This window comes from Pteronotus mesoamericanus, unplaced genomic scaffold (assembly GCF_021234165.1).
Source record: "Pteronotus mesoamericanus isolate MK-2021 breed Mesoamerican mustached bat unplaced genomic scaffold, CSHL_Meso_final contig_265, whole genome shotgun sequence".
Lineage (NCBI taxonomy): Eukaryota > Metazoa > Chordata > Mammalia > Chiroptera > Mormoopidae > Pteronotus > Pteronotus mesoamericanus.
In genome coordinates, this window is record NW_026555113.1 from 1672164 (window position 1) to 1812805 (window position 140642).

The window sequence follows — 140642 nt, forward strand, 5'->3', positions numbered from 1 at the left end:
TTTAATTTTTTAAAAATGACTTTGTCTTTAGTCTGTTTTTACAAACTTCCAAACAGGAGTGGCCAGCGTAGAAAACTTAATTCCACTAAGAAAAAAATGACCTTACGTGAGCTTCAAAGTATCTTGTTTCTTGACTACAATAATATCATTTATTCCAAAGACATGTCAAACATTTTAACTTCTGGTTTTTTAACAGTCAATGATCCATTTCCTATCAACTTAGTTGGTGACTTGTTTAGACCTCACTTCCAGGGAAGGAAAAAAGAAGATTCACATTTTGTATGTTTTCTTTGTACTTTCAGCTGAGCTTTATTTCAATAAAAGTGCAAACATCAGCTTAACTAACACAGGTGAGTCACTGCCATTAAGATTTTTTTCCATTGATTTCTGCTTCTGGCCACAACGGAGAGCTAGGGGCCAGGTTTAAGGCCCTTACCTCAAACAGCTGAAAAAGCCAGACCCGACGTGTGAGACAATGGTTCCCAGGCCCCGGACCGCGGGCCGAGCAGACTGAGCCGCGAGAGAAGGGACACGGAGGGAGCCAGGTCCCCGCAGCACGGCCACAGCCCCGCGGGCCGCAGGGCGCGGAGGCCGGAGATCCCAGGGCCCAGGACAGACCCCGGGAGGAAACGCGCCGGGGGACGGGCGCCCCCGAGGTCCGGAGGGGTTCCCCCGCAGGCCTGACCCGAGCTCCGGGAGGGACCGCCCCGCAGGTGGGGGCGGAGCAAGCCTCCGAGCCGCAGCCACGGGGATGGTCGGCTCGCCGCAGCCAGCACGGTCGGTACAGCACTCGAGGGTTTTCTTTTGGTCGTGGGAGCAAAGGAGCGTGGACTCAAGGCAACACTGTTTCCGGGTGACTTAGGTGTGTCACGCAAAACTCACAATCGCTAAAGCAACCTGAGAAAGCCAGCAACATAAAATTCACCATGTCTGGACCCCAATTAAAAATGACCAGACAGACAAAAAAGCAGAACACGAAAAAAAATGAGTTTAAATATCTTCTCCCATCAGTATGTCAAGGGTTCTGAAACAGCTGTAGAAAGGCCCGGCCACCCTCTCAGCCCCGGGCGGCACAGGCCCACGTCTGCAGGACCAGCGGTGCGGCCGGAGGCCCTGCCCGGCCACCCTGGGAAACAGGTTTAATGGGCCCTTCTTGTGCCCGATACTTACCGATGACGTTCTCAAGGTATCGATAAAAAGACTCCGTTACTAAAAAGAAATAAAAGACCAGCACAGAAAGGCGCAACGTATGAATACTGCCCCCGCCCATAAGCCGCGGGCGCAGCACGCAGAGGCGGAGGCGCCGGCGCCGGAGAGGCGCGCTCTCGAGTCCCCCGGCCGGGGGCACGCCTGAGCGGGAGCTACGGGCGGAGGTGCTGGATGCTGCAGGAGCTCAGCAGATTTGCAGACTTCGCAGTAGAAATCGTCCAAAAGGAGAGGAAAAAAATTTTAAATGAACAGAGCATCAGCAAGTGCATGTGTATGTGTGTACAGAATGGTCTGTCTGGAAGGGATCCCACCGTGTACTGTGAAAAATGGGAGACATTTATTGAAGATATAAGATACAAGCAACATTGTACACAGGGCAATGACACCTCAGTCCCCTTCAAAGTTGGCGCCCTGGGACCTCACACAGTTCTCCCAGTTGCCATCAGCCCATCAGCCGCCCTGCTGGATTTTCCTGAATCTCATCGAGGGTCGGAAATCTCTTCCCTTTCAAAGGTGATTTTAGTTTTGGGAGAAGCCAGAAGTCACAGGGCAGCAAATCTGGGCTGTAGGGGAACTGAGTCACGTGGGTTATTTGGTGTTTCACCAAAAACCTCTGCATAAGACATGACGCATAAGCAGGTGCATTGTCGTGATGAAGCTGCCAATCACCAGCTGCCCACAGCTGCGGCCTGAGTCATCTGAACGGTTTCCATGGGAAAATGTTCAAACTTAACACAAAAGTGGATGCAGACTCGTTGCTGTCCACCTTCAGTCATTTTGAATGCAGCGGCCACACAGCGCACGTGCTCACTCAGCGGCGTCTGCCTCCCACGGACCGGTACAGGGACACTGTCATTGTTCACACCGGCACAGTCCAGTCCACTGTCCTTGGCCGCCAGGTGATACCCGTGTTGTTCAAACTGTTCTCATTATAAGACATTATATAACAGTAGCCGGACTTTTTTCGGACAGACTACATATACGCTCCTTGCCTTACGTTGGGTTTACATCCTGATACAGCCACCGTAAGTTGAACATATCTGAAGTGAAAATGCACTTTAACACTACGCTGTAGAGTACCCGGCATCTAACTTCATGATGGAGCTGCGGCTCCCTGTCGCTGCCCAGCGCCACAGAGAGCATCTTACTGCGCATCCCCAGCCTGCGAAAAATTCAAACCTCAACACTTAAAAGTCTGGTTTCTACCACATGTCCGTCGCTTTTGCACCATCATCAGGTTGGAAAAGAGTGCTGGGGCGTCTGTATATATACGTATAAGAAGTCCGATATAAACGTAACCAGAACCCAGAGCAAAGAAGGGTTGGGGTGGCAGAAAAGATAGGCAATTTTGAGAAAATGTCTGCAATTCTGTCAAATGTGCTGAAAACTACAAACCCAAGAAGCTACTGAAGTCCAGCACGAGGCTCGAAAGAAAACTCGCAGGGCCCCTATAAACACAGTATTTTAGGGAACACGGTGGGGGCCAGCGATGACGCGGACGCTGTGACCCCAAAAGTCAAGGCCCCGCCCCCACACAGCCGCAGACCAGTGCAAGCATGCGCGGTGCGGCCCTGGGACTAGCGGGGCTAGCGAGCATGCGCGGCGCAGCCATGAAGGGGGCGCGGCAGGACCGCAGGCCACCACCGGAACTTGTCACCACGCGCAGTGCATGACTGGGCCATCGAGCATGCGCGCTGGGGTATGACCGCGGCAGCAGTGGTTGCCAGGCAACGGCGAGCGGTCACGGAGGTCCAGGGCGCTGGCCGTGGTGGGTGTGCGCGGAGGCCAAGCGAGGGCGGAGGAGCGGGTAGGGACTGTCCCCAGCAGGGTGGGGAGGAGGGGCTGGCCCGGGGCCCCCACCTGCGCATCCCCCGGACGTCCACCGGGCTGCGAGGACCCTCAGCCCAAGGGCACCCGAGGCCCCGCCTGCTGCGGCCTAAAAACGTCACAGTCGGAAGTTGGTGACTTCCAAGGCCCAACGCCAGCGGGCACTGGCCAGGCCGAGTCAGACGGTGCGGCCGAGCTCTGGCACCGCGCGGCTCCGCACCGCTGCGCCTCTGCCTATGCAGCCGCGACTGCAGGCACCCCGGGGTGCCGTTGCCTACAGCGGGCCACCCCGGAGCTCAAGAGCTCTGGGCGGCGAGGTCGGCTGCCGCCTGCGGCCCACAGCCACGTGTGCGCGTCACGTGCGCGCGCGTGCAATCAGCCTGCATGGTCCGTTAGCCTACAGTTGCTTAGGCAAACTGGGAGCCACCTGCTCTGGCCCCGTAGGGTACTTCCTGTCGCCAAGCCCCACCTCTTTCACCCAGTAGTGAACACCGGAGTTGGCACAGAACATGCCCACTGATGCCAGCTCCTGACACGGGACTCGGTCTCGTCCCCATCCCCGCCCTCACCCCAGACTAGCCACCTGCCCGGAGTCGCCTGATCGCTGCGCCAGCCTCCTCACTGTAAAGCGGGGAAAAGTCCCCCTCTGATATTGGGTGACTCCGCGCAGCGGAAAACCCTGGTCGAGGTCCGTGAGCACTGGGCCAGCTCCAGTCCTCCCACCTCGCTGTCACGATGAGTGGCCGTCGCGACAGAACTGCCGCCGCCCCCCCCCCCCCCCCCGCCGCGCCCCTCGGTCCGGCGCTGAAGAGGACGAGCCGCTCGGGCAGCCTCACGCCGGAGCTCAGGCCGCCGGCCCTCTCCGCCCTCGCTCCTCGGCGGCGGGTCCGTCCTCAGACCCTCGCTCGGGTCCATTCGCTTCCACTCTCGCACTTCGGCCCTATTACTATCTCCACGCGATTCCCCAGACTGGGCGACGACTCGCCGTTCTGCCCATTCCAGAACCGTCTAGACTCTTGTCCAAAAGCCAAAGGGCCAATTCCAGGTTTTCCCGGCAGGAAAATGGAGCAGTAACAACCACATACAGAGTATCTTCCGTGGGAGACGCCCGCGGAAGATACGTGGGAAAGATCGTCTCACTGAACCCTAACAGCAGCCCCCGAAGGTGTGTCTGCGCCATTACGCGTTGTAGGGTGAGGACACTGAGACTCACGGGCGTCGAGTGCCTGCCGAACAGGCAGAGCAAGGGCGCACCCCGACTGTGGCCGCGCCGTGTGTGTTGTGGACGGAGGGAAGCCGCCGCGTCCCTCCGCCTCCACTCTGCCTCCTGGAAGCGATCGCCCGGCTGGGCCCCGGGGGAGCCTGTGCCGCGGCCGGTAGTGTAGGTGCTGGTGTCCCTCTGTCCCTCCCACGCCGGGGGACTGTCGCCTCGGGAGGGCAGGTTCCGCTCAGCCTCCCGGGCACTTGGGCCCGGGCTTCTCGCGCGCCTGGAGCACACCCTCCCGCTGAGCACCGGGTGGTTCTCATCTTCAGGTGCGTCTCACACTGCCCGTCTGTTGCCTGTGTTTTTCAGAACGAAAGGAGCGCCAGGTGATGACGTAACGTGAGAGCGCCAGGCAGGCGACCACGCTCCCCGGTTTGGCATGTTTAAAGATAAGGTACACGGCTCTCTTCAGAAACACAGACGCGGGCTCAGCCACTGGTCTGTTTCAGCTCGGCTGTGCCAGCGCGGAAGGGGGGGCGGGCCTTGCTCGAGGGAGTAACGGCCGCCCGAGCGCTGGCGCCGGGCCTCGGGGCTGCACGGCAATCTTCTTCCCTGTGACTGTCACCGAAAAAGGGCCTCTTCAGTAGAGCGGAAGCAAGACTCCCCTGCAGTCTAATTTAATTAGAGTGAGAGAGAGTGTGTTCGGGCACGCACATCCTTTATAGGCCATAATGAATTTATTCATATTGTAATTAGAGGCCTCGGCGATCAAATGAAAAGCTATTACCGTGTCATTACCGTAAACGAGGAGACGATCAGCTCCCGCGCAGCAGCCCAGGGGCCGCGTGTTCCTCGCTGTCAGGCTCGGCCCGGTGCGCGTTCAGGGCTGGGGATCACAGCTCCGCTTTCCTGCTAAGTGACACGTTAGGTAATGTTGTGTATGTGCCGCTGTTCCAGGGTCACTCACCTAAACGAGGTAACCTGGCAGTCACTGCGGTTGCTTTACAAGACCACATTTTGCATGACCTTCAACTACGGAATCCTTCAGAAGCCGGTCATTCCAAGACCAAGACACAGAAGCGAGAGAACACATCCAAATCTCTAAAAAGAAACACGAAAGCTGCAATAGACACAGGGCTTCCAAAGACGACTCAAGGCCCCAAAGAGGCTGACCCGGAAAAAGAGTATGTCCTTGACCCCAAACCGCCACCCCTAACTTTAGGTAAGCTGATCTCGTGTTTCCTAGTTGGGTTTATTCAAGACAAAGAATTTGGTTGTGATCAACAGTGTAATTTTTCTTGGACAGGAATAATTTGTAATCTTACAGAAAGATATGTATGTGCTCATTTAAAAATGAGGACAATTTAGGCAAGTAAACAAGACAGTAATAAGTAGAATAAAGCAAATATCCGTTCATCCCTGCTGCTATAAATTAGTGCAGGAAGAACGGAAAGAGAAAGCTCTTCCCCACAGCAGAACGACACCAACAAAGCAGAGGTGCTAGAAACGGAAAGCCGCCTCTCGGACGGCAGCGCAGTGGGAACACGCCGGGCGGACTCGCGCTGAGACGCGGTCCCCCCGCACCTCCCCTCGTCCCCACCCGCGCAGCGGCACCCCGCCGCTGAACCGGCCACACGGGCGGCGGCACTGCACCGAGGGCCCCCAAGCACCGCCCCACGGCGCCCCCTGCTCCGCGCCCGGGGAGGGCGCCGTGGCCCTGCGGCGGCTTTCCCGCGCCCGTGCCCGTCCGAGTTTGGTCCCGCGGGAACGGCGGCCGGCCCCCAGTGGAAGGCCACCCGTTGCAGCCCTCGCCAGCCCTCGCTGAAAGCACCACGTCCAGAAAAGCAAGCGAAGGCTGAGGAGCTGCACCAGGAGGAAGGGCAGCCGCGCGCCATGCGGCGCCGGGCTCAGAAAAGGGGGCCGAGCGAGGCAGGAGGGAAGCCCGTGCGGTAGCAGGTGAACAGCTCAGGGCAACCCGAGTTTCCCGCGCCAGCCCCTCCCGCCGGCTGGGGAGCCGGAGGAGGCCCGTGTGCATCCCGTACCACGGCTTCTGCCGCTCCTTGGCCAGCCTGAAACCACCTTCCACGGGGTCAGAACCAGCCATGACCGCAGGGCGGGGTGCGGCGAGAGATGTGGCGACAGATGCGCCCGCTTCACCCCGTGCGGTGCAGGCTGCCACCGTTGAGTGGGAGCCCGCACTGCCGGCCGCACTTTCACTCGCGTGTTTTAACTTTAGCGCAGAAGCTGGGCCTGATCGAGCCGCCCCCGCCGCCGCTCTCATCCGAGGAGTGGGAAAAAGCGAGGCAGCGATCCGTCTCCCAGGGCGACTCTACGCAGCCCTGCCCCGTGTGCAAGGAGGAGTTCCAGCTGCGCCCCCAGGTGCGTGGCCAGCGTGCGGTGGGAGCGGCCGGTGAGCACGCCCGGAGGTCCCAGCCAAGGACACCGCACAGGCCGCCCTCACAGGGGCGCCGTACAAGGCGTTAGGGGCCAGCGCCCACTCCAGGCTGCCCTCCCCCCGTTTCTTCCTCCTGGGAGCCTCCAACGCTCACATCCCCCTCCGAAGGCACAGGCGCGAGGCGAGCCGAGCCCCGCGCTGAGCATCCCCGCTCGGCGGGCGAGCCCTGCTGCTCGGGTGGGCCCCCTGGACAGGCAGCGGCAGCCGCGGGGCGCAGAGGCCTGCGCGGCCCGGCGCGGGGAGTGGGGGCGGGGGGCGATGCTTAGGCTGTTTGTGAACTGAAGTGTCAAACAAAAACTGGGTTTGCACCTCTCTCAGCAATTTGTGGAAGATTCTGCAAAACCTCGCAATCTCCATTCATGAACTTCTCGCATAAGACTGAGGGTGCTACCGATGACATAAGCAGTCTATGTTGCAGGCTTTCTGGAACACACAGTTGGCCTCGGCAACGGCGACCTGCGTGAGGGACACGCCTTCCCTCGAGCTGCCTGCCTTCTGAGCGCGCGGCCGGCGTGCCCGCCGGGAAGCCCTGGCCGCAGGGCGCGCGGCGCCCGCTCCCCTCGCTGCCCTGCCGCCTGGTCCCTCGATCCAGTTTGTTTCCATAGGTTTTACTGTCACCAAGTCAGTTCATAATGAAACTCTTTACTAGTTTGAATTTAAACTTGTCTTAAACACACTGCATTCCAGTTCTCTCTCAGGACCTAACCGGGCACCTGGGAAACGGGCACGTCGGGAGGCCTTTAGCCCCTAAACCACAGGGTGACCAGTAGGATAATTTAACGCGTCCGTGTAACGAGAGAGTTCATGACGCCACAAGGAGCCTTCCTTCTGGCCCTGGCAACCTCCTTTTTTAACCGCTTGTTTTTCAGTTACAGTTCACACACACCACACGGGCCTCAGGTGCACACCCGTCACTGGACGCCCACATGACTTACCGGGCGGTGACCCTGAGAAATGCCGCCCCGCGGGCACCGTGCACTGTGACTCGAGTATCGCTGGCTGCACTCCCAGTGCGGCGCTCGACGGCCACGGGGCTCCAGTTCCCTTACAACGAACGTGTGTGTTTTAAAGGCAGTCTCTGTTTTAATTTTCCTTGTTTTTAGAGAAAGGAAGAAAGGGAAACATCCATGTATGGTTGCCTCTCGTGCACCCCCTGCTGGGGACCTGGCCCGCAACCCAGGCCTGTGTCCCAACTGGGCATCGAACCGGCGGCCCTTTGGTTCGCAGGCTGGCGCTCCGTCCACGGAGCCCCACCAGCCGGGGCCCAATTCGTGCTTCTTAATCCCTTCACGTTTCTTGCCCGTCCTCCCACCTCCGCTCCCATCGGGCAACCATCAAATGTCCTCTGCATCTATCAGTCTGTCTCTTCTGCTTATTCGTTTATTTTTTTAGATTCAATTGACAGATATGTATTTATAGCTATTTTGTTCACATTTTTCTTCTTCTCCTTCTCCTTCAAGACGACCCTTTAACAAGCAGTCCCCAACCTTTCTGGCGCCAGGGACGGGGTCTGTGGCAGCCAGTTTTTGCACAGGCTGGCAGGGGCCACGGAGTGGGCAGGGATGGTTTCAGCACGACCCCGGCGCTCCGCGTTCACGCTCGCCTCCTGCTGGGCGGCCCGGGGCCTAATGGGCCTGGATTGGCACCGGCCCGCGGCCGGGAGGTTGGGGACCCCCGCCTTTACCGTGTCCTGTAATGCTCATTTGATGGTGAACTCCATTAGCTTTTCCTTCTCTGGGAAGCTCTTTCTCTGTCCTCGGATTCTAAACGGCAGCTGTGCTGGCCCGAGCAGCCTTGGCTGTCGGTCTGTCCTTGCACACTCTGAGTATCCCACACCGCTCCCTGCTGGCTTGCGGCATTTCTGTTGAGAACTCAGCGGACAGTCTCATGGGAGCTCCCTCGTAGGTGCCTAACTGCTTTTCCTACTTACATTGTGAACCGCCTCATCCATTGTAAAGGGAGAGATCAGCACACATCACACACATTTCTTCCATTCTCTTACTGATTTCTCACTAAACCGTATTTGTTTGGTTGTAGATACAGACACTTGTGTTCATTTTGCATTTCTTGCTATTGTTCTCATATTGAAGTTTTCCCTAGTTGTGCACAGCAGTCGGCATTTTCCTGACATTTACTGACTTCAGAGGGCTTTGCACTCCTGAGTCCCAGGCAGGCGTTACACCCACGTAACACGTTTGGAATGAACATTGGGAGTGGCCCACAGCAGAACAGCTCAAAAGCATGCTCCGGTCCAGCTGGGATCTAATCCTCACTTCTAGGACATTTTTCATGCGTTCTCTACCACCTAACCATTTATTTTTGTTACCTCAGAGAATGTTTGCCAATATCAGATATTTATGAACATTTAAACGTGTATTTTAAATATACAGAGTATAACGTTATTCAATATAGATCAAGTATCTGTTGATGAAATGCTCAGACAGATTATTCTATTCAATGGTGGTAATTTAAAAAGACCAATATTCCTGAGACTTTCCAGTTTAGGCTTTTTGCTGGCAGTGAGTTTCAAGGAAACGTTCTGGGCTTCTGAGCTGCATTTAGTCCAGTACTCCAACTCTTTCTATTTAAGGAGGAAAGCATAGACCGAGTGAAGGCAGGAGGGCGATCACTTCGCCACCTGGGCAGCCCCGCCAGACCCGGCGGCCGGGCATCCGAGACCTCACCCGGGGCGCTGGAGCGGCGCCTCTGCCCCAGAGGGGCCGCGGCGGAGGCCGCCCTGCCTCCCCTTCCAGAAGAGCCGGTCCCCTTTTTCTTATACTGAGTCTAAGCATCTGCCCTGTCACAGCCCCGAATAGCGTCACTATTTCGTGGGAATTTGGGTCACAGAAAGGGAAGATTTTTCTTAGGACTACACTTTCCCTGCATTTAAAAAAGTAAACGGGATTCCTATCTATCTAGGATTTATTGCTATGTAGCTTTGAGTGTTAAAATTACATCTCAGTAAAGCTGATTTTTAAAAATTTAAGAGTGCAACGCAGTTGAATGAAGCCCTGAAAAATGCATGTGCTTATCTGTCTCTGCTCCCCGCCCCCTCCCACGCCAGACTTGCCCAGGAAACGCACCCACTCGGTGACTGTCTCATTTTTAATAGACAGCCATTCCAGTGGCTTCACAGCAAACCCCTGTGTGCATGTGACGTTCAGCTTGGCTTTGCCTGCTGAGTTTATGTACCTGTGCCACGCTAAACTGAAACGCTAAGTATTACAAATATCAAGGTTATTAACTTGTTTTTTAATTTTTCCAAGAAACAACACAGCTTACTTTCAAGCATTCAGTATGTTTTTTTTAATTAATGCATTTATGCTGCTTCTCTTTTAAACTAATTTAAACTTCAAACATTTTTCTGTCTTCCTATGCACAGGTGCTGCTTTCATGTTCCCACGTGTTCCACAAGGTGAGTAACCCCGCTCCTCTCCCCCTCACGTGCGCGGCCGTCACCCACGGCTCCGGCGGACGGGGCTCGCCTTGCTCGCCGAGTCTCCCCACGGGGCCCACCTGTTTCCTCCACAATCACCATTTCCAGCTAGAAATGCAACGCCGGGCGGCAGTACAGTTCATCCTGGTTAGAAAAACCATGACCTTTATGTGACCGAAGAGGCACACGTCTCGTTTAGCAGCTGTGAGCAGTGTCTGTCCGAGTGAGTGACAGATGGTTTGCGTCCTGTGACTCGGCACAGGGTCACCCTGGACACGGTATCCTCTGCCTTTACGTGACGTGTTTGCAGGAGTTTTTGATGTATCTGCATGTATATTCTTGTAAAATATCATTTGGAACAAGTTGCGTGAGGCAGGTGTTAGCATCTGATGAGAAACTTCTTCATGATCTAAATTGGACTGTCTCATAATTATTAGAGAAAAGAACACTGTAATTACTTCAGAAGGGAAAGTGTCGTTTGTAAGTAATCACTCGTGAAGCGGGAAGTGCCGTGTCTCTCTGCAGGCGTGCCTGCAGGCCTTGGAGAAGTTCACAGGCCGAAGAACCTGTCCCCTCTGCAGAAAGCGGCAGTACCAAACCCGCGTGATCCGCGACGGGGCCCGGCTGTTCAGAGCCAAGTGCGCCACCAGGTGAGCGGGCCCGGGGCCCTGCGGCGGCCGCGGCCAGGCCACCGCCCTGTCCCGGCCCTGACGGCCGCTCTCGGACGCCGCGTTCCAGGATCCAAGCCTGCTGGCGGGGGCATGCGGTCAGAAAGTGGTACCAGGACCTGAGGAGGGCACTGCCGCCCACCGATGCCCAGCTCAGGAGACGATTCTTTGAAGAAAAGGTAGGTTCAGACCCTGAACCCTCCAGAAACCTGAGTTCCCACCCCTCCTTTGCGCCATGTCATACGGGTGCGCGCGTTTCTGGGCTAGCTGAACAGCCTTCCATCACTGTGCCCCGTGCAGACGGGCCAGGCCAGGCCGGGCCGGGCCAGGTGGAGTGGGCGCGACGGCTCAGCCCCCCACCAGCTCTGCGGCCTCAAGCCAACAGCAGGCCCGCGCTGTCCCCCCTCATCCTAGCACAGCTTCACGGGGCGGCCGGGGCCGTCGGGCGGGCCCTCTTCACCTGCGTGGAGGGCGCCGAGCTCGCTCCTCGGCCTGGGCCCCTCGGGGGCCCGCCCACCGTGGACGTCCTTGTCCGCAGGCCGCGCCCACGCTGCGGCCTGCCCTGCGGGCCTCCTGCCGGCCCCGGAGGAAACCTGGTCTCCTGGCCCACGTGTCCTTTTCTCAGCCAGGTCTCTCCTCCTCCATCAGAGACAGGGGGCCGCTCGCACGGTCCTTCACTCTCGGGTCACAACTGCTTTGTGTCCTTCCCTGGCACCCTCTCCACGCTCTGCTCCGCTGTGTTCTCTCAGCTGCTCTCAGTGACCCCGGAGGGCATAGTGTTGGCTCTCCGATCATAAATGAGTACACACACAATCATTTTTTGTTACAGAATTTTAACTACAGATCTGACAGTCACTTAACCTTATGTGTGTATTTTTTCATCCACACACGCTGTCCTACAAGTTTTAAAACTACAGGCTACACTTTGCTTTCGCATAGAGCGGAGGCCTGAGAAGGCATGAGACTCAACTGGTTGTGTGTCTGCACACACACGTGCATGCTGCAACTTAGATCTTTCTTCCCCGAGTGTTAACTTAGTGAGGTCAGTTTGTTGCACAAATTTTCTAACTGCTTCTGCATTCTATGTATAGTTTTGCTTTCTATTTTTTAATGACCTCTAGAATCCTCAGCGATCACTGTTTCCTAAATCTTCTCTGCAATTTCTTCACACCTCCGCCTAGTTCACTTATCCCCCCAGCCATGAACATTTAACATCTCTAAAACAAGCCCTCATCTTAATAAAGGAAGACTGCACCCCACGCCGGATGCGCCCCAGCCCCGAGCCGCCTGGTGGACTTTGGCATCGAGTGAGCGGGGCCAGGCGCTGCCTTCAGGCTACAGGCCGCTTCTGAGTCGGTTGCTGACCGACAGTTGCGTGATTTTTCCTACTTTTCCAACTTGATGGAACGCACTTTCGTGAGCTGGAGGCATGGTCCAGGAAATGATAATCTATAATTTTAACCTACAATTTTAAAATGCTGGTGTGTTTTAATGGAATCTCAACAATGGCTGAATGAGGTTATTGAATTCCACATTACCCGGGATTCTACACTTACATCCAGACTATATGGATGCATTACAGTGATTACACAGATGATAGTTTGAGAAGAACTTATGGCAATAAATTAAACTGCTATAAACTACCAGGTGAAAGACTGCTGAGGAGTAGGATACCCACGGTCTCCAGGTACCGCGCCCACCCCACCCCCCGCCCCAGAGCACTTACAGTTCACAAAGAAAATGAGCGGTCTTCACACTGGGAAGCCTGGGGCACCCCTGAACCCAGCCAGCACCAGGCGCCCCGACGTGGCAGGTGCTCTGTGACAAGGCACCACCTCGGCACTCTCGGGTCACAAATGCGGAACCCAAGCCCAGTCACGAGAAAACATGTGATCAGGTAAATCCAAAATGAGGAATATTCTTCAAACAGCTGGCTTTGACCATAAAACATTAATGCCATCAAGGGAAAAAACACTGGGCAATGCTCTCCAATAAGGAAGTCTGGAACTGCAAAGCAGTTCTAAAACAGTAAGATGGCATTCGTAAGCCCTTAATTCTCATCATTACACAATGTAAAAACATTAAGTTCTCCAATCAAAAGGCTTAGACTGACTCAAAGACTGGAAAAACAAAAACAAAAACAAAAAAACAAGACCCAACCATATGCAGCCCATGAAAGGCTCACTCCAGCTCTGATGGCGCGCACAGGCTCGGAGTGGAAGGGCAGGAGACACGGCCACACACGGGGAAACCGAGGGAGGGCACGCGTGTGCATCTCCGGCCACCCTTCTGTCAGATGGAGCAGACGTCAACACAAAAGCTGTAACAAAAGACAAAGATCATTCAACGTGGAAAAGGGGTCAGTTCAGGGGGACACAACAAAAATGAACTCAAAATGGATTAAAGACTTAGGACCTGAAACCACAGAATTCCTAGAAAAAAATATAGAGAAAAGTCTCCTTGACATTGGTCTTGGCAACAATTTTTTGGATATAACGTAAAAAGCAAAAGCAAAAAGAACAAATAAATAAATGAGACTACATCAGACTAAAAGGTTTCTTCACAGCAAGGAAACAAGCAACAAAATGAAAAGGCAGCCTACGGAATGGGAAAAAGTATTTGCAAACCTTGTACCGAGAAGCGGTTAATTCTCAAACTACGTAAAGAACCCCGCAACTCAACAGCCACAGAATACATCCTCTGGTTGTACGATGGGCGGAGGACCTAAACAGACAGCTTCCAGAGGAGACACACGGACGGTCGACAGGGGCACGAAGAGGCGCTGACCATCACTGCTCATCAGGGAAATGCAACTGTAAACCGCGCGGAGCACCCACCCTGCACCTGTTAGGACGGCTGTTACCAAAAAGCGAGAGGCAACCAGTGCGGACAAAGACACGGAGAACAGGGAGTCCCGTGTGCCGCGTGCAGGAATGTAAACAGGCTCAGCCACTGTGGAAAACAGCATGGATGTTCCTCAAAAGTGAAAAATAGAACTACCGTATCATCCGGCAATCCCACTTCTGAGTGTTTCCCCAAAGAAAACGACATCAGAGAGACATCCGCCCACCCCCGCATCACTGCCACATGTTCACAGCAGCCAAGATACAGCGACAGCCTAAGACCCGCCCCGCCCCCAGGTGAAGATACAGACACGAGGCAGGCAGGCGGGCGGGCATCGTTCAGCCCTGAGAAGGAAACCCTGCCGTGCACGACAAGGCAGAGGGGCCTGGAGGACACTCAGCTGAGTGCAGTGAACCACAGACAAACCCTGCACAGCACCACTCCCATACACACATGAGGTCTGAAAGAGTCGGGCACGCAGAGCGCGTGGCGGCGGCCGAGCGCACGCTGCCAGCTCCGAGGCGGGCCGGTTCTGCAGCTCCGCCGCGCGGCACGGTGACTGCAGTTAACAAAGCCATGCCACACGCTCGGAAATTGCTGAGAGGGTCAACCTTACACGTTCTCAGCCCAGAAAAGCAGTGGTGATTATCGGAGAGGGTGGAATTTTCGCCGACCCCACTGTGGTAATCACTTCACGGTGTGTAAGTGAACTGAACATCATGTCATTCGCCTTGAACTTACCCAGCACTGTACTGGGCTGGCCAAAAAGTCTGTTTACTTTTGTCCATAAAATCAAAGACACATTTTTCATTTTCACCAATAACTTAGTTAGATATTTTGAGTATACTGGCTATCTCCCTCATGGTACAATGTTTATCGTTCCATGTCTAGATTAGGTCTCTGTCAACCCCAGCGGGTTTACCCAACCGCAGAGCATTGTCCAGCAAGCAATCTCTAGCATGAACCTTCGCAAACCACTTTTGACACATTCAATCAGTTACAGCACCTTCTCCACACACCGCACAGAGCTTTTGTGTTTCTACTGCATTTTTACCTTTCTTGAAATAGTAAAGCATAACATGCCAATAATGTTGCTTATTTTCATCCATTTTCAATAGTAAAATGTCTGCACAAAAATTACCAATTTGGGTAAGTTTTTTTCTAAATACACGCTGATATGACAGCTGTCACAATACAATCTAACAAAATTGCCTTGACTGAAGTAAAGATAACTAAGTGTTACTAGCGCCATCATTGGGAAAACCACCAACCTTTTTGGCTAACTCAGTATGTGAATTAAAATCTACAATTCACAGGTTCTGGTGTGTAAAATAAAACTAACTCCTGGCCTGGGTTTCTCGTTTAGCCTCCTGGTTTTCCAGCACTAAAATGCGCGTTCATATCCAGCTTCAGAAAAACCAATGTCCATTTAAAAATAAGCAACCCCACAGCCAGAACAGGCAGTGGCCCTCTCGAGGCCCCTCCGGCGGGAGGCCAGCTCTGTGGCACAGTCAGCTGACGCACCTGCAGAGGCCTGCCTCTCAGCTTGGCTTCGCCACAGGCCTGAGCCCCGCCACCCTCCCGCCGCCTACAAGTGCAGAGAACTACCAGAGATCCACAGTTTCCGTATGAGAATCTGCGAAGTTCACACAGCACACAGGATGTGCAGCAACTAAGCGTGTCCGACTGCGAATTCTTAAACACCTGGGAACAGCGACGGCTCCGACCTAGGCTGATGTGTGCATCAGCAGCCACGGTGCAAAGCTGTATCTCCATTCTGACCGTTGATGACTGTTAAATTCAAGCAAATTCATTGTATTTTAGTCTTAAAAGGTGAAGGTGCACACTACTAGGAGAAATAAATTACGTGCCGCATCCCACAGTCAACAGAGGTGCGTGACAGCTGCACGGCCTCCAGCGGCCGATGAATCAGGCGCAGCAGCGGGCCCTCCCCCCGCCCCCCAGCAGCCCGGGCTGCTGGGGCTGCTGGGGCCATCGGAGCCGTCTCGCGGAAGGCAGGCTCCTTTAACATCGCAGGGGGAGGGCTGCCTGGCCACACGCTAAAGGAGATTTCTCTACTGTGACAACACACAGCTGTACAAACACTGCCCTCCATTGAGCTACTTTTCTCCTTCCCTGGCAAGTGGGTGAAAACGTCTCCGCTGTAACTGGCAATCACTGGGTTAGACCCAGGACAAGTTACCTTCAGGGGGAAAGGCCAATCAATAGGGGGAAAAGGCAAAGAGGGATAATGGAGGGATATTTTTAGGCACAATAAATTAGGAAGTGCTTGTTTCCTTTAAAGTTTCAAGAGCTTGAGAAGATGGATATGTCTTTAATACCCTAGATTAGATTAGCTCAGGCCATTCTATTTTTACAAATCAATCTATCATCCTTGTGAAAGAACCGTGGCCTTGCATTTTCACTCCTCTTACAGGGGGAATTAATGAAGTCTCTTCTTTCTTTTAGTTTTCATACACCTATTGGGTGTGAACTAAAAAAACACAGAGGTCGTCCTTCTACAAATACTAATGCGTCCATACACCGAGAATCCCTTTTTGCAGGTTTGCGTTGCTTTAAGGTGTCACTGGCACATTCCTAACAAGACCAAACCAGAGCCAAGTGATGTCGTGCTCCAATGTAGTTTCTTTGAAAGAGCGCGCGGCCCTGGAGCGAGACCCCGCGGGCCGGATGCCGAGTGCTGCGCCCGGAAGGGAGTGCCGAGGCCTGACCTCGAGCCGGCAGGGCTGCGTCGCAGGGGCCCGGAGCTGGGAGGACAGCACGGCAGGCCTGGGGCACGGGCCCTCAGAGCCGAGCCGCCCGGAGAGGCCCCGGGGCTGCCGCGCTCACGCTCACGCTCACGCTCACGCCCACGCCCGCCCGTCACTGTTGCACAGCAAGAGGCCCAGGGTTGCCCAGAACGCAGCGGCTGGTCGCTGAAAGCCTTTGATCCTTATCTGGGAATCCTGCTAGCATATGTCATATAATTGAGGCATGGTTTTTTATGGCTGCAATTAAAACTTTTCAAATGCATTGTATTATCTCCACCCAACCTACAAGTCCTGACCATTGTTTAAAAAGTTAGTGATGTGTCGGCGCCGTGGTCGGCTTTACGGGCCACCCGCTCCCCCACCCTCCCGCGTGAGATTTCTCTTCCTTTTTTCGTTTACATCTCACCCAACAGCGTAATGGTCTGAAAGTTTGTTTAGTCCTTTGAGTTCCTTTATCACATAGAGATGGCAAACATTCTGTTGCTAACTTGAAGTGGCTCCAAGCAGCAAGACTGCAAGGATATTAAACCAGTAAAAGCTTATCAACTGATTCATTGATATGCTGTAAATTCCAGGCTTTTCATTTTGCTTTTGAGGGTGGCCCTAAGTCAACACATTAGTAAGCAATTTGCTGACATCAAGATGGATCACTCAGAGAGGCCTCCTGGGCAGACAAAGTTCACCTGGGTATTTTTGTGAGTATACTTTTTTAATGTTTAGCCTGTGTGTTACTTGTAAATGACCAGTAATCGCTTTACATATCAATAACCTGAACTCTGAACTACTTATCAAGTATCTGAAATATGAGACATAAAAGGAAAATACATGAAGACAGTCATTCTCATTAAAACTGAAAATTTTATTTTATTTCTATAGAATTAATAATAGTGACCATTAGTTTAAAAAAAAAAAACAAAACAAAACTAGCACTCCAGTGTCTTTCTGGGGGGAGGGAGGGGGTCCAGGTCTCGCCCTTCATTTACTGAGGGCACCCGACCCGTGTAGCAGAGCAGGAGTCAGTGGCGGCGGCGGGCGGCGAGCGTGTGAGGACTTGACATTTGAGAAATACTTCATAAAGCCACACTTAGCACATGGCTTTGAAGTGGCCACAGTAGGTCGTCAATAAATATATTTAACTTTTAAAAGTATCTCTCTTGCTAACTCTCGAATACTTGCAGCGACAAGAATAAAGACAGCGACACCAGCTCACATTCAGAAATTTGCCTTCGGTTTATACCGAAGGCTCTTCAGTGCATTTATTAACAGACCAACATCAGTGTTAGGTTGTAAGCTAATCACCCATTTTTTTATGGAATCTTGAAACTGGCAGCAACTTTGAAATCATTCCACAGACACTGTTGTTGTTGTTTAACCCTGAAAAGGAAACCGGCCTGCACCTCTTCTGAACACGGACACCAGGTCCGTTTCTAATCCACTGCAAACGCAAACTCAAACATTTTATTGGATGGTAAGGGCCTGGTTGTGATGAACGAAGTACTTCCACAAACCTAAGGAACTCACCTGAGCAGATAAGAAGTATCCACAGGAAAAAGGCAGGCCAAGGCGCTCTGAGAGCTGAAAGCGCGGACTCACGTCCAGCCCAAGTGCATGGGGACGGACACCCACGGGGCCACAGACACGGACAGAGGGAAGGAGCGCGGCCAGACCTGAGAGCCCCGCAGGGAGCGGCGGGGGATGGTCAGTGCGAGGCCCTCTCACCCTCGGCCGCCAGAGGGGGTGCGGACGCAGAGCCGGATCAAGCGAGAGGCAGGGAGGGCCGCGCCAGTGACACTGCAGGCACTGGGTGCGTGTCCTGCCGCACAGCAACCCTCCCCGGGCACGTCCCTGCCTGCGGCCCCCCCCGCCCCCGCCCGGAACCCTGGGCCGCCCCCACCGTGGCCTTGGGGCGGAGGGGGCGGGTGTCCCGGTCCTGGGGCCCGGGCTGGCGCAGAGCCCGTCCGTCCGTCCGGGAGAGCCCCGCGCTTCCCGCGCTGCCGGCGCACGGCTCCAGGCCTTCGGAGGGCTCACAGGGCAGGGGCTAACTGGTGACGGGGAACTGTTTGGCCGAGACGGGGCGCTGCGCTTTAACAGTCTTTAGCCGCCACTACCTAGGGAATCGTTATTTTTCTCATTGACAAAATGTCATACAACTTAGGGTTAAGTGACAATTTCATTTTTTTATGTTTTTTTTATTGATTTCATCTTTATTATATTTTTTCCATTAGCATTTAGTCCCCTTATACGTCCCCCCACCCCCCGCCAGCAATCACTACACTGTTGTCCATGCCCGCGAGCCCGTTTCCCTGTTCCTGAACCCTGCGCCCCCTAACCTGCCCCAGCACCAGCTGTCCTCTGCTCTCCGTCTACGAGGCTGTCTCTCTTTAGCTTGGAAGTTCAGTTTGTTCAGTAGATTACACATATGAGTAAAATCACATGGTATTTGTCTTTCTATAACTGGCTTATTTCACTTAGCAAAATGTTCTCCAGCTCTATCTATACTGCTGCAAAGGGTGAAATTTTCTTGTTTTTTTACAGCCAAGTACAATTCCATTGTGTAAATGCTCCACAGTTGTTTGATCCACACGTCTACTGCTGGGCACTTGGGCAGCTACCATATCTGGGCGATTATAAGTAACGCTACAATGAACATAGGGGCGCTTACGTTCTTTTGAATTAGTGTTTTAGGTTCTTTTGTATATATTCCCAGAAGTGGGATCACTGGGTCAAAAGGCAGATCCATTTTTAATTTTCTGAGGTATCTCCACACTGCTTTCCACAGTGGCCGTACCAGCCTGCATCCCCACCCACAGTGCACGAGGGTTCCCCTTTCTCTACATCCTCGCCAGCACTTGTTGTTTCTGATTTATTGATGACAGCCATTCTGACAGGTATGAGGTGATATCTCATTGTGGTTTTTATTTGCATCTCTCCGACGGTTAGTGATGTTCATCTTTTTATGTGTCTGTGGGCCACCAGTATGTTCTCTTTGGAGAAGTGTCTGTTCAGGTCCTTTGCCCATTTTTTAATTGGGTGTTTTTTATTTTTGGTATTGAGTTTTGTAAGTACTTTATAAATTTTGGATATTAATCCCTTACCAAATGTATTGGCAAATATGTTCTCCCATTCTGTGGGTTCTTTTTATTTTGTTGATGATTTCCTTTGCTGTGCAAATACTTTTTAGTTTCATGTAGTCCCATTTGTTTATTTTTCCTTTTGTTTCCATTGCCTGCATAGATGGTCAATAAATAATTCCTACGAGCAACGTCTAAGATTTCTGCTGTCTATTTTTTCTCCTAGGATTTTTATGGTTTTGGGTCTACCACTTAAGTCTTTAATCCATTTTGAATTTATTCTTGCGTGTGGTGTAAGAAGCTGGTCTAGTTTCATTTTTCTGCACGTTTCTGTCAAATTCTCCCAACATCATCTATTGAAAAAACTACCTTTAGCCTTGCTTCCTCTGTTGAATATTAATTGGCTATAAAGGTGTAGGTTTATTTCTGGGCTCTCTATTCTACTCCATTGATTTATTATCTGTTTTTATGTCAGTATCAGGCTGTTTGGATTACTATGGTCCTACTAATTTGATAGTAGGTAGAGTGATTCCTCCAACTTTGTTCTCCTTTCTCTGGATTGCTGTTGCTGGGGTGGGGGGGGGGCCTTCTGTGGTTCCGTATTAATTTTTGAAATAGTTGTTCTTATGTGAAGTACATCATTGGAATCTTGATAAAATTGCGTTGAATCCATGCATTGCTTTGGACAGTTTCAACTAAGGGAGAAAACTTATGCTTTGTTAACAAGTGTGAAAGTGATAGTTTGTTACATAAGCTGAGTGGACAAAAACATGTAAATTAAATGAAACTGGGCACAGCACTGAAAAGACACTTCGACAGCCTCCAGACCTGCAGGTCTGTCCTTCGCAGACCGGGGTCCTAAGTGAAAGACACGCCCAAATGTGAGACATTTTCCAGGCAGAGGGGAGACGTCAGACATATGAGGGACAGAGGACACCGTGGCCAGGCCAGGGAGGAAAAGGCGCTCCTCCACATCAGGACCACAGGAGTTTAAAGCAGGAGATGGTGCGCAGGCTTGATCTGCAGCCAGAGACGGTCTTTGCAGCCACGGAGAGGACACCCCCAGGGCCCGCCCTGGCGGCCCCTGTGGAGGCGCTGAGAGGCAGCTGCCGAGACCTGCCAATAAATCAACGGGGTCCGAGGAAAAGGAAGTACTGGAGGTGCACGCAGCTGGTGCCAAGGACAGGGCCAGCAAGGGCTCTGCTTTTCCTGGAAGTCGGAGCCGCTGTCAGGGCTGGAGGGGGGTGGGGGGTCCCACAGCAGTGTCAGGCCAGCGTGCAGAGTTCCAGGCGTGGCCAGGAGACAGTCTGGGAGGCGACAGAGTGAACAGACAAGGCAAGGTGGCCTGCAAGGTGCAGTCCCAGGCCTGGGAGTGGCGGCTGAGACGTGAGGAGAGTGGAGGACACGGCGTGTCTCCAAGGAGAGGGAGTGACCCGTTGTGACAGAGGCCGCAAGAGGCCGACCCGCAAGACTCTGCCGGGTGGACCACTGGACGCTGCAGGGGATTCCCCCTGCACAGCGGGGAGGAGGTGACAGAACCTCCGCACACAGGGTGACGGCGCCAGCGAGTCTGTGCACCAAGGGGCAGGGGCGCCAGACTGAGAGCAGCAGGGTCCCCACCTGGCCGCGCAGCGAGGGTCTGGCTGAGAAAGCGCAGGGGACACTATGCTCGCTGACAGTCCACCACTGCTCAAAGCCGGGAGGGAAATGCCATCAAGAGCACCAGAGCGTGGACCGCCTACTGCGTGCTCGTGGAAAGTGCAGCTCAGAAAAAACCGCGCGTGAAAACATAAGAACGCGCGTGCACCTGTCAGCGAGTCCTCGCCGAAGACACTGCACTCAGCGACGGTGTCGGCGACGATCCCGCCCCCGCGGCGCTGCCCAACTGCGTCCCTTGCAGAAACCCGAAACCGACCGTGGAACTTCGCACCGCAGTAGAAGAAACTTAAAATGCCTAAAGCACGTTCCCTGTCCGACGCCGGGCGTTTAAGCCAGAAACAATATTAAAAACGAGAGTCTCAGAAGCTTAGAAACTAAGAAACACTGAACAGCCTCTGGGACCGAGAGATCCGAGGGAAACGAAACACCGTCCGCGGCCGACCTGAAAGCCGAGCCCGCGCCCGCGCGGGCACGGGGCTCCCCGGGCCACGCGCCCCGGCCCGCCCGCCCTTCGCCGCCCGGCACCGGCGGCGCGGAGGCCCTCGAGCCCACGTTCACCAGCGGCCGCGAAGCTGACGGCGCGCGCTCTCCCCAGCGTCAAGGCCGGCGCGCTGGGCCCCCGCGAGCGCCGGAGACGCGACGGGACAGCCGGCCAGGCGTCGCCAGAATTCGCGGACCCGCAGCCCCGTGCGGCGGAGAGCAGCGCCGCCGACCGGCCCCGCGCCGGGAACTCGTGCCCACTGCGCCCTCGGGCCCCCCAAGCGCCCCCGGCTCCCGCCGCCCAGACTCCGAGGGCCTCCCGAGGCACAGCCCTCCGCGCTCGGGGCCCTTCCTGGATGCGTCTCTTGTTCGGGACCGTGGGGCCTCTGACACGACCGGCCACACAGGACGTGGGCCGCGAACCCCCTACGCGGCGCCCGGGGACCGCGACCCCGACCAGCTGCTCGCCAGCGGGAGAGCCTGACTGACTCGGAGCCGGGCCCCGCCTGCGCCCAGCGCCCCTCCCCGGAGTTACCCACCTGGGCCGCGCTTCGCGGCCGCGTCCTCGCAGGCACAGCGCGGAGGGGCTCCGGCGCCGCCATCCGCCCGGGGCTCCACACAACGCGTCCCGGCCCCACCGCGTTTCAGTTCCGATCGCAAACATCTGCGGGCGCGGGCGCGACGGAGCCGGAAGTCCTGCCGCCGCCGACGCCGCCGCCAGTGATGAGACGGCCCCGCTCAGCCGGCCGTTCAAGCGTGAGGTCTCTCCCGACCCAGCATCCCGACGCGATCTCGCTCCTGGCGGGATGTCCCTCCCGGCCCGACTAGACGTCTCTTCTGATATGACGCCCCTCGTTACGTCTCTCCCGACGTGACGTCTCTCCCGACGTGACGTGTCACGTCGGCCGTGTCACGTGGCCGCGCGGCCGTCGTAGGCGTGTGACATCACCACGCTCCCGTCACACACTGTGCGTAACCTTGAGGACGAGAACGGACGCCGGTGCTAATGGTGACGCTGCTTGATGTGCTCCCCGCACCGTCATCGCTGGAACGTGTGCTCTTTGTGCGTGTGGCGCAGCCGCCGCCGGATGTACGGTGGCGGCTTCACGCGCCCCTGCGGGCGTCATGTCCCTCGTGCTGACGTCGTCTGCGTGCCGTGTGTGGGCTCGCCGCGCAGCGATGCGGGGAGTGGGCTGCGCGCGAGGGTGACGTCTGACATGTGCTCGTGGAAAGCTGCGCGAGACTCTGAAAGGGGCCAGTCCGGCCCGTCCTCAGTGCGGGTCCCCCTCGCCCCAACCGCAGGCTCCACTGTTTCCTCGGCCGGTTCTGCGGGGCCCACGGAACCGGGCTAGCGATGCCCCGCACCCCTGGGTCTCCAGCCCTGCGCGTCCGCCCGCAGGCCCCACTTCCAAGCAGAAGCGCCATCGCGTGGCCCCACTTGGGTGAGAGGCCACCGTCTGCGGGCAGCGTGGCGCTGGGGACAGGGAGGGAGAGACCAGGCGAGAGCCACCGTCCTGGCCCCCTCAGCAACAGGCGGTCCCACGGCCGTGCGCCGCAGCCCCGCCGGCCACGGCCTGCGAAGGACGAGATGCCGGCCCGCCTGCCTCGGACGACAGGGCCCCTCCTGGCGAGGAGCCCGTGACCTGCGTGTGCGGTGGCGGTCGGGCAGCCACGGGCACCCGCGCCTCCCAGCCCCGCCGGGAGCCAGGCCGGGCCAGACGGGCCGAAAACGCACGAGGCGCGCAAGACGTCAGAGCTTGCCCGGAAAAAAGAGCGGGAAGCGTCCCTTTCGTAGTCCATTCGACTGATAGCTCTTGAATGACGATTCCTGGGGTAGGTTTTGTTGCGTAGAATACGTCGTCACAATCCGCCTCTTTAAAGAAACCTCCCTTAAGCCCGGCTCCTAGAGGTGGTCAGGTGGCCGGCGTGGCCCCCGTTCCACTCCTGTTGGGCGGCGCCCACCTCGAGCAGCTCACAAGTCTTACGTTTCAGGACGTTCTACGAACAATTAGACTAAGAAGGTTTTTTCCTCAGTATATCGCCCCCCTTCACTCTGCGCCCCTCCCCCGTGCGCCCCCGCTATTTCCACTCTTCTCACGAGAGCTCACCGGCGAATGCGCCCCCTATAAGCCAGGTCTTCACAACTGAACCGATCCCCCGGAGCCAGCCCTTCCCGCTTCCCCGTCCCCCAGGCCCTTGGATCCGCTCAGCACGGCCTCGATCGCCCGCCTCGGGGCGTGTGCTAGTGCAAATATTCCCCAAAAACCATGCCGGACTCACGAGGAAATGGGCAAATCGTCAGCAACCAAAACACTAACGGGAACAACCGCTGTCTTCATAAGCACCCTAGTGAAGCGGAAGACACGTTAAATTTCTGGTAAACCGCTGCCTATCCAGAGGACTTTACGCTTTTAAAAGGGGGTGACGGCCTCCTGACAGAAAGGCAGGCACGGAAACGCCGGGCGATGCCTCATCGTGGAGGTTCAAGTTCGCGGAGAGCAGGGTGAGCGCCATGGGAAACCTTCCCGAATTAGCGCCGTGGCCGAACGGAGTCCAGAGGAGGCTGGAGGATGGCAGGTTGTGCTGCTTTGCCTTAGCAACTGTCACCTCCTAATAGCACAAAAACCAGCCTCGTTGGGGGGAGTCACCCCTGGATCCATTACCTGCATTATCTGGAGTTGTTCCACGTTAATATCGCCCAAGAGCGAATTCACGCCCCAAATCCCACCCTGCGGCGCAGCCTGCGGCCGGTGTGCTTCGTGCCGGCAATTCCGGTTCCTGCCAGCAGGAGGCGATAGCACCCGGCGCCACAACCCACACTGCCCAGTTAAGTCGCTTGTCACAAGGTGGCTCTGCTTCTCTAAATCTTGGATCAAAACGATAGTGCTTTATAGAAAGAGCTGAGCCTGGGGGGACATTAGAGACTAGTTAAGCACACTACCTTCACAGTAAACTTCTTTAAAAAGAGAGGAAATTTAATATGCTACCCCCATGTCTGTGCTAGAAGTTAAAAAAAGAGAGAGAGAGAGAATTTTACGTCCTAAAGATCTGTTCCGTAGCAAAGGGGCAGACAGCCGTCTGTCAACTGACTGCATCGGCTTCCGTTCAGAGGTTGGTAAGGTCCTAGGCAATGGGGGTTTTCAAATTACGATTTTCAAGCTCGCCGACAAAAACAGACTGAACAGCTAGTTTAACAGAAGGTGATCCTCTTTCTCTGGATTTCCTTTTTTATGGCCCCGCTGAAGTAATAATTCACAATCTGCAAGCACAGTGGGAAGGCGGCAGGCAAGCGGAGACCCACGGGCCAGCCGCGGCCACCAGCCGTCGGGAGTGGGCGGAACTGGCGTTGTGCCGTGACTGCCCTCCTCCAGTGAGAGCGGCCCAAGGTGCCAGGGCAGGGCGGTCGGCAGCCCACTTCATCCAATTCTAGCTCCTTTCTCCTGTCAACCTCTCATTCCAGTGCATTCCTTGCCGACAACCACAAGGGCTAACACCCAGGCGGCCTTCTTGGCAATCCCTCAGCATAACCGGCCTGGGTGTGGCGTTGTTGAGTAGACAGCCATCTGTCTGTTCCCCAGAAAGTATGACTCGAAGGCCGAGACCTGAGGGGAGTGGGTGCCTAAGGCGCCCGGGGCTGCAGAGGTGGTCCCTCGCCCCCAGGAACTCGGCTCAGCAGGTGAGCCGGCTCCTGCCCTCAGTTCACAGAGATCAGCCAGCGCATGCTCCGCTCCTACCACACGGACGTCGACGAGCTCTTGGCAGAAATCGATCACTGCCTGGCGGTCAACCGCAGCGTCCTGCAGCAGCTGGACCAGCAGTGCGGCCGCAGGCTCTCCGACGACGACTGGCGGAAAATCCAGGCGCAGGTAGGCTTTGCTCGGTGGCCGGAGCAGTGCGGCCGCGGGGGCCTGCGGTGACCTTTTCGGGGAGACCGGGGTCCCTTGGCCCACCGCCATCTGCTCCGGGGTGACCGCACGGCCCTTCCGTCTGAGGTTCTGCTTTGACAGTGCCACTCTGTGCGCGGTGAGAACTCCGAAGGGAAGAGCGCAGCCGCGTCTCCCCGACCTCACCGCCTCCTGCCCCTCCCCCCGGGCCTGCCGTGGCCGTGGCGAGTCCGACCGAGGAATCGCTTACCTGCGTATCCTAAACACAGGACACGTTACATGGGTGCCTAGCAGCTCCGTAGAGTTTGGTATTCTGGAAAAGACCGCCGTATTGCTTAATTTAAAAGGAATCTATTTTGTTACCATTCCGCCTTTTATAAAGGATTCTTGTTTTTAAACTTCATACCGCAGGTGGGTTGCTCTCCCATTTCTCACAAGAGCAACAGAGATGTGTCTGTACCAAACACACACCGTTAGTGCCGTGTGAGCACAGAGCGCACCCGGGGCTTCAGAGCGGGCCTGTCGCTGGGTGCGCCGCCCTCGCGTCCGTCCAGGACGGCGCCGGGCGCCCGTGGGGCAGCTCCCGTCCCTGCTGTGTTGCAGGCCCTGCGCCGGGACACCCACGAGTGCTCCATCTGCCTCACGCCGCTGTCCAGGGGCGGCGGCCCGCCCGGGCGGCGGACGGCGCTCCTGTCCTGCTCGCACACGTTTCACCACGCCTGCCTCCTGGCCCTGGAGCAGCTCTCCTGGGGGGACGTGGCTCCCTTCCACGCCTGCCCCCTCTGCCGCTCCTGCTACCAGAAGAAAGTTCTGGAAGGCTGAATTCGGAGGAAATGACATCATCCGGGGACGAAGTCTCCCACACCTTGAGATGAACGGTGGGAGTTCGGGGTTAAGGACTGCAGTATAATTGTCCTCCAGTGAAGGAAATTTTGTAATACTTGAATATAGGACGTGTAACTATATTTTAAAGCTGACAACTCACCCAGTTTTTGCCTTTAGAGAAAAAAAGAACTTCAAGTTCACGAGTTCGCTCTGTTGGAATGAGCAAGGGCTAAATAGAGCCGGAGCTTCCGAGGCGGGTAACCCGCCGGCGGGCTGCGTGTCTAGCAGGCCGGCCCGGCGGACCCGGGACGGCGAACGCCTTCCTCTCTTGGTGGCCTGTCCCTCAGCCCTGTCAGCGAGGCTCCAGTTGGCACCTGGAGGTGTGGCTGTGGCCCGGGGCCGGTGTCTGACCACCCGGTGCTTTGTGGTCCCTCGGCGACCTGCGCACTGTCTCTGTGCTTTCCTTCTCCGCATAGGGAGCCCCTCCTGGGCGTCCGCACTTGCGTGTGTAAACCCAGCGTAAAAATAAACTATGCGGGGCCAGAAGGCGGTTGGCTGCATCTGCACAGCCTAGGGCCACTCCCTGTTTGAGCTCCTCCCCCACGAAACCCATGAACTTCTTAATGGGAAGTGCCCTGACCCTGGGGGACTCTCCCCGGGACCTGGGTGCTGACGATGGCCAGGGACCGCTGCGCAGGCTACACACCCAGCTGCTGCAACAGACAAGGCCGCACGTCTCAGAGGCGGGGGGAGGGGTGTGGGGAGGCGCCGGGCAGGTGGTCTGCTCTGAGCAGGCTCCACCCTTGTCTCCGTTCAGCTCGTGGCTCATGGTGGCCCAGCGTGCCCTGCGCGCCAGGTCCCCAGCGAGTGCTCTCACCTGCTGGGAAGAGCAGACGGAGACGTCTGTGGGCCACGCCTGGGCTGCAGCCCCAGCCAACGGCAGCACGAGACAGTGAGCCGGGGGCAGGCGGGGGGGACAGACAGATGAACAAGCACAGGTGAGCCGCCCAGTGTTAAGTCCCCAGCTTGCGTGGGAGGGAAGCTAAAGTACACTATCGTTTCTCTCACCCGTTCAAAAGGTGAGTCCGGCCTGTTCTACGGCTCAGGCACGCGGCCGATGGCGCTCCTGTCACCGACTGCGGAGACTGACTCGGAGGACAGCAGCGAGCCCAGAAGGCGCCCCAGACACGAGGCCCTGGCCGGCCGGCAGAGCGTGGTCACCGGGGCCTGGCCGGCTGGGGCTCTGCCCGACTGGAACCCGAGGGAGAGGCCAGCCGGAGGGAGGGGTCGCTCGGTGGGAGTGCAGGTCTGCCGGGGGCGCTGTCCCGGGGCGTCTGGGCCCGCTCTCCGGCGCGCCCACGAGGGTGCACTGCCCCCAGTCGGGTCCTTGCCTGCCCAGGCGGCCGGCTCACTGCTGCTCTCTCAGCCGAGGGCCGGCCTCGCACAGGGATTAGCCGCAGGACCATCGGAGGGATGGAACCCGGGGCCGGCCGCCGCAGGGCGAAGGTGGGAAGGCCACAGGAGCAGGGGTGGCCGCCGGTGGGCCCCCTAAAAGGCCACGGGGAGCAGCACGGCCACCGAAGGCGGGAGGACGCGCAGCTGCAGCCATGGGGTCACTGCTTCTCCGGGAAGCTTGACGGCGGCAACACAGTCCCGGGTCAGTCCCCGCGACTGCACCGACCTTCCCGGTTACGTCGCAGCCCCAGGGGGCCTGGCCAGTGGGAACAGGAGGACGGGGCGGGGGGGGGGGGAACCAGGAGAGGGCGAGTCTGTGATGCTGTGCGGGTCCACCCCCTCCCACAAATCTCTGCAGTTAAAGTAGGATTTCTACATTTCCAGGTGGTGGTGTATTTTATTACTATCTTGTTATCCCCTCCTGAGGATGTTTATTGATTTTAGAGAGAGGGGACGAGAAAAGGGAGAGAAACATCCATCGGTTGCCTCCCCTACGCTCTCCGAACAGGGGTGGAACCCACGAGCCAGCCGTGCATACCGACTGGGAATCAAACCTGCTGCCCCTCGGTTTCCGGGGTGACGCCCCACCCCCCCAGCCACCAACCCAGGGCTTCATCCCCATTTTGAGAGTGAACGCGTTTCCATTTGATGAGGGAGCGGAGCTCGCTGTCACCTTGTCACAAGCAGCTTGCATTTCCTGCTCGCGGGCCGGGGGCCGGCCGGTCTGCAGGGGCAGGGGGTGCTCAGCAGAGCTCGGCTGCAAACTGTGACTCGGACCCAGACACACACGCCCCCGAGCCTTGCGAACTGGGCTTCTCGCACCGGCAACCCGAGGACTGTGGTGACCACGAGAGGAAGCAGCTCAGGCGGAGACAGAGGGACAGGAGCGAGCAGAGGGGACCTGGGCACTTGCGCCAGCCCCAGGCCCGGGGGTGGGGCAGACGTGTTTGCCACACACTCGCCATGTCCGTGAGGTGAGAACAAGGCACGTGTTGAGGAAACGAGGGCCTGCCTGCCTGGCTGGCTGATGAGCTGGTAGCTGCGCAGCCCGGGGGAGCGGCGCTGTGGGCGTGGCCGGCCGCCGGTCACAACCCTGCCGTTCCCACGACTGTGGCACCGGCACCCTGCCCGGAGGGAACTGGGTTCGTCTGAACGTCCTCTGTGGTGGCATTCGAACCAGAAAAAGGTTCTCCCCGTTGAGTTAGAGAACCGGAGGTCAGATCGCTTGTTTTGAAAACTCCATCTCTGCCCCTTCAAGACATAAGGATCACTCACCTAGTTTTGAGATTTTACAATCCATTTTTTATTTTGTTAAAGGATTTTATTTATTCTTAGAAAGAGGGGAACGGAGAGAGGGAGAGACACATCAATGTGCAAGGGAAACATCCATGTGTGGTTGCCTCTTACTCCCACCCCGACTGGAGACTAACCCACAACCCAGGCGTGTGCCCTGACTGGGAATCGAACCCACCACCCTTCGGCCTGCGGGACGCCGCTTCTACCAACGGAGCCACCCGGCCAGGGCTATAATCCATTTTTCAGAGTTTTAGCAGTTTCCACTGGTTTTAATTATACTTCTGTAACTTGCATATACAATACTTTTGCTTCGTTGGTATTTGGAATAACAAATTTTACCTGATGAACCATTTTCAAAAGCCAAGGGGAGGGAGGTCTTCATCGTTCTTCCTTCAGACTCCGAAGTCACAAGTTTACCATCCACTAGGAGGGCAGGAAACCACTTAGTGGTTTGTGTCCAGCAATTTAAAAACGAACAAAACAGAAAACGCCAGCGTACACGACACACAGTAAAAGAAGGTACTGTTTCTTAAATGTTTGTTTACATGTAGAATGCATGCGTGTGCGTGTGCGTGCGCACATTGAGTCTCAGTGAAAAGGGTATTTCACCCTTTGCTCAAAAAGCTTGGAAGCAACTCGGGCCCAACCCGATGCTGACGTGATTCGCTGTCCCGAGCTCTGGGTGGAGCCGCCCAGACCCAATTCAGCCCCAGTTCCTGGGGCTCAGTCCTTCCCTGGAAGAGACCAGAGGAAGCAAACCAACCGGGAGCACGCGGACACCGGATTAAGGTAGCACTGAAGCTGTGTTTCAGGTTGCAAGAAATGGATCTGCCAGGAACTCCACAACACAGAAAGGAAGTCACTTCCTCCTCACTTCAGTTATAAAATGGAAACGAAGTCACATTTATAGACCTTGAGTTTTAGACATGAGGGTATTTAAGGTTTTTAAAAACATTTCAGTGCTTATAAACCAAAGTAGGATCTGTAAAACTTTAATTTCTAAGACATTTAAAAGTTCACACTGAAAGTGCCTCAGAACAAGACCAACGATCTGTAAACAAAACACGCTGGGAACAAATGTACCAGTGCATCCAAACATTTTTAAAGTAACATCATACCAGGCTTTTTAAAGTTTAAAAAGTCAGTGCTGTATGTATACTATTTTTTAAAAAATTGTAAGAATTCTGCATTTACTCACTAAATACGGTACAAACAACGAAGAACGCCACGTGGGGCTTCTCACCAGGTGCACCTGTGCTGGGGGCCGATTCAGGGCGGCCAAGGCCACAGGCAGGTGCACGCGCCCTGAACGCACCAGGAGTCAGCAGCACGGGGAGGCCACGCACACGGCCCGGCGACCCTCCCCTGCGGCACCGAGGAGCTAACGTAAGTGTGCGCGCACGTGTGCACATGAATGTCAGCAGGGCTACGTCACGGGGAACGTATACACAGTGAAGTAAACATTAAGTCTAAGAAATACCTTGGAAAATGCCATCATCTGCAGATTTTATAATTTCTAAATAATTTATTTAAATATGCAGAGCCAATTAATGACGGGCAGGCCAGGTCCTCTGGAGAGTGCTGCGCACCCCTGCCTGTCCCCCCATGGGCGCCCCCAGCAGTAACGAGGCGCAGCTCCCTCTGGGGATGGCGGCTGCGGGGCCGGGAAGGGCTTCTCTCCTCCTCAGCCCAGCGGTCGCAGGCTCTCGCAGCAGACCTGGCGTGGCTGCGGGCCCACCCCCCCCGGCGTGGGGACGGCGTGGCCAGGACGTGCCCGCCGTCTGCAGAGCCTGGCCCGGCTGCACACGAGCAGGCCCCCCGGGGCAGGCGCAGGGAGTGTGAGGAGGTGGCTGCTGTGTTACTGCCTCCCGGTCCTGAGGGGTGACTCAGGCCCTCGGCAGGAACGGGCCGTGAACAGAGACCTGGTGTTCACGTGGGAAAGTTCAATGTTTGACTCAGAAACATCCAGACGTCTCACAAACACGCAGGAACGCTTCCTCTGCACGTGCCCTGCAACCGGTGCAACCTCCACAGGATGCTCCTTTACTGAAAGCTGCCTTCTCGTCTTCGGTGGCCTGGTCTGCTCGCGGGACAGACTGCAAGCAAGTGTCAGGGAAAATCAAAACTTGCCGTTAATGCCTGGCTCGGCGCAGTACCAGCAACACCAGCGAGGCCAGCCTCCACGGACCTCCTCCGCAGCGGGTCTTCTGCTGACGGAGTCACCGGTGCGGGAACCAGTGGTTTACAATCGTGAAATGTTCTTTTTTCAACAGTAGACTCGGAAGGAAACGCAGAGGTATAAACAAAGGACAGGTATAGTCAGTGGGGCATACACATATGCCAATTAACTTTTCCTATTTTTTTGGCTCTAAGTGGACATTTTTTACATCAAGTACAGGCATCCTGGTTCTCATTTATCCCCTCAAAAAAGCTTTAGATGCAACAACTTAAGAAGTTCTTTTACTGTGGTCTGAGCGCACACACATACTGTGGTTCATGGATTGACAGAGACTGCGGGCAACCGACGCCGCGGGGGCCCCTCAGCTCCCCGAGCGCAGCTGTCGGAACACACCCCCCAGACACCAGCTCGGGATGGCAGAATCCGGGTTAGGGCCCTGTGCAGAAACCGCCCAGAGACCAACTCTCAGCGGAACCAGGCCGCGGCCGCGGAGCCGGCTCGCTGCGCAGCTGCTCTGACGTCCGAGGTGCCGACACTGGGTGTTCGGTGTCGATCTGGTCACGGCCATGGTCTGAGGCTTAAATTGGCAAAAGCAACGCAGCTCAGGGGGTGGGGCGGGAGCAGGGGCCGCGGCCACGGCACGCTCACAGTTTCCCGGCCCACACAGGAGCAGGAGGAGCTGATAGGTTTTTGAAAAAAGAGCTTAAAAAACTGAGCGCACATACAGCCTGCTGGGCGAATCCAGGCGGCGTTTCCCACTGGCGAGCGCGCCCTGAGCGGCGGGGCAGCGCGCACAGTGCGACCTTGTCCCCGACCGCCGCTCCGCGTCCCGCACTGAACAGGGTGGCTTGAGCGGAGTGTCCCACGGGCCGCCTCGCGGGTGGCAGGACACCGTGGGGCTGTCGCACAGTGCACGGGGCGCCGCGACAGCCAAGTCCTCACAGGCGACCAGACAGTGGCAGCGGCCGCAACCCTGGCAAAGTGTGCATCGCGGGCGGAAGGCCAGGCCAGTCTCGGGGAAGCGGGGCGGCACGGGGCCTCACAGGACCTTCTGACGGCCATTCGCGGTCGCCTTTCCCGGCTCTGCATCCCTGGACGCGCTCAGCACGCGCAGCTTGCGGAGCCCTGCAGACAGAGAGGGGCAGAGGCGGTGAGGGGCGCCGGCCGGCAGAGCCCACGCAGGTGCTGCTGTGGACGTGGAGGCACCCACCAGCCGCCTGCCGGGGGGCGGGGGGGGCGCGCAGGCCCCGCCAGCCGTGCTCAGCAGGGACCCTCCGCCGGCCTCGGCCCAGCCTGGCACGCCGCCTGGGGCCGGGCTAGGGCCGCCGGAAAGAGATGCGGCGAGGGCGCAGTAGGCGCCAGCGTTACCTAGCGCCTTGAGCAGCTCCGCCCGCACAGCCGAGGTGAACTTCCGGACCAGGCACAGGGTCGTCACAACGGCGAACAGCAGGTTGTAGGACAGCACAATGTAGAAGTTCCCCAGCCAGTTGAACCTTCCGAAGTCCCCCAGCAGGTCGAACCGGGTGATTCCTATGGGAAACAAACAGGCGGCTTCCGTGACGCTGGGACGGCGTGGTCGCAGGCACCACGAAGCCAGGGCGAGCCGGCCGCTGCCTCAGCCACGGGTACCCACCCACCCACCCACCCGCGTAGAGCTCCGCTCCGGCAGGAGGGGGCGGGGTGCACTGCCGGTCCCTGCAGGTCCCTGTTCAAAGCCCCCGCTCCCCGAAGAGGGCACTATCCCCGCCAAAGACAGCGGCCCCTCGCCGTCTGGCCAAATCCTGCTGCGCCGCCGCACGTGCGACTGGAGCAGTTTTCTTCCTTGCGCCCTTGCACCGCCTCCTCCCCCGACCGGGCCGAGTGCCCTGTGAGAACAAACACAGGCCAGGCCTTCCCACACCCGCGACCCCGGCACCAAGGGCGCCGCCTCGCGTGCACGGAGCGCTTGCCACATCGGCCAATAAACCACAGGTGAGTCCCACTTCCAGAAAAACCCACCCATCTCAGCTGGATGCCCCGGGCCCGTCAGACACGGCGGGACGGGGGCGGGACGGGGGCGGGGCGGGGGGAAGGGGGTGCGTCAGACACGGGGCGGCGCTGGAGCGCAGGGCGGGGCCCCACGCTGCATCTCAGTCACTTTAGAAAAACAAGTCCTCTCACTGAGAAAGAGAACTGAAACGGAAACGACCACGCTCCTCGCTCCTCGCGGAGTGGGTGCCATGCCCCACGCGCGCTGCAAGGAGCAGGCGAAGGGCCGGCGTCTGCCAACCCCCTGCACTGCCGACAGGTGCCAAGGAAGACACGGAAGAACCGCAGACAGTCGGGACCAGAGTGCCACGTGGGGCCGCAGACGGCCGGGGCCACGGAGGCGCCGTCGGACCGATGAGCATCAGACTAACCAGGGGTGTGGGCTGCAAGGTGCACTTCCATTTCACCTTCCTCATCTCCGAGCCTCACACGGAGACCTGGGGGGAAGCCCAGGGGGAACGTGAGCCCTGTGTTTACCAAGCCCCGAGTGAAAACCTCTCCAAAAGGAGGGGACGTAAACAGGATCCCTTCATCAAAGAACAAAAGAGAACAATCCACTTTACCTCCTGCAGGATGATGGCCCATACGGAACCCTGATGAGAAATGTGTGCATATGATAGAAATACATTCAAGCTGATTCACGATGGCAAGTGCTTTTGAATTCATATCACAAGCACCTTTTTAAAAATCTGCCTTTGTGCCTTGCATAACTACCAAGTCACAGAAAGACTCTAAGGACGAAAAAATAACCATAAAAATAAACAGTGCAGAAACTAGCAGAAGTACTGCAAGGCCTGTGGTTACAGCTGAGAAAAGTTTTCTGGTTAAAGGAGACTTCAAAGAAAGAACGCAAAACACGGGCACTCTCTCCACTGTTTCTTGACCAAGCACAATGAAGAACACGTCAGCAAGCAGATAAAATCCGCTCTTACAAAGGCCCCGGCGTCCCCCCGACATCTCACTAGAGAAGTCTGGGCCGCCGTGGGTCCCTTCCGCGGCCACCGCGCCTGATGGCACCTGCCCACGGTCCCCTCTCATCACCTCGAGGGCCGGTCGTTCACTAAAATCACGGGCCTCGAGTCCCCCAGACGCTGGTTCTTCAAAACCGAAGTCTGAATGGGCCACAAACAATGTTTTTTTGTGTTTCCTATAAATAACAAAACTATCACCTATTTTAGTTACATTGACTAAAAGTACATGGTGAAAATTTGTCTCACAAATTTTTGTGGCAAGTGATATGCTTATAAAATCTGCTTAGCAGCAATGCTTCAATTAGTGCCACTAGTACTAATTTTTCAATTAGTGCCATTTTTAAATGTAAGCTATTCCAAAGGAATTCTTTAATAGGTGTGTCCTATCACACCAGACGTTTGAGACTAAAGCTACAATTTATGCCGACCAGACAGCAACAAGAGCAGCTGGCAAATTTTAAAAGAAAACAAATCAGAGAACACCAAATCAATTTTTTGTGCAGGGTTCAATATATTTTCAATTTATAAAGAACAGAAAAGCCGCAGGGCCACAGGGACGCCACCGCGCTCGCCCCACGTGCCCGGAGGCCGGGCGACCGGCCGGTGGGGGGCAGCGAAGCCCGGCTTCGGTTGTTGAGCACGGCCTCGGTTCCAGCCTGACGAGCTGTTCAGCAAGTACGTCCAAATCCCGCTCTACGGCAGGATAATATTCGCGACAATCCTCTGTATTTTATCTTCTTAAAATCAAAGGCTCCCTTCCAAAGACTTAATAGAGGAATTACAAAGTAACTCTAGGTTTGCATTTCCCATAATGCTAAAATAAAGCTTTTTCTTTTGGTCTAGAAATCTGCTTTTGTCGCGCGGTGAAAGCCCCCGTGACTCTGCGCAGCGCACCGACTCCCTTTCATCTATTCAGAGCCGCCGGCATGGCCGGCGTGCGGCGCACACAGCGCACGTGACCCGCGCCCCCTGCGCCCCGTTAATCCTGTTTGGTCAGCTGGGCCCGGCGCTTGTCGGCTGCGTTTTACTCGCTCCATCTTTCTGTCTCTCTCTGTTCCCTGTCTCTATGGCAAACTACTCAGGAATGTAAAGGGTTGATCTTCAAAAGCAAATTTTGCCATTAATTTTTCTTTGTATTAAAACTATACTCAGCATGTGATTTTCTTCCCTAAAATCAGCACGTATTGCCATCAAGCATTCTAAGCAACAGAGCACAGGGAGTTCCATAAACAGCACCGGGGCACCGTGGCGGCAACAGCACAGGGGGAATCTGCTGGGCTGTCACCACACACAGGACAGCAACTGGCTGCGCGTCCAGCTACACAAGGCGGAGCCCCCTCCCACCCACACAGAGGCCTGGCGCTCTGCCCCCGGGGCACGTCCGCAGGGCCGGCAAAGCCACGGCGCTGAGGTTGCCTGCGGTGCACAGCACGGGCTGCCGGGGGCCGAAGAGACAGCAACACAGCGCAAGAGCCAGAGCGAAGCAGCGGGGCTGCTGGTGACTCCGCCGGGAACGGTGGGCTGCTCCCCAGTTACTTGCGAGCACTCCCGGGCCAGACCCCGAGCCTGGAGGGCCGACGGGGCCGCCCACGGATGTGCCGCCTGCGGACACTTGGCCACGCGGCGCGCCCCGGGCGGCGCGGCAGCCACTCAGTGCTCAGCGAGCGGTACGTAGGCCGAGCGGAGGCTACCAGCCACTCCCGCGACAGAGGGGCGCGCTTTACCTCTAAACACGACCACGATTCCGTCCGCTGAAAACGGGGGGGACCTCAGGCGGGCGGGCAGGTGGGAGCCCGGAGCGAGGGCACCCTGTGTGGGCGTGTTCCCCCTGAGCCCTTGCGGCTCGCGAGGCCACTGCCCAGACGCAAAGCGGCTCAAGGTAAGTCAGGTGGATTTTCAGTTTTCTAAACCACATAGTGCACGTTTTTAAAACATTTCAGGGAAGAAAAATTAGTTTAGTATTTTCCACACATTAAACACTTAAAACAAAAAGTTTCCGCAGTAGAGACTCAAGAGCTTAACTAGTCAGTGAACAAAAAAGTCCATTATTTGGAGAAGACATATTTTTAAATACTTAAAAAAATAAACAGTCTTTCCCTGATGAAAGTACTTTTCGGTGCCCCCTGTATAACAAAGTACAGGAATAAAGGCATAAAGTACATGGGAGGGAACCGGCCTTTAGAGACTGAGGCTGCGGAGGAAGCTCAGGGCATCCCCGACCCCCCGCCCCTCCCCCAGCCCTGTGGACTCACCCAGCGTCCGCGACATCACAGGCAGCGCGGAGCTCAGGACCAAGAGGGACACGCAGTTCCCGATGATCTGGGCGAGGGCGCGGAGGTGGCAGCCAGCAAAGGGAGACAAACGAGACCGTCACCTTCAGGGAAGTCACTGCACGTTTCAGGCCCCTGCTCCACTCGGCTAACTTCTTAGACACACCACTCGTCACCAAGTTTACCAATAAGAAACTGTCCACAAGCCTTTAAAGTTCTACCTGTAAGTTCTAGAAAACACCTGCAGTGCCTGGCACAAGTAGAAATTTACAGAATGCTCATGTCACTTTCTACCTCAGGCAATGCATTTTACATTATTGATCGAGGTTGCCAATTTCAAAAGGACTTGCCTGTTGATCAAGCAAAAAAATGCATACTTTTAGTATTTCTCTCTTTTTAAAGCCAAGCGCTGCTCGAAATATATGTAAGATCTACTTCTAGTATGTTTAATTATTAAAAGATATTAACACCAAAAAGCTTCAAGTTCAAAACACATAAGTTCTAGTAATTCCTTTTCAGTGCAACCTGTGCTTATTCTTTCATGATAAACAAGGGCTGAAAATGCTGATTAACACTTGTGATCACATAAGCTACATGCAAAGTATCTCAAGAACTCACAGTATTTTCGATAGATCAATAGATAGCTATACACAGACAAAAAGAAATACATAGAAAACAAGTCCTCTCTTAAAACAGGGTGACAGCAGGGGACAGAGAACCAGGGGAGCCGCGGCAGCCTGCGCAGCGCTGCTCGCTGTCGGCCTGTGGGAGCGTCCCACAGAGCCGCGGCCCCTGCGCACCGGCCCTGCGGCCCTGCAGCCAAGGACACACTGCAGACGGTCACAGCAGCCCCAGACTACGACGTTTCTGAACAGAACTCGTCTGTCTTGCTTTAATTATTCAGATTTGAAATACTTGGTCTCCATTCCTTGCAGCAACCGGGTTCTTCAGATGCAGACAAGCCCCCTGAAGCGCCGCCGGAGTGGCTCATTAGCAGGAAGTCTTCCTCGGGGAGAAAGGGCCCTTTCAGGGGCGCTCCGCAGCCAGCGAACAGGCGCTGCGTCCGCGCCTTCCCAGGCGAACGGACGCCGTCCAAGGTAAACAGAGCGCAGCCTTTTCCCACACGCTCAGCGCCTTGAACATCTTCCAGTTTGTGTTTACGCAACTTACAAACAAATGCCTATCACGGCAAAAGAGGCCTTCGGGGCGATTACTCAATAAAGCAGTAGGGTCTGCAAAGCAAAGGGGAGGCCCTGTGGCCTGAGACTTGACCTTACCTTTGTCATGGTTGTGTCATCCTTCTTGGGAATAAAGTCTCCAAAAACCCGGAGGCTATAGAAGCCGACGACAGAGGACACCAGGAGATAGCTGTGAGAATCAAGGAAGAAACCTCCCAAGCGTGCCCGCCGCGCCCGCTCTCAGTGGCCTCCCGAAGTCCGGGGGCCCAGAGGAACCGTGCAACAAAGCCGAAGGCCCCGGGGGCGCCGGGGCAGAAGGGCTTGTTTTCCCTTCTGGGCAAGTGCCTTAGTGAACTGCCACTGTCCCAGAAAACTAGACAGAACGCTTGTTGACAGACAGGAGGGGCGGTGAAAGAAAGGATACAAAATCAGAATGATCTCAAGCGCGGCTCCCACGAAGCCAAACGCAGAGAGGGAGGCGCTCCCGATGCCGGGCCCCTGCGGGAAGGACACGGTCAGAGCTCGGCGCCTGGGCCGCGCTCGGTCCCCGCGGCTGCGGTTCCGCACACAGGGGCCGCCTGCGGTGAGGGGCGCCTAACACCCTGGGATGACCTCTGGGCTTAAGGGACAACGAAACGAGACATCGGCCCAAGTTCATCAACTAACGCAACCCCATGTTAACAATTTCAACAAGCTTGAGCCATTTCTGATCTATCTCAAATTTAAGTTACGTATCAAAATAATATGATTATGCTTAGTGTGAAATCCTGAACAGTCCTGGAAGAAGTCTTTTAAAAATACAATAGTACAATAGGAGTAAGGTATAGAATTATCTCTATCCTGAGGCAACATATAAAAATTACACACTTAAAGTCAGCCAAGCACAGAAAGAGAGTGGCTGTGCACGGCCTTGGTCCTCCCCGGGGGAGCTCCCGACCCCAACCTTCCTGGGAAATTCAGAGTTTTAAAAGATGTAACGTAATGAACCCAGGTTTTTTTTTAATGTCATGTTATAAATTTTTTCCTAAATGTTATTCCAATTCTGAAAACCTACCTTTATCTAAGACTTAAAACTACAACGATGAGAAAAGTAGTATATGTCAATGAGACCAAACAATCACTTCTTACTGAAGTGGGAACAGTATTTTCACAGCTCACTTACTAAAGGAGCTATATATGAATGTGAATGACGTATTTTACTATCAGCTTCTATCACATCTAACGGAAGGAAACACCAGAATAATTCAGAACGTACAGTTATACTAGGAAAACAACAAATACACCAATAAATAATGGAATGTCTTGTATCCATTTTAATTCAGGTGCAGAGAAGTACGTACACCCACGGCAACTTCGGTACAACCCAGGCAAGGGCAGAGAGTCCACCGGCTTTGCGCCAGCCTCCTGGAGGAGAAACAGACACGCGCTCGGACTGCGCCGGGCTCCGGGCGGACGCCCCCAACGCGCCGGGGCCTCCCCGTCAGCTCCTGAGGGGCAGCCGGCGCCAGGACACTCTGGCCCACCTCTGTGCCCCCAACACAAGCAGCGCGCGCCCTCCGCTGGGGGCACGTGGCGCCCCTGCGCCGGAGGGAGGGGACTCGGGCGAGGCCACGGGCCAGACCCTGCTGCGTCTTCACCAGGACCTCACCCGACACACACACCCTCCGCTTCACGCAGTCTTCCCGAGTGACTGTTCTTTGTCTAAAAAGGGCGCATGGACAGCTTGGCTCCTGGTGTGTATTTATATGCTTTGACCATTTCTTGAGGTCCCATTTCCAGGGGGCCTCCTCATGTACGTATGTCATTCAATTTGATTTTCTCCTGTTTTTCTGCTTCTGAGACCAGCCAAGAAAACCTAGAAGAGCAGAAGAAAAATCTTCCTCCCCGACAGCTGGGACGGGAAGCATTTTGGAAACATTCCCAGGCTCGAGAGAAGGGTGGCCCGGCTTATTTACACAGTCGCCCAGGGGCCTCCCGGGCGCAGGCCCCCCTCCACGGGGCACTGAGGGGACAGTCCAAAGCCGTGCCGTGGGGCTCAGGACTCGGCTGGAGCACGGTCCGTAAAGACAGGCCGAAACGCAGGTGGACGGCAACACCGCAGGGGGCTTCCTGCTCTGTCAGGGGGGCTGGGTCTCAGGCAGAGCCGGAGGCCAGGCCGTGGGTGAGAAGGCCACCCTCTGCCCCTGGAAGGAGGCACTGGAGGCCGTGGGCGGGCCCACGCTGGCGGACCGGCGGTGGCAGGAGCCAATGGCGCGAGGCCCTGGAGCCCGTGAGGGGATCCCGCCCGGGACTGCGGCTAAGAGAGTTTGCAGGGAAAAGAACAGGGATCTCGCCGGGGCTCAAGGGGAGGGCTCAAGGCAGACAGGGCTCTCCTCTGTGGGGGCACCGCCTGGTTCCAAGAGGGAAGTGCATCGGGGGTCTGAGAATCCTGGAGTCTCTCCTACGGGGATGGGGAAGCAGCTGACTTCGAAAAGCACAATGAAATGCCACAACCTAAATGCTACTTGAAATATCCAAAAGTTTAGAGACACCTAGAAAAATTATGCCAAATAAGAATATTTAGTGGTGATTAACTTCTTTGGGGAGAATATATTCAAATCAGCTAATTGACAGAATTTAATAAAATTACCCATTTTTAAACAAGGGAGGAAACTAAGTGAATCGGGGAAAGCCCCGCCTCTGGCCCGCCGCCCGTGCCTGACCGCTATCGGCCTCGCCCTCGAATCTCTCGCAAACCCAGCGACCCCACTGGGCGACCTCTTCGCAGGCTGTTACTTCAGAGTCGCAGGTAGCGAGGTTCAGTGAACCAAGATAAATCCTGATAGAGAGTGTAAAGGGAAACCCTCGTTCTTGATAAAAGGCCCAGCCAATCCAAAGCAAGAGATCAGAAGCAAGAATCTTATTTATAAAACCCCGTTTGTAAAGGCTCCACACGTCCAGAAATCCACACAACGGATGGCGTGTGCGGGCAGCGGCAACTGTCTGCGCCGCTCATCCGAGGCAGTGTGTGCGCGGACGCGCCTGCAGGAGACAGACGCCTCAAAGCGCCGCACTTACCCGCGCCCCCTTCGGCATCGCCGTCTCGTCCACCAGCAGGCGGAGGATGTTGCAGGCCACCAGCAGGACCGAAACGGACTGCAACACAGACAGGCAGCCGTCAGTCCTCCATTTCAAAGCTATTCTGCCAGTACAGATACATCGACCCCTAAGTGACCACACGACTCTGTCCTTCAGGAGAGAGGAAAAGAGTCAAGAAAAAAATTCTACGCATAAACCTAAAGTAACCGGACTATCTTCAAAAAGTCCAGGATAAAGTCTAGAAGATTCTGCAAATTACTACAGTTTCAATTCTTGGGATAAAAACTAATAATACAGATCCGTTTCCTAACTGACTTCACCAACTGGAACTCCAAAACCGCACCGATTCTTTAAAGAGTTAAAATGTTATCAAAACTAATTTCCGAACAAAACTGTGCTGCCCCGTCACAGGGTCTGAAGCAGCATCTGCGGCACCGAGTCTCTCCTGCATCTTCAGCGGAACAAGGGGATGGATCTCCTGCTTCCCTGAAGAGACAGGCGAGCGGGGGACTTTCTTAAGCCACCGCTGACTTTCAGTTTTGCTCTATCACGTTTTTACAAATAAAGACTTAGGTGCATTGCAACCGCCCTGGTAGGAAACCCGTGCTCCTGGACCCCTCAGCTGGGGGCGGCCGTCCGCAGGGGGTGACGCGAACCTGCTGGCGTCCGCACTCGGGCCGGCGCGGCGCTTACCGTCTCAGCGAGGAGGACGAGCAGGACGGCCGGGTACGCCAGGTTCCGCTCCCAGGCCGATGCCCCTTTCCGTCTCTCTAATAGAAGGAGAACCCACACGACAGAAGGTGTCAGGAGCTGCCAAAAGTTCCCTCCAGACGCACATTTTTATTCCTTGCTACTATACCTAGTACGTATTACTCTTACATAATTTCTTTAAAATATAAATTATTTAAAAATTTCCTTTACAAATTACAAAAATCAGAGTTTTAAAATCAGATTGCTACATTAAACAGCTCAATCCTGTGCTATTTGAATTTTAACTCTTTAATGAAATACCCTGTTAATAAACAGCTTGCTCCGAAAATACAGAAATATTTGTATTGGACAAAGATTTACACACGGATCCGGAGGCGACTGAATACAGTAGCAGCAGTGCAAGCCCCGCCCCCCCCCCAGTCTCACGCCCCAAAGACAACCGCCCTGTCTCCCCGGGCAGACGCCCGCCCCGGCCGGCCCACCACGCCGGGCCGAGCAGATGGAGCCAAGCAGCTCTCTACTAAATCTGGAGGAGGCGCCAGAGAGCTCCCCGACAGTCCAGCTGAGGGCCGGCGGTCGTGACAGAACTGGAGAGGAACGTGCCCCCCGCCCATGTGCTCCGGGGGCACCGGCCAGGCCTGCGGGGCTGAGGACCAAGCAGAAACCATGGGCGGAGAAAGCCCCTGGGCTGCGGTGAGCTCCCCGCACACTTGGCAGGGCCCAGGGGACGAAGGCGGGAGCTTGGGGCGACCCCGGCGGCCAGGATCAGAGCGGCTGGGATCAGGGAGAAGAAGGGAGGGGACCAGAGTCTGACGGGCGGTCACAGTCCCTCCAGGCTCCCTGGCAACGGCCTAGAGGACGGACGGGACAGAGACGCAGGGGAAGCCCCGCCAGGCTCCGCTGCCTGCGGGGAAAGCCGGTGTTCGAGGCCCACGAGGAGGACGGCGTGACAGCCGCGCCCATGGCTGGCTCTCGGGCCCCAGGGGAAGCCTCGTCCCAGGAGCAAGGCCCGCGCGGCACCAGACCAGCCCCGGCGGAGAACAAAACTCAGTCTTGGGTGGCCTCAGACCTGGACAGAGAGAACGGATCCTGTCCTTGCCCTGACTGCCCACCAGAAACAGAACTAATTCCTCTCAAAGAGCAGCCCACCGTCCACATTTCTGCAGTTACACCGAAGGCGTGTCCAGCGTTCAATCCAACGGGACCAGGGGTAGGGCCCCCCCCCGCAAAAACAGACCGTGACAACAGACGTGTGGGTGACCCAGATATTAGACTTATCAGTAAATGGCCTTAAAATAACGGATTAATATGCTCAATAAGAGAAATGACGACATGGCAAATGTCACAATTTGAATCTAGAAGAGTTATCAAATGTAATTTCTAGAACTCAAAAATACTGTAACTAAGAGTAAGAGTTTGATAGTTTTGAAGACAATTACAGCAGCCGAAAAGACAATGAAGTAGAAGACAGGTTGGTAGAAAGACGAAGACAAAAGAAAATGTTAAAAGCCCTTCCAAAGGGCAATAATACGACTTTGAAGGAGACACCAGACACTGGAGTGACATCTTTACAAAGTTGAAAACTACCCCTAAGAATTCCAAATTCAGTACAAATGCCCTACAAACAAGAGTGCAAGGTAAAAATGTTTTAGATGAACAAAAACTGAGAGAGAACTCATGGCCAGCAAACCAGCACTCAGGGAAACACTACAGATGTTTTTCAAGCAGACGCCAAATGAACGCTGGAAACAGACATCAAGGTCATGCAAAATGAAACACCCAATCAGAGGCACCAACGGGCACAGCTCACGGGCCCAGCACGGCCCAGCGTGGGCAGGGACAAGGGGTGGCAGGGAGCCTGACAGGGGCCCGCGGGGAGGCCAGGTGGCACAGCCGCCTGGACGGCAGCGCGGCGACAGCAGAGGAGCCGGGCACGCACACACGCAGGGCCCCCACCTCCACGTGCACCACGAGGCGTTATTCCTGACAGCACCAGGCTGGAGACACGCCTCGTATCCGGCAACAGCAGAGGAAGAACCTAAGTTCTGGCAACGTAACCATGTCACCAAAATGAACGTGGGGGAACGGCATATCTGATTTTCAACAACTAACACTGGGCTTTGCTTGGGACGACAGTAACAAAAGAAACCGAAAACTACGTGCATGTGACATGGCGGTTTCCAAGGCCTTTGAACACCGGTCACTGAGGGAAGGGGGGCACAAGCAGGACAAGCGCCGCGCGCCCAGCCACGGCGCAGGGACAAGGACCCTCGCGGGCCCAGCGCGTCCTGGGTGGAGGCCACGCAGCGGGGGTCTGGGGAGATGGGGGCAGCCGGGCCCCGGGCCAAGGCTGGAGCGGAGGCGGCCGCGCACAGGACGCTCCTGGGTGGGGCAGGGCAACGACTGGCCCCAGGGAGGAGAGAGAGCCCCCGGCTCACGAAGGACCACCCGGAACGAGGGGGAGGAGCGGCATCCAGCCATGACGAAGGGCCAAGAATCGCGCTGCGCCCCCCCCCGCCCCCCAGGACACAGGGGGCCCCGGCCCCAGATGAAACGCCACTGCAGCCCAGCCTCATGAGCCTTCGGGGCAAGACCTGGCAGCGCCCAAGGGCTTCCACGCGCCTCACTGCATCCTAGAGCCGCGTCCCTCGCTCGCTGGGGCACAGCAACACCAACACAAGGCAACGCAGGCCACACGGCGTCTGCTCTGTGGGCGAAGGCTCCCATGCGTGCAAAAAAGCACAAAAACACACTGACTCAATGGACTGAAACTTCTCAAGAACACACACAGATGTTAGAATTAGCAGACAAAAACATTGGAAGTGTTGTTATAACTGTATCCCGGATATTCAAAAAGGCGGAGCACACGCACTGAACACGTTAATTAGACAAACGGAAGATGTAAGCCAGGTCCAAACAGAACTGCTGGAGGTGAGAACTGCAGCATCTGAGACCGGAAGGACCCCCGGCGGGGTTCACGGCAGGCTGGGCACGCAGGAGGAAAGTCAGCGAGCACGGCTACAGAGCAGGAGAAGCTCCCCAAATTGAAACACCCAGGGAACAGAAGCCATGAAAAAGGGCCGTCCTTGAGCCAGGGGCAACTTCACGGCGTCCTTGAACAGGGAGGCGGAGGCAGAGGAAGGAAAAATATTTGGAAAAATAATGGCAAATATTTTCCACACTAGATGAGAACTGTACATTCCCAGGTCAAAAAGAAATCAATGAACCCGAAGGACAAGAAACAGAAAGAAAATTACTCAAAGGCACATCACAATCAAATTGTTCTGAATCAATGATAAAGAGATCTGAAAAGACGACAGAGGCAGGAAAAGGCAAGGAGGGCGATGACTACTTGCCGGGAATTACGCAGCGAAAAGACAATGCAGCCGCACCTGTAAGCAGGAGTATGATTTCAAAGTCCATTCTGCGCCCGTACAAAACGACCGTGAGTACATACGTGCTCGCCCTCCCCCCACACTAAAACACGGTCTTCGTCGATGGCCTTGGAGAGAATGAAAGCTTGTAACATAAACACAGAGTTCATAATTTTTTAGTATTTCAGATAGGAAAGTCAAGGGAAAAACATACTGTACCTAATTTTGTCTTCAAAGCCTTTACATTTTCAAGTTCTTGTTCCAACTCCACTACATTGTATTCCACCGACGGAGACAGTCCTGCCAAAAGCAAAAGTGGTTCAGAAGTGTAACAACAGAAGCCCTGAGAGGACAGAACAGAATTAGAGCATAAAAACACCGAATTAGAACACAAAACTAGCGCCGTGCAAATCCAGACCGTGCAGAATAAACACAAACACTGCTGTGATTCACAGGGAAGTACACCCATTTTTTACTACTTAAAGCTTCCAAGTTCTCCACGTTTCCTAGGAAATGTATTACTTTGGTAAAATCCTTATTTGATCTACTATTTTTATTATTTATAAAAGTATCACATGCTTATTATGAAGCAAGAGAGTGTCAGGCTCTGTTCTGCACCCCGCCCTCCCCGGGGCAACGGCCGCCACGCCGCGCGCGCTCCGCCGCCTCCGCGCCTCCCCAGCGCCCTGCGCGCGGGGCTTTTGTCACCCAGTTTGTAGGAGCGGGCGGTCGGACACATAACTCCACCCCATCCTTCCCAGTCGATCGCACGCCCACGGGGACAAGTGTCAAGCCCTCAGCAGCTGACTGGCATCCCACTGCACGGACACACTTCCGCTTCATTCAAAACGACTCCACGTGTGGCCACTCGGGGTCCCCTCGGCTTCCTGTCACGACAGGCGATGCTGCAATGAACGTTTCTGTGGCTGCGTCCAGCGCGTCCTGACTCTCATCTCCGCAGGACGGGTTCCCGAAGCTCAGGCTGCTGGGGCAAAGGCTGTGCGCCTTCCCAAACAACACGCCTTTCCAGTCCACTTCCCCAGAAGTATAATGTATCACAGTCGCTAATTAACATGATTGTTTACATTTCTATCAACAGCTTTTGGAAGCACCTATTTTGAAGTATCTTCCCTGGCACCGGATGTTAGTCACTCTTAAATTTTTGCCAGTTTGATTTAAAAAGCGTTTCCTTGTTGTTACATTAACACGCATTTCCCTAAGTGTGTCTGAGCATCTTTTCATGTTTATCCGACACATTAATTTTCCCTGTTCATGTTTTCCGCTTGTCTCTGATGGTTTGCACATCTCCAAATTCTTCCTATTTCACCTGCTGAATTCTGAAATAGACAATTAAAACGCCCACGGCAACGTCACTCCGCTGGGCCCGCTAGCGTGCGGGCTCGCTCTCGCAGCGCGCGCGCGCCCGCCCGGGTTTGCGCTGTCCCCGCGCCGCACCCGCCCGCATCACGCCTTCCGTCACCGTGTGACGGCCCTCTTTGTGTTTGAAGCTTTATAACTTAAGTTCCGTCCTGTGACTTACATCTCACGTTCTCGTTTTTACCTGCCTTACTTCCATTAAGAAACAGAGGAGAGACGCTAATTAAAGCTGCACACACAGCTGCTCTGAGGGCTGACCTGCGCCCGCCACCCACCACTGGACGTGGGCCTGCAGTCGGCTGAGGACTCCAGCCTGCAAGGAGGGGCCATTTTCCTTCGTCCGCTGCTGCTGTGCCCTGCACCCCTAATTAGGTCAGAGAGTCCCTCAACAGTGACAAACCGTCAGGAGGGCCCAGCAGTCCTCGTTCTTGGGGACGGGGATGCCGTGGGCAGAAACACAGGCTGGGGAGGCAGAAGCCTCGCACTGAGGGTTTCCAGGGGTGCCAGCGGCACCCCCACACCCCGCAAATGCAGAGACTGAGGGCAGAGGGCCCGCGCCCGCGGGCGGACCTCGGGATGCGAGCGCGCTAGGGGACGCGGGGCCCCTCTTCTGAGCCCACGGCCCTTCCCAGGTCCCTAGGGGAGGGCAGCGCCGCCCCCGCCCTTCACTGAAGGCAGGACTCCCGGCCCCTCTCGGCGGGGGAGCCGCGGCCTGGGACCTCTCGGCGGGGGAGCCGCGGCCTGGGACGCCCTGGGACGGCCTGCGGTGTCCCCGGAACAGGAGCGCGATCATCTCGGGTGTCAGCGTGCAATCTCTAAGAGAACGGGGGTGGAGAGAGCGCAGAGAGCCTCAGGGAGCGTGTCCCGAAACGACTCAATTTTAACTACAAATTTAGTTTAGGGTTTCTGGTAGCCAGAGCAGAAAGGGAAATAATTAAGTTACCCCGTTAATGGACACTGCCACATGCCAAGGAGAGTTACAGGAAATGGCTCAGCACCGCCCGGTTTCCAAGCGCCTTGGAAGCGAACGGCCTTGGCGAGCACATTTCACTCTTCGTCCCTCTGCACAGGCGGCTCCGTGTGCCTCCGCAGGCAGTGCTCGCGGACCCGCTGCGTCCGGCCGATACCACGCGCACCCGCAGCCGACAACCCGCCCCCCTCCCCCCGATGCGGCGGGAAGCATTGCTCCCGCAGCCAGAGCGGGGCCATGGAAACAGTCCGCGGAGCAGCGGGGGGGGCCTCAGGGGCAGGCGAGCCAGAGCAAGCTGCGCCGCCACGGCCACCACCGCCAAACCACAGCAGACCCGCCTGCTCTGCGGGCTCGGGGTCTCCGCAGCCCCGCGCAAAGGCCCAGACCAGGTCGCGTGTTGTTTTCAACGGACAACAAAAGCGCTCTTTCCGAAGTGCCGCGGGTTTCCTTTGGGTAACACAGTACGAAGCACACAGTAGGCAGCTAATATATGCTGACATCATACAGACATTGAGAAAACATTCTTACTGTCCTCAGAATCGCGCTTTTTTTAAATGGCTAGGTTCGTCGGAAACGACAGACTTCAGAGCCCCCGGCCCCGGCACTGGGCGCGGCACCACCTCCAGGGATAGGGAGCCTTTTCTGGGGCAGCCAGCGCGCACCCTCAGTGACCAGAGGGCGGTGTCGGCTGCTGGGAGGAGCCATGGCAACTGCAAACAAGTCCTGGAATGTTTCAAGACTTCAGCTGCACCAACCGAATCACCACAATATCCTGAAGAATTGTACTATCACTACTTTATTTCAAAACAAATCCAAACGCTCACCGTCAGCTTTGTCTAGCACTAAGTCAAATTGGTAGACAAAACCTGTTTGGACTAGTCAGGAAAAATAAAAAGGGATTCTCCAAGACAACCACAAGGCAGCTCATTTAAGGTCAATTTAACGGTATTATTCTGTTTTCCTTCCAGCCTCGACACAAGGCTTCCCTACCTCAAAGGGAACTGTAAGAGTATCTATTTGCATTCCCCTAGGTGACTGGCAGTTCAACACCAATTAGTTCAAAATTACACTGTTACTAGCGTGCAATAAAAACAATACCTTTCATCTTCCTTACGTCGGTCAGAATGACTTCAGAGCCAATAACTTTGATCAAATGAGTATTTTTGATCCTGCCCCACCCGTCTCTTTGGATTCAGGAAAACTGATAGCTACAGGCAACCTTGCCCCGCTTCCCTCTGAAGCTGAAAGGCCGCTGCGCGCTGGGAAATGTTTTGGTGTTTTGCTTCCAAGATAACAGAACTTCCCGGGCCGGCACGGCTCCAATGGCGGGACTGTCCTTCTGTCTTCACACACAGACAGCCCAGCTCACAGGCACGTGCGCAGGGCAGACACTACGCAATTGAGAAGAGACGACGTTTTGTTTCTTAAAACAAACATCATCTCCGGCCTGGTATACGTAAGGCACCCACATCGTGAGGCAACACCACAAACGTCCGGAACAGCGCGGGGCCCTGCGCTCAGTCAGTCGCACGGTGAGCGGCACTGGGAAGTGCACAGGCCCAGGATAAACAGGCTGCTTGCTCACCTAACTTTTCAACTCAGCGTATAACCCCAGAAACGATTAGAAAACCTGTTATCTACGTAGTAGCTCTTTCAAAGTGGGATTATACTCCGCACTGTACACTGACCAAGGCGCTCTCTAGCTCCAGGAAGGTGAGGTCCCTCAAGTACTTTTAATTATTTCAAATCACTTAGGCAAATAAGGCTGTTGTTACACCCTGAGACTCCTGACAAGTCACGGGGTAAACAGTCCCCAGGCCCCAAGCCCGGCCCGGGGCCTGCCCGCCACCTCTGCCGACCCCGGGGAGATGGAAGGGGGACCCCCCACCCCCACAGCAGCTTCACGTGGGCACCGCCCCACACCCCCACCCCGCAGGAAGCGGCAGCCCTCACGCTCTGAAGGCCCAGGTCTCCTTCTGTTCCTTTTGCAACGTATTTGTTGTAAAAAAATAGTTTCTATTTACTTCTGACACATGCACAAGTATATGGCTAAGCAGGGAACCAAGGAAGACAGAACTCTCAATACCCAACGCAATGCTGAAAACGCACGTGTACTTCCGTTACGAATGGTGACAAGCGAGGGAGAACACAGGCACAGGGAGCCTCAGGGACACCCTACAGAGCGACCTCCAATTAAAGTAACGGCGTTCTTTCAACTTTACGTGCGAGTCACCGGTAGGGGTAAGGGTGCTCACCTCGACCACTTCTCAAACTCCGTGCTGATGCGTGTCACTGCCAAGGACGCCGCCCTCCCCACAGGCTGTGGTTGGCCAGGAGGCTCGTGTGGGCGACCGCACCCTCTGCTCACAGACGGGCCGCTCCTGCCAAGCGGTCCTGCTCTCTCCATCTCAGAGACTCGGTGGCGCGAGACTTACAGCCCTTTTGTGGTTTGTTGTTCCAAAGCGTCCCCATCCACGACATCGCGCCTCAGCGAACGTCTCTCCGGCCTCATCGAGCAACAGCTCGCCCACCTGGGCCACAAAGCCCAGACGGGGCCCAGAGAGCTGAGCAAGTTGTAACAAGGTGCCTCTCTGGTCCAGACCCTCGGCCCCATGTGGTGCTATCTTAGGACAGAAGTCATTTAACTAGTATTGCCCGTAGAATTAATGTTCCTTTCTGATCGCTCAGGAAGTCAAGATACCATTCTCTTCCACCACAGTATCGCCAAAGGAGGGGCCGTTCACTGCCAACAACTTTTGCTACATGCGTTCTTCATGAAAGCTGGTCTTTGGTCACCTTCAGCCTCTCTAAACTCAAACCTTTCTCAGAGCGGCCCAGAGTCTACATTCGAGCTACTTTCACTTCGGAGCGGTAACCAACAGTGGACAGCATTCTTGGGGTGACCACTGCTAGACTGCGGGCCACTTGGGGAGCTGAGGTAAAAGCACGGCTTAGAACACGAGATAAAATCGGACCGGAATTTCCTCAAGTCGCCATGGCGTTGGGAGAAAGACATCAGATAGGCAGCGAGCGAAGGAGCCTGCTGCCAGCTGTCCCACCCGGTGGGCGGGGGGGGGGGGGCGCTAAGCCACACCCCCGACAGGACACGCCCGACCTGGGCGCACAAACACCTCCCTACGCCTGGCACCACCACCCGGCTGCCCGGCAAACAGCGAGATTCGAGGGCAGGTAAGGACAGAGTGCTCCTGCCAGGCCCCTCAGTTCCATGAAAAGGCTGATGTGCTGGGTTATTTAAATCCTTCATTTTTCAGAACACAGAGGTATTACAACCTGACACTGAGCAAAAATGAAACAAGTTCACCGTGTGTGCTCTTGCGCACAGGAAACCGATCGCACCCCAGTGGCACGGGGCTTTAGAGAAGGTTACAATCAAGCAGGAGAGTAATTGCTACCGCAGTGATAGGCTAACTTTTTATCATGAAGACGAAAATAGCACCTAACAAAACTTCACTGAATCATTAAGTTCAAAGCCCACAACACTTTAAAATAAATTACATTAAAAGAACTGTGAAGGTTTTGAACTCCAACAACAAAACGAATTCCTATTCATTACGGTGCTTCTAAGTCACCCCGCACACCCATAGGCTACACACACAGGAGCTAATTACGCCCATTAGCGCAGCGGCCCCGCCTGAGCACAGCACACGCGCATGCTACACGCGGCCCCTTCACCGGCCCGGGGGCGCCGAGGCCGCGCTCCGCGGCGGGGCCTGGGCCTGGCTGTGGGGGCCGCCCCCCGCCCGCCCGCCCCGGAGAGGCCTGCAGCCGTCCTGGGGGGCCTCCACAAGGGCTCTTCCTGGACCCTCCGCCCGTAAGACTGTCCTGCACGCAATCGCCCTTCGTCCCCCCTGGGGTGAAAGGGCCGCCCCCGCCGCGCACGTCCCTCACGCCCTGTCGGGCAGGATCACAGGGCCGGGGCACAGGAGGGAACGGGCAGGAGCGCCCGCGCCCTGGGGCTCCAGCTGCGGCGTGCAGGCGCCACCCGGGGAACGGCGCGGGGGGTGAGGCAGCGGAGAGCGCTGTGGGGACCCAGAGAGCGGGGGGGGGGCTGAATCACACGCACAGGCTCCCGAGGGGGACAGTGCGTACATCCGCGTGCCCTGAGGCCGAGGGGACACGGTGAGGGACAACTGCAAGGACGCCGCAGGCGAGGGGTGAGTGTGGGGCACGGATGGGCCCCCCAGGAAGACACAGGCCTTCACGGGACTGAAACAGGCTGCACCCGAGGACGCTGAGCACGTGCCATCGATACTAAGCGATGCAGGACATAGTGTCCCACGCGGAGTGAGCTGAAGGGCGGCCGACAGGCTGAGGCCGTGACGGCCGGGTGACCACCGCCCCCCAGGAGCTCGGGGGACGTCCCAGAGCACCACCGTCACCCACGTGGGCACTGCCGCCACAGGCACCTCGGCAGGCGGCAGCGGGCAACAGGGTCCCGGGCGGGGGGCTGAGCCCGGCAGGGGGAAGAGGCCGGGGGCAGGGAGACCTCAGTGGCCCAGTCTCATGGCACGAGACTTGAGGTGTCTGAAAAGAGCGGAGAGAACCAGAGGACACCTGCAGGGCCCCCCAGCAGCCGGGAGGCTGGGCACGGGAGGCTCCCGCTGCTGGGCCTGCGTCGCACCTGGCACTGCCACCAGCCCTGGCTGCAGAGCCACGGCACAGGCCGCGCCGGTGGCCAGGCCTCCCCAGAAGGACGCAGAGACCACCCAGCACCACCCGTCAGACGCGGTGCGTGGCTTGCCCAAGGGGGGGCAGGAGCTGCGGGGCCCCCGCATGCTGGCACCGCCGTGCAGGGTGGGGGCCAGGCTCCGCTTCGGGGCACGTCGGCCTCCTGGCACGCGCTTCCTTTTCCTTTCTGCACGTCACGGACCACCCTGATCTGGGCAGCCGAAGGGCCGGGAGGGTCTGAGCGACCTGCTTTTCCTGCTGTGGAAGGGCCGAGTGAGGAAAAGGCCGTGCTTGCGGCCTGATTTGGTTTTGATTAGACTGAACTCCGAGCCTCGAGTTCGCAGAGCCGAGCGCTGCATCTCCCCCTCCTGGGTCCCAGCCTGCTGACCCACAGGTCAGAGCGCGCGCAGCGCGGGCGGAAGCGGGCCCGCCCTGCAGACATCTGCTCGGCAGCCGCGCCTGCATCCCTGGCGCGTTTACTGCGCAGGAGAGTGATTATCTAAGGAAGACGAATTTATCATTATATTTACCACTTTAATGAAATGTCATAAAGCTGACAGTATTGATTGAAGTTATAATTCTGGAATTAAATAGGCTTGATCTTAAAGTAGCTTTAAAATGTTAGAATAAAAGATACATGCAGTTCCAGTCTAAAAGTTAATTGTATCAAAATCCACAATATTACTGACAAGAATTCTCCAGAATAGATAAGAATCTGAAATTTTTTTCACCTAAGAACAATGTTCTAATGTTAGCAACACTCTTGGGTTTATGATTTAAATTTGCTATTTGCAATTAAAGAAAGTAGATATATTTCTTCCTATTTCTCAATATTTCATACGTAAAGTAACCTTCCACTTTATACCTACTCTTGAATTATGAGTCTAAAATACAGTCAGCTATTAATAATCTAATCTTGGTGGTGGGTTTTCAGTATTAAAAATATATATTTTAAGGGAAAAACCATCTAAGTAAAATCAAGATAAAATTTACACAGACCATGTCATTTCTCACTGTGTCACCTTTTTCTTCAATGGTTCTTCCTTTAGAGCCAAAAACACTCAGTAATTTGACATTAAAGTTTGAAGCCTGTCCCGTGAGAACCCGATCACCAGCTGACAATAAACGGCACCCCCGAATACCAGCAGAGCTCCCAGGCGCAGCCCACAGAGCCAGAGTCAGCACCTCCGTGTCAAAGCAGCGGCCCCTTTCTTACCTGGAAGACTCCGCTGGCGAGACACGCAGCGCGGCCGGCACAGGCGCTGAGGAGCAGCGCGCAGCCCGCCCGGATCCGCAGGCAGGGTCACGGGCCCCCGCACGGGACACAGGGCAGGGCGGTGGTGGCTGCCTCCTCAGTCCCTGGGGCCGTGCGCTGGGCCGACCTGTCAGGGAGGGGCGGCGACTGGACCGGAAAGGTCCAGCCGGCCACCGGCCCCCTCTCCCCGGGAAGGTCGCAGCACATGGGCAATAGCACAAAGGCACCGGGAAGCTCGTATCCGTCTCCCCAAGTATGTTTGTCTCGAATTAATCGTTTTTTCTGGTCTGAATATGTGACGCACACGTACCATTTAGTCGTCTCTGGAGTGCTTCTTCCTCTAGGGTAATAATGTAAATTTGTTCATCCAGGTCTTCAAGAATCTACATTTAAAGATCAAACTGTGAGTGATGCAACATCACGAAACCGGTGCTTATGAGAACATTTCGGCTGCTTGGCCTGTGATTTAGATAACATTCCAATTACTAGGAATCCAAAGTAAAAATGCTGTCAAACTACTCGACTCACACACTAAGCAAAAACCCGTCCACAGCTGGGCCCGCCGAGCGCTGACTGTCCCAAGCCTGCGGCCTTCAGAGGCCCTGCGGCTCGCGCTGGCCAACGGACACAGGCGCTCCGTGCCTGCCGAGAGCTGAGGGCGGCAGCGCTTCCCGCTGCGCAATGTGCGGCCCTGCGAACGCACGGGCTGGACGCCACCGGGGGCGCCTCCCTCGCACGTCGCCCCCGCCCACGGACGCCCCGCAGACGCCGAACGCCAGGCTACAGAAACCGCCCGGCAGACCGTCTGCCCTCACGGCGCCCATGGACCAGCCACTGAAATGGGGGGGCACACCAAAGCCATGTGTTTGCCCATCTGACCCAAAAACGGGATGTAATTCTTTTTTAAGATTTTATTTACTATTAGAGAAAGGGACGGAGAAAGAGGAGGAGAGAAACACCCACACATGGCAGCGTTTCCAACCACCACCCACGGGCAGTTACAGGGGCTCTGCCCCACGGTCCCCCGCTGACCCGCCCTGAAGGGGTCCGCCCTCGCCGCGCCAGCAGCGCCGTCCTCGAATCAGCCCTCCGATGGCCCCGGCTCTCGGGGAGGCCTGGAAGGAGCCCAGAGCGGGTGCCAACGTTCTGCGCCATTCAAACCCAAACCCCACCTTCCCGGCAACACAAAGAGCCGTGCGGCGCCAGGACAAGCAGAGAGGGATGGACGCCCTGCTCACCCGCCCGCTCTGCTCCCTGCCGGGGCGCTGCCAGGACACAGGGTCTCCCACCATGCCGTCCCCCTCAGGTACCAAATTTGCACAATTTATATAAAATTGACTTATAGCAATCCAGTAACTTCCAGGATTTCAATAGACACTGGTACTCCCCTATGGCCTAGAACCAGTAACAAAATAAGGATAGTAACGAATCTCAATAACCGCGGAAGGCGAGCACCCTGTGAGCGAGGAAGCGGGGAGCCCCTGGGGACACCGGCGAGGGCTGCCCTGAGGCGGCAACATGCGCGTCCCGCGCGGGGACGAGCCGGCTCCGCAGAAGCCCCTCACGGCGATCTGGCCATAAATGAGACCACCACCACCTCACCTGCGTTTGCCACGGGGGTGATGTGGAATTGTGCGTGTACCATAGAGCGCTCACCACAAGCACACGGCGTGTGCCTAATGACTCAGTAAAGGACCCCTGTGATTGGAGATGAGGAACAAGGAAAGGGGCGAAGGACACCGCTGACGACAGACAAGTCTGGGAGGAAAACTAGCGCAGGGCAGGAGGCGGAGGCGGTGCCGGCTTTGTGTGTGCTGGTCCCGCTCCGCGCGTGTTCCCTAGGGCGCTCAGAGGCTCGCCCTGCGGCCCGTCCTCGCCGCCTTCTCCCCGGGGACAGACCCAGGGGGCCGGGGAGGGGCCGGGGCTGCCGGACCACCGAGCACAGCCACTCGAGAGCAAGCGCTGAACTGGACACAGCTGCCTACAGTTCGGGGCAGGAAGTGGAGATGGAGAAAGAGACCAAGATAAATAAACAGGCCAGAGAGCCCAGAGGAACTGAGCACGTGCTGCGTCACAAACCCGCTGAAGAGGGCCGCGAAGTGCGAGAGCTGAGAGTGGGCACGCGGTGTCCGAGTGTGCGCACGTTCAGGGGCAAGTTAAAAATGCGATTTTATTTTAAAGAAGGTATAAAGAGACTGTCACTTTTTAAAAGAAAAAGACCTTGAAAATTAAGCAAACATTTACTAAAAGAATAGCTTTATATTTCCTTAGTTTTTTTCTAAAAAACAAGTGTATAACCATAAAAATTGAGCAAGTATTATTAGTAAAATACAAACAGAGGAGAACATGAAAAACACAGAGGAAGGAGCTTAATTATTTTAGCTTAAAGAAGGGAGGCAAGGGTCAGAGCCAGGCGGGAAGGCAGCAGACCCAGCGCCAGGCCCCCGGGGGCTGCCAGGCAGGGGAGCGGCGAGAAGCGCCCCGCGGGGGCAGGCGCGGGGGAGCCTTCAGCCCGGGCCCGCCGAGTCCAGGCCCGCGCCCGGGGGCGCAGGGGTGCCGGAGGCTAAACTCGGCACGGCCGGGCCCCGGGAGGCCCGGCACGCATGGGCTAGTGGCTTAGACTGCAGCGTGGGGGCAGTGAGGAGCCATGCACATGATCTGAGGGACCCATCTCCCAGACACAGCTAAGAATTGTTTCCATGTTATTAATTATTTGACAAAGTACCTAGAGGCCAAAGAAACAAATGATTAGAACTGAAAATCATTAGAAAATGCATATATAACACTTCTGAGATTAAAGGGACAAGATCTAATACACAAATATTCAGCAACATAATTGCTTTTATAAATCAAAGAATGTATGTGGTAAATTCTGAAACATAATAGTTGTTACCATTTGATATAAGGCAACAAATACCTAAAATACCTGTAAACATTTGGAAATCTGTCTTAAAACTTGCTACAGAAATTTTACCCAAAATAAAATATGGGTAGTATTTTAAAAGCAACAACAACTGTGGTTTCCGAAAATGAAAACGAGTAAAATAAAAACGACAAGCACAGACGGGGTCCCCAGGCCCCAGGAAACGCCCCCCTCCGCCCCGCGCCGGCAGCACCGGCACAGCGGCCGGACAGGCAGGCGGCGCTGTCGTACTCACCGCCGGCTTCACGAGCAGCTGGCCCATCACGGCGAACATGCGGGACAGGCCCACGGGGGTGCACACTGCGGAAGGGGGGCGACAGGGCGCTCACCACCAGCCAGCCTCGCGCCCTCGGGACCTCGCCCACGCAGACGCCGGGGGTGAGGAAGCTCCGGCGCAGCCCGAGGCCCTCCCGTCCGTGGGGGCCCCCGAGTCACGGGCGGAGCTGGGCGGACGTCCTCCCGCACTTGCCGAAGGACAGCGGACGGCTACAGGCCGAGGACGCACACACGCGGGCCTCGGGCACCTGACTGATGAGGGTCTTTTCAGAGACAAGGTTAAAGAAAACCAACTAAAGAAGAGGCTAAGCCTTAGGTGCTAATGGAACTGAGAAGCAGATGAGAACATCTAAACGTGACAGCTATAACCTTCCGTCCTTCCAAGGACATTTAGCGTGTGTAACGTCCCTCAGATATGCTGTGGTGTCGTAGGTGGAACTAAGCCAACTTCCAAACGGAGACCGCACATCCCCCAGGCGCGACGCCCCCACTGCCGTCCAAAAGCAGGGTCTAGTGCTGTGATGGCGGGCACGGGAGGCAGTGCGGGTCTCTGTGAGCGTGAGCGTGTGCGTGTGTGTGAACGCCCACAGCCGTGCGCACGCCTGCAGGTCTGCGTGCCTGTGCTGCAGGCGTCAGGGCCTCTGTGTGTCTGGGTGGCCGTGTGCACAGCTGTGCCCGTGTGCCTGTGCCTGTCGCTTAGTGTGCACACGTGTGCTCCGTGGGTGCATCTCCCCCCTCCACCCACCCCTGCCCCCCCAACCCTGGGGAAGAGGCTTTTTCTGGAGAACAACACAAATGTCTTATTATCTCAAGGATTCAGTTTGCCAAAATTTATCTTGAACGTAACAAAACATAAGGGCCAAGTGTTTAAAACTCTCTAAGCTATTGACAAATGTCATCAGGAAAGTTTCCCACAATTTTCTAGAACACAGGACAGCTACTATCTGCTCAACACGACATCAGGCAAATACTTACAGAGGAGGAGCAAGCAGCCCATCAGCGAGATACAGGAGTACAGGTAGGGCAGGTAGAACTCCCAGAGATCTGCAGAGAAGGGGGCACTGTCAGTGAGTCCCCCGCCGTCTGCGGAGACGGGGGCCGCCGCAGACCAACACTCGGCAAACGTCGGAGCCACCTGTGTGAGTCCGGCAGGCCCCACGCGTGACAAGAGCCCACGGGGGGTGAGGGGAGCAGGAGAGAGCCCCTCCGCAAGCCTGTCCGCGAGCAGGAAGCAGCTGCGCGGGACACAGAGGGCAGGAGCCGGCCCACAGCCGCACCCAGGCCCAGCTGCGGGGTGCGGGGGGAGCGCGGGGCCTTCACAGCGTCCTCAGAGTAAGGTTGGGGTGGGGGCGCTTCTCAGCTCCCTGCGTTCACCAGGGCTAACTCTCCACAGACAGGTTCGGCTGCTGCAAAGGTGGGCCCGCGGCCGCGGGCCGGGGACACGGCTGGGGAGGCCGGCGTACCGTAGAGAGACTCCATGCTGGCTGCGTCACGGTCCACGAGCGCCGAGGCGACCCACACCATCCCGAAGATGAGCAGGGCGAGCAGCACCAGCATGACCAGCGTCTCCAGGATGCGGGCTCGGATTCCCTGCGAAATACACAGGCTGACGTCGGTATCGGGATATGGCTCGTGCATCATTAGGCTCCTGTCTACAGACAAGGGCGCAGGATTCCTTGGGAAGGGGGAACGTTTGTATGTAGCAGCAGGACAAAAACCACTGCGAGATCACAGTTGTTCACGTTTAGTCCGGTTTTTCAAAAATCTGTAAAATGCCATTAGCTTTGAAGAAAATACCCAAAAAAATTCTTTGGAAAAACATTTTGCAGAACAGAACCATCCTAAACAATTAATTACTGTCCTAACACTTTCTTCCACGGAAGCAGATTAATCACCTTTTATCTGTGGTTCTAATCAAGGGATACGAGGCTAATTAAGGCACAGAGCCAAGCAGCTGGCGAGCTCCGCGGCTGCAGGCTCCAAGCCCGCCGGCCGGTCTGTCCTGTCCTGCCGCTCGGGCCGCGGGCGCCCTCTAGCGCCGGCGGAGGCTCCGCCCGCCCGCCGGGCCGGAGGAGCGGAGAAGGGGCGCGGCGGGAGGGGCCGCGAAGGATGGCCAGGCCTCTGCGCGGTGACAGTCTTCTTGGTACTCCCCAGGGCTGGGACGCGGGTACATGCCGTTCTAAATGTAAAACGAGTCCAGTCTCAGGGCCAACCTGGAGGCCAGACTTGTGAACTTGAAACCTGCTGCACAAGGTGACAAGGACATCCTTATGTTCCTGGAAAGCCACCGAATGACTGAATCTGTCATCTCGATGCTGTAATGTGCTGATCTGCAACATCTAACTCGACAGACGGAATTATAAGTGAATCCATGTTTCTTTATGAACCACATGATCCTTCCTTCCACATTAAAAAGGTAAAGACGTGAGTTATACATGAAGATCCTAAACACGCTGATTCCGATTTCACCCTGTTATTTTCCAGTTTCTGCCCTGAAGGAATGGGGTGCACTCCGTAGACGGCAGCGCCCTCGCTCCTCCTCAGCAGCAGCGGGCAGGGCCTGACATGCTGCCCCGTGCACTGCCCCCAAGTTGCGGCGGCCTTTCCCGCGGGCCCGGCCCAGCACAGGGCGGCCTGGGGCGGGACAGGAGCCCTCTCCTCGGGCGGTGCCCGGCAGCCTACGCTGTGGGCCCGCAGGCCTCCGCAGCCTGGGTGGCGTGGGGTGCCAGGGCGGGGCAGACAAGGCGCCCTGGAGGACACCCGGGCCCGCGCCGGGCAGTGGGGTCACGAGCAGGCTCCCAGGACCTGGCGGTGAACACGCTCTAGCAGGCGGGAGACGGAAGGGCCCCCATGACTGCGGACACCGGTCCAGGGCTGGGCTGTGGAGGGGCACGGGCAGCCTGGAAGCAGGGAGGGCTGACCTGGTGACGCGGAGCAGCGAGCCCTGCGAGGCCGGCGGAGGGGACTGTCCAGTCGCCAGGGCTATGGCCACGAGGAACTACGTTTCTCCAGTACTTTGTACTTTTCTGTATTTCCCAAACTTTCTAGAGTAGGTGTGTGTGACTTAAGTAATACAAGGACAAAATCTTGTTTTTAATTTTCAATTATTTTCTGGGAAGAATTAACTTCCAGGATACTGCACCCACAAGAGTAAGCGTTTGAAAACAGCCGGTTCCATTTACAAGCTGGAGGAAGCTGGTTGGTGCGCAGCCCAACTCCCACAGGCTGCGAGGTTCAGATCCTGGTCCCACCAGACTGGACAATGCTGGGCAGCGACTAAGCCTTGCCGTGCCTCAGCTTCCCCCGTGTGAAACGGGGTTACCGTAGCACCCGGCCTCGTGGGGCTGCTGCGAGATCCGCTGAGTTCCGGCGCCCCGTGCTGGGCATCCTGACTCCAGCGGCAGCCTAGGCCGTGGCTGCCTCCCAGGCCCCGGCTCACGCGCCACCTGTGTTTCTGAGCTCAAGTTAGGCCACCTCCTAATGCCAGCTACACCCACCTGCCCCCTGGCCACTCACCAGTGCAGACCCTCAAGAAATACTCCTGTCTTTCCCCGTTTGACAAGCGCTCCTTACCACCTTCCCGACCGCCACGGTGACAAACCACCTGGTTCTGCGCCCCGCGCTCCACCCATCCACAGCCCCCCGCTTCCCTTCCTCTCCATCCGGTCCTCCCCCTCCCCAGCTCGTAGTCCTTGCCCTCGGCGTCCCCGCCTGCACTCCCAGCATCACCCGCCTGACCGGGTGAGCCGGCCTGCTTTCAGGCCAGTCCAGCATGCACAGGCCAGTCCCTGGGACTCCCCTCGAGCCTCTGACTCCACGGGCAGGCGGCTCCCTCCTCGATTTCTCCTGAGAGACATCTGCTACACCCGCCACGGGGGCCCTGGCAGCCTTCACACAGCCTCTGGCTGGCGCAGAGCCCCGGGACACAAGGTGGTCACTGGCCTCCCCGAAGCGGGCAGCACCGCGGACTCCTCGCGGCCCGGCCCGGCCCCGGCCCCGGCCCCGCCCCCGCCCCCGGCTGGAGGCCCTGCATCCCCCCCCCCACTGCTTCTCTCCATGAGTCACCTACACCTCTGCACAAATGGGGCTCTTCAAAACTCAAACTTCATCCTGTCACGCTTGGTGGCAACCGCAAAACAGACGCGGGGACACCACGGCACCCGAAACGTCCAGCCCAGCCTCGCGAGCGCCCCTGTGGCCGGCGCGCGGCCGCCCGGCTGCCTCCCCCGCGGGCCGGGGCACCCGAGACGGCCGCGGCGGCGAGCGCTGGCATGGGCTGGCGGGCGTGACCACGGCTCGTCCCGTCCCTGCCACATGCACTGCCCCTTACGGTCACGGGGTCACACGGGAGTGACGGTCACCGGGCTGCCAGAGCGGACTATGACCCGTGCGCTGCTGACACGCCTCCTATGAGGACTCTGCGTTCTCAAGTGCTTTCTGGGCACTTTCTACATGCGACCTTACTATAAAAGTCTTTGAAACACAGTTTGCTTAAAGTGACCCCCTCATTTAACCAGCTGGAGCTTCTTAAGAGTTCTAAGTGGAAGTTACGTCAAACAGAGGAAATCCACTGAATACACATACTACCCCCTTCTGCTTGTATAAAGCATGTTCTCTCCTTGAGAAAAACACAGAATTTCAAATGCAACTGAAGGCTAACCCTCTCTGGAAGTCCCAACAGGGTTCACCAGCCACATACCTGTCCACACGGACTTACAACCTAAGCCACCCCCCAAAAATCTTGTGTTTTTAAAAAAATTATATGGGAACAAGACTTTGTAAAAAGAAACAAGCTATCTAATTCCAACAGGATGTCTTTTCTATTATAGAAATATGAGTAATACCAAGATGAAATATCTAAAATGCATATTCACATGCCTAAGTGGTCAAATGAAAAATATTTAACCACAAAAACAAAAATCTTCTGCAGGCAAATCATATAAAATCCTCGAGTATTTCCCTCCAATTGATGAGCATTTCTTTTGGAAGACAGGAGGCAACTGAGAAAAGGAACTCTGTCCGTCGTCACCCGCCAACCTAAACCGAAGAAGAGGAAGAGGCGGCAGGAGGCGGTGGAAAAGCCTGGCCCAGCGCCCGGCGAGGCCGACCGCCCGGGGCGGAGCAAGGCGGCCAGTGGGGAGCGCAGCTGCCCTTCCGACCGAGTCCACGAGGGGGCCAGGGCCTTCGCGCTCTCCTGTCCATGGCAGTCTCCCTTCGTGATTAAATGAGACAAAATCAGCTCAACTTGCAATCACCAAAGGGCTCGTGTGTGAGCTTTGGCTGAACGAATGGAAACACGCGGACCTTCTCATTAAACGCAGTACGGCAGGCGTCCACCCGCCGCCGCCCGGGGGCCGAGGGAAGGGGCGCTGGGGCAGCAGACGTGGAGACCCCACCGTCGACTCAGCGGCGGGCTCGTCCGAGGCCCCACCGCACCGACGCAGCAGCGCCGCGGGCAGCCCGGAGCGCGCCACGGGCACAGCGCCTGCTCTGGAGGCGGACCTGCCGGCACCGCGAAGCAGCGCTGTGAGCGCCTCGGCGCCACCGTCGATCGCAGCAGGGCGGCGGCGGAGCACGAAGGGCACCCGCTGCCCCTTCTTCCGTCAGGAGCCAGCACCGCGAGCAAAGAGGCCACCGGGGAAGACCCCTGTCGGCGCCCCTCTCCCGCCCCGAGCTGCAAGGCGGCAGGTGTCAGAGCGCGCGGCGGACACCCTGCGCGTGGCGGGCACCGGGGCTTCCACGGTCCATCCGCACGCGAACAGAGCCTCCTGCGCGCCCGGCCGCCGCCGGCCGGTCACGGTGTCGGCAGCGGTCTCCCCCATGGAGCCGTGTGCACGCCCGGCCCGTGTCGCGCCCTGCTGGGGTTCCGTGGGCTACGTCCTGCTTCTGTCTGCCGTGAGTGCTCATCCCAACGCCCCCCCAAAACCGTACGCCTAGGTCACTGAAACGGAACGCCGTCCCTTTCATCAGCACCACAGTGTAACAAGTGCTCGGTGCACTGGCAGAAAGCGCCATCCAAACAAAGAACTTTCTGCCAGCAAAATACCGTACCGTTTTTATGAAAAACAAGCTGTGTAATTAATTACACTAGGTTCATACTGGTATTATTTTGTAAATTACAACCATTTCAACACTGGAACAGTTCAAATTAGGTTAAATAAGCTAGTAAATAAGTACTGAATGTGCAAAGTTAGAACACTAAAATAGTTATAATTGCTTCTTGAAATTTTTGTGCTGCTCATTCACACATTTAATTGCCCTGGACTGAACATCAATAAAGCAAAAAGTACCATGTACTTACAAAAGCTCTAACAATAAGCTGATATGTTTCTATGGTGATGAACATTTAAACAAGATTTTGCCTGGACATCTTGACCTCTTGGAAGGCATGTAAACACCACTTTATACACTGTGTCTCCACCCCTCAGGGAAGCCTGGGAAAGATTTCCACATTCACAGAACATTTAAAATAAATATCAAGCCATTGTTTTCACTGAACAAAAAGGGTCTCTTGGTAACAGTAAGACGGGGTTTGCACAGCGGGACACCCAGCCGCACCAAACACACACGCAGCCGCGGGGGAGCCCGGGAGCAGCGCCAGGGAAGGGCGGAGAATGAAGGCCGGTGCGCGCCGCTGCCGGCCACGGGAAAACCTCGCCCGGGCATCACAGGGGTGTCCGGTATTTCCCCCTCTGCTCTCCTGGTGATTGTACCAGGACACAGTGTGGACCGCACGTCAAAGGAAACAGCTTTATCGAGAGCCCTGCTAAATTCTAGAGCAGTCACTTTAATGGCGACACTGCGGGAGACGGCGCGCACTCACTCACGGAATGCGGTCCACGCCAGACGGGAAAAGCGAGGCGGCACTCGAGCCGCTGCGGCGTGGCAGGAAGCGCGCCAGGCCAGGCCAGGCCAGAACGACCCCAGCGTCCCCAGGGCACTGCACTGAGATGAGTGCCGTGTTCAAACTCGTGGCCCAGAGTTTCCGGTGATGCCAGCCGCAGGGGTCCCCGGGCCGCAGGTAAGGGGGTGAATGCAGCGAGTTTCCAACATGTCAATGAAAGCAGAGTCGCAGACAGACTGCTGAACTTTGTATCAAAAATTTAAAACGTAATTCTAAATGTGAAAGAAGCAACTTCTCAGCACACAGCACCCCACACGATGGCGTGACGCTGGCGCCGGCACAGATCTTTCCCTGGTTCTGATCCAAGGGGCCTCCGGTGTCAGCTCCGTGGGGGGGCGGGGGGGGCCTGGCAGGGGAAGCGCTCCCACAGGCGCCTTCTGTGCCCGGAATCGCCACAGGCCACCACAAGGGAGCGTTTACGACCCACAGGGAAGCTCATGCCACAGACGCCCAACAGTCACCCGTGGCCTCCGCACGGTGGCTGCCAGGCACACCCTCGCCTGGTGTGTCTGCGGGCAGCCCGTGCCTGCACCTCCCCACGTGACAAGCATAGGACCCAAATGACAAAGCGACCTGGAAACAGGCGCGGGAAGGATGCTCCAAACGTGCATTAGACTAACCTGCCATTTCAGTGAAGGGATCAAACACAACACACGAAAGCCTCTGGCTCGAGAACACCAATCCTCCAGAGCAGCGAGACCACCCAGGGGTCAGAAGTCCGCCCTGCAGGACACGAGCGGGACATCGCGGCCTCCGCCTCTCCGCGTGCCTCCGCAACGCCGGGCCGCGCGCCAGAGGACTGGGGAGGGGATGGCTGACAGGCTGGCGGGAGGGGCCGGTGACCGGAGTTGGGCCGGGCGGGAGACGACGCCCACAACTGCGGTGACAGCGTCCTGCTGCCCACACGGCAAAGAGCGGGTCCCCACAGAAAGCGCGGGGAGCCAGGGACGCCGCCAAGGAGCCCACGCGCTGTCGCTGTGGGCCTCCCACTGCCCGAGTACCCCCTCCCCCAAGTGCACCTGGGCCCCCAAGCCTGACCCCCGCGCTCCCGTGGGGGAGGGGCGCGAGCGTGCAAGGACCTCGCCGTTCCCCACTGAAGGCCGGCGCACGGGCGCAGCGGTTCCCCACGCCAGCCCGTCCCTGAGAAGTCAGTCGCCTGTCTTTCTAAGTAATGGAAGCCCACTGTTCAGCTTCGTGTCTGTAAGACCCCTGCGGGCAGACCACCCGACCTCCGGGAACAGCACCACAACCACCGTGGCGGCCGCCTCCGACCTGCGTTCCGTGTGGGACACTGCGCAGGCACGGACCGAGCCATTCTCGCCGTGTTCCAGCGCCCGGCCCCTGCCCCGAGCAGTCCGCCTTCACGACTGGGGCTCTGCGCCGCCCCGCCCCCGGCTCCGTCCCTATGGAATTCGAACCCTCTGCGGACCTCACAGAGGGGGAGCGCGCAGCACTTGTCTCACGATGGGTCCGCCACGTCGCCTGTCACGCTGTCCTCGGGGCCGGCCCGCCCGCGCCGTGGGGAACGTCAGGGCGTCCCTCCTTTTTAGGGCGGGGAGTCCACACCTCATTCCTAACAGCGATCGACAAGCAGGCCGCGGCGGGTTCCGCTGCCGCAGAAGTGGGCGCACAGACGCCCGTGGCGTCCTCGCTTCCGGCTCTCGCGGGCACGCGCCCCAAGGGGAACTGCGGGCCGCGCAGCCACTCCGGCCTTGACAGCCGAGCTCCGCCGTCGCGCTCCGCGCTCTCCGCGCCCACCGGCGCCTGCAAGAGGCCCGGCCGCTCTCCGCCCGCTCGACGCCCGCCGCCCTCGGGCCGTCTGGCTGTTTGCTCGCGGCCACTCCAACAGGCGTGAGGCAGCATCTCGCTGCGGTTCCGCCGGCGCTTCCTCCTGACCAGGGCGGCCGCGGTCTCTCACCTGCATGGTGGCCGCCCGCACGCCTTCCTCCGAGACGCGCCTGCTCGCAGCCCCTGCCCGCTGTTCAACGAGCGACAGAGGTCCAGCGCCACGGGCCTCCCGCCAGACTGCTCCAGCCGCGGTGACCTCCGCTCGGCCCTCAGACGTCACGCTCTGCCCGTCGGACCTCGTGGGTCCAGCCTCTCGGAACTGTTACTGGACTTGCACTGACCTGAAGCAGTAATTTGAGGACTGGTATTTTCACCATATGAAGATATTCATACACAGAGAAATATCTATCCATTTATTCGGGTTTTCTTTAACCTCTTTCGATAAGATATTTTGTTTCTATATATTATTTCCATAAAGGTTTTACGTACCATTTACTAGATTTATTTGAACATACATTAGGCATCCTTGCTATTATAAAAGGCATTTTCAATTAGACTTTGTCACTATTACTTATTGACTTTCTGTATTAATCCTACATCCACCTTCCTTGCTAAATTTTCTAAATTGAATTAACAATTTATCTTCAGATTCTATAGGATTTTTCAATAGACAACATCATCCGTTAATAATGACTTTTGTTTGTGTCTTCGATTTTTCCTTTTCTTGTCTAACTTGTACCGGTAACGAATTCCACTACACTGGTACTTATTTTTAGAAATAAAAATATTTAAGTTGGCATCTAAATTTTAAAGTACCACTAAGAACACGGTGGATTCCTTATCAGGGTAAGGACATTCCCTCTAGCTCCTCACCAGTGTTTCAGCCGCAAACGGCCACTGACTGGCTGGCGTGCGCCCGGTGCCCATGCGGGCGCGCGCTGAGGTCCTCGCCCACGCTCTGGACCGCAACCCCGGGCGCACGTTCTTCTAACGAGCCCACTGGACCCGGCCCCACGCGCAGCGCCAGCTGTTCCCAAAGGCCTGGTCATCCTGGAGGCCCTCTCGGCCTCTCAGCTCAGAGCTCTGTCCCGCCCGTTCTCTCTGCCATCGGGACAGTGGGCCGAGGCCCGGGCGGGGGTCTCAGGAGCTCCCACCCCGCGGACGCTGGCCGGCACTGGCCGACCCGCACAGGCCAGGGCGCGCATCCCTGGCTCCCGCCGCAGCAAGGGCCCTGCCGTCGGCCGGCCGCACCCACGCACAGGTGCCTCCTGTCCCTCTTGTCCCTCACCAGCAGAGCCACCAGGTCTCAGGTTTTGTTATGGCCACACCCAGGGAGAACCTGGAGAATCCAGGTCCACTTAGACAACGGGAGATGTTCCACTCACGCTGCTCACAAACATCAAACCAAACACCTCCAATGAGACAACAGAGCACAGCGGGCGGGGCTGCCTCATGCACAGGGAGGGGCAATGCACAGGGTCCTACAGGGGCACCACCGCCCAGGGTCCCCCCGGCGACCCCTCCCCCGCAGAGACGCCGACCCGCCGACCCACTGTGTCTGCTGTGAATCTGCCCCGCTGCCCAGCCACACCCCCGCACCCAGCACCCAGATGCAGCATCGGGTCTCTGCTCCCTTCCGAGTCTTGGACCATTTTTCCCGCACCTGGAAATTGATGTTCATGAGCTGAATTATTCAAGGAAGGACATAAAATATATGTACACATCAATTATAATTATACACTAATCCAAGCACAAATGTTGACAGGTAATTCTGTAATGATATAAAATACAATGCAGGGTTAATTGACTTTCTCTAAAGTTATTTCGATTAAAATATTAATAAAGAACTGACAGAAGTCGCAATACACAGGAAAATCAGCCCAAATCTGCCACCTCGCCAGTGTGCACTGGGCAAGGCTCGTCAGAGGCAGGAGCACTGGCCAGCGCAGGCGCGGTGACACGGCGCGGTGGGGGAAGACGTGCCGGAACCTCAAGGAGGGCTCTCGGAGCCCTGCGTTGGAAAGGCACCTCTTGAAACATCACCGAGGCCCGGGGGGCGGGGGCAAACGGCTCTGGAGCTGAAGAGCGGAGGCCAGAGGACAGGGCCCACCCCAGCCTGACGGGCCGGAGCAGAGGCCCCCGCCGGCTACCACCACGCCGCTACAGTGCTGCCGGTCACGGCCGGCCCGCCCAACAGGGTGAGAGAGCGCGCGCGGTCGGGACGTCGGCGCGAACGAGCCGCACGGTGACAGACAAGCTCAGGCTTCACATCGGCCAACGCGTCAGAGATCAGAAGATTAACACAGCGACGTGACAAATAAATGAATTTACAGACAAATAAATATGAGTTTAAAAGCCAAATAAATACAAGAGTTTAACAATCTAAACTCCGGCCTCTTGGGCGAGCCCTGGTCCCCAGCTCTGTGCTGTACGTCACAGCCATGTAAACAGCTCTCCAGTTAGACTTAAAGCTGACATTTAATTTTACTTTCAAATAAAGTTCTTTCTAACCAAGGGTGGACAGTTTTCAATTCCCTCAAAAAAGTTCCAGAAAAGAGACTATAATCGACAATGACTATCTCATAAAATTGTTTCATGAATATTGGAAGTATTAGGGCCAGTTTAATGAAAAGTACAATTACTTTAAAATCTAAACCTGGTGATTTTTTATTTCCTCCCTACCAAAAGTTTTCCTCATTTAATAAAGAGCCCTGGATTATGAGACATTTGCTAGCAATTTAATCATCATATAAAATAAAGTTTGAAGTTTAGCTACCTATTAAACATAATACCTGTTTTTACAACCTATACGGGCGAAAGATAAAAAGTCAACCGCACGGCCGACGGTCTGAGTCACCACGACGTCTCAGATGGGCCATCATCAGCAGTGAGCCCGCGCGCCCCCTCCTGGTGTGCCGGCACCGGCTGCCCCCGAGCCCCACCTCAGCGCGCCCCCGGTCCCCGGACTCCTCCCGTGTCGTGCCGGGCACTCTGCCAGCAACGGGCAGGGACCACGCCCTGCGGCAGGGCTCTGACGGCACGGGGGACCCCCAGCCCCTCTCCCAGATGGAGACCCCACGGCGTGCGCCACGAGCCCCAGGTCAGGACGGGAAGAGCCGGGTCCCAGGCCCCGCCTCTGGGAGCCGGAGCTCACCCTCTGCCACCGCACCACCGTGCAAGTGCGGCGGCGAGCTGGCCTGCAAACAGGACGCTCCCGTTCTGCGAGAGCGCGAGAGGGCGGGGGTGCTCGTCGCAGTCCGATCCAGCGCATCCGACTGCCGCAGAGAGCAGGGGCCGGGCGGCCTGAACGAACACAGCGCCGTTCCTGACATCACAATTCCTTCCCTCCAATACGCAGTTGTCCTAAGAACAGTGACAAAGTTAACACCAGTCCGCGAAGTGGGTGATTTTGTTTAAAATCTTTATAAACTCAAGTAAGTTTTAAATGCAGTAAGTGCACTGTCTCCCTCAAAACAACACATGCGCCCTTCCCTGAGACGCTGCACCCAGCAGCTGCCCCAGGCGCGTCTCCACGGAGGGCGGCCGCTCCCACGGGGTCCTCGCGCCGCCCCCGCCGCCGCCGCGCCACCGGGTGGTTTGGAGATGTTCACACTTGTCCACGCCGTCTCTCTGGAAAAGCCGGCCCCCGCACTGGGGAGGGTCAAGGAATTCTGTGAGCACATCACGGAATGATTTTTCGTCGAAGGTGTTGGGAGAATCACAGTGACACATAACAACAGTCATGCGCTATGACTGCATTTTCCGTCATAAACTCCAAGATCAAAACGCGACCCTGGGCGAGGCTCCTGGAGGCCTCCCAGCAGGAGTTTCCCCCCTCGCATGCGACTTCCTCTCACCCCCAGAGACCAAACCAAATATGCGCTTGTGCCACTAACACTAAGCAGCACTTCCTTAATCGCTCATTTCCAACAATTTATGGATGATCAGTGGCAAAAACGAGCCAAAATAATGAAAGAGCGCCATGAAAGCCCCCGCGACAGCGCGGGGCTTCCTCCTCGGGCCTGCGTCTCCGTCGGACGGAGGCCTGACACGGATTAGCCGCGGGGGGAGCCGTCTGGCCGTAAACTACAGTACAAGGTCACTTTTATGGAAGTTCGCCAAGAGGGACATAAACCAGGACAGTTTCAAACTGTGACACAGGACAGAGGCATATGAAAGCGATCCCTGACCCTCGTGCGCGGGGCCGCCGTGGCGCTCGGCTTTATGGGCCTTCCAGCACCAGCACCGCTGTTCGCTCCACCTGGCCGGTCCAATTAATTAGGAAAGGAAGTCACCTCCGATTCTGTACTTTCTGCTTTTATTATCAAGCACTCCGTTTGAAGTTTCAGGAGTTAACCTCTTAATCCCACAGCGCGCGTGCTATGCTCTGGACGCTCAGGGACGTCTGGGTCGTTGGGTAATTGGTCAGGATGTTGCTGTCACTTAGGTTAAACTTTATGCTATGACTTCAAATCAAAGATCGGCCTTAAGGGGAGGCACAGGGTAAAGTGACTCCCAGAAACACCTTTGGTTTTGAATTCATCTATCATAGATGAGGTTTCTTTTCATTTTCATCATGTTGTTGAATGTTTTCCTCATGACACCTGAATTCAAAATAAGGTGGTAAAATACAATACGAAAAAAATCACATTCCTAGCTCCCACTCGAACCCTGGCTGAGGGTCAACTATCAGGGCTCCTTATGACTGTCGTGAGGCAAACGCCTTCAGACGTCACCCAGGTAATCACAGGGGTCTCTCCGAGGCGCAGCGGGCAGCGGACAACACAAAGCCATCTGCGCAGTGACCAGGAAATGCGCTGTCGGCCCTGGGACCCTCAGACCCTGGTGACTGTATGTCTCAGTGACCCAGACAAAAACTGCAGAGAAAGCATCTCTCACCACAAGACAAACAAAACCCAGCAAGATGCGACCTTTTTATCAGAGTTGAAGCATTAAGATGTAGGTATGGGGTCAGGTTCAAATCCACACGAACACATACATTGCTTGATACAATTACACATGGCAGGCAAATAACCTAAAGTTGATCAACATTTCACTTCCAACAATAAGCTAGAGTTCCAAGATAAAAGTGACCTTCTCACTAAAAAAAAAAAAAAAAGGCGCTTTATCAAAACCACTTACACTCTCCTGCCCTTGAGACTGTAAAGAGCAGGAGCCGCACAGAGACGGGCCCTAAAACAGAAGCACACGCCGCAGCGAGGAGACAGCGGAAAGGCTGTTTAAGGCCCTTAAAAGGACAGGGTCAGCCCCCCAGGCCTAAACTGTCCTGTTTGAATTAACATAGTGGTTTAATTAAAAACTAAGTAGAGAATTCTGCTTAATTTGATTTTCAATTCAAGCTCTGCATCCGCCCGTGGCTAGTGGCCAATTTCCGCATCTCGGCATGCCATGCAAGGGGCCGTTTTAAAATCGGTCGCCCAGGGGAATCAACGGGAGGACGGCGGGGCCATGTGCCACGCAGGGGCTCCCCCCAGACTGCGCCGCAGTAAAACCGCACCAGGAGGGTGGCCAAGGGGGTAAAGGGACTGGAACTCGACCGTGTTACAAGTCTGTCATTACGCGAACCGTGGTGCTGCGCCTACCAATTAGGGGTGTTTGCTAAGCTCTCCTCAGGATCGCTGGGGACCAACGTGTCAAACGTCACCAGGGCGCAGAGAGCTTCAAAGGGACGCACGGAAATGCACGGCCTGCCAGCCAGCTGTGCGGGACGGCAGCTGCCCCAGGCGGGCAGGGCCGGGCAGGGCGGGCGACCACGGCGCGGCCCGCGATGCCATGCACGGGCTGCGGGTTGAGCCCCGTCGGGGACCCGCGCCTGTCACACCCATGACCGTGGGCACAGGGAGGCCAGACGCCGACAGGCCCGGGCAGGCCCCACATGCCCACGCGGGACAGGGCGGCACGAGGAGCCCCGCCACGTGCGTGCGAGCGACCTCAAACCAGAAACACGCGAGCACCGTGGATGACACGCTCCGGCCCCCTCAACGGTGCCACTCCCGAGCACTCCCAGGAAGTCCAGACGCTCCGGCCTTCAGGCCTGCTGGACTCCGCATCCGTCTGTGCGGTTTCAAAATGGGAATCGTGACCTGAATTTTAAAACTGCCTGAGACAGTAAAGAGTTCAGCGCTGACTGCCCCACACGACACCGGCATTTCCTCCCACAGAACCTCACTGGCCGGAGCCACTGAGCCCCAGGCCAGTGGCAGTGCCGGCCAGCAGCTCCTGAGCTGCGCGCCGGGCCACGGGCTTTGCTTTCCAGGATTGCTCCTCCCGCCTGACCTTGAACCACGCAGCGAGGTCGCTGATCACCACCGCCACGCCCACGTTACGGGGGAAACTCCACGACTGAGGCAGGCCAGCCTGGTCATCCGCCTGCCACCTCCGCACCCTACCCTCCCAGGCCCCCCAGCACACACACCCCCTCTCCCCGGCCTCCAGGCCACACCCCGCGTCCTCCTCCCTGCCAGCACCACAGACCACGAGGACCCCGGCGGAGACGGCGGCCGTCCCCAGCGCTGCCTGCACCCGCCTTTCCAGGCCCGGGCAGCGTGCACTCAGTCAGGCGGTCGCGCCCACGGCTCCCCGGGCCATTCCCTCGCCGCGTCCCTCCCCTGCGATCCCCAGCGGAGCTGGCAACCCCAAGGGCTTCTGACGGCAGTAACATAGTCAATGATGTGCTTGAAAAAGAAAACTCTTTCAGTCGGGTAGAGAGAGACTGGAAGTAAAAAATTTACAGGAAAGAGTTCTACACAATTGTAGGTGCAAAATATACTGGGTAGGCCAAGAAGTCCATATGGTTTTTTCTTATAAAATAAAAGACATACTTTTCATGTTTACCAATAACTTTATTGATTCGGATATTTTTAATATGTCCACTATCTCCTGTTTGGTATTATGTTGATTGTTCTCAATTAATGTCTCGATTTGATTGCCACCAACTTCAGCTGGTCTGCCGGACTGTGTGGGGCATTGTCCAGAGGAATCTCCAGCACGAGACTCCACAAACCACTTCTGACACGTTCGACCTGTCACAGCACCTTCTCCACACACCGCGCAGATCTTTTTTAGTATTTCAGCAGCGTTTTTACCTTTCTTGAAATAATAAAGCAAAACATGCCAAAAATGTTGCGTATTTTCTTCCATCTTCAATATTTAAATGGCCGCGCAAAAACTCACCCGTTTTGATGTTATTTCTGAACGCAGGCCGATAGGACAGCTGTCACAATACAATCTCACAAACTTGTTTCGAATGAAGTTAAAGAAAACCAAGCTGCTGGAGCCATCGCCCAGAGAAAAACACACGCACTTTTTGGCCGGCCCAGCACTTCACTGAGAACAACCCTAACCCATGAAAGCCCGTGCCCTCCACGTCAGGCAGGAGTGTCTGCGAAGCCAGCCACCCCGGGGGCCCCGCAGGCTTCGGACCGCAGAGCCGCCTCCCGGCCATGCGCGCAGACGCCGGGCAGACACACGGCCGCAGCCCCGGGGTGAGCCCCCGGCCCGCGCGCGCGCTGTCTCCGCGGCTCCTCACAGCCGCCACGCACAGGCCTGCCATGGGCACGCCCCAGGGCTTAAAACCAGAGAGCTGCCAGCACGTGAGACTGAACAACTCCCCCCCAGAACCCACAGTGACAGCCCCCAGGACAGCGAAGCGCGCGGTTCACAGCCTCCCCGCCAGACCCAGGCAGCTGGCCTTACAGTGTCGTTCAAGGATGAGACACACGGCGCAGCACTTCCGCTCCAGGCATTGCCGTGGGAACAGAACTAAGAGTTAAAAGGTATGTTGTGCCTATAAATAAACTGCAACACTAGAACTCATTGTATCAAGTCTAAGGGTCACCCCGACAGCATTAGCTACCTAAACCTTCGCACTATACTCCACACGTTCACAGCAAAGAGCTCCACAGGCTATAAACAGAAACTCCCGTCCTCTCCTGCCCACCTGCGCCCGCCAGGGCCGACGCGGTCGGGGCGCCTGGGGAGCCGAGCCAGGGCGGGGCTCTCGTGAGCTCAGTCTGGTCCTTTCCACCTCCCACCCCGTCCTGTCTCCCCCGGACTCGCAGCACGACACTCGTGAGGCGGGAACACGCTGCAGCCCCGAGTCCACAGGGAAGTCACTCCCATCGAGGCACCTCCAGGAGCCTGCGCCAGGCCTCAGACGGCGCAGGGGGGCGGGGCGGGTGCACGCGGGGCGGGGGTGGGGGGGGTGGCGGCCGCCTCGGGGGTGCCCGTCTCCACAGGCGTCCCCCCAGCCCACGCAGCCTGCGGGCGCACTCAGAGGTCCAAGGCAACTTTTGCCCTGTGGACAGAGTAGTTCAACAAGCAGTATCACTAATATGACTGTTAAAGTTATTAATTATATTAATAAGATGTTACAAATTGAAACTTTTTACATTCTAGTCAAAATGGCCAATTTTTTATAGCTCAACGGTGAATCACACTGACTTCTCCATTTAACTAATCTGACTCCAACACCCACAGGGCACTCACCTTTTTCAGGCCAGCAAAGCCTTCCGACTCCAGGAAGAAGAAGGCAAAGGGCATCAAGACAAACAGACAGAGGTTGGAGCAGAGAGAGACGAGGTTCCACAAACCTGCAGGGGCGACCAGAGGACAGGTTAGCACCCGCGGCCCTGCCAGAGGGGCGCCCACGCTGGGCCGCGACCTCGGTCAGAGCTACACATGTTTTTTCAAACTTGCAATGTTTGTCTTCAAAAGAGCTATACTTTTTAATAGTAGAAATAAATGTAAGCTTGAAGAGAGCGGCCTAACAAATGACCTAACCCTACAAATCAGAAAGCAATTATTTAAACTGTGTGTAACTCTGTGGTATGTATCTACTGGTAAAAGCCAGTACAGAAATTAATTTTTCCTCATGCCCTAAAATACACTGAAGATATGACATATGCAGAAGCCCAAAGACACAGCCTCTATAGACACAGTGGCACCTGAATATTTAAATTAGAGCTACTAGCATTTATTGAGCACTTAATAAATGCCAGATACTCTACTAACATTTTACATGCATAATCTCACTTAATTTAAGCCTCATTAAAACCCCAAAAGCAGCCACTAGCATTCCCCAAGCCCTGACGCGCCAAGCGCTATTCCACGTGGTCCAGAGCAGGGCGCACGCCCGTTTTCCCGGCGCAGCGCCGCCGGCCGGGCTGCAGCAAGGGGGCCGCCGGCCGGGCCGCCCGCGCACACCCACAGCTGCGGTTTCTAGGAAGCGGCACATCACAGACGTCTCAGCGAAGCGACTCCAAGTGGGAAAGAAAAGGGAGACAGGCAGGCGCGCCCCCACCACCTTCCCCCTCGTGGCACAGTCGTCACTCTTAGAAAACCACAGTGAAACGCAACTAAGACTGGATTGAGGAAAAGAGAACTTCGTGTGTGTCCTTGGGGCAGGACTTGGCCCGACATCGCCTTCTTTTTCAAAATGAAACACTGCAACTTAAAACTGATTTCAAAATGATGGCTGTGCTCTTTATAAAATGTATAAAATCCAGAGTCAAAGATGAAACCGGCTACAATTACAATTCAGCGCTTCTGACATGGGCAACGGCTGTCCCTTCCACCACCAGACCCCTCCGCCCGCTCCCAGGAACGGCCACGGTCCCGGCGTGGCCAACGCGGGCCAGCTCCGCGGAGCTCTCGGTGAGCACCGGCCTCTCCCCCGTCTCCCCGTCTCCCCTCCTGCCCAGTGTGTCAGCTCTCGCTTTTGGTCACCAGCAGTGGACACATGTCGCCCTCCCTCAAAGGTGCTGGGTGCAGCACCATCCGCACGCGTGGCCTAGGCGCCCGCAGCCCCGGGCACAGCTGTGCCCTCCAGGTCGAGCGCGCAAGCTTTCGGCGTGCGGGCCTCTCCTTGGCTCGGCCGCATTTCACCTCTGTGCGGCTTCCACGCGAACAACCCCCAGACACGCGGCGCAACTCTGATCGGTATGACTTGAACGATTATGTGACACGTCAGAGAGCCATGGCTGTTCTGTGCTGCTTCGTGTAGGCAAGGTGGAGAACAGAAATCCCACTTTTAAATCACTTGTGTTGAAAAGACAGAAGTCAGTGTATTCAACTTACACAAGGTAGCTTCAGTCCAATGACACACCTCACAGTAACCCCCGAAACTGAGAAACGCCGTCGGGGGCCCGGGAGGGCCCGCACACCCGAGCACGCCCCGGGCGCTCTGGGCACCCCCCGACCCTCCGCGGACCGCGGGGCCTGTCTCACGGATGGCGTCCAGGTGTGGAAACATGCCACGCTTCGCGGAGCGCTGCCACGTGCCAGGCCGCGCACGCCTCCGCTGCCCCCCGCCGCCCGCTAAGTCGCTGCCTGCAGACTTAGCAGAAGAAAGCTCCCCAGGGCATGCGTCAGCTTCCCCGTGCCAGCCTCCGTGCCAGGGGTCAGTCCCTGAGTTGGACGGATGGGCTTGACATCCCGTGTCACCAAATGTTAACAAGGAAACACCCTCTGTGTAAAAGCTCATGGCCCAGACTAAGGGAGGAGAGATTGAGAATTCTCGATTGTCAGTGCAAAATGAGGGAAACCACAACACGTATAAAAGGAAAAACCCTAATTTTAACTGAGTTATAATGGACATAACTACCCAAAGTGCCCAATTTCACAAATTTAGGCAGAGGTGCTAGCAGTGACAGCAGGGCCAGGACCAAGGCCCGCCCCCTCCCAGCCCGCACTCCCGGCCGCCGCCACACCTCGCCCCTCCTCCAGACAGCCCCCGAGCCTGCGGGGTGGAAAGGGCTGTATTGTCCAGGATTTTACATACACGGTATGTGTAATCTGTACCTTGGCTTTTGTCTGGCTTCTGTCACTGAGCACAATTCCTTGAGATTTTTCAACACTGCGACAGGTATTAGCGTGTCCTTTGCATGAGTCATACCGAATTCGGTCCCCGGCAAACCGGGTCGTTCCCAGTGTGCGACTGCCCCCGCCGAACCCGCTCTGCGCCCCCTCGGCCAAGTCTCGCTAAGGACCCCCGCTTTCCTCTCCTTGGGGCACGTGCGGGGGCATGGAGGGGCCAGACCGCAGAGCAGGCGTGCGTTCGCCGTGCTGAGAAACCGCGGAAATGCTTTCCAAAGCAGCTGCGTACTTTTACATTCCCAGCAGCGGCGTTCCAATTTCATCTGCATTTTGCCAAAATAGGGTCTGAGTGATCTCTTTAGCCTCCGCCACTTAAGAATGTTAGCTTGCACCTCCCTCACGTGCAAGGAGGGCTGTGAACATCGTCTCACAGACACACTTGCCACGTGTTGCGTCTGGCCTTTGGGGACACCGCTCCGCCTCTGCGGCCTGCTGGTGACCGGTGTTCGCTTGCACGCCCCGAGTTTGGCAAGCTCCTGGCCCCTCTGAACACGAGTCCCTCATCAGCTGTGTCACCCACAGACACTGCCTGCCGGTCTCACGCTGTCCTCGTCCCCTCAGCAGTTTGTTTCAAAGAACAAAATTTCTTAATTTTGATAATGTCCAATGTATCAACTTTTTTAAATCATGCTTTAATGGGTAATTTCTACCCAAGAAATCACAGCCCAGTCCTCCATGCTCACACAGACTTCCTCCTGGGGTTCTTCTACGTGGGGTACACTTTTAGGATTTACATTCAAGTCTACAATTCTTTGAATTGCGTTTTGCAGATGATGCCAGGTATGGAGAGAAGTTCATTTTTTATCTATGGTTATCCAATTGTTCTAACACCGTTTGTGGAAAATACCCTTTTCCCACCAAGTCACCTTTGCACTTTTGTTGAAAGTAAATTGACAGTAGACACATGTGGATATACAAGGCCTGTCCAGGAAGTATATCTATCCATCTAATGAAAAAGAGACCTTAACTGAAGATACAAGAAACACTGTACATAAGACAATGACACCTCAGTCCCCTTCAAAGCAGACACCTTGGGACCTCACACAGTTCTTCCAGTCGCCATCAGCTGCCCCATCGTATTTTCTTGTATCTCACATGTGGCCTGAAATCTCTTTCCTTTCAAAGGTGATTTTAGTTTTGGGAGAAGCCAGAAGTCTCAGGCACCAAATCTGGGCTGTCGTACGGCTGAGTTGTCTGAGTGATTTGATGTTTCGCCAAAAAACTCTGCATGAGACAAGATGCATGAGCGGATGTGTTGTCATGATGAAGCTGCCAATCACTGGCTGCCCACGGCTGCGGCCTCTGAGTCATCCCAATAGTTCCCATGGAGGAATGTTCAAGCTTAATGCAAAATTGGATGCAGATTCGTTACTCTTCTCGCTCAGTCATTTTGAATGTGACGGCCACACAGCACACATGCTCACTCAAGGGCATCTACCGCCCCCACTGACTAGTACAGCGAAGTCGTCATTGTTCACACATGCGCATTCCAGTCCACTCTCCTTGGCTGCCAGGTGACATCAATGTTGTACGAGTCATTCTTGATATATTAACAATGGCTGGGCTCTTTCCAGACAGGCCTATTCCTGGACTCTGTTTTGCTGAGTTGATGTATTTGTCTATCTTTACACTGATGCTACACGGTCTCAATTACCACGGCTTTAAAATAGTCTTTGGCCCTGGCTAGTATGGCTCAGTGGATTGAGCACCAGCCAGAGAACCAAAGGGTTGTCGGTTCAATTCCCATTCAGGGCACACGCCTGGGTTATGGACCTGGTCCCCAGCAGGGGGCACGTGAGAAGCAACCACACATGCATGTTTCTCTTCCTCTCTTTCTCCCTCCCTTCCCCTCTCTAAAAATAAATAAATAAAGTCTTTGAGTCAAGTACTAAGGCCTCTAGCTTTGTTTTCTTTCAAAGTTGTTTTGTTAATTCTAAATTCTTTGAATTCCCATCTGAATCTTAGCTCAGATGGTCAATTCCTGCCCAAAAGGGCCTGCTGGGGTAGTGACCAGGACTGTGCCGAAGCCACAGGTCAGTGCGGGGAGAAGTGACATCTGAACAGCACTGTCCTCTGGCCATGAGCACGGCCTGCACCTCCCGCTGCTGTGGGGCGCTGCCTGTGCTCAGCAGGGCTCACAGTGCAGTGTGCAGGCCCACACGTCCCTAAGTATTTCATCTTTTTGACGCCACTGTACTTAACTGGCCTTGGTTCTTACATCAATTTCTAATTTTTCATTGCTAGCATACAGAAACGCAAGCAAGTTTTGTATATTAATGTTGTATCCCAAAACCTTACAAAATTCACTTACTGGTTCTAATAGCTTTTTTATGATAAATCCCACAATATCACCTACCATAGACAATCATATTGTCCATTACTAGAGTTTCTTTCTCCTTTCTAACCTGAATGCTATTTGTTAAAACACACCAGAACGACGCTGCCCGCGAGGGGTGAGAGGACACGCGTGCCCCGCCCCGATCTCGGGGGGAAGCATCAGTCTTTCCCTGGGGAGCGTGAGGCCGCCTGCAGGGTGTTCTGGATGCTCTGCATCAGGACGAGGAAGTTCCCTCTCCTGCCCAGTTGGCTGAGAGATTTTTATCGAGAAAGAACGCTGAATTCTGTCCGATGCCTTTTCTGCATACATGGTGATGACCATGGCTTTTTTAGGATGTGGACAGGGTAAGCTGCAGTCATTGATTTTTCTCAAGTGCCATGGTGCATTATCCTTTTTCCTTTTTCTATATTGTTATACTTGACTGGCTACAATTTTGTTTACAATATATGGATCTATGTTTGGGAGGGACACAGGTCTGCAGTTTTCATGGGACGTCCATCTCATTTTGGTGTCGGGGTGATGCTGGCCTCAAGGAGCTAGGAAACGTCCCCTTGTTTTCAATTTTCTGAAAAGGTCTGTGTAGAACAGGCATTATTCCCCCTTGAATGTCTGGCAGGCCCGGCAGCGAGGCCCTCTTCGCCTGGTGTCATTTAGGAGAGGAACGTCTGCAGCCTGTTCACCACGGCGAGAGGGATGCGGAAAGTCCTGCCAGGCGAGCAATGGCTCCATTTCTTGAAATTGTTGCATTTATTTGGATAACAACGTTCCTAATAGGCACTAATTATCTCTTTAATGGCTGAGACTGTGTGGTGATGTCATCTTTCTCATTCCTGACACGGATAATTGGTGTCTTTTATTATTTTTTGCTTATCAGCTATATTGATCTTCTCACTGATTTCCTGTATTTTCTATTTCACTGATTTCTCTTCTCATCTTTTTTTTTAATTTCCCATCTTCTTTGGGATTTATTTTCCCTCCTTTGTTTGTTTCTTAAGGTGGAAACTGTAGAAACTAATTTGACACTTCTCTTTCTCAAACGTTCATTTCAGTGCTATAAACATTTTGAAATGATTTTTTTCCACTTTTATTAGTTCAAAGTACTTTCGAACTTCCCTTTTGACTTCTCTGACCTATGCATTATTGCGAAGTATGTAATTTAGTTACCAAATACTTGAGGGATTTTCCAGATGTTTCTGTCACTGACTCCCGTTTAATTTCATCATTGCCAGAGAACTTATCTTGTATGACTTAAATCCTTCTGAAAGTACATAGACTTATTTATGGCACTGGATATGGGTTTCTTAATAAATGTTCCCAGCGTGCGTGAAAAAAATGTGTTCTAATAACTGCAAATTAGGCCAAGTTGTTTCAGAGTGTTATTCACCTCTTCCATATTCTTAGTTTTTCCTTTCTACGTGTCCTACCAATTACTGAAAAGGGGATTTAGCTCTATCAGAATATAACTGTGATTCTGACTACTAATCCTTTCATTTCTGTTTTCGCTTCACATATTGAACAGGTGCCATCACCACGTTCTGTTGAGGCACGAACCCCTCACCACTGCGGAGTGACCTCTCCAGCCCTCACCCTCTGCCGGTGGTAACACACCCGGCCTGGCTCCCCTGCGCTGCGGTGAGCAGGGTGCGCCCTTCTCCTCCCATCGCTGCTCGCCTGCTGTGTCTTCAGCGCTGACCCTGCGGGGTTCCCATCCACGCCGCCCGGCCGGCTCTGCCCTCGCCCGGTGCCCAGGCCGCAGGCGCCCCGGGGACGCCAGGCGAAGGCTGCCAACGGCTCTGCTTCCCACTTGCCCACCGTCCTGCCGCCCTCGCCCCGCTTCCCTGGGCCCCTCCGGATCGGCTCTTCCTAAGATGCCCCTCCGTGTCCTTCGTTTGCTGACTGGCCGGGCCTGCTCGCTGCGCAGTGCGCAGGGCCTGGGGCTGCCCCGCACGCCTCCGGCTCACCGCTCGCCTCCCCAGCAGGACCGCTCACGGGCAGCCGGGCACTCCATGTCGGCGCGTCTTCTGTTCTTTCCTTCCGCCTTTGTGCTTCTGTCATTGCACGTTTTGGTTATGTGTTATAAAACTCGCAATGCACTGCTGCGACTTTTTATATAAAAACCTTTTAACGAGACACATAACAAAGGAAAACTATTACGTTTCCCCAAGGACTGCACTTCTCGGGCAGGAGGTCCAGACCCCGGTCCCCCAGGGCCGCCGCCGCCGCAGGGACGCACTTTGTGCGGTACAGTCCGCTGGGATGGACCTTCACTTTCGGAGGATCTGACCCTGTCTTTGCCTTTGTCTTGGAAAACCATCCTTGCGGGAATTAGGCTGGCAGGTCATTGTCATCGGGCTGGCATTCTTCCCCATGAGAAATGCGCCAATTCTTACCTTGCTCCTCTGTGCTTGTGTGCCTTTTTCTTGAATGCTTTTAAGCCGGCTCTTTGTCGCCGGCTCTGACCAGCCCGATGGCGTCTCTCGGAAGAGCTCCCTGCGCGCGGGGCCGGCTGGGCTTCTGGAGCGCTGGGTTTACAGGTTTCGCCTGGCGTTAAGTTCTCAGACACTTCTCTTGCCCCGCCTCCTCCAGGAGCACCGCACCCCGATGTCCCAGTCGGCAGTCGGCTCTCTGTCACTCTCCCCGCTGGGTGTGCCTCCCTCTCGCCCGTTTTCCTACCGCTCCTTCCCGCGCTCATGTTTGCGTGCACGCGCCCCACGCCGCCTTCACACGTTCAGCTTCGATGCAGCGCCCACTGTTCCACCGAGCCCAGCAAAGCACGGCGCCCACCCGTCCAAGGCTGAAGGACCCCTGGAGCCCCCACGGCGGGAACCAGGGAGCGGCCCTCCTTGCTCGGGTGGGGCTGCAGGACTTCGGAGGGGCACTCAGCCCTCCCCTTCCGGTTCGTCCGGTGTAAACAGGCCCCGCCCCGGCCCCCCGGGGCTCTCGGGCAGCAAGAGGAGAAACAGCGCCCCCGCGGGGTAGACGGACGCCAGTGCTCCGCCCCCTCCCCGCCCCCCCACGCCCCGGCCCCGCAAACATCTCAACACCCCCAAAGGGCGGGAACTGAAGAATTCCACCAACGCGCACCAACGGCGAGGCCAGGCACGGACCAGAGAATGGTGTCAGCTGCGGCTCAAGTTAGCTCTCAATCCTGTCCTTACGGACACGTTCTCCCTGCCCTGACTAATGCGGCTCAGCGGCTTGGGCATCATCCGGGAAAGGGCAAGGTGGCCGGTTCGCGCGCCAGCAGGGCCCAGGCCTGGGTGGCGGGCAGGTGCCTGGCTGGGACCCATGGGAGAGGCCACCAATCGACAATGATTCTCTCACTCGTCAATGTTCCTCTCCCTCTTTCTCCTTCCCTTCCCCCCCCTCAAAGTAAATAAAATCTTAAAGAAAATATTCTAATTTCACGAAAAAAGCTTACACAACAAAAACGTGTATACGTGACATTAAAAATATTTAAAAACAATGACAGAAAAATTGGCATAGAAAAGAAACTGCAAAGAAATACACCAAATTATTAACAATGTGACTGTAATGGAATTACCGATGGATTTTGATGGATTTTTCTTTCCTCCTACCTGCTGTACAGTCTAAGTCTTCTCTGAGGAGCACATAGAGACCCTGAAGAGGCATGAAACACACATTTAAACGCCCTTGTGAAACTCTGTCATAGGGCAGAGGTCAGCAGAGCTGGAGGGAGCTGGGCCCACCCGATGTCCCGCAGCCACGAGGCCCACTCGCCCCGCTGGCCTCCCATGCACAGCTCCCACCCCGCCGGGGAGCCTGCGGGGCGCCTGGCGCGGGGCGCAGAGGCCTCTCTCCACGGGCTGCGGCCGGACAAGCCGCCCCCGAGAGCTCCGAGTCCCCTACGCTCTGTAACCGGGGGCGGGGTGGGTTCTACTCAGTTTTTGCCTTTTGAAATAATCAACTATCATTCACAGCACAAAAGGAGGCGTTTTGTTCTTACTGATCTGTAAATACACTCATGTCCAGAACCTGCCTTTCTGATTATACATGCCCCTTCCGTGCCGTGAAAACTACAAATTCAAATTCTCCTCTGCAAGCCCGAAGTTAAGGCACAACGCTCGGCCCTGGGCCCCGGCAGCATCGCGCGTGCACGGCCACTGCCACGCTCGCACAAGGACGGACCGGCCTCGCCTCATTTTCCACAGCGTATCCCCATCGTGAGGCTGCCCACGACCGCATTTATTTTTACAAGAAATAGTTAACAAAAAGAATTTGAGAGTTGATGGTTTTCTCCTACACGAGCCATGTAAACAACCAGCTTTTTTTAAAGCCTAAATACTTAAATGCAAAAAATTAGTTAACCATAATAAATGTGAAAGTTTTAGACTTAGCTTATGCTAATTACTGAGTTTGCAACATATAGAAAGTTACTGTGAGAACATCTAATACACAGAAAATAGATCTAACATGCATTCTTAACTAATAATTATATTCTTAGCAACTGTCTAAAACTTAGTAAGCCTCCGGCATCTTGCAAACATACACCAGACATACACACATAAATATCCCTAGTAATAGTCTATAGTGTTAATAAAACACTTGTAAATTAAAAATTAGGGCTAATACTCATAAAATACTACCACTGCCTTATTTACAAAATAAAAAGAAATATGAGTCAAATTTCTTCACTTCAGAAAGCTGAAATTACATGCTCTGATACAGTAGCAGAATCTTAAAAATTCAGAAGCCTTGTAGTTTGTCTACATCAGTATTAATGACAACCTTTCTGAAAGACATCCAGTGCCTATTCCTGAAAGAAGCATCTGAATTTAAACAAAGATTGTTTAATGATCCCCAAACGATTCGTTTAAAACCAAACCACACCACTCCGGACAGAGTGCCGAGGACCTCCGGATGCACTAACTTCTGGCTCCACCTGCTGGAGCCACAAAATACTTCAAAGTACAGCAGAGCGCCCGGCCCCGGGCCGGAGGAGAGCCCGGGTAGGCAGAGCCCCCGCCCCCCCCCCCAGACCGCAGAGCGCTCCGCCCCCACCCCAGGCCAGCAGAGCGTCCCCCCCAGACATCCACCGCCGCTGCCACAGACGGAAACGCGCACAGAGCTAAGGAAGGAAATGTATCCAGGTTCAGCTCCATCCAATAACTTCCAAAACAGCAAAACTAAGTTAAAAGCAGTGTTTCAGGGGAATTGGGGTTCTAATCGAACTGTCAAAAAGTGACTAATATAGTTTTTAAAAACTCTACCAGAAAAACATAAGTTTTAGAAGACAACAAGTTTACTTTTGAACAGTCAGCATCGTGAGAACTTCAGGACTAGGATAGCTTCTGCTTATTCACTTAGAAGACCAAACAAAAGGACAATTTTCACAGTGAGTTGTGGCATTTTTTACCTTAATATAACTTTCTTCTTATAACAAAAAAGCAACACATGCCACTGTAGAAACACTACACAATGCAAATACTAAAATTTTATATCATTATCGTCCTACCACCCAGAGAAAAACATTTTTCCCTGTCTTTCTGTATCACCAATACTCACCTTCATCATCGTCTATCAGGAAAACGCACTCCCGTGCGACGCTACAAAAATGTAAGTAAATTTCCTGCTCTGAACACCTGGATGGTTTTCTATTTTAGTTATCAGAGACGAGTGACTGTCAACCCTTTCCATCTCAGGGCGCATACAAACTAACTGCTAAACCACGAAACATGCCGTTCGCTCATCTGACAGAGAAGCTGGTGTGAGTTTGATTCATTCCCACCGGACGGCTCGTGCTGTGTTGGCTGCTGTTGTTTTTAATTTGACCGTCCAAGGGGCGAGAGGCCAGTGCCCCGGCCGAGAGAGGTGTGGGCGCATGTTTCAGACGTTCCTGCAACGCACTGGCTGCAAATCGCTATTATATGTACAGTTATGTATATGTTATAGGTGACTGTAACTATAGTGAATAATTACATGTATCTATTATGATAAATGACCGCACTATTGGGACCAATGAACTAGAAATTATTGGTAACGTTTAACTAACAATGGTACATTAAAATGTATTAATAGGTGAGTTTTAATATTTACACGTAAGTATAAATAGTATCTACAAGTAGGATTTTTAAAATCTTCTGTGGGACTTGAAAATGGATAAAGCAAAGGTGGACTTTCTACTGAGTCTTCAAGACGTCCACCACCACACATCGTCTACGCTGCTGACCAATCAAAACACAGCCCCCGCCAGGACCGGCCAGACCCGCTGCGCCCCCTGCCGGCGGCCCGGCCTCGAGAGGGGCGGTCACGCCACCCGTCCGCCTCCCGCGGTCTCGAGTGCGCACGCGGAGCTTCACAAAAACTGCCCCCGCCACCCGGGGAAAATGCCTCAGGAACTGAAGACGTATTTCCCGGCTGTGAGGCTACAATTTTCATTCCGTCATTCTCCTGCCGTCCGAGGCGCACCGTCGCTTGCGATTTTAACTTTAAACTCACACCACGTAACACTGCCATTTCAAAATGAGGACTCCGTGGGCCCTCCGAGCCGGACAGCGCCGCGCGACGCCCCCCGCCCCACGGCGCCGTTAACGCCCCGCAGGGAGCCCCGTGCAGTCGCCGTGTCGCGCTGCAGTTCATGAAACTGCAGTTTCTTGTTTCTCACTGATTTTTAACATACATGACACAGAAAGCGAACACAAATGGATGCTCGCTTTCCCCGTCCGCTTCGCCCGGTCTACCGTGCACACTCAGCGATAAAACGCCCGCGGGAAGCCCAGCGGCCACTCCGGCCGGTCACCTCTGCCCTGCGCTGGCTCCGGCCTCGCCCACGCCGGGGCAGCGGGGACGCGCTCAGGGCGTCGTGCCGACCCAGGGCCGGGGCCCCCGCCGCACGGCCCCGCCCCGCGAGCTGCCCGCCGGTCTCCTTGCGGGGCGCAGAGCGGCGCCCCGCCACGCCCGACAGGGGCTTGGACTGACGCTGTACTGTCCTCGTCGCTCAAGCCCGGCCCAGGGGAGGGAAGCGGCGTCCCCAGGGGGTGACGCGGCCCACACACCGCTCCGCCGCCCCCGCGCCCCAAACCCGAACGCCGTGTCGGACGGCGCTGAGCGGGCTCGCACGCACCAGGGCGCCGTGGACACGCCTGTGGGCCTCTGCTCTACGCGGTGTGTACGTGCCAGGCACAGTCAGTCAGGTACACACACCGCGACGATCACACACGGTAAGCCGCTCCACCGCTTTCCCAATTAAGTTCACTCTTACCAAAGCACCTAACGACACAGGAACTTCTGTTCATCCAATCAACGCGTCTTTACGTTTTCAGTGTGAAAGTACTGAAATAGGTGATTCAAGGGGAACTGAAATTTTAAGACATATTCTGAGCCCTCACAAGAATGTTGTATAAATTCATGAAAGGTTTCTCACACACACGAATAGCAAGTGAAGGGAAGACCACAGCCCACACCTGTCGGCAAATGGGCGCGGCGGGCCTACCGGCGCCGGGGAGGGGGCAGGCCCTCTGCGGACACCAACTCCAGGGGACCCGGCATCCCTGCGGTCCCCAGCGAGAGTGCGGACCCAGCGTCCGTGGACAGTGGGTTCTGCCTCAGGCACTGCCTCGCGGCGGGCCCTGCCTTAGCCTGGGGCGGCCCCCACTCCACCTGCGTGAAAGCACCACCCCACAGCAGGGCGTCCGCTGGGGGAGCCACCGCCCAGCAGGAGGGCGGCACGGCCCGAGGTCTGGGAACCCACGGCTCCTCCTGCAGCCTCACCACATGCAGCGAAGGGCGCGGGTCCCCCAAAGAATCACAGGGGGAAACACAGCCGAGGGACCCACGGCCCCCAGAACGAGGCCCCGGGCTGCTGTCCCCAGCCCCCGAGGCCGGCCCGTGGGCACTCACAGCAGTGGCGCCTCTCAGGAGGCGCTTCCCCCAACTCTCAGCCCGAGCGGAGTCTTACACAGCGTGCTCCCTCAGCACGTGCTCCCGGGCCGCCGCTGTGCGGGCAGCGCCGTCCTGGCCCTGGGTATACACAGGGTAAAATGCCTGAGCTCGCACGCCTGGCATCGCAACACGACAGACACCCAACACGAGCAAGGGACTGCGGGGTCAGACCTCCAGTGCCAAGGACACAGCATGTCCCGTGTTGGCAGCTCTTCCTCCCAGTCCGTACACAGAATGAGAGAGAGAAGAGAGAATAGAAGTGAGTACCTTCATCTCCTTATCTGAGTTTTTCAATTGCTAACCAACAAAGGTGACGTCTCCGTATTGATGTCATAACTAAATCGAACTCTGCAGGACTCCTTCGGTCCTCAGAGCACCGAGGACTCCATTCGCCTCCAGTTCCAAGCACAGCAGAAACCACAAGGCCAGGTTAACATACGTGATTAGACTACAATGGTGTAATTCTTGTATCAGAAACCAGCTTAAGCAATGGTAAAGGACAATCAGGAAGGAAATGTTTGCAATTAATCTGACAGCTAATTACTTCAAAACACTGCCAAAGGGGCAGAGAATAGAGGCAGGCAATTCACAAACTCCAAAGGGGAACGACCCGCCACCGTGCTCCCCACGTGTCCGCCCGCACGGGGTGCGCAGAAGGGCAAACTGAAAGGAAAAAATGCCGTCTACTGACCTGGCTGGGGCTTCTGGGGGTTTTCGGTTTTCGCCTCACCCCAGGCCATGCCTGCTGGTTTCAGAGAGAGGGGAACGGAGGGAAAAGAGAGGGAAAAACACATCGATGCCAGAGAGAAGCACCGAGCGAAGCCCCGATGGGGGACCAACCAGCAGCCCGCGCACGCACCCTCACCAGGACCGAGCCGTGACCTTCGGGTCGCAGGGCAACGCTCCAGCTGAACCACGCAGGTCAGGGCAGCAGCGTTTTCTTTTTTTAACTAAAAACCAAAATTGGTAAAAATACATTCTGGGAATACATACTCTTGCGTCCTGCCCATGAGAGTAAAACCACCCGTGAAATCGGCGCAGCTTTTCCGAGGAATAATTGGGAAATGCTTTTTCAAACACTCTTGAGGTGTGCTTACCTGGCGAGTGAACTGCATAAGCTGACCCTGAGGACAAATGACTATTTACAAAGATACACAATGTCGCTTTTCTAATTAAAACCACGGGAACCCCCCCACCAACCCGTGACTACAGCAGCTCTGGGTAACACTGTGCTCCGGCAGGGAGAGCTGACCACCTGGACCCACGCGCATGGGTGGGGGCACAGAGCAACAGCCCGCCGGCCCCTTCGGCCACTGCGCTCACACACGCAGAGAACCACAAGGCTACAGGCCACGGCGCCCACACTGCGCTCCGCGCTGCAGGACTGTGACAGACGGTAACTTTCTCCCCTATACATTTTATTTTCCAAATATTCTACGGCAAACGTGTATTTCTTTAGATACACCCCAAGGTATAGGAAAAAAGGCATATAAACTCCAGGTGGGTTAAATAGTTAAATATAAACAAAACCATTTCTTTAAAGTGAGAAAAAAGGGGTGCACTGGTGACACCTGAGGAAGGGAAAGGGTTGTCCAAACACAAACACAACTAGAGAAACCAAAGGGAGAAAACGGCTGGGCAACACAAAACTGTGAAACTTCTATAAATCAAAAAAGCAAACAAATTCAAAAACAAAATAACTAGAAAAACATTTCCAAAAGTCGTATAAAAAGCCGTGTGACACAAAAGATATCACATAATACAGAAAAAAGGAGGGACAAGGAACCATAAAAAGATAAAAATATACACATCAGACCTTTAGGTATATCTTACAAATTAAAATGTCCTAATTCATTAGAAATTTCTAGAAAATGGCAGAGCTAAGACTGGACTGCAGGTCTATTTGGTTTCAAAGCAATATACCATGTTGCCTATAAGTAAATCATTATTTTCTTTTCAGCCACATTCATTTTAAAGTTTGTACTTGATAAGAGTTTTTCCCCCTTCTAGCACACATTTTTGAAATGACTAAAGAAACTAACAGCAAATAAATAAAATGGAAACTATGGCTACCTTTTTTAGATCTTAAATGGAGGTAGAGGTCTTCTGACGTGTCCAGATAAACCAAAATTCTCGTGCTACATACTTAAATGAAAATTTACTTATCAAAAGTATGGTCAGTACAAAAACTGCTTCTTGATTAAGTAAAATAGAAAAGCCTTTCACAGCTCACAAGCAATAAGGATGGTAAGTAAAATCTGGTTTTCTATTACATTAAGGCCTCACATGGTTGACTGAAGACAGGTACACCAGGAAGAAACCACGGGAAGGAACCTACACACACAGCGCTGGGAAAATCCAACCTGGGCTGCGAGCGGCCCGCACCAGGCGCACTCACCGTGAATCAGGGAGCCGTTCAGCCACTGGATGTAGTAGTTGTGAGGGAAGGCGAGCAGGATCTCGTTGCTGACGATGGAGAAGGGCAGCAGCAGCACCGCCCCCGCGGACACCGCGAGCGTGAACGTGCTCAGAAACAGCCTGGAAGAGCAGAGAGGCGCGTCACCAGCCACCGGGGACAGCGAGGGACGCGCATCACCCAAGACGCATAAAGCCTCCCACGCAGCTGCCCAGGAGCCTTCACGGAAGGAGACCATGCGGTGACTGCCGCTGGAGGGCAGCTGGGCCGGGGGGTGCCCGCGCCCCGCCTCCGCGGGGTCCGTCTGCCCTGCGCCCCGTGAGAGCCCTATGCCCTGAAGGCGCGGCGCACCCCGCATCTGACAGAGAATGAGCTGGGCCTCCTCCCTCTTTCCAGCGTGTGGGGTTCACTCTGCAGTTGCGTAACAGCTCCGGCAGTGCACCCCGAAAGCAAGGCAGCAACCGTTACAGGTGAAAACGGGGCGTCACAGCAGGATGGAGAGCAGGCTATTTCAGCAGGAAAAACAGGCCGTCAGCCTCCCACCGTTTGAAATGGGCGAAATGTACTTACGTTATAAATCACACAGTAGGGACTTGTTAAAGAATATTAGACTCCTAAACAGTATTGAAGACACTATCTTGTCATTTTTTAAAAATATCTCTAATATGTACAAATTTAGAAAGGTGTCTAAAACAAGAAAAAAGGGAAGGAAAGCAACAAATAAAAACATGCCCCTCCCTCCCAAAAATCTCATATGTACACAAAGAAAAATGGAGCCACAACAATCCGCAGCGTTCCGGTCCCTAACAGTCCCTGCGGAGGGTGGGATTGTAAGGGGCTTTCCCTCTCAGTTACACACGTCTGAAATGTCTAAATTTTATATCTGTATCTTCAAGATTTTTTAAACGGCAAAGAACACGGGGATCTCGCCAACACTGGAGGAGGAAACGGTCTGCTCCCCATCCCGCCGCAGCACGCACGGGAAGAACGTGGAAACCTAACATCTACCGGGCAGGGTCGCACCGAACGCCCGGCGCCCCTCCGAGCGCAGTGGCCGCGCGGCCGGCGCCACCTCGTGGCGGCCCGCGGAAGGGCCCTCCCGCTCAGAAGCCAAAGCCGCGTGAAACCCGAAACCCGGCCATGCATCACCGTTGCCCTTGACAGATGCCCCGGTGACACTCAGCACGGACGCCGCCCAAACCAGACTGGACGTGCCCGCTGGGCGCCGCAGCAGCACAGGCCCTCACCCAGGTCCCCTGCCCAGCCGGCCAGGGGCGCGCGTCGGCCCTGTGCTCGCGGCGGGGGGAGCACAGGTCCCGTGGGAGCTCCCAGCCACTCTTCCCGGGCGGGAGCCAGAGTCAAACCGCCCGCCCCGCGCCCGGGGTGTGGCGCCCCGCGTAGGCCCGCAGCCGGCCTCCCCCTCAGGGCACCGCGAAGCCCTCCCGGCACCTCCCTGCCCTCCCCGCGCACCCACTCATGACGGCCGACCCCAGTTCCCACTTGAACCTGGGACGCGTAATCTTACTGAGCCATATGCGTAGGAGGGCGGGCGACGTGCCTGAAGCCACCAGGGCCCCGGACCGGAATGTGCGGCAACAGGGGCAGGGGGACAGAGGGGGACAGAGGGGGACAGAGGGGGAGCCCTCCCCCTCCCTCCTCCCCCCGCTGCTGACTGTGAGACCTGGGCGCACGGCTCACCTGAGCATTCTCACAAACGCGAGGGCACGCGGGACAAACCCCCGGGGCCCCCAGTCCTGCATACTTAGGGTGTCAGGTTTCAGGCCCCCCGCTTTAAATCCGTACAGGGGACTCATCGTAGGAAGCCGGAGGTATCTTCCCTAAGGTACTTAAAAATAACTTACATACTTCAGTAATTTAAACCTAGTAACGCAGGATCCATCCATATTCAGTTTTCAGTTATAAATCACATCAGTCCTGTTCAAGCCATTTATTAATGAAGTGAAAGTCTCATAAAATTAACCACTTTCACGTGATCAATTCAGGGACAGTGAGTGCGTTCAGTGTTGTGTGACCAGACACTGTGTTGACCCAAAGAAAACCCCAAACCCACCGGGCGGCTGCCCCCCCATGGGCCCCCCCCCCCCCCGGGCCCCCGTTCTGGGTGTCTCTCCTACAGGGAATGACAGGCTGTGGCCTTTGGTGACGGGCTTCTCTCACTGAGTGCTGTGTTTTCCAGGCCCCTGTGCCACACAGGCGGCAGGACCGCCTTCTTCCTCAGGGCGGAGCAACGCTTCGGTGCAGGGACAGCGCACGCGTGCACACACCTGAGTGTGTGCACGCAAGTGTGCATGCACGCAGTCTCCCTCCTGCCCCGCGCCTCGGCAAGGGCTGTGTGACCTGCCACTAAGCATGAAGGGATGACAGAAAAATCCACGCAAGGCCACGGAACCAAGGAGACTGAAGGCGCGTCCCAGTCTGCAGGCGGCGGCTGCGGGGACAGGACGCCTGCCCGCGGCAGCGCACTCCGACCTGCGCCCTGCGCTACCAGGGACGTATCGGGAGGACTAGCACACTGGACCATGGCACGGTGGGCCTGCGTCAACATGAACTTCGCCTGCTAGCGTGGAGGGCCGCCTGGCGGGGTCACAGGACAATGGGCCGTCACAGGAAAGAGATACAAAGTGTCCTGTGAAAACGCGTCCAGTTGGCGACGGCCCAGGAGCTCGGTGAGGAAAGTCTTTGTATTATATTTCTAGCTTTCCTATAAATGTGGGGCTATTTCAAAAAGAAATCTTAGGTATCAATAAAAACCGCCCCGGAACACAGATGCTCTCCTGTGTAGTAGGCATAGCCGTGTGGTTCCAAATATTATATCACACAAATTCTGGCAGAAAGGAATTCACTCCTCTCCATCTAGTTTGACTCCCAAAAAAGGTCAAGGCACTTCCCTCCCACGCCATCAGCTGCCCGAGCAGAGGCAGAGCCCTGGGCACCGAGGGGGCCGCCCCCTGCTCGCAGGAGGGGTCTGCCGCAGTCGCCTGCCCTCCTCCTGCCTCCTCCGAAACCACAGGCCCCCCGAAGACACTCCCACAGCTGAGAGCCGCCCCTCTGGCCACACCTCCCGAGGATGGAGTCCACCGGCCCCTGAAATACACTCCTTTTAACGCGGTGACCAGTCCTCCACTGTCCGTGCACACTTGCCTACGCGTGCTGTCCGCGGACTGGATTAACACTGATGAAGGTGTTATAATGCTTTAGGCAAACTTCTTCCATATTTCTGCCCAAGAGGCAGCAGGGAATGCTGAGAACGTTATGGCTTCAGAACTAAGAAGCAATGACCAGACTGAGAATACGTACGAGATCCTGTTGACGACAGCATCTTCATCTTCGTGGTCATCTGCAAAAGCGTTTAAGGCATTTACGTTACTCTGTCTTCCAGCACGAGGTTTCATTAGTTTATTAAAAACAAACAAAAGTATAAATTTAAAGAAGCAACTGTTGAATGAAAACAACTTTTAAACAGCACTGTGTTTATGTCAGCACACACCCAAATTTAAGTTTCATTAAATCAGGATAAAATACAGTTAAAGAATACTGTTTTGGTTAATCAAAAACCCTTAACAAAATGACCACACGTGAATTAAAGTGGCCCAAACATTCAGCGCTCAATAAAACCAGACCTAGCAGACCCTTCGGACCACTGCCAAGTTTACTGTTACACAATGCAAGTGAAATGAATGAAATTTTCTGGTTGATCTCAGCCCAAAAAAAAAAAAAAAAAAAAAGGTTACTATAAAATTAAAAACCAGCCCATGAGAACGCACGTTCTTGTCCGTGCTCCAAGCCTGTCAGGAGCAGGGGCAGCGACGAGGACTCACCTGGACCACCCTACACCGGCTGTGGTGCCGCCTTCACCCCCATCCGGGTTGCCGACGGCAGCCCCCCACCCCACTCGGCTCTTAGCACCCTCTCTCGTCCTCCCACGCAAACTCACCCGCCACAGGCTCTCTGACCCAGCCACAGACTCTGGGCCCTGCCTGGAGTGGCTCAGTCGGCTGGGCATCGCTCTGCCAAGCGGAAGGTCGCCGGTTCGACTGCCAGGCAGGACACATGCCTGGGTTGCAGATATGGTTCCCAGTTGGGATACACACGAGAGACAACCTTTCTCTCTCACGTAGATGTTTCTCTCCCTCTATTTCTCCCTCCCTTCCCCTCACTCTAAAAATAAATACGTAAAATCTTTTTAAAAAAAGAAAAAAGAATGCGGCACGGCCCCCGGCCCTGCCTCCCCTCAGCACCCCCCGGCCTGCCCTCCCAGGCTCCCTCTCAGTCCCTGCAGTTCTGAGCGCCCACCTGCTTCGCTGCCGAAGCACATGTGGGCCATGCTCAGCCCAGTCTACAGTCTCAGTTACAGGCTGCTCAAAACAGCTTCACAACTAAAGGGACCACAAAACAACCCGGTCACAGTTCATCTTCACACGGTTGAGCCCATATCCAATCAACACCTTAAAGAATGTTTTATTTTTTTCAATTCTCTCTCCACCCTCTACCAACTAGGCCCAGAGCCCTGCCGCCCTGCCGCCCCGCCCTGTGCTCGTCCTAAAAGGCATCTTACGCCTCCCCCGCTTCCCCGCTCACCATCCCCTCGCGTCCCCTAAAACATCCGCTCCTACCACCTGTGCGTACAAGTCTGTGCCCGCAACCTGCGATGCCTGCTGCCAGAGCACCTTTCAAACTAGCTGAGGTCTGTCAGGGCATCAGGTCTGCAAACCTGAAGGATCACGGAGTCCTGGGGACACTTCGGTGCGCTCAGAGCGCCACGTGAGCGCACCGAGGGGACACACCGGAGCCAGCGGCATGTCCCGCTCACCTTCGCGAGTCTGACAAGGGCGACACGAGAACGTAGTGTAAGGAGCCTTCCACCTCTGGGATGCTTAAGCATCCAAACGGCACCTGGCATTGGCCCGAGGTCACAGGCAGAAAAGCCTGTGATTCTAGAAAACAGCTGAGCTTTAAGAGGAGGCAGTAGGGTAACTGCCTGCGTACTTACAAACTCTGGGACGTACAAAGTTCTTTAAAAAACAACAAAGACATAGGGGCCCCCCCCGGCAAGAACAGATGGAACCTAGGGAGGCGCTCGTGCTGGGGAGACTGAACTGCGTGCCACTGCAGAGAAAGCAAGCTCGTCGGGAAGTCAGAGCCGGGGGGCGGCGGGGGGGCCCCTTCACACCCAGAGCCGGTCTTGGGGACCAAGAGCCTCACGAAGGCCGAGTGTCCCGGAGGCTGGAGAGCCCGTGCTACGCTGCCCTGGGCCCGAGGACATGGCAGACAAGGCCGGGCCCGTGAGGGCGACCCGCGTGCTCAGGCCCCCCGAGACCGCCTTCAGTGCTCTCGGTGCTGGCGACTGCCCGCCCCAGGCCCGGGCACCGTGGCTGCAAGCCGCGCGGAGGGCCCAAGCAGCCCATGCACCCGGCCCAGGCCCGGCGGGGAGACCCGGGGCTCACCGCCACCGCACTCTACTTGCCTGACTTCCTCCTGTATCTTGTGATGACGAAGTAGGAGACAACGTAGAGAACGGCAAAGAGGAGGAAGCATATCTGAAACAGACAGAGTTAACACATCATCTGTCGAGGCATTTTCCACACGTTTTTAAATAAGAGACACATCTTGGTATCTACAGAAAAAGAGAATTTAGTCTATCACAAAGTAAACATTTTAAATGTTTTTCTATTATGAAGTTTGGGTGAAGTATTAATTTATATGGACCAGTTTTAATACTATTTCAGGAAAAAAAGTGCAATGGAGGTTTTTCTTTTCATGATCTGACCAAACTGTTTTCATAACCAGGTGGACGCGTAAAAGCCAGAACATCACCGGCAGATCTGGAGAGCCAGTCGGGGGAAGCTGCCCTCCCGCCTGAGAGCGGGACACGCCGTGAGGGGCCGGCGGCGCCCAGGGGTTGCGGGGGCGGCACTCGACACATCAGCAGGGCGGATCTACGGCGCAAAAACGGGCGTCACGTGGTGTATGTCCACGGGACGTCCCTAACTAATGTCACAGTAACTGTTCGGCAAGCACACCGTATGTCAAAATAAACCGAAGCTGAACAAGAGACTTTAATATTAAATTCCACTTAATTCCTAGCAGATCGAGGGTATGACAGGCAAAAAGGACGGGTGGAGACATGGATCCCATCACAGTCGAGGACCAGGTGTGCCGGAAACACAGGCTTATGAGAACCACGGACCACGGCGAAGTGTTTTGAAGACTCTCCGCCAAAAGTGTCCCAGGTGACGACAAAGTCTAGGAGGCACCACCCCACGTGCGCATTTGTCAGGACGGGTCGGCAGCATGTGACTGGGAACGACCTCGGACCTGCACGGTGGACATCTCTGTAGTGTCTGTCGCCTAGGAAAAGACAGGCTAGAGCTGGAGAGGGAGGCCTGGCCAGAGTGGCCCGGTGGGTTGAGCACCGTCACCGGTTCGATTCCCGGTCAGGGCACAGGCCTGGGTTGCGGGCCAGGTCCCCAGTGAGGGCGTGTGAGAGGCAACCAATGTTTCTCCCTCACATTGATGTCCTGCTCCCTCGCTTTCTCCCTCCTTCCCCTCTCTCTAAAAATAAGTAAATGAAATACTTTTTTTAAAAAAATGGAGAGGAAGACTAGGAGCCTCCCATCACAGTGACACTCAAGGGACAGTGACCCGAGGAGCGGAGTCGGGGCATCAGAGACGGCCTGCGGAGCCCACAGGGAGCTCTGGCAGAGAAGAGAAGGGACACCCTCACCGCCTCCTCCCAAAATCCTCTGAGTGTGGGACGGGGGTCAAGGAAAACCAGTCGCCGGTGCAGAAATGCAAAGGGCAGGAGTCAGGGCACACTGTGCGCAGTGGGACAAGGGCCCAGCGGGCTGGGAGAGCGGCGTAAACACCCGAGGCGCAGGGTCCAAGTCGGGAGCTCAGATGGCCGAGGGGATTAGCGCCTGGGCAGGGGCTGGCAGGCGCCGCTCCCTCAGCAGTTCCGTGTTGTGAGCAGTCTTCCGAGGACTGGGAGCCCAGCCGGGAACACCTCCTAGTGCCAGCCTCCCTGAGCTCCCATTCCAGTGGGAAGGCAGCTCATAAATGCAAAAGGACACAGCGTGTCAGGGCACAAGGGGAACAGAGTGCCCGCAGCGGGCAGGAGCACACCTCGCGGACGGGGACATCTGGGGACGTCTGAGAGCAAGACCTGCAGGTGTCCAGAGGGGCGGAGGCAAAGCCCTGACTGAGAGGACTGAGAGGAACTGGAAACAAATGTAGACAGCTCTTTCCAGAAGGTATATGATACTGGGAAGCAAAGGGAACGCAAAGGGAATGTGGATTCACGGGCGGGGGGCGGGCGGGGGCCGGTTAAGATGGGAAAAGTTACAATGGCTGCAGAAATATCCACGAGAGAGAAATGACACAAGAAAACACAGAAGTGCTGACGAAAGGTGCCCATGTGGAAGGGCCAGCTAGAACCCGCCCAGGAAGAGCAGGGGACGGACAGACAGACACTGGAGCGGCCGCAGGCAGCTGAGCAGGTGAGCAGGGGACGCACGGACACTCTCAGTGGTTTCTGTTTTGTGGACAACATGGAGGCACGTCCAAGGAGCGGGGGGGGGGGGGGGGGCGGACACGCAGCACATGGGAGCCTCGAGGGGAGAGGAAGCAGCCTTTAAAGCCGCAGGCCCACCACACCGGACTCCGCACCGCCGGGGCGGCCAGAAGGCACGTGCCGCTGGGGGTCTGGCTCTCAGGTGCCGAGGCCAGTGCAGGACGGGTCCCCAAAGCGCCAGGTCAGGGGCCCGGTCCCCCCGGTGCCCTGCCCTCTCCTGCCCACACGGCCCTCGCCTGCGGCCTTGGCTTCCCACCTCCCCGCTCCAAGCCCTAGCCCGGCTGCCTGCCCCTGCCCCGCTCCGCGTGCCCCGGCAGGGGCAGGAGTGACCCCACAGCCACGGGGCCCCGTCCTCCACGCAGCAGCTCCCGCGCCAGGTGGCGTCCTGCTCCGGACCGCCCTCCCGGTCGCCCTTCCGCGCTGCCCCTTCCTGGCAGCCTTTAAATGCCATCTGTCCCTATGATTCCGGGGTTAGGCCACGAATCTCCTTTCATTCCACCAGCTCTCCCCAGGCAGCTTCTTCTGTCCCGGGGATCTCGCCGCCGCCGCCCAGCGATCCCAGGACCGCAGCCTGGGAACCCTGGTTTGGGGCACCTCACGAGTGGGAGTGGAATGACTGGCCGTGAGCCCGAAGGACACCGGGAGAGACAAGGGAGACGAGCAGGCGGATGGGTGGGAGCAGGGGTCCCAGTGGAGAAGCGGCCGCGCTAAAAGCACTTGACCAGGGAGGCTGCGAGAAGACTGCACTGAAAGGGTGTTTTAGGATTTTTTTAATTAGTTTTTATCGTCCCAGGTGATCGCTTCACAGGGTACACACGCGTCTCACCGCTGTGCTGCACACATGAACTAATGCAACACTATGTGCCAACTGTAGTTTTAAAATTAAATCTAAAAAATTTTTAAATTATAATTCTTTCAAATTACCCTAAGAACCAGGAAAATAAATACATAAGAAAAACCCGTACTGTGTAGTGAAACACATGAAAACACAAAAATAATGAGATGAAACATTAAAATCACTTTGTAAATAAGACAAACTATCAAAAGGCAAATGTTAACAAAGGGAAAAGCTAAGGTGTCCATTTTTTTCTTCTCTCAGACAAGGCTAAATTTAAGGCAAAAGGTGTGAAGTAAGACAAAGTCAGGCACTTTATGAACAATGATATAACCCAAGATGAGGGAAAAAAATCTTCATGTGCCAAAAAGCATAGCACCGAAATATATTTTTAAACACTGAACATGCAAGGAAAAAGACACTACTTTAGCTGAGAGATTTTAATTCACCATAAAAGAAAAAGTAAACCCAAACCAAAAGCATAGTGATAATAAATATGCAGTTTAAGAAGCAGCAAGATTGCTCCAGCACAGTGATCTCATGGCAACACCAACTAATTACTAAAATTCTGTGGCCCACCAAAAACTACGTTCTTTGAAGTCCAACTGATGTGACAGATTACACCGAGTGATTTCCGAATGTTGAACCAGCCTTGCATACCTTGGACACGCCCCCTTCGTCATGGTGTGTAATTCCTTTTACACATTGTTGGATTCAGTTTGTTAGTATTTTCTTGTAGAATTGTGCATCTATGCTCATGAGCGATACTAGTCTGTAGTTTTCTTTTGTTGCAATGTCTTTATCTGGGTTTAGTATCAGGCCTACTAGCAACAACTTCCCTTAATTTTTCTTTGAGAAAATTTTTATTTCTCTTTACATTTAAATGATAACTTTGCGAGATACAGAATTCTAGGTTGGTGGGTTTGTTTTCTTACTAACATTTTAAATATTTTACTCCTCTCTTTTTGCTTGCATGGTTTCTGAAGAGAAATCTGACGTAATTCTTACTTCTTTTTTTTTAAATCCTAAACTGGTGTGTTTATTGATTTTAGAGAAAGAAGAGGAAGGGAGACAGAGAGAACATTGATCAGTTGCCTCCCGTATGCACCCCACAACCTCCGGTATGTACTGTGTGTGGGGATCAAACCCACAACCTAGATATATGCCCTGACCAGAGACCAAACCCACAGCCTTACGGTGTACAGGATGTTCCAACCACTGAACCACAGGCCAAGGCTGATTCTTAGTGTTGATCTGCTATTGGTAAGGAGCTTTTTTCCCTCCGGCTTCTTTCCTCTGTTCTCTGTCTCTAATTTTCTGCAATCTGAAGATGATTTGCCTAGACCTAGATATTTTTGGTATTTGTCCTGCGTGGTGGTGCCTAAGTTCGCTAGATCTGTGGTTTGGTGTCTGTATTAATTTTTGGAAAACTGTCAGCCATTATTGATTCAAATATCTCTCCTGTTCCTTTCTGTATACTTCTCTGTCCGGCATTCTCAATACATGTATATCACATCTTTTGCAACTGTCCTACAATTCTTGGCTGTTCTATTTCTTTTTTTAATCTCTTTTTTTTCTCTTTGCTTTTCAGTTTGGGAAGCTTCTGTGGACCTATCTTCCAGCTCACTCATTCCTCCCTCGGTCCTGTGCGGCCAACTGATAAGCCCATCAGAGGCGCACTTCACTTCCGTTACAGGTCACTCGATTTCCACCGCTGCTTTGGAGTCCCCTCGCTTTGCTTGCATTCCTCGTCTGCTCTTGCATGCTGTGCATTTTTTCCACTAGGGCCCCTAGCACATCACTCAGATGTTTTAAATTCTGGCTTTATAATTCCCAAATCTGTCATACCTGAGTCTGGTTCTGATGCTTTCTTTGTCTCTTGAGACTGTTTTTTTCGCCTTGTAGTAAGACCTGTGATGTTTCTGTTCGAAGGCAGATGCTGCGCACACAGTCAAAAGCACGGAGGGAAACAGCCCCCACAGCGTGAGGCTGCGTGTTTCTCTGGCTGTGAGTTGGGCTGTGCTGACGGGTGCACATCCTGCAGGCGTCGAGGCCAGAGCCCCCACCGGGGCCCTCGTTTGTGCCTCCCATCGCCTTTCGTTTTCTCTAGCGACTCCTCCTTGACTGGAATCTGACTGTAACCCCTTGTTATTACGCAGAAGCTCGACAGGCGTGGTAGGTAAAAGGTGGCAGGAGACAAGGCAACAAGGCTCCTGGCTGCCATTACGTGGGATTGCAATCCAAATGACAGAATAGCTAATTAACGCAAAATAAAGCCAAAATACATAGACCAATGGAGCAGCACTGAGCCCATAGTTACACCCCACAAATATGCAGTCACCTAAATTGTGGCAAAGGTCATAACAGCGCTTAAGCAACTGGACATCCATGTGAAGAAACACATATGGCTCCGACTTCACGGCACACACAAGTGATACACTGCGGATGAACTCGGGTCTCAATGGGGGAGAGCAAATCAAGCCTTTAGGGAAAAGCACAAGAGAACCTCTTCCTAACCTTGGGTTAAGAAAGATTTCTTAAAAGGGGCATAAAACAAAAATGCACTGATCACAAAAGGGAAACACTTGATAAAATGAACTATATTAAAATTAAGAATTACAGCCCCAGCTGGTACGGCTCAGTGGACTGAGCGCCGGCCTGCGAACCAAAGGCTGCTGGTTCCCTTCCCAGTCAGGGCACAGGCCTGGGTTGCAGGCCAGGTCCCCAGTGGGGAGTGGGCGAGAGGCAACCACACATGGATGTTTCCCCTCTCTCTCCTTCTCTTCCCCTCTCTCTAAAAATAAATAAAATCTTTTTAAGAAAATAAGAATTTCTGCTCGTTAGAAAATGTCATTAGGTTGCCATATCTGTATCTCTGACCAAGGTATCGTATCTACTGCAAATCAATATTAAAAACATAAATAAACTAATTGGAAAGTGGGAAAAAGTCTGGAAGACACTTCTGGAAGGATTTCCAAATGACCGACAAGCAAATGAAAAGGTGCTCAACTTCATTCATCATCAGGGAAACGCAAATAAAATCTTTCGTGCAACAAGTATTACGACCCACTTACTAGAGGGGCTAAAATTGGGAAGGGCAGGAAACACCAAGTGCCGCAAAGAGGTCCGCGCGCCTCTCCTGCGGCGGGACCTCCGGGAGCGTGCGCGCGCGGGGGCTTCCCAGGCGTCGCTCGGGGAGAGCCAGGCGCGAGCATCCCCGCGCGCGACTGCGACTGCGCAAAAGGCCCCGCCGCCGGCAGCGACGGTCGCCGGGCCGCGAGCCCGGAGGGACGCCTGGTCGTGCGCCCCTCTCTGTCACTGCAGCTTTAACTTAAAACTTCAAACCAAACCCAGCGCTCCGTCTCCAACCGCACCGCTGAGACCTAGGGATCCCCTTTCCTCCGGGGCAGGCCCTGCCACGGGGACCCTGGACGTCCGGATCAGCATCCGCACCGACGGGGCCGCGGAAAACCACCTTCTTCCCGCCAGCCCCGAGCGGCCTGCGCTTGAGAGAAGCGGGGAGAAGTTGGCGTGTCTCCGCCGCTCTGCAGACGCCGGCGGGCACCAGGGCGCTGAGCTCTGGGCGCCGAGTTAGGGGACGCCTCCAGGCGGGTGCCGCGGCCACGCCGGCTCCCGACCCCCGGCAGCAGCGCGGACCAAACAGGGGCTTCCCGGAGGCTACCTCGGAGCACCGGGGACTCGGGCCCATAAATCGCCGGTCTTCCCCCACCCCCGAGCAGAAGGTGGTTTCGACCTGAATACAAGTGGGGCTGCAGGCGAGCAGACGGCGGAGCGGCGGAAGCCGGGCTGCGCGCCCCGCGCCGCCGAGACCCGCACGCGCCCCCGTCCTCCCGCCAGGCCCCGCCACCGCGGCCCGGGAGGAGCAACGACGGTGCGGGCGCGGGGGACGCCGCAGGCCTTCACGCGGGGCCGCGGGTGACTCGACGGAACGGCGCGCAGGGAGGAGGCGAGAGCGCGGTGGGCGCGCGGCGGGGGCGGAGCCGGGCGGGAAGGGGCGCAGGTGGCCCAGGGGAGGCGGCCGTGCGGTCGGGAGTCGGTGGGGGCGTGGGGCCAGGAACGGGCAGCGGAGTCGGGGGTCCGCTCACCGTGGACTCCCGCACTTGGCTGTGAAAGTGCTGCTCCCGCGCCGACACCTCGTCCTGCGCTTCCATCCTCCGTCATGCCCGCGTCCGCGCGCCCCGCCGCACCACCGCCCGCCGACCCGAGGGGCTGGGCGGCCGCTGAGCTGACCCGGGACCACAGCGGGCCACAGCCGGCGAGGCGGGGACCGCGACCGCGACCACGGTCACCACCTCAGCGCCGCCTCAGGAGAAGCCGCTCGGGACGGAGGGCCAGCGCCGAGCGATCCGGGGCGGGGCCGGGGCGGGGCGACGTCACAGAAAGGCGCCGCGCGTCAGAGCAGCGCGCCGCGGCGTCTGCGTCTCTAAGGCGGAGGGGGTGTGGCGAGGGCGAGAGGGGCGGGGCGGCCTCGATGCCACGCCCCCACGGAGCGGAGACCGCGAGGAGCGCCCTGAGGCGGGTGGCAGGAACCGGTTCGCAGAGGCTGCTCCCCCTCCAGCGAGGGTGACAAGTGCAGGTGCGGCGGCCCGGGCAGTGTCGACGCTCTACCCACTTACCCAGCAGTTAACCATTTACGGCAGCGCCGCTCAGTGCCCGGCACCCGCGCCGGCACCAGCACCCGGCACAGCCTGTAAGGCCCTGGGGCAGAGGCGGGCGGAAACGCGCCCTCTGCTGCAAGGAGCTCAGGTCGGAAACCTGCTCGTTCAGGACGCGCTGCGGGCGGAAACCTGGCTTCTCGGGGTCTGACAAGGGGCTCTCGGCGGCCAGAGGTCTGGGGCTTGCCCACCTGGCCAATGTCGGTCGCCTTGAAGGCGGGCCCCTTGCCGAGTCGCAGGGCAGCGCTGAGCCCAGGGAGACCCTCGACAGCACGTTTTGGGAGGGGGGGGCGGAGGGAGCTGCCAAATTTACCAGACAGCCGTTCCCCCCATTCTCCATGGAGGATCTTTCATTGTTTTTGGTTTGGTTGGTTGGTTTTGTTTTGAGTTTTTGCTATAAAATTGCATTAGAAGGAATATTCATCGTTTTACTTTGGATTTATTTGACTATAAGTCATTTAAATTCCTGTTGGCTGTGGGTTTGTTTTGTTTTGTTTTGTTTTATCTCTAACTGAAAATTATTAGACGTCCAGAGAAACACCCTCCCAGACACACACAGAACTAAGCCTTTCAGCAGGGCTTGCCATCTCTGCTCCACTGGTATCCTGGCGGGGGTGGGGGGGGCGGCATCGCTTGTGTCTTTGTGAGAGTGCCCACCCTCATCCTCACGCAGGGCAGGGCCGGGTGGCGCGCCTCCCGAGCAAGTACGAGCAAGTACGCAAGGCGCTGCTTGGTTTCAGTGAACTGAGACAATTTAGCACAATCTCTAAAGGCGCTGCCATAAATACACATTAACTTAATGCAGGTTGACTTCAATCATTTTTATTGGCTTATAATGAATTTAGCCAGGTACCATCTTTCTTGGCCTTAATTACCCATCTTCACTCTTTTTTTCTTCCAACGTTGACTCGCAGAATTTAGGAGGGAAATGAGTCAAAGCGGGGAAAGGGACCATCAGTCAAATGCACCTCGCCTCGCGGCAGAGGGAGCAAGGCGGCTGCAGCCCCCCGGGGCGCCCCAGGTGAGCGAAGCCAGCGGTTAGAAAGCTCCTACTCCACTTGCACCCAAGACCCAGAGCGGTTTGGGACTTCCCCGAGGAGACACACGTTCGTGACCAGGAAACCCGGGCTTGCTGACTCCGAGCCCAGCACCCTCCCTCCGTATCCCATCCCCACAAGAGGAAAATTCGCCCCCTTCCCGGCTCCTAGCCCCTCCTCCAGCGGGTCCCTTTGCTGCCCCGGCTGCGCCCTGCACTGGAGCCGCGGGGCCCTGGCCTTTCTGCAGAGGCGGGACGACCCCCTGGTCCTGCGGGAGGGCCTGAACTACAACCCCTCTGCTCTCGCTTCTGGAATACCCCACACCCAACTTTGCCCAGCCTCTAAGACCTCCTCACTTTTTGAACTTTCATTTTTTAGTTAAAATAGGAGACATTTCTGCGCACTTGCAGTGGTTTGCCGGGCACTGTTCTAATAGCTTCACGTGCATCATCCAGATTCGTGCGCAGCCCCTCGTGCCCACTTTACAGCTGAGAAAACTAAAGCACAGAGAGGGTAGGAATTTGCTCAAGGCCACACAGCAAGTGGGTGGCAGAGCAGGCTGGTCCAACACTTCCAGCCACTCGATATATTGCCTCTTGAAGGCTGCTGTTCCCAAGCAAAGCTTGGTTTAAAGCACCACAGACATTGTAGGCTAACTGAATGGTTAATCTTGGCGTGTGTGAAAGCACAACCACCTCCTTGTTTTAGCAAAGATTTTGGACTGCTTATAAAGAGGAAAGAGATGGTAGATAGGTAGATAAAGAGAGAAAGATGGCGGAAAGATAAAGTATGATTTTTTTAACACATGAAATCCTAGGGACATACATATTAGAATACTAAGTAATGGAAGAAATTTAGACTCCATTCAGCAGATCTTAAAGCACCGCAGTTTCTAGTTCTGAAGTAGACCTTTTTTGAGCTTTTGAGCTTCAAAAACAGGAGAGAAAATGCGACCCATGGCACCATCTGCATCAGCCGGAAGAAGAAAGCCTACCTGTGCCTCAGGACGCGCATAGCTCTCCCCAGCACTTTGTTCTAGACGGAAGGATCCCACAGGCCTTCAAGTGGAAAATATCTTTAAATGTGGTAGAAAATATCCTCAAGAATATTCCTCCAGAAAGTGAAGCAATAGTTTCATGAGACTGTCTAGTATAAGGTCCCTTGATTTATTAAAAAAAGTCAAGGTGATAACTGCAGAACACAAATTAGCAACAGCGATTCTGTCCAAGGCTTTATCAACCGGAGTTCTCAGCTGCAGGCCATGGAAACCAACTCTGATAAATTTAACCAGAAAAGAGATTTATTACAAGAATGTTACCGACAGGATGATAATGGCAAAAATGACAGGATAGGAACCGTCAGAGACCTCTCCCGCATGAGGCAACGTCAACACTGACCCACACCGTCGGAATGAAGGGCACCAGCCCTCTGGGAGGAAGCCAAACGCCTCTGACCCCCTGGGTGCTGCGGTCCAACAGACAGGCCTGAGTCGCAGGCTTTGCGGCGAAGAAACAGGAAACACGGGCAGGCGGGCGTCTTCGTGACCTTGGATTAGATTCCTTTGATGCTACACCCAAAGCACAAACCATGACAACAAACGGCCAGTCGGACTTCACCAAAATCAAAACGCTCACTCCTGAAAGGACGCTGTCCATGAGGTGCAAAGGCGACACCCAGAGTTGGGGAAGGCATTTGCAAGTCGTACGGCGTATTTTGCCATGTGCAAGGCGCCCTTTTTTGCCCAAATTTTTGAGGGAACAATAAGAATGCACATTATACGTGGGTGGTACTATTTCCATATCTATATAAATGTCTTTAATTCTTTTCTCTATGCTTCTGTGTTAAAAGTGTAACTCTGGAAAGCAATGACGATATCTGTGTGCAAAACAATACCCTGGCATATAGCGATCAGTTTCGTTTCTAAATATAAATAAATAAATAAATAATTGGGTTAAAAATTAAAACAAAAGATTTTTTCCCTGAAAGTCTGGGCCAAAAATGTGGGTGCGCATTGTACACACCAAGATACAGTATCTTGGTGTCTTGTGTCCAGAGTACATAAAGAACTCCTAGAGCTCAACAACAAATAGACAAACAACCCAACTTAAAAATGGGCATAAGACTGGAATAGGCATTTCCCCAAAGAAGTTGTACGTGTGGCCAATGAGCACGTGCAAAGATGATGAGCATCGTTAGACATTCGGGAAATGCAAGGCAAAAACATGGTGACATGCCATCCGTGTCCACCACGACAGCTAGAGTTAAAAATAATCACAAAACAGAGGGTAACTGTTGGCAAGGATTTGGAAAAACTGAAACCCTCGCACGTCGCTGCTGGGAATGTAAGAGCACAGTCCCCGTGGAAGCTGGGCCGCTCTGCAAATAGTTAAACAGCGTCTCCAGGTGATCCAGCAGTTCCGCTCTGACGGACATGTCCCAGAGAACAAACACGTGTGTCCCCTAGAAAACAACGATGTTCATACCAGCGTCAGTCACAATAGCCAAAAAGCATCAACCAGCCAGGCGTCCATCAGCTGAGGAGTGGACAGGCAGTGGATGCTCCGCCCACACAAGGAACTATTACTCAGCCCCGAAAGGCAGCGAGGTGCTGACCCGCGGTGCCACGCGGGTGAGCCTGGAAAATGTGCTCCCAGTTCTGTCCGCACGTGGTGGTCGGGTGGGTGAGTCCCAAGCCAAAGCTGTCTGATCGCGAAAATGTTCTCCCTGGAGAAGCAGTTTGTAAACTGCTCCAGGAAAGGTAGTGAAGAGCTTTGAAAAGTGGGCCCTGGATGGGCAGCTCAGTTGGTTAGAGCATCATCCTGATGCTCCAAGGCTGTGGGTTCGATCCCTGGTCAGGGTGCATACAAGGGGTTACGTCAATGAATGCATGAATGAGTGGAGCAACAAATCGATTTCTCTCATTCTCTCTCTCTCGAAGCTCAATAAATGAAAAATTTTTTAAAACAGAGCTTTGGAAAATGGATGCAGAACTTGTTCTTTTTACGCTAGCTCTTTAACTGCACTTTCTAAGGAGGAAAAAGATGGAAATGGTGTGAAGGTATAAAGGTTAGTCTTCCTCTCCGGCCTCCAGCTCTGTTCCTTGTGAGTGATGATGGGGTAAGTGTTGGTAGCCACCCCTCCGGAATTTTCTACACATGTATGAGCATTTTCACTGTACAGTTGAGATCTATTTTGCCACGTGATATTTTTACTTAATAGACCTTGGCTGTCTTACTATTTCCCGTGCAGACCTGTGCCGCTCTTCCCACGGCTCGATTAGTAGTCCATTGGCTAATGCTTGTCGCTTATTTAGCCAGTGCTGTGTGGACAGACACTCGTGTTGTTTCCACTCTGTTTTGTGTTCCTGTTAAGCAGCACTGCTCCCTGCACACTTGTGGAGCCTCTGAGCCTCACCCCACGTGGAGTTTCCTCTTGTTCGCTGCAGAGGAGGCAGGAGGTGCCCAGGCGCCTTCGGAAAAGGCCGCCCTGGGCCCAGCGGCATCACGGCAAAGCGGGACGAAGCCAGAGCCGCCTGGGAAGGAAGGGGCCGCATCCTGAGTCTTCCTCTGCCACCCGGCCAGGCCTGGGAGGGGGACGGGGCCGGCAGGATCCTGGGGGAGTCCGCTCCAGGGGACACGAGCCTTATACAGGCCTCCCCAGGGGCTGCCAGGCCCATATCCAGGCCCTGGAGCCCAGGCCAGAGACTGAGAATGACCCAGCAGGAAGGGAGACAGAGGGCTGCGATGAGGGGGAGGACTGTCCACTGGGGCGTCCGCTTGTCCCCAGGAGGATGCCCTCGCCACTCTCAAATGGTCCTTTTTCCAGACGAACTTGGAATCACTTGTCATTCCCTCCCAACCCCCAGAACCCACTTGGCATTGGCGGAAGCCGGGCTGGGGAAAGGCGACATTTTGACAGCAGCTAAGGTTTCCCACCCAACGCTGTGCACACCTTGCTACATGCGGCATTCGGTCAGCTGACATCATTTCCCCAGCGCTTGGGTTGCAAGCCGCACCAGCAGACAAAACACGCTTGAAGAGTTCGTCTGGGAATAGCCCCCGACCCCCCGCCTCCGTCTCCTCTGCCGAGGGGCAGGTCACAGCCATGGTGGCAGCCGCACGTCCACGCGGTCCAGGTCCACCGCCCCACAGGGCCCCGGAGGAGCAGCTGTTGGCTGTCGGCCGCCTGTCAGCTGCAGCCTCCCCGGCGGGAAGAGCCGAAGGGGCTCGGAGGCGGATCTAGGCAGCTTGTAAACCCTGACAAATACCCGTCACCTTGGTGCCCCCGGAGCTGCGGCACTCTTAGACACCCTGCTGCTCGTGGCCCTCTTTTACAGCACTTTTAAACCCATTTTCAAGTGAGTGTCATAAAATCACTCTATCCAGGAAGTCAGCAGCAATCTCAACGGCATAACCGTTAAAAGCAAGATGGGAGGGGCCGCGGGGGGAGACCGGGTCTCCGCGGGCCAGGAGGCGAAGAACGGCGCCAGCCACGGGACTGGGAAGGGCTCCCCGGCCAGGGCTGGGGGCCGTGGGGCTCAGGGGACCGTGGCCTGGGGCGCAGAAACGCGACTCCGCCCACACAGGGCCTGCGGGTTCCCTATGCGTTTGTCTTCCGAAAAGGTTCCTAGGCCTGTAAAATGTCCAGACAGACACACACACGTGAACAAAACAGCCCAAGCCCATCCGTGTCGCTTTGGGACAGGACGCCTGGCACGACACACAAGTCCTTGCTGTCACCACGTGTCTGTGTGTGTGTGTGACTTGCGTCCTCAGCCTCAGCCCCACACGGCAGGCGGCGACCGTGCCCCTGTCCTCTCTCTTCCCAGGTTCCTGCACAGCCTCAGAGGTGTCTCCAGAAAGGCTCCTAGCAGATGAGGACGGGGGGGTCACGGTAACAGGCTCGGAAATGTCTTATTTGGCCCCGGCTGGTGGGGCTCCGTGGACTGAGCACTGGCCTGCAAACCAAAGGGTCGCAGGTACGATTCCCAGTCAGGGCACAGGCCTGAGGTCCCCAGGAAGGGGGTGTGCGAGAGGCAACCACACATGGATTTTTCTCTCCCTCTTTTTCTCCCTCCCTTCCCCTCTGTCTAAAAATAAATAATCTTTAAAAAAAAGAAAAGAAAAGAAAATACTTTATTCATTCACCTCGGCAAGAAATCTTCAAGTGCAGCGAAGTGCCGCTAACCAAACCCTCAGGAACACACACCAGCACCACATGCAGATGTGTGTCCGGCACACGCAGCCTGCGGAAACCGCTCTGCTGACGTCGCATTTGTCTGGCCTGTGGCCAGTCTGCAGAGTAAAAACGTTAGCAGAGGGTAAGGACTGCAAAGAAGGCGTCTCCACCGTCCTGCTGCGGGGGAAGGGGACACGGCTGTGTGCCGCAGCGAGCCGAGCCTGGCCGAGCTAGGGGGCAGTAACAGTCCGTGAAACGCTGGGGACCCCTGCAGCGGCCGGCCCAGAGGGCGCGCCCCTCCCTGCTCCCGGGCGTCTGAGCAGCCAGCCTCTTCTCTGGCCGGGCCCCCTGGTTTAGAACCTGGTTTAGGCGGCCGGTCCATTTTGGACCAAAGAGGATGCTATTTATCCTACTTATCCTTGCACCGAACTTTTCCCTTCATCGTGGACTTCGCTGGGGTCGTAGGATGTTGTCTTCCAGTGGAATCAACCCAAGATGTGACCAGGGAAGGCTGACACCAAGCGGGCTGAGTGCTCACAGCAGGGTCCCCCACGCAGCCCTGCCTGCTCCGCCTCCCCCTGCGGGTTCTCCCAAAAAGCGAAGCATCGTGGACCGCCGGTCGCCGGGCGGGGCCCTCAAAATGAGACCATAGCCCACTTTATGAGCAGCTCCCAAACTGGACCTAAAATAGCCACCCCCCACGTTTTACCTTTCTGTGGTATTTTATAGCTCACAAGGCACACGCTGCCCGCTCTTTCAACGAGATAAGTGAGGGTTATCATCCCTGTTTAACAGGTGAGCAAACTGAAACATAAGGAGGTGAAATTGCACGCCCCGGGCTGCACACTCAATAGATGGTAGAGGAAACCCCCAGCTCAAGTCGCTGCTGCAAGCCCAGGGCTCACAGAGCCGTCCCGGGGGGACGGGCGAGAGAGAGAGAAAGAGAGCGAGAGAGAGTTCTCACCAGAGGTGCAGATGCAGATAGAGTGCAGAAAGGTGCAGCTGTCGCTCCGTAGATCGAGATGGATGGGAGAGAGAGGGGAACAGAGCCGTGACGTGCCCCTCTGAGCGGGCCAGCGGAAAACGCTGACATGCGGCAGAACTCCTCAGGTCTGGCACCCTGGCCGGTCCCCTGGGTGCACGGAAGCTCTCCTTCCAGCAAGACGGTGCCGTAGAAACGGTCCCTGCCACACTGGAGAGTTCCGTGACTGCTGGTCTCACTCACGGGCAGGAATGAGAAAACGCCCTTCCTCTTGCTCATCCACATCAGCTTCTTAGCCTGGCCAGGTGGCTCTGCTGGGGGGAGCAGCGTCCTGGGCACTGAAATGTTGCAGGTTCGATTCCCAGTCACGACACATACCCAGGTTTGGGGTTTGATCCCTGGTCAGGGCACCTAGATCTCTCTCTCTCTCTCTCTCTCTCTCTCTCTCTCTCAAATCAATGAAAAAAATGTCCTTGGGTAAGGATTTAAAAAAAATCAGCTTCTTTTATATATTTGGGGAATTCTGGAGCTGCCTGGGATGCCAGTTTAGAAACGGTCCTACTCAGCCTTTGTATGTGTGAGGCTACAAGACAAAACTCCAAGGAGACAAAAGAACAGTAAAAATATTTGTTGGTTTTTTTTTTTACTGGTATAAAATTAAATTATAATTGAAGAGCTGCAATACACTCCTAACTGTGGTAGATTTTAAGGTAATTAAGTGTCTGTTCAGTAATATACTTGCTATCAACTTATTGCCTGAAAGCATTGCTGGTGAAGTCAGGATTATTTTTAGATTTATAGCCCTTTCAAGTGGAAAGGGGGTTTTTCAGAAGCACTTCCGATTTCCAGTGTCTGGTGAGTCTCCCACTGGCCATCAATAACACGGCCTCCAGAGATCCGCCTTCACGCGAGCCCGGCCTGACACACGCAGCTCGGGGGCACTCGGCGGCCGGGGGTCGCGGCTGGGAGTCGCGTCAGGACGGCGCGCCCGAGCCGGCCCTCGCGGCTTGTGAGGTCCCACACCCTCGGAACGCCTCTGGCTTTCTAGAGGGATATGGGCGCTTTGGTATTGGTCCACTGTCCTGAGGAACGTTGACCGTGGCCACGGCGAACACTGCTGGTTTGAAAAAACTTTTTTGTACTCGGTTTTCTGGCAGGCCCGGGATGTTTCTTACGTGAAAGTGGTGTGGCTCTTCTGTTGCCCCGTCTAAGGGCAGTTTTGTGGTGGTTTCGGGTTTTCCGGTGTGAAGGCTTTGTTGATGGCTTTGACTGAGACCTCGGAGTGTGGTCTCCCCTGGGGCGCACCCGCAGCCCTGGGTCACACGCCTGTCGCTGCTCCAGCGTTCGCTGTCCAGGGAGTTTGCAAACGCCTGGGCAGGTGGCAGAGGTACAATTACAGATGTCATAGCATATGAGTGGGGACCCCGAGTAACCCGAAATTACCTTCCGGAGGGCAGACCCCTGGTAGTGCAGGCTTCCCCCGCTGGGGGAGTGAGCTGGGAGCCCATCTGCATCAGTGCGCCAGCTGGCGCTGTTGTGAGAGGCCGCGTTCGGCTCCAGTGAATTTTTTTTTAAGACTCTCACTGCACTCGCCCATTGCGTGGCGGGTGATTGACGAGCGCACCTGCCCACCCTGTGCTGAGGGTTCGGCGACGTGTGACCAGAGACGGCGTGGCCCCCGTGCCTCTCTCTCCCTGTTCACCCAATCTTACCTCGAGCAACTTTTTTTGTTTCCCTGGACGAAAAAAGTCCTCAAAGGGAAACGCTTTGCCCGTGTGGAAGAGGCGAAACAAAAAACGGCAGAAGCCCCAAAAGGCATCAGAATCAACGAGTTCAAAACTGTTTTGAGCGGTGGAAAAAAATGTCTTAATGGGCGTATTGCATCCAGTGGAGAAGACATTGAAGGGGACTGATGTTGAAACATGTCAGAATAAATACACAGTTTTTTATAAATAAATTCCAGGTTTTCCTGAGTCTCCCCTCAGACGATGCTGCATTGTATCCCTTTACGTTACCTTATGTTGTTACGTTATCTTGTGCAGTGCTGTGCTGCATTATGTTGCTTATTTTTCTTCTCTTACAGTGTAGTATTTATCATAGTAAATTATACTACTTGTATTATAGTCTGAGACTGTAGAGCTATAGTTGCAATACAGGTAAATAATAGCTTCGTCTGAGTTGAGGATGGAGCGTTCGGGCTCATGGTACACGCTGCCTACACTTTCTAAACACAGGATAGCTGCTGTTCTCTTCACGTTCTGTCCTCTGACTTTATCACCAAAACATGCATTTTGATGTGTTCATTTGCTGGTTTTAAATGTTGAAGGCTGAGACCTTAAAACTTACCTAGCCTGCTGCCGTCAGACGCATGCGTGCGTGCGTGTGCGTGCGTGTGCGCGCACGTGTATGTGTTCTTGAAGGTCACGGGGAGCTGGGATTCCGCAGTTGATCCAATGTCCGAGCTCCTGAGTCATCAGCCTCTGTCAACACAAAGGTCGATGCTGGCAGCCACTCCTGGGTACACACTTGCCTCTTCTGGCAGCAATGTCTGTCTAGCTTAGCTCCTTGCCTGTGTCCAGAGCGGAATTAAATCTGTTATCTGAATAATGATCACAAGAAAATGCATACAAATAAACCAAGCCTTAAATGAGAAGTTATTTGCAGAGTCGCAGAGTCGCTTTCTGCAGCAAGCGCATGGGAAAGAACGCACACGCTGTTCGCTGTGTTTGAGAAGCGTCAGAAATCCCAGTGGGCAGAAATCAGATTAATTCCCAAAATTAAGAGGAATAAGCTTTATCCGAAATCACGGGTGTTCTCTTCTAATTAAATTCGAGTGTGGTTAATTCCTGGTAGGCAATAATACGCCACAGTAATGAATATCCTAGAGGCCTGCGAATAACTAGATAAAGCACATCCAACATGGTGAAAATCCCCACCTTCTACTCGTGTCTCAAAAGCAAAAGTAAACAGGTCTGTGTGAGGCACAAGGACGAAGGCAGGGGGGCGGGACGGGTCAGGGACTCGCGGAGGCAGGCGCAGGGTCCTGGCGGTGGTGCATCCAAAATGGGGTCTCCCGCTTCCCAGCCCAAGGACAAGAAAGAACCAGGAGATCAGCACCTATGGCAGTGACACTGCTGGTTGACTAGGTCCTCAGCCGAGGGACAGGGACAGGAACCAGCTCTCCGGAGTGCCACCAGAACCTCCCACGCCTGCTCTTGGCCCCATGCAGTGACAGAGTCAAAACAACATCCGCCCCTCGTTAGTGACCGCAGACCTGCAGGGAGCCGAGCTTGCCCCGTGGGCAACGGTCACACCTAATCCAGACTGGGACAGCGCTGTCCTTCTCCTGTCCTGAGCTGGGTGACCAGATGCCTTGTCTGGGATGAAGACGACGTCTACAGCCTCTCTCTCTTTTTTTTTTTTTTTTTTTCTTTTTAGGTTGGCTCATCAGTTCTCCAGCATTGACTGTCTCCAAGCTCGGCGCTCTCCGGGAACCAGGCACGCAGCACAAAGGCAGCTGATCAACAAATGCACGGGTACGGAGCAGCGCTAAGCAGCCTCCGCCCTCCTCTGCTTAGACGGCAGCAGAGGGGTGCGCAGGACCAGGAAGTGTCCTAGCCCCTGGAGCATCGGAGTATCAGCCGCATCGGGAACGAGGACGCTTTCGGCTGAGCTGTCAGCCAAGAGGCAGGGAGACTGTGGCGAGCGAGAGGCTGGACCAACAAGGGTCGAGGATGGCAGGTAACAGAGGTGGGAGAGGCCGCCCTGCTCTGCGCAAGGTCTTGTGCGTGGGGGGCCTCCCTCCATCACAGCCATTTCAGGGGTGTTCTTCCCCAAGAGCCAGCCAGCGAGGGGATCCCGGTGCATCCGAGTGGCTCTCAAATCCTGCCTTCCTGGTCCCTGCGAACAGCCTTCTCCTTTGCTCCACGTCCCGCCCACCGCCTAGAAAAAGCAGACCCCCAGCACTGCCCTGGGCTTTGACTCCTTCCGGCTCCCCCTAAAACAGGAGCCGGCTCTGTAAGGGATCCTGCAGAGTTGCAGCCAGCTCTGAGCCTTTAACAATGTATCTGTAAACCCTGAAACCTTTTTGGGAGTGAAATCAGCCAGACACAGGACTGATAGATGCTGTGCGAGCCTCCTCCACCAGCTCCGGGAGGGAGGGAGTTGTCAGGTCACCGCAGCAGCAGCGGACGGTGGTGGGCGGGGCGGGGGTGTTTAATGGGACGGAGCTTCTGTTTGGGAAGGTGAGAAAGTTCTGGAACCGGCGGTGGGGCTGGCTGCACAGCTGTGCGAAGGAGCTCCGTGCCACTGCGCTGCGCACTTGGAAGTTACTGAAACGGTGAATTGATGTCGTGTCTATCTTACCACGATAAAAAAGATTTGCAGAAACAGCTCTCTGTAAGAGGCTGAGCGATGCCCAGCGTACAGTAACATGACGTCAGAGACCGTCCGAAATAGCCTCGTGGGAAAGGTGAAGGTTTGGGAGGAGACGGACCGAGGCAGTTTGCACCTTTCGGCCGAGTGGTGGGCGCTGGGGGCCAAGGGCACGGTCGTCTCTCCTTCCGCGCGCTGTGGGATTTTCCACGGCAGGAAGTCAGGGAACGGAGGGGGAGCCTGGGCACCGTCTTTCAAGGCAGGAGCCGTTCCCCTGCCGCCGTGCCTGAGCCTGGTGCCTCCCTGAGGTCAGGAGCTCTGCTTAGGACGGCCTCACCGCTAACAGAGAATCAGAACGTTTGTGTTTGCCGCGTCTGAAAGACAGAGGTGAGAGAGTGAAGGGGCCCCTAAGGATGTGGAAATTAAGGAGGTGAGGTTTCAGAGCTAAAGAGTAAAACCAGCGCTCAGCTGCTGGGAGGAGCGCTATGTCGGCTGGCGGAGCCGCCCCAGCCTCGCGGGGCAGCCCACGGCCCCGGCCCCGCGGGACGGCCGAGGCCCCGGCGCCCTCCCTGCCTCCGCTGGGCTCTGGGTGCCGCGCATGTTGTGCGGGGTGTCTGTGTGCGGCTGAGGGTCTGCTGCGGGCCCTTCTGGTTTGGGTTGCTTAGGCCAGAGGGAGGAGGTGAGGGAGGCTTCCGGCAAAGGCAACTATGAACTAATTGATACATTAATGTCTCTAAGCAACAATGAGGAAAGGATGCAGGGGAGGCGGAGGGGCCCTGCCCACACGCGGCCCCTCCCCAGTGAACGGCTGTCCAACCTCGTGGGGCACAGAGGCTGCCTGGGCGACAGGCAAGACCCCTCCTCCGCGGGCCCCTCCGGCCGTCTGAGCCTCCTGTCCCCAAGCAGCCCTGCCTCTCCCGGCTGCACCTGATGGCATTTCAGCTTCCTTCCCACAGAGCCTGCCCCCGGGGAGACGGCCGCCTGTCCGGTGACCCTCTCACTGGGCAGTAAATAGCCCAACGCTCTGTCCTCGTTGCCCCTTCCGTGAACGCGGCTGCAGAGATCTAATCTGTGCCCCAACCAATCTGCTCCAGGTCTTCAGCTGAAATCGAGTCCCTGAACCTGGGAGGCTCGGGGCAAGAGCCTGAACGGTGACAAATGTACCGAGTTAATGAATCTGACCCCGGGAGGCCCTTCCCGGGAGGCGGCTGGCCCTGAACTGAGCCTCGAGCGCCCTGCAGCAGGTCCTCGCAGCGTGCGGGGTGACAGGGCAATCAGGGACACCAGGGACACACGGGCCGGGGCGCCCCCGGGGGGCGCAGCACGGAGGAGCCGTGGCCCTCGCCCTGAGAAGCCAGGCCCTGCTGCCCCCGCCCACCCTGGCAAACAAAGCCCGTCAGCTCGTCAGCTCGAGACTGGCCCAGAGCCCCACGCCCCCCACCCTCCCCAGCACCTGTTTCCTTTTCCTTTCCTTCATTTTATTTTTTATGTATTGATTTTAGAGAGACAGAGGAAGCGGAGCGAGCGCGAGAAGCATCGATTTGTTCTTGCACTTGCTGATACATTCGCCGGATGGCTCCGGTAGGCGCTCTGACCGCGGGTCAAACCCACAACGGGGCGGAGCGTCCGGGCGAGGCTCTCACCAGCGGAGCTGCCCGGCCAGCGCTTTTTTTAACTTTATTTATTTATTTTTAGCTTTAAAGCACATTGTTGTACTAGATGTGACTCTCTTTGTATCTATTTGCAGGTAGAGGTAATGCCACAATTAAACACAAAATGGAAGTGTTTCCAAGGGGAAGAAAAAATATCCTGAGGCTCTTAAACTCCTCTGGAGAAGTGGAAGGGGTCACGGTGGAAGTATCAATATTTATGTCATGTTGAGACCACATTTTAAAAGGTCAAGTTTGTGTGGGATTGTGAGATGTATATAAACGGAGGAATTATTATAATTCTAGCATAATTTACTACTTGGCCAAAATAAACTAATAAGATAAATAAATGTAGCTGCTTGTGCCCAGTTGACTAATACGACCCGAAGAGAAATAAAATATTGGATGAGCTGAAGGGGCCAAGTTTAAACGAGATTAGCCACAGAATCTCAGCGCGCTGCTTCGATATAATTAACGTGATGATTTAATGTGTTTTTAGCTCCGAACGGTTGTGAGTGGGGTTTTTTTTGTAATAACGTAGAAGTGAATACACACGCATCCACGCTGCAGAGGAATAAAAGGTTGTAATATTTTTGAGCTCCCCTGGCAGAGCGATCCATTCCCATCAATCTTGCGCTCTGCGGGGGAACGCGGGACGTTTCCCTTCCCATCCTTCACGGCCGTTATTTAACGCCGGGCAGCAGCCACGGCCTTCATGAATGTATTAACCTATGGCTCACAGAGGCCTCACGGTGACGCAGCGGACGGCCTCTGTCACAGGGCGGGGAGACAGCGACCGTCGGAAGCGCTGACCTCAGAGAGGAGCCGTCTCAATCGCCGACAATAAACAGAACAACAATAAAAAAAAAAGAATATTAAAATCAATCCTATCCACACACACACAAAAAGATGTATTGGTGGGGGAACAGATGGATACACAGATGGATAAAATGTGATAAAGCCCTTAAAATGAAATGTTACTGGTAAAAAAATAAACAAACGGTGATGGGAACGTTGGACTGAAACTGCAAAAAATGAATCAGGCAGCCTTCTCGCACCGTACACAAGACAAAAGTTAAAAATTAATCCCTTACCTCTGAGTACTGAAACCATAAATCTCCTAGAAGAAAACGTGGACAATAAGCTCTTGGACACGGCTCTTGGCAATGTTTTTTGGGTCTCCTCGGGCAAGGGAAACAAAATATAAAAAGAAAACGGAGAAAAAAGAACACCGATTGGAGAGGTTGGCCGACCAGCGAGAGGACGTCAGGACCCAGCTCCCGGGAGCCCCGCCCACGCTGGGCAGGGGGGAGACGGGCAAACAGCGCAGGACGTGGCCTTCGAACCGGCTATTTTGGGCCTTCAGAGAGAAGGAGGGTGTCTACGGGCCACACACTGGAACAGGCGAGCGGCGTGTTTTATGAAAAAGTGAACCTGTCAGAAGGTCCATCCGCCCCGCGTTCCTGCATCTCGGCCCCTGGGAAACGGCCGACTCCCAGCCGGGTCCGCCAGCAGCGGCCCAGCGCGGCCCAGCTTTCGGCCCCAGAAAGGAACCGTGGGCCCGTGGAGGAGAGGGAGTGGACCGCAGCACTCATGTCTGTGGGTTCTGTTCCCTGTTCCAGACATTTCACGTGCAGAGCCCGTCACCTGTAAACCCATGGGTGCCCCGTGCCGCCCGCCCCAAAGGGCAGCTGGACACGGACGGCCTCCGCTGGACGGCGAGGCCCCCTCCACACGCCATTGCTCCGACTTCGCTGGGAGGTCAACACAGGACGACAGGCGTTTCTCAGAAACCAGGGACATGCAGGAGGAAGAGCAAGAGAAGTAAGAAGCAGGGAACGAAGAAACCAGGTGCACCTACAATCCCATCGAGATTAAACACACATGTCCTGGCTGGTGCGGCTCGGTGGACTGAGCACAGGCCTGCGAACCAAAGGGTCGTAAATTCAATTCCCAATCAGGCACATGCGTGGGTCGCAGGCCAGGTCTCCTGTGGGGAGCATGTGAGGGACAACCACACATTCATGTTTCTCTCCCTCCCTTCCCCTCCCTCTCAAAATATATAACTAAAATCTTTTTAAAAAATGCATGGTGTGTTTGTAGACACCCCATCGTATACATGTGTCATGCACGTGCATATCCGCAAAGATGTGAACGCAGACAGTAACGGTGCTAATCTCCAGACGGGAGTGGGGTGGGCGGACTTGGGTTTTTTCATTGCTGCTTTTCCATTTTCACTTTCCACGTCCATTTTCCAATTACATAAATGTACAAGACGTCTGAAATAACAAGAAAGGTGGTTTTTTTTTTTCAAAATAGAAACACACTAGCGGGATCTGACATATCACAGGAAACAGAGCAGACCTTCAAACAAGACTCAGTTGTATCCTTGGAGATACAGGGACACAACGTATTTGTAAACCAGGAAAGTAGGGAGAGAGAGAAATGGACAAAAGACTTTGTAAAGTGCTGAAATTGAAAAAAAATCAACAGACAAGCTGAGCCGAAAGACAGAGATGAAAAATATGGGAAACAATAAATAAGAGTTAGAGCGTCAGTCCCCTCAAAATCCAACATCTAACCTATGAGTGTCCCAGAAAGAGAGCAGAGAGAGATGGCGGGGCGGACAGTATTAAAGCTGTCACGTAAGAAACTATTGGCCCCGGCTGGGGTGGCTCAGAGGATTGAGCACCGGCCTGTGAACCAATGCGTCACGGGTTCGATTCCCAGTCAGGGCACAGGCCTGGGTTACAAGCCAGGTCCCCAGTAGGGGGCGCACGAGAGGCAAGCACATATTGATGTTTCCCTCTCTCCCTTCCCCCTCTCTAAAAGTGAATAAATAAAATCTCTTTTTAAAAAAAGAAGAAGGAAATTATCAGAATCACAAGGCGGAAGTCTTCAGATTTCGAGTGCTCACACAGGGAGCAGCCACCGATATCGTAATAACCGTGTCCACTGGAGCCAGGCGGGCGCTGGAAACATGGGAGGCCTCAGTGTGTAACCCACGATCCACTGCGCTCACACCTGAGACTGATGCAAAACAGTGCTGAACGCAAACCGGAATCGAAAAATAAATCACCATGGTTACGGAGAGCACAAAATGCAATTGCTTACTTAGACGATTAGTACCTGTAACACTTACAAAACACCGAGAAATGCAGCCTGGGGAAGATTCCATCGGAGTCAAAGATGCGTTTCGCCTTTTTTTTCCTTTTTAGGTTTTTTTTTTTTAGTTTTTTTACATTTCTTGTTCCTGATGTGGCCGTGGTCCCCACTGTTCTGTCCCGACGGCAATGTCGTCGCCATGACCACGGGCTGAACGCTCCCTGGGTAACCCCTTCACCGCCTCTCACCCCGCCCCCCACCCCCGCAGGGATGCACTTCGTAAGCCACGGGGCTGAGGGAGCCCGACCACCCGTGACTGCGGGGAGCCCACGTCTCTGTCTCCGTGTGTCGCAGGAAGGCCCTGTTCTGCACGCGCGGCCAGGTCGCCCACTCGACGCCGACGGCTGTGTGGAGGGCCGGCCCAGGGCGGGGCTCCTGCAGCCTCTGGCCTCCGGGGTCATGGGGGCAGGCGGGGGCCCAGCAGCCGCCGGGGGAGCCACAGCAGAGACAGGGGTCGTGCTGCTCTGAGACCCAGGCCCCGCGGGAGCTCGGGCAGGGTGCGGGCAGGGCGCGGCTCTGGGGCTCCCGGCAGGTTCCGAAAAGCACCTGCGACGCAGCGACCTTCACGGCCCCTCCCTGCGACCTCTGCACCATCTCCTCCCCCGACCTGAGCGTGTGCGTCTCTTCCTCCAGCGCGTGGACCAGGGGCCCCCAGGAGGCCGCGGCCACCTCTGCAAGTGTCAGGGAGCCCGGGTACGTGCGGTGACTCTCCCACGTTGGCCTCGTCCAAGGACGACCCGATCCCCGTGCACTCCTCTCCGCCGCCGCCCACCTGGTCACTAAGGTGGCATTTGTCTGTCCTCACTCTGTGTGGCCAGGGCTCCTGCCAGCTGCGCTTCGCCCACGTCTCCGGTAAACGCGACTCTGAAAGGGCCAAACGCGGCGGACGATAAATTTGAGACCCGCCAGGAAGCTGGGGACGGATGGGCATGTCTGTGGCTCCCACCGGAGGACGGGGACCGGGAGGCTGGACGCGGCCGTTGGGCAGCAGCTCCCGCGCCTCCGCGCCCGGCTGCCCAAGGGCGGGCCCACAGCCCAGCTCCACGGGGGACTCTCCACGGCCACCAACGCAGGGACGGCCGTCACTGTGGAGCCTCAGGCCCCAACGGAGCCGGCGACGCGCCAGCGTTCCACTGGGAACAGCCAACAAGGGTGCCCCTGACGCGCCACCCGTGACGTGGGGGGGGTGACAGAGCTGCGAGGGAAGGGTCCTCGGCTCCATGACCACCGAAGGGTCACCCTCCCCCACGTCCCCCTGGGTGCTTTTGTATCAGCATAAATTAAAATACAGTGAAAAGAGCAAAAATGAAAGTTCTCAGCACAGCAGTTGAAAAAAACCCACCGCTCTTCCAAACTCAGAGAGGGACAGGGTCGGACTGGGGTCCGATTTCTCCTCAACGGCCCCCTCGAGGCTAGAAGATAATGAAGCAACGCCTTCCAGGTGGGGGACGGGGGGGAGGGTGACGCTGAACCTAAAATGCTGCACCTGCCACATCACCGACCAAGGGGGAAGCAGAATAGGACCATTCTCAGATGGTCCGCTGGCACGAGCTTGCCCCCAGTTCTCTGCTCCCACCTCCTGGGAAGCGATGCGGGGGCGCGGGGCAGACAGAGAGACAAAGAGGCCGGGGAGAGCGCCCGCCCGCCCGCCCGCGCTGGGGCGGCCCCAGCGCCCTCCGCGGCTCACGCCAGGGCACCAAGGGGAGCCCCGGGCTTTGTCAGCACGATCTCAGCCTGCGCCGTGAAGTCTGGGGAGTTTCCTGTTGGGGCGCCGGTGGGGGTGGGGAGGCGCGGGGCGGCAGAGTGAGATCGTCCAAGCACACAATTTCCTGAAAATGAGTTGATGAAGCTCAAAGGATGTAAAAACTAAATTAATTTTTTAAGCTCTTCGTCTCCAAAAGCCGTTGTCTGGGCAAAGCTTTGTTTGTGTGATGACATTACCTCTTTGGAGCAGTTCTCGGGTTACAGTAAAATCCAGAGGGAGGCACAGGGATGCCCCGTGTGCCCCCACCCCCCACACGGGGCCTCCCCCGTGACCAACACCCCCCCCCATGGCACATTTGATGCAGCGGATGAAACCGCACCGACGCGTCAAAACCGGCCCGAGTCCCCAGTTCGATGAGGGCCACTTCTGGTTTTGCACATTCTACGCGTTTGAACAAATGCACAACGACACGTATCCCTCGTCACAGGATCGCACACGGCTGCGTGTCGCTGCCCTAAACTGCCCCCGCCCCACCCACCCCCACCCCATCCCCTGCAACCGCGGATATTTCTACTGTCTCTCTAGCTTTGCCTTCTCCAGAACGTGCTAGAGTGGGAATCACCCGGGAAGTAGCCTGCTCAGATCGGCCGCTTTCACTCTGCGACACGCATTTAAGCCTCCTGCGTGTCTCCTCGTGGCTCAGTCGCTCATTTCTCCTTCGTGCTGAACACGACGCCCCTGTCTGAACGGACCGTGCTTTACGCATCACCCACTGAGGGGCATCTTGGTTGCTCCCAAGATTTGGCAAATAGGAATACAGCTGCTGTAAATATCTGTGCGCAGCTTTCTGCGGGGACGGAAGTCTCCACCTCCTTCGGGTGGGCACCCAGGAGCACGAGGGCCGGGTCCTGCGGGGAGCGTGTGTTCAGTTCTGGAAGGACCCGCAGAGCCGCCGTCCACCGCGGCTGCACCGTGTCGCGTCCCCGCCCGCCGCGAGTGGGCGCCCCTGCCGCTCCACGTCCTCGCCTGCACTTGGCCTTGTCAGGGTCCGGATTTTGGCCATGGTAATGGGTGTGTAGTGGTATCTGGTTGTTTTAATTTGCATTTCCCTGATCACACACGACGGGGAGCCTCTTCTCAGCTTGTTTGCCCTCTGCGCATCCTCTTTGGGGAGGACCCTGTTAAGCTCATTTTGTAATCGAGTTGTTTGTTTTCCTATTGTTAACTTTTGAGACTTCTTTGTATGTTATGAATAATGGTCCTTTATCAAATAAGTTTTTCAAATATTTTTCTCCCAGTCCGTGGCTTGCCTTCTAATTCTCTTGATATTGTCATTTTTGCAGAGCAAAAGTTTTTAATTTTAATGAGATCCAGCTCATCAATTCTTTCTTTCACGAATATAGTCTTGGCGTTGTGTCTAAAAAGGCGTCACTGTGCCCAAGGCCACCTCGGTGGCTCGTCCTACATGCTCTTCGAGGAGTTCTGCATTTTACATTTCGGTCTATCATCCATTTTTGAGCTGCTTTGGCTCAGCTTTGACGATATTTACATTATGGTGAGTTCAAAATTAAAACTGACAGTTACTGAGGACCTTGGACGGCCCGCTGCACACGCATGTTACAGCATCGCCCACAGTAGCCCAGAGAGGGGAACAACCGAACCGTCTGTCACGGGTGAGCGAAGGAAATGTGGCGACCGCAGCCAACCGACTATTATTCAGCCTGGAAAAAGGATGTGTAGCTTGGTATACGCTACAACTGGCGCAAACCTGCGGACACTATGGGCAGCGAAGCTGTCCAGTCCAGGGGGAGAAATGCTGCCGGAGTCCCCTCTCTGAGCAGCGGAAAGTCACCGGGTTCAAGACAACAGGGAGCAGCAGCTGGCGCCAGGAGCCGGGAGGGAGCAGCAGGGGCTGGAGCTGCTGTTCAATGGATACAGTTTCCATTATGCAACATAGTGTCTGTCGTTAACAACAGGACACTGTGTGCCTGAAAGTTAGCTGTGCCCTCGCAGGGTCCCCAGTGGGTTGGCGCATCCTCTTGCTACGCCCACGTTGTAGGTTCAACCCCCAGTCGGGCCATGCGCAAGAAACAACCAGTGAGTGCAACAGTAAGTGGAACAACACATCGATGTTCTCTCTCTGCCTCCCTCTTACTCTAAAAATCAATAAACTTTTTTAGAAAATGAACCACGCGTAGATCTCATGTCCTTGCCACGGAGAAGGGGAAGCAGGAGGAAACTCCCAGGCGGGACGCTGTCGAGGTGCCCACTTAGGTCCCAGGGCGTCAATTTGTGCAAATTAAGTATGTGCCTTTCATATCTCAACTGTAGTTCCATAACGCTGTTAAAAACACACACACACACACACAATGAATAAGGTGACTCTAATAAACTTATTCCAAGCTATGTCTGAAAAGAGATTCGTGTGTTTTCGACACCGGCATTCCAGGTACTGGTATTTGGGCGGCGCAGGCGAGGCTGTGTGTGAGGCGTCGCGCGCCCTGCTTCCATTCCGTCCTCAGGAAGTGCCGCTGTGCCGTCCCAGGGACGAGGACCGCAGAGCAGCCAGAGGCAGCCGGAAGGCGGTTTGAAGACCCAGCGCGCAGGGCCACGCCGCCATTCAGGGTCGGTGCTCGCACGTGCCCTGACCGAGCCGGACGGCACGCGCCGCGCAGCGGGCCCAGACCAGCCTCGAGCCCTGCAAAGCCTTGATAGGGAATATTTTAGGGGCGTGAAGGAGCTGAGCGAGGCGTCTGGAAACGGCCCGACAAATGATCAAATAAGTCGATCCCTGCACTACGCCTGCGCCGTGTTATCAAATCAGAGGCCAGAGTTAGTCTGACAGGACCACTCTCTTGATGTTGGCGTGACTGGTACGTTCCGGTTTCTCTTACCACGAGGTGACTGGTGAATGTAGCTGCTTCTCAAGGCCCCTGGGGACCCTCACAATTGTTCCCCCTTCTCAGGAGGAGGGAGAACCTCCCAGTTACTTAATGTTAGAGGCCCAACGGGCTGCACAATTCTCAAATCTTTAGATGTAAAGGCCGTGAGAAACAGGGCCGCTGTCACATAATTAACCACGGAAAGTGGTCTCAGAAAGCCATGCCTGCCCACGCCGACTTTGTCAGGGACATTACAATAAAGGCAAAAGGCACATGACGAGCCTTGGATCTATACTGAGGTCATAAAACCTCGCTCAGAGACAGTTCCTGTCTCGGGGTGCGTGTGCCAGAAACAGATCGATAGCCGCCGCGCAAAGCCCCGCAGTGTTTCCGACCAGCCAGCGGCTCTCAGGCAGCGGCGGGCGCGCGTGAGCCGGACACGGCAGTGCCCGTCGTTCCGGCATCGAGCGCAGAATTCACCCAGATAAAGGCGTGTGTTGTCTAGGAGTTTCCTTGGGAAAAGGAACTGAGACAGAATAGACGTGTGCTGTCCCGGAGAGCGTCCTGGCAATAGCTGCGGGCCTACACCAGCGGCCGGCGTGTGCCCTCCCCCGCACGGCCCCGCCCCCGCCCGGGCAGGGGCTGTCTCTGGAGTTGTTAGGTTGAAACTTGGTGTCGCAGCACCTTAGTGGTGGCACCGCTTGTCACCAAAGAAATGCCCTTTCATGGCAGGAGCCAGTCGTTGCCAACCGACCAGAGAAAAGACGAAGCAGGTGAATGTGTCCTGGTGTCCAGGTCCCCTCTTGACAACCTGCTCACATTCACTCTGAGCGACAGGCACGGACGGGTGTCCATGGTGAGCACACGGGTGGCCAAACTGCACTAACAGCGACCCCAGGTGAGGAGAGTCCTAGCGCTCACCCCGTCTCCACCAGGAAGGACCGGCAGGAAGATTAATCACGTTTCGCCAAGGAGATTCGAAGGTCAGTGACGTGAGACCTCCATTTACAATGGCCCCCTGACTTACTGTGTATTTTTAAAGATTTTATTTATAGAGAGAGGGGAAGGGAGGGAGAAAGAGAGGCAGAGAAACATCCTTGTGTGGCTGCCTCTTACACGCCCCCATCTGGGGACCTGACCCACAACCCAGGCAAGTGCCCTGACTGGGAATCGAACTGGTGACCCTTTAGTTCACAGGCTGGCGCTCAGTCCACTGAGCCATATCAGCCAGGGCCTGTTGTGTATTTTTAAACCACGGTGTCAAAAACACAGCTAATTTCAAGCCAGTGTTTAGGCATCGTTCGATCGCTGCTAAAGATTCCCCAGGCTAATAAGAAAATTGTCTACGTTATCCCAGGCTAGGATCCAACCTCCAACACCACCGCTTATTAGGTGAGAGACACGGGTTCTCTTCTGGGCAGTTACTATTTGTCTTTTCCTTTTTCCAAATGTAGCTGAGATGCTGCAGAAACACCAAGAGAAAGACAGCTTGTATCTGGGCGAGCGTGGAGGACAAGCCTCCTTAACGGGGCCTGTCCGCCTGCCAGGGCCTGTTCAGGCTGCCGCCGAGGCAGGTTCGGCCGACGCCCTCCCTTGGTGGGCGATGCGCCGACGGCCCCCTGCGACTCAGCCTCCCCCGGCCCCTGCCACCGCTGCCTCCTGGGACTTCGGGGGGCGCCAAATGAATTGATAGTTTACAAAAAACTTAGAAGGGGCGCTGGCTCGTGGCAAACACGCCGTGAATGTTCCACATCGTCCCTATGATTAACCCAGAAAAACTAAGCTCTATCCAAGGCCATTTCGCTCAGGGGTGTTAGTGCAAGACTTCGTCCAGCACAAGTCCAACAGGTACTTTTTATTAAAGGACCAGTGAAGACTCCCAAATGCCCTGAATTGAAACGATCGAAATGATTCCCCAGAGCGGCCTCGGGACCCCAGGGACCGGATCAGGGGTCCCAGCCCGGCTGCTGGAGACGCTAAAAGCACCCCCCACTCCAAGCGACCAGCGGACAGGCGCGCTCCCGGAGCCTCGTGCCAGGCCCACGTGGACACAAAACTGCCCGGCGGCGGAGCCTCTCACAGGAACAACGGGAGCAAAGACGGGGGCGAGGAATCCCGCACAGCCAGCGGAAAGGGCTTGGCTGTGACCAAGACAGCCAAGTGTGCCCGTGCCACAGCGTAACCACCCGCCCCTAAGGCGGGGGCACGCAGGCGGCACACAGGGCCAGCAGGGGCGGTGTCTCCACGCAGCGCACACACACGCTGCACGTGGGGAGAGGGGGCGGGAGGGGCCGATGACAATCAACAGCGCAGCTGAGACGCAGCCAGAAGACTGGGCTCTGCGTCTCCCGGGCACGTGGGCGCTGACGGGCGGCCCGCGCCCGGAACAGAGGTTCCGCGGGGACTTCGGTGATCGGGAGAGAGATGGGTAGCCGGAGCGGAGGCCACGCCGTTCGTCAGAAGGGGATCGATGACACAGACAAATATATTTACAGATCATTGCCTCAACTTGGGGCCCACAGAGGCCCAGCCATACCACTGCCTTCAGATTTATTTATAGACCCACGTCGCAACGTGATAAACAGCCCGCTGGTAGCCTAACCGTGCTGCGCATCGTAACCCGTAGCTGTGACTTGTCTCGCTCGTCTGCGCCGCCGGGCGAGAGATGTCAGCTCAGGCCTCCGACCCAGCGCGGTCCCCTTCGTCATCTGGTGAGCAGGGTCAGGGGGTGCGCGTCCGACAGCGGACGCACAGTCAACAACAGGCACGAGGCCCGGGGGGCGAGCTCGGCCTGGGGCCAGGCTTCGCTAGAGCCTCCCCCAAGGAGTCGTCCTCCTCCGGGTCTCGGGCGACCGGCGGCCGCGGGTGAGAGCTGTGCGGGCAGCGTGCGGGCCTGGCGGCTCTGGGCTCGGCCGCTCCGCAGACAGCGACCGGCCAGGAGGGCCAGAGTGAGGGTGCGGGGTGGGGCGCTGGGGCTCATCTCTGCCCCCGCGCGGCCTCGGCGACGCATCTGCGCACTCGTTTCTTTGCCCAACAAATGCCTGAGTGCCTGCTGGGGACAGGAACACGCCGCAGGCAGCGGAAGGGCCAGAAGCAGCACTCTGGCTCGGCAGACACAAAGTGGGGGTGGGAGACAACTGATCACCCCCCCATCCCTCGAGGGCGCCCCGGAGGAGGCCGGGCGCCTTGGGGACGAGACGCACCCAGGGTCTGTGCCGGGCCCTGGTGTCCCGAACGCGGCTGCGTCCTTGGCTGGGGGCAGCAGGGAGCCTCGGGGACACTTCGGGCGGGCACGGCGTGCAGAGGTGCGGCTGGGAGTGGGCGGGCGTGCGGCCTGGAGGGGACCCGAGGGCGGGCTGCACGGGCACCGCGGTCAGACGGGTGGGAGAAAACGGCCGCGGCAGCGCCCAGTGTCGGGCCGAACGTCCTCCCTCGGGGTGGACGGGGCTCGGTGGCGGGCTGGTCAAGGACGCTGGAGAAGGGGTTGGGTGACGCTGCAGCCCAGCCCTCCCAGGACCGACCTTTCCCCTAGTGGATGGGGAAAGAGGAAAACCTGAGACAAGTCAAGAAAAAGGGGGCAGGGGGCATGGGGAAGAGGAGACGCTCACTCTCAGTGTGAGTTCAAGCTGGCACGGGGTCGGGGGTGGGGGCCGGGGGCGGCGGAGGGATGGAAACCTGGAATTCTCTGCTCATTAAAAAATCACATTGACACACTTCCCCTAAGCAGTTCCTAGGACGCTATCCTGTGAAACACTGGCACGGTTCTGCGAACGCACACACAGGCATTAATAGCGCAAAAAAGTGTTTTTAAAAGAAAACAGATATTAACCGTTAGCATATTGGTTACATAAATTATGCCCATAAAGCCACAGAAGAGAGGATGGGATGCGGGATGTGGACTCAGCGATGCTCCGATGTCAACGCACCCAATGATGGGGGGAGGGCGGCCACTTGGAGACCCTGACTCGGCCCGGGGAGGGCCCCAGTGCCGCGTCCGGAGCGGCCCTGGCAAGGCCGCCGCAGGAGGAATCTACGGACCTAAGCCCCCCCGCCCCGAGCAGGCAAACAGCGTGCTCCTCTTGGGGAAAAGCCACTGTGCTGAGGCTCCTGTCTGCCTGGCGTGTCCCGAAGCCGAGCTTCTGCGGGAGCTTAACTTCCCGACCTGCGATACATCGAGAGCTGGAATCTTTCCATTGATTATGATCAGCAGAGCTAGTTTTATCAGAAAGAGTTTTTCTAAATCATCAGTACTTTGATGCATGAAAACGAAAAAAGGTTTGTAAACCTGCGTGTTACGAGCTGAATGCTGGTGCCTCCCCAGTTCACATGTCGAATCTTAATCTGGGCCGTTGAGGGTGTTAGGAGGCGGGGGCTTCGGAAGGTGTCGTGGGGGTGGGGCCGTCGTGAACGGGGTCAGCGCCCCTGTGAAAGAGGCCCCCCCAAAGCTCCCTCTGCCCTCCCGCCCTGCCAGGACGCTGCGAGGGGACGCCAGCCATGGACGAGGATGGGGGTCCGCCAGCAGACAAGGAGCCTGCCGGGGCCTTGATCTTGGGCTCCAGCCTCCAGACTGTGCGGGATGAACATCCGCAATCCACGGCGTCCGTCACAGCAGCCTGAACGGGCTGAGACGCCGACTTAAGGGCTGCCCTTTGGGTTGTGTATTATATTGCTCTTAATAGATCATTCGTGCTATTATTTTTAAAGAGCCATCCGGCAAAGCCCCCGCCCCCGGCTCTTTCCAGGCTGGGGGGCCAGTGTCTGCCGCAACAGCCCTCCGCCTGCCGGTCACTCTGACCCGCCTGGGTCAGTCGTGCAGGCGGCCGGGCGCTCGTTTCCAAACGCAGATCACAGATGGGGGCAGCTCACCGCCCTGCCCCCACTTTCCCGCGTCTCCACTTAAAACAACTCCCGGTGCCCCCAGAATAGACATGACATACAGCATTGGCACCGGACCTTCCACGCCTGGCCCTGCCCACCTCTCCAGCCTGCCTCTCGCACGCACAGACACACGCAGGAACACGCGCTCACACATGCACACGCACGCCGTGTGTGCACACCCCGCCACCCGGGCCCTAAAGCTGGCCCTGCTGTGCCCCCATCAACCGCTGCGTCATCAGCGGGCTGTTCTGTGTTTGCAACCAGCCCTCTCGCCGGGACCGGGGAAACAGGACTTCCTGTCCCCCAGCTGCCCTGGATGCCTGGGGAGGGGCCCTGGGGAGCGACGGGGTGGGGGCTCAGTGGAGGGGGCCGTAGCCGTGTGCGGGCTGGGAGGGCATGGCCCCTCCAGGTGAGAAGCAGCCAGAATCACGGCCAGAGGCCGCCTTCACATTAAGATCCGGGAGTTGAAAAATACCCCCAAGATCTGCCCACAGCAATTCTCCAGAGTCCGAGAAGCCTTGGCTTCAGAGCAAAGAAAGCCCTGCCCTGGGGAAGCTGCAGCAGAGGCACCCGGGGCTCAGAGGAGGGTCCCCAGAAGGCAGCTGAGTGGGAGGAAGACCCCGCACTGGGCGCCAGACCCCTTCTGGGCACTCTGTGTGAGTAAATGGGTTTAATTCATCTGGGTCCCGTTCAACGGGGCCCGCAGCAAGGGGGCCTGGCTCCCGGTCCCCAGTCAGCACCAGAGAAATCGCTGAGAGCGCGGCGTGGGCTCGGGGTGGAGGCTTGGGTACAGCTCTGAGGCAGGGACCCGCCGGGCGGCCTGCTCTGGCCTTTCCTGCACAGCCCTTCAAACTTGCCCCCGGGCCTGCCCTGCGGGCGAAAGTTAGCCTCAGGCCCCCAGCCTGGGCTGGGGATAGGAGGGGCCCAGGGAGGCAGGGGTGGGCCAGGCCCCGGGCACCCCTGCTGCTGCTCTGCACCCCCAGACGGGGGGCCGCAGCTGGCTTTCCCTTCCTCCCCCATTGCTTCTCTCCAGGAACTGGGAGGCAGTGGTCTGGGCCGCTGGGCGGGGCCGGGAGCCTCCGCACTGAGGCTTGTTGGGCCAACAGGGCTCCCACCTCAGCCTGTGAAATAGTCGTTCCCAGAAGCCAGGGTGCGACCAGGATTGGTCCCTCCTGGGGCTGCAGGCGGGAATTAGTCCGGGTCCCTCCCGGCTTCTGGTGGCGGCCAGCCAGCCTTGCCTGCCGGGCTTGGAGACCACCGCCGCCGCCCCCCACACCGCTGTGTCCCGGGTCGCGCGGACTTCTCCCTGTGCGTGAGTCCCATTTCCCTCCTACAGGAGCCTGCCTCCCCAAGTCCAAGACCTCCTCTGAACCCCATTACACCTGCAAGGCCCTATTCCCAAATGAGGCCACGGGGACAGTTTTCGGCAGGCAGGGATCGGAGGGCAATGGTTCCCCCGTACATGGCTGTCAACAGAGGAGCAAATGTGGACCACCACGCAGAGGCATTACACAGCCCACGGAGACACTGAGGCCTGAGGGTGAGGGAGGATGACGCTTCCCCGCAAATGCTCCTAAATACACGCAGACACCACCGGACAGAGTCTCCTGAGGGAGTGTTCGCACCCAGGTACATGCACCCACGTGAGAAAAGACAAGATGCACGCCCTGCTGCCAAGCACAGTGGTTAGGTTCCTTCCAGGGTCGAAGAGGCCTGTTTACCGTCCTCCGTAGGGATGTATTTGCCATATATAATGCGCACTTTTTAACCCAAATTTTCCAGGGAAACATAAGGATGTGCATTATACGAGGGTATATTGATTATATACCATGGGTATAATAATGGGTATTATAGTAACCCCGCAGTATATTTGCATAAGCGTGGGTGCGCATTATACACGGCCAGATACGGTAGGTGAGTAGGTGCGTCTGCGCTCCCCACCAAGGCAGTTTACAGCTTGCTCTGAGAGTAGGAGACACATTGCGGCTGCGCGGTTGCCTGAGCCGCCGCCCTCCGGTCGGCAGGGGGCGCCGCTCTGTCCCGCGGCAGCGCACCGCTCTCCTCCCGGAAGTCCCGCCTCTGTCGGAAGTCAACTCCGGTGCATCCGGAAGATGGCGGCGTCCACGCGTGCGGGAGCGCCGGTCCCCGGCGGCTGCCGGCGGCGCATGGGCCGCGGGAAGCGTCCGGGCGGACGCGGGCCCGGAGCCCTAAAGCGGCTAAAGCTAGCGGTGGAGGAATTCGTGCAGTCGGCCTCCGAGGGCCAGCCCCCCGGCGGCCGTGAGGGGTCCCGGGCGGAGCGGCGCTCGCGGCCCGGCGGCAGAAAGAGCCGCAGGGAGCTGAGAAAGGAGAAGCGACAATTGAGGAAGGCGCGCCGGCTGCAGAGGACAGCGGACCCCGCGCAGGGCCCGGGCAGCGTGGCCGGGACGGAGAGTGGGCACCGGACCGAGGGCGCCGAGGGGCTGGGCGGCTGGCCGTTCCCGCCGCGTCGGGCCCCACGGCCGCCACAGGCCCCGCCGTGTCCCCCGGCCCCGGCCAAGGCCAAGACCAAGACCAAGGCGGCCCCGACCAAGGCGAGGGCCAACCCCGGGGACACCCGGCTCTCCGCCAGCGCCGCCCGGAAACGGGCTCTCCTGGCGGCCAACGAGGAGGAGGACCGAGAGATCCGGAAGCTGGAGCGCTGCCTGGGCTTGAACAAGCGCAGGAGGAAGGGCGACTCCAGTTCCGTGCCGCTCAGCTTCGCCCGCGACGGGCTCGACTACATCCTGGGAGCCCTAGGGTCCGGGGGCGGCAGTGCCTTGTGTGACAGCAGCAGTGAGGAGGAGGGGGAGGCCGGACAGACGGCCCGCGCGAGCGACGGCGAGAGCGACGCCGGGGACGCGAGCGACGGCGAGAGCGACGCCGGGGGCGAGAGCGACGGCGAGAGCGACCCCGGCGACGCGAGCGGGGAGCAGGAGGACGACGAGGACGAGCAGGAGGAGGAAGAGGAGGTACAGAAGGAAAAGCGAAAAAAGGCCGCAGCAGAAGCGAGAACGAAGGGGGAGAAGAGAGTCCGCTTTGCGGAGGACGAAGGCAGGCGTGGAAGTCCCCCGGAGGTTGCTGACGGGGCACATCAGGTAGCGTGGGAACCGGTTCAGCTTCCTGGGACTCCCCTCAAATCATGGTGGGGACCGGCGTGGGACCCAGGGGCACGATCGGTGTATTTGTGTTGGAGCTGAGTGTGGGTAAATCGGTTAGTCTCCTACTTGCATGTTTTAAATACCCGTCATGAGGCGTTAAGGGAGAAAGTCTCCGTAGAGGCCTTTTATCCCACGGACCGAATGGCCGTTCCCAGCGGTTGTGCGGAGGGGCACGGCCGTTCCGGGTTTCCTGCCTCAGCCTCCGGCCCTGACTGTGGCGGCCCCCCCTTGCTTTGCCCCGCGCCCCCTCTTCCCTCACCTAGGCCTTTCCTTCCCGCTGCCCTTGGAGCCTTTGTAACACACTAAGCTCGTCTACAGCACCGGCTTCAGGGCCTCGCGGCAGAGACCAGGGTCGCCATCGGGGCAGGCCTGCGCCGGCTCCGCCCCGGCATGCACCCGGAAGCAGCCGGTGGAATCGCCCTTTTCTTTATCTCTGCCGCCCCCCCGCCCCGCTCCCTGCCACGGTTTTGGTTTCTGGGGTGGTTGCCTGCTGTCAGCCGTGGTGCGCTGAGACGGGTCATGAAATCTCGTGCCACCCTGCGCCGTCCAGGAATCGTCCGTTTGTCCTGCAGGGCGATGCTGTACTTGCCGCCCACCCGTGAGCCACTGAGCAGCCCCAACGCCTGAGTTTTCGGATCAGGTGTCATAGTATTGCATTATTTGTGTCCAAGTAACCCTCTTTTCACTTAATAATGGCCCCAAAGCGTAAGCGTAGTTGTGCTGCCAATTTGGGTTTGCCAGCAAGAAGCGAGCAGTGCGTCTTTCGAGTGAAAAGGTCTGTGTGTAAGGGTGAGCACCGTCCGCACTCACAGGCACCCGCGGGGGCTTGGAACGGACCCCCTGAAGGAGAGGGGGCCACCCCGGGTTGCTCCGCCGGCATGGCCTGTCCTCTCGCTCTCCCCTTGGCGCTCACCTGTTAACGTCAGGTGTCGCTGGGACCCTCCCCTTGTCGGGGAGATGTGCTGTCTGTTCTTCTCGCCCTGGTGCCTTCGCGCCCGGCCCATGGGGCAGCTCCCAAGGGCTGCAGCCCCCGCCGTGGAGCATCGTTTCGGGCTCTTCCCGCTTTTCCCTCACAACCCGTGGAGGTGGAACGGACGCACGGTGTGAACTGAGGGGTGTCTCGGAGTAACTGTGTCCCCGCACGGCAGTGCTTTCTCAAAGTTCAAGCTCCCGGACGGCAGGGATGGTCCGCACAGACATTTCCTACAGGCTGTCACTTAGGTGTCAGGGTGTGTTCATCAGCGATCTCGATTCTGGACCCTCACGGTTGATAATCAGGGGGGAGAGCGACCGGTGGGTTGATTCTGATTTGATAGTGTAAATTTAGATACTATTTTTCAACAAGTTTGAAATTATTTTAGAACATTTTCCCTCCAAAACGGGCGATACGTTTGCTGCGTGCGTGCCGCTGTGCCACGCCACACGCCACGCAAGTCAAACCCGGGCAGAGTGTAGCCGGCCGGGCCCTGTCGGCAGGTCCGAGGGGCACAGCCGGGCCTGGAGGGCCGCCGGGGGCGGGGGGATGCAGGGAGCAGCGCTCATCGGGGGCTGATCTGGGCGCTCGGTGCGTGTTTGGCCTTCGTTAAGCGGCCCTGGGCAGTGGTCACGGCTTCTGCCAGGGCCTGGGAACTTAGCATCTGAGTGTGGACCAGCAAGGGGGAGGGTGGGGTTTCTTCCCTGTAGATCTTTGTAACACCTTTCTGTCCTCCCAGCCGGGCCTTAGTGACGACGGCGAGAAGTACGTGCCCCCTCACGTGCGGAGGGCTGAGGAGCCTGTGGACGCCCAGAAAAGGGAGGAGAGGGAACGGCTCAAGAAGCAGATCCAAGGCCTCATTAACAGGTAGCCTCGCAGCGTTGTTCCGTCGTCACTGAACGAACTTGTCTGTTTTCTAAAAACGTGGGAACTATCCCGGGAATTAAAACATAGTGAGGGGGCAGGGCTGCGGCTGCCGCTGGTCTCCTTCCTGTCCCCGTCCTGATGCAGCCAGACCCAGCCTGGGAGCAGAGTTCTCCCCTTCTCTTTGGTGCTCGGAACCCTTCCGAGCTGGAGAGCCGTGCCGGTACCCGCGTGGCTACTCTGAGAGGCCCCGGGAGCAGGGCGGCGGGGCGGGCTCCCCTCCCCACAGAGGCGCGTTCGCAGCCCGAGGTGGCCCTCCACCCGCAGGCCTGCCCTTGTCCACGTGGGTGGCTCTGCGGTGTTGCCCGCGGCCGAGACAGAGCCGTGCTAAACGCACAGCGCGATGTACAGGCGATGCTGCGGGGAATCCTACGCTGATACTTAGGTCATTTTACTAACCAGGGGCACCCCGATAAATTCAGTTGAAAAAAGGGAACCGGCCCATCACCGCCCGCCTTTCTGGCCCCTATTGGTCGCTCCCCCGTTGCTTTTTAAAATTTTTCTTTTAAATGAAAACAGAGCATTGTTTCCATGGTGCATCCTGTAATTTTTCCAAACAAGCCGTTTCAGTGACATGTGTGAGCACAGGATCCCCGGCCCCCTAGGAGGCAGGGTGACCTTGTCTCCGTGTTTAGCAACGAAAGCTGTTTGTTAGCAGAAGAGCGGGGAGCAGACCTCTCCCCAGCAGCAGGCACTGGCGCGCGGGGAGGACTCCTTGGGGCCGCGGGGCCGGGCGCCTTTGAAGTGCCCGCAGCACCGCCTGGGCTGAGGGGGGCCTAGGTGGTCCCTCCCTGTGGCTGCACGTCACCTGGAAGGACAGCGGCCTCACTACTACAGGTCCCGGGGAGCACGGTGCACAGTCTGCGCTGGGTTCGTGGGGCGGCATGTATGTCAAATGGGGCGTGCGGGTGGGCGGGGTGCAGGGCTTTGTCTTCGGTTCTCTCCCGACCCAAGAAGCAGTCCCTGATCTGCGGTGGCCCTGCCGCCCTCTCTCCGCCCCGTGCAGGCTGAGCGAGCCGAACATGGCCTCCATAAGTGGGCAGCTGGAGGAGCTGTACATGGCCCACAGCCGGAAGGACGTGAGCGACACGCTCACGGGCGTCCTCCTGAGCGCCTGCGCCCCGGGCTGGGCCGCGCCCGGCCGCCTCCTGATGGAGCACGTCCTCCTGGTCAGCATCCTGCACCGCACGGTGGGGGTCGAGGTAGGCCTGCCCCCGGGGTTGGGACCATCTGCGCGGGGCCTAGGGCTCAGTGGCCGCGCTGCTCTCGGGCCGCTTCAAAGTCAGATCTCTGTAGAGTGTGTCCAAGTTCAAAGTCGGAATTGGTGAATATGCCTAAATAACTTCAGCGACGTGAATGGTAGTTTTATTTTTAAATGCTATAGTAAGTTATATTCTATTTTAAAGGCATTAAATAGATTTAAGATTTTTAAAAATTTAGATGTCATTAAATAACTTGATTCGTGTGTTGAGAACATACCTGAGTGTATTTTACGCTTGAATTTTCCCTGACGTCTGCAGAATTCGAACTTCCCCTCTTTGGTTTTGCCAGAACGTAACACAGCGGTCCCAGTGTGGGTGCGTCCCTCAGGGCGAGCATCAGCGACGGGCTCCAGTGGGGGGTTTGCAGGCTGAGCCCGCCGATTCGCCGCCAGCCCTCGGGGCTATGGCAGCTGGAGCCGGCCTGCGCGGGCCCTCCCTCCTGCCCGCCCGGCCTTTCCCTGGCGGCTTCGAAGGCTCCGCCGCAGTGAACGTGCCGGCAGGAGGCCGCGCCTGAGCGGGTCCGTGCGAGGGCTTGGCGCTCACCACCCCTGCCTTCTGGGGATGCTGTGCTCTCAGGCCTGGGTTTGAAAGCACGCACCCTGTTGGCGTGTGTATCCTGCCACGTGTGTATTTATGTGTTACTTTTTCAAAGTACTGACTCTTACCCAGGCTGGGGTGGCTCAGTGGATTGAGCGCCGGCCTCTGAACCAAAGGGTCGCCAGTTCAGTTCCCAGGCAGGGCACAGGCCTGGGTTGCAGGCCATGTTCCCAGTGGGGGGCGCGTGAGAGGCAACCATACATGGATCTTTTTCTCCTTTTTCTCCTTCTCTTCCCCTCTCTACAAATAAATAAATAAAAATCTTTTTTAAATTCTTTAAAAAAAAACCCAACACTGACTCTTTCCACACAAACACGTAAGACTGTTGAAAGGGAGGAGGGCCCCCGAGAGTCACTTGCTGGCGCGATGGTCGCGTATGTGCGATGGCACTGGTCTCTTTCTTCGTCCAGGTCGGAGCTCACTTCCTGGAGGCTGTGGTGCGGAAGTTCGATGGCGTCTACAAACAGGGAAGCGAAGGCAAGGAGTGCGACAACCTGCTCACCGTCGTCGCCCACCTGTACAACTTCCACGTGGTGCAGGCTCTGCTCGTCTTCGACATTCTCCGGAAGCTTGTTGACACTTTCACAGAAAAAGACATCGAGCTGATCCTGCTCATGCTGAGAAACGTGGGCTTTGCGCTGAGGAAAGATGACGCGCTGTCCCTGAAGGAGCTGATCACAGAGGCCCAGGCCAAGGCCAGCGGGGCCGGCGGCAGGTTCCAGGACCAGACCCGGGTAGGGTGCGCCCCCGACCTGCTGCTTGCGCGCCTGCGTGTCAGAAACTGGCCAGCACTTAAAAATAAGTGTTTGGGTAAATGTTACGTTTCACTTCCTAATAACCTGTTATCTTCTGCCTTGTGTGATTTCACAGCTTTATCTTTAATATGTGGATGAACCTTATTTCTTCACTAAGAGCTCAGGCGTTTTGTGAGTTTAAGAAACGGTTTACTTAACACCCGCCCATTCAGAAAGTGTTGATGGAGAACGGCCCTGTGGCTCAGGGCTCAGGTGCCAGCCCACCTGGAGTCCCCGTGTGACCACCGCACGGTGCCGTGGCCTGAGTCTTCCAAGCATCCCCCCTGGAAAATGGGGCTGGTCGTGGCTCCTGCCTCATTTCCGGTCCTGCAGGTGGAGAGCGACAGAGGGCTCGGGAAGCCCCGCGGGATGTGCGCGCAGCCGGGGGCCGGTGCATGCGGGGCCCCGGGGGGGGAGGCCGCTGCAAGGACTGGGCTTCCCCCCCGAGGCACCTGGAGGGTTCTGAGCGGATGGCACAGGAAGTGTGGGTGTGCGGGGCCACTGGCCACAGTGTGGGAGAGGGGGGTAGCCTGGCAGGTGACGCCCCGCAGGGGTCCGGGACGCTGACGGGGAGGGGCAGCCCCGTTGCAGTGGACGTGGGCGTAGGGGTCCGGCCTGACCAGACCGGGGCGGGGGAGGGCGGACCGCCTGGGCCTCCGCCTGGGCCTCCGCCTGGGCCTTCACGGGCAGCAGCGCATGCCGGAGGCAGCTCGGCTCGAAAGGGAAGACCGGCCCAGTCCTGAGGTCCCGAAGCGACCAGCCCCGGGTGCGCCGGGGAGGAGCGGCCTGAGCCCTGGGAAGGGGTCCCGGGGCGGCGAGGCCGGGCTGAGGAGCGCTGGCGCTCAGACCCTGGCTGCTCTGCTGAGGGGGCCACAGGCTCCAGGTCAGGGGCTCCCGAGGAGTCGCCCATACTGGGTACCCAGGGGTCAAGTGTAAAACATGGAAGTCATCGGAGACACCCCGGCTCGCGGTTGCCTAGGGCGAGGGGTCGGCAGGAGTGGGCACGGCTTGTTCATGTGTTTGAGGCTTCTTTTGAGGGGGATGGTGAAAGCTAAAATTCTGGAGACAGTTGCACAGCCCGGGATACAGTAGGAGTGCACTTGAAGGGGGTGGAGGACTCTTAGGGAACGGTGTCTGGGGATTCTCCGTGCTGCTCTTGCAGCTCTTCTCCACGTATGCCTTTATTTCTGATGTAAAAGTTGAAAAACTGAAAAGGCCAGGAGTGAAGAAGACGTCGCCAATGTGGGGGCGGGGGGGGAGCAGGCGAGGGCCGGGGCATCCGGGGCGGCGGCCAGGCTCCCGGGGGCAGTCAGTGCCGGGTTGGCAGCAGCGCGATCTCCGTGGAAACACCGCCGAGGCTCAGGGAGCTCGTCGGGCGCAGAGACGCTGCCTGGGGCCGCCTGGGGCCCCTTGGGTCGCCAGCGGCGGCCGCCACCTGCACAGGATCGGTTTGGTTCTTCCCCTGTCGGAGGGCCAGGTCCTTAGACTGCGCAGAGTGACGGCTCCCTCTTTCTGTTTTAAGGTGCGATTCATGCTGCAGACGATGCTGGCGCTGAAGAACAATGACATGCGGAAGATTCCGGGCTATGACCCCGAGCCGGTGCAGAGGCTGAGGAGGTTGCAAAGCGGTTTGGTGAGTGGCTTGCGCCTCTGTCTGGTTCTGAGCCTCCGTGCCGGTGGGACGCCGCCGTGCCCGGCGGGAGGTGGTGGGCTCTGCAAGTCAGGGGCCCCCGCCCCCCACCCGTGTGGGAGTCCCCAGGTCGGAGGGCAGCTCTGTCTGTGGTGAGACCCTGTGAGTGGGGCGTCTGTGAATCGAGCGCCCTCCACGCTTGGCCTGTGGAGCTGGGCTTGGGTGCCCAACAGAATCCCGAGGGGACCTTCTACCCCGACCCGGGTCAGCGGTGTAAGCACGGGAGGGTGGGGCCTCGTCAGCGTGAGCCCCCCTGGCGTTGTCCACGCGGGGCCAAAGCCAAGACCCTCCCCGCTGCCCGGTCAGGGCGAGTCCTGCCGCCCACTAGTCAGATCCAGCAGCGCCGCCCCCAGCAGGGCCCGGTGCCTCGCAGCCGCGCCCCCACCCCAGCCAGGGGGACCTCCCTTGTGGCCTCGGGGCCCGAGCCTCTTCCCTGCTGTGACAGCTTCCCAGAGAGGGTGGGTGTCGGGGGCAGGCCCAGAGACCTTGGACACAAATCCTGGGGGTGTGCCTCTCCGGTGGCATTGCTCCAGGCGGTGACGTCCCAGGTGTCAGCGACTCGTCGCAGTGCACACAGAGCAGAAATGCCATCCTCAGAAGCAGGGGCTGGGGGGTTGGACAGACGGGACCGGCTGAGTCAGCTCACCGGCCTCTCTCCTTCGCCAGGTGCGTGGCGCCGGCTCAGGCACGGAAACGCAGCTGCGTGTGTCCTGGGACAACATCCTGAACGCCGAGCAGACCGGGCGCTGGTGGATCGTGGGGTCCGCCTGGAGTGGGACCCCGATGATCAACAGCAGTCAGCAGAGGGCCCTGCAGAAGCCGCTCGCGGGCACGGTACGCAGCCCCCGCCCTCCGCCGCTGGGCGTGCCGCCCGTCCCCACGGCACTTGCGGGGGCTCCCCCCGGCCCGGCCACCTTGCTGGTTGTTGGGATTTCTGAGATGGGCAGATGTGGGATTGTTTGAGGCTCTTGCTGAAATTGCTGTTATCTTGTGATGCAATTTAATTCAGTTTCTGTTGTTGGCTTTTAAAGGATTTGTTTCAATCCCAGAATGTGTCGCATAAAAGAGTTGGGGGTTGGCTGGAATGTGGGCCCCGAAAACTGCAGCACGGCTGCAGACAGGCCAGCCCTCGCCGCGCGGGCCCACGGCTTCCCAGACCTGGCTACGGGCCGGTCACCCGGGTCTCAGGGTGATGAGGGCCTTCGCGCTCCTCTGTATTGTAGCACCGACCGCAGTGGACGTGTCATTCAGAGCTTCCTCCCCCCCCCCGAGACCTTCCTCTGCGGGGTCCCACGTCGCACTGGTCGCGCAGGCTCTCCTGGCTGTTGGCCGCGCGACTCTGCGTGCGCCGTCGTTGCTCAGCCGACAGGCAGGCTCGCTGCGGGTGTCCCCGAGCCCCGCGGAGCTCCCCGCCCGGGCTGCTGTGGCTCCCGGTCGAGCTGCCCGAGAATACGAGCATGGCGTTTAGGGACGTCTGCGTGCGTGCAGTTTACAGTCCCACTCAGGTCGAGCCACAGTCACGCACGTCTTTAGAGACCGAATGGTAGCCGCTCCAGCTAACCCAGAGCGGCGGGGCTCCTTAAAGTGAGCGAGTGACCCGCGCCTCGGCTGTGCCTGCTCTCAGGTTAGCGCGGAGATGCTGGAACTCGCCCGGAAGCAGAGAATGAACACCGATGTCAGGAGAAGCATCTTTTGTACGATTATGACGAGCGAAGATTTCTTGGACGCGTTTGAAAAGCTTCTAAAGTGAGTGTCTGTGTGAGCACTTGACCCCCGTCGGACGGGTGTCGGAGGAAGTGGGGCTCGTCCAGGGTGGGGTGGCTGGGCCGGCCCACCCCTCGCCCTGGCCCTGGCCCTGGCCCTGGCGTCTGGGCTCCGCAGCCTTGCTCCTGCCCATCGGCCGCTGGTAGTTCCAGGTTATAGTGTGTTTTCGTTAAGGCTCCCAGGTTGGCCCTGACTGATGCGGCTCAGCGGGCGGAGCGCCGGCCTGCGATCCAGAGGGTCCCCAGAGGGTCGCCAGCACGATTCCCAGGCAGGGCCCAGGCCTGGGCTGCGGGCCAGGCCCCCAGTAGGGGGCGTGCGAGAGGCAACCACAAGCATGTTTCTCTCCCTCTCTCTCCCCTTCTCTGTCTGAAAGTGCATAAATAAAACCTTTAAAAAAAAGAAAAAGAAAAAAAGGCTGTTAGGTGACCAGCTGGCAATTCTCAGTGGCTTTCGGTTGCCATGAATTGCTTAAAATTTCCAGATTAAAAATGTCTAATTCTGAATTTAAAACGGCCTCATAGAGGTTGAGTAGATGCAGTGCACATTTGAAAAGCCCCTGTGTACTTTTACAAGGTGCTACTAAGTGTATCTGGTAGTCGTTTTCCTCATTTGCTTCAAATTGGGAACGGGACAGATGGACACGTTACAGCACCGGACGCCAGGAGGGGGCGCGTCGCGCGGAGAGCCGGCAGTGGCGAGCGCCGGCCTCAGGGCCGCAGCCGAGTGTCGGCCCCGTTTCCTGTCGTTCGGGAACCAGGAGAGGCCCTTGTTGCCGGCACAGGACTCAGATGGGTGTCCCCCCGCGGTCACCACAGTCAGAAACACAGGACAGGGCCAGGCCTGTCCTCTTGTTACGGCCAACTGCTCCGCTCAGCTTCCTTTGAACCAACTGCCAGACGGTGCGACGCTTTGAAAGATTCTGCCTTGAACCTGCTCGGGTTGGGCAAAGTGAAGGTTGCTCTGGTGCCATTTGTGTGTTGCAGGCTCGGGCTTAAGGACCAGCAGGAGAGGGAAGTGGTCCACGTGCTCGTGGACTGCTGCCTTCAGGAGAAGACCTACAACCCTTTCTACGCCTTCCTGGCCGGCAAGCTCTGCGCCTACGAGAGGAGGTTCCAGGTAGCCCGGCACGGCCAGCAGGCCCCTGCGTTCCGCCGGCCCCTCTAAGCACCGTCGGCCCGGCCCCTCTGTGGGCGTCCTGAGTCAGGCCGCGGGGAGAGCAGCTGGGACGGCACGAGCCGTGCCTCCGGCCCCCTTTCTGGTCCCGGGCGAGGAGCCGTCCCCGCCTGCTGGCTGCCGGCGTCCTCTGGTTCGATGCTGCCCCGTCTGTGTCCGGGCCCCGCTGGTGTGAGGGACGTGGCGGGCGGTTGCCCTCCGAGGCTGGCCGAGGACAGTAAAACAGGCGGCTGCACAGAGCACCTTGCGGCTGTGTCCTTCGTGATTGATTCTAATACTTGTTGCATTTACACTTTTTTCTTCTTTTTCATTCTTACGTTAGATGACTTTCCAGTTCAGCATGTGGGACAAATTTCGGGACTTGGAAAATTTGCCAGCCACTAATTTCTCCAATTTGGTTCACCTGGTGGCCCACTTGTTGAAGACAAAATCGCTTCCACTCTCCATCTTAAAGGTTCGTGTAGTAAGTGAAGTTGTTGGAAGCAAGGAGAGCGACAGCACCGTTGTTTGTATGCGGCACCTTAAGATAGTGCGCGTCCTGCCGTCCTGAACAGCGTTGTCGCCGCCGCTTCCGCCCCAGGAGCCAGCCAGGCCGCCCTGCCGCGGGCCCCCTGGTGGGCAGAGGCCTGGCACCGCGGCGTCGCGGAGGGTGTCCGTGCGGCCCTGACGGCGCCCTGCGCTGGCCGCTGCTGCGCTGGGAGTCGGGGGGTGAGGGCGCAGGCCCCTCGGG

The 140642-nt window shown here is 56.2% G+C and overlaps 3 protein-coding genes across 3 annotated transcripts in view; 2 read left to right on the forward strand and 1 right to left on the reverse strand.

Annotated features, from left to right (window-relative positions):
* The first annotated feature begins 2919 nt into the window (after positions 1-2919).
* RNF32 (ring finger protein 32) lies at positions 2920-26330 on the forward strand. The gene is made up of 9 exons (XM_054574796.1): positions 2920-2977; positions 4610-4694; positions 5198-5462; positions 6477-6619; positions 10078-10110; positions 10657-10781; positions 10870-10978; positions 25323-25490; positions 26112-26330. Exons 2-9 carry the CDS (start codon positions 4680-4682, stop codon positions 26328-26330), a joined length of 1077 nt encoding a protein of 358 aa, XP_054430771.1. The 5' UTR covers positions 2920-2977; positions 4610-4679.
* A 4259-nt stretch (positions 26331-30589) lies between these two features.
* LMBR1 (limb development membrane protein 1) lies at positions 30590-101401 on the reverse strand. Its single transcript, XM_054574782.1, has 17 exons — positions 101140-101401; positions 94093-94165; positions 91926-91965; positions 88590-88729; positions 73564-73667; positions 57827-57953; positions 57339-57407; positions 56323-56387; positions 53475-53547; positions 45093-45173; positions 41482-41558; positions 40768-40845; positions 38135-38208; positions 37810-37900; positions 36515-36581; positions 32632-32793; positions 30590-32388 (listed from the first exon to the last, which is right to left on the reverse strand). Exons 1-17 carry the CDS (start codon positions 101203-101205, stop codon positions 32303-32305), a joined length of 1473 nt encoding a protein of 490 aa, XP_054430757.1. The 5' UTR covers positions 101206-101401; the 3' UTR covers positions 30590-32302.
* A 28261-nt stretch (positions 101402-129662) lies between these two features.
* Positions 129663-140642, forward strand: part of NOM1 (nucleolar protein with MIF4G domain 1) — a 13285-nt gene continuing 2305 nt past the window's right edge. The window contains exons 1-9 of the mRNA XM_054574784.1: positions 129663-130672; positions 132448-132575; positions 133639-133834; positions 134902-135225; positions 136808-136918; positions 137642-137809; positions 138600-138721; positions 139723-139855; positions 140235-140366. Of these exons, the coding sequence (XP_054430759.1) occupies positions 129671-130672; positions 132448-132575; positions 133639-133834; positions 134902-135225; positions 136808-136918; positions 137642-137809; positions 138600-138721; positions 139723-139855; positions 140235-140366 (2316 nt within the window). The 5' untranslated portion in view covers positions 129663-129670. The remainder of the gene's footprint in view (positions 130673-132447; positions 132576-133638; positions 133835-134901; positions 135226-136807; positions 136919-137641; positions 137810-138599; positions 138722-139722; positions 139856-140234; positions 140367-140642) is intronic.

Coding starts and splice junctions, on each gene's coding strand:
- RNF32 (XM_054574796.1), top strand. Junction 6,620..10,077: donor AGTTCCAGCTGCGCCCCCAG/GTGCGTGGCCAG, acceptor TCCTATGCACAG/GTGCTGCTTTCATGTTCCCA. Junction 10,979..25,322: donor GACGATTCTTTGAAGAAAAG/GTAGGTTCAGAC, acceptor TCCTGCCCTCAG/TTCACAGAGATCAGCCAGCG.
- LMBR1 (XM_054574782.1), bottom strand. CDS start 101,205: ATGGAAGCGCAGGACGAGGTGTCGGCGCGGGAGCAGCACTTTCACAGC. Junction 94,166..101,139: donor GCCAAGTGCGGGAGTCCACG/GTGAGCGGACCC, acceptor TGTCTGTTTCAG/ATATGCTTCCTCCTCTTTGC. Junction 32,389..32,631: donor GGAGCTGCTCAAGGCGCTAG/GTAACGCTGGCG, acceptor CTCTGTCTGCAG/GGCTCCGCAAGCTGCGCGTG.